General features: G+C 42.2%; 1 protein-coding gene and 2 pseudogenes across 1 annotated transcript; 1 reads left to right on the top strand and 2 right to left on the bottom strand.

Annotated features, from left to right (window-relative positions):
* Positions 1–9062: 9062 nt before the first annotated feature.
* Positions 9063–9144, top strand: LOC114113461 (U4 spliceosomal RNA; annotated as a pseudogene).
* A 35337-nt stretch (positions 9145–44481) lies between these two features.
* Positions 44482–110112, bottom strand: IRS1 (insulin receptor substrate 1). The gene is made up of 2 exons (XM_015093559.4): positions 105929–110112; positions 44482–49031 (listed from the first exon to the last, which is right to left on the bottom strand). The coding sequence occupies exon 1, from the start codon at positions 109655–109657 to the stop codon at positions 105950–105952; it is 3708 nt and encodes a 1235-aa protein (XP_014949045.2). The 5' UTR covers positions 109658–110112; the 3' UTR covers positions 44482–49031; positions 105929–105949.
* Positions 110113–118373: 8261 nt separating this feature from the next.
* Positions 118374–118880, bottom strand: LOC105610802 (large ribosomal subunit protein eL21-like; annotated as a pseudogene).
* Positions 118881–121896: the final 3016 nt, after the last annotated feature.

Below are 121896 nucleotides of genomic sequence, written 5' to 3' on the forward strand. Positions count from 1 at the left end.
GCCACAATTCTCAGTGCTGAGAATACAACTGCATGAAAATTGAGCTCACATTTCCAGTAAGGGGAGAGGGGAGATAGATGACTAGCAATAATAATAACAAATAAAAATGAATATATATTATATCAGATGTGGAAATTGCTGCAGAAAAAGAAATAAAGTATGGAAGAAAAGCAGGAAATACTGGGGATGTACAGACAGAGGGTATAATTTAAAACAGGATGCTCAGGGATGACCTCAGTTGGAAGGTGACATTGATATGTTCCAAAGAGAATGGGACACCAAACCTTGTAACATGTAGAGAGTATTTGAGATATTCAAAGAAATGAGAATCCATATTTGTAGTTGTGGAAGTCTTTGGTGATCATCGGAGCCTGATAGTTCCTGTCTGGAGCCCCCCAAATTATTTCAAAGCCTCCTGTACTTACTTCCACCTAAATATTAATCATAACATGCCATTAATCTTTCATTAGGTGACTCCCTTAAGAGACTATGAGTGATTAGAAGACAAGGATTATCTCATTTATCAATGCAGACCTTATACTATTTAGCGCAATTCCTGGCCAACAGTGAGAAATCAATAAATGTTTGTTGACTACTGAATAAATCTCCATTCAGCCAAACAGTTCATCACATCTAAATTCAAAGCATAGTTTATCCCAATTTGAGTCAAATAGTGCTTGTGCAGATATGTTTGTTTTTAACGTAAACACTTGACAGACTGCTTTTGAAACGAAGAATTAAATCTCTTATAAAAAGTCAAGTAAACCTAACCCTATCTCCTGTTTTGGCACTTCTGTCTGGACCATGGAGATCTTGCTAAATATGGACTTAAAACTGGGTAGCACACTTGCTACCGTTCAATAAAGGAGGAACAACCAGTACAAGAAGAGATGGTGCAGGGTCTTAGAGGAAAATGTTAAACTAGTACACTCAGTGCTAATTTGGCCCTTAGAGATATTAAAATGAGGAAAGAATAAAGTTCAAGTCTTCCGAACATTGAGGACAAATGAGATGACTACTCAGTTTCCTTGGCGTAATCATAGTTCTATAGAGATGTAAATATCTTGCCAGCGTTTAAATTGGGGGGTAGAAAATTACAAGACGGTGGAGTAGAAGAATGTGTGCTCATCTCCTCCTGCGAGAAATCCAAAATTACAACTCGCGGCTGAACAACCGTCGACAGGAAAATGTTGGATCCCACTAAAAAGAGATACCCCGCATCCAAGGGCAAAGGAGAAGACACAGAAAGATGGTAGGAGGGGCAAAATTGCATTTAGAATCAAACCCCATAGCCACCAGAGATGCTTGGAGGGTTCAAAAAAATCCTTGTGCACACCAGGACCCAGAGATCCCACCGAGACTGAGACAGAACTGTGTTTGAGTGTCTCCTGCAGAAGTACAAGTCAGCAGTGGCTTGCCACAGGGGCAGGAGCTCTAGGTGCAGCATACCTGGGTATGGCACATGCCCTTTTGGAGGAGGTCACCATTAACCCCACCATACAGCAGCCAGAACTTACATAGGACTGCGGAAAAAGACTCTTGCAGGGTGCAAAGAAAACCTTGTGTGCACCAGGACCCAGGAGAAAGGAGCAGTGACCACAAAAGAGACTGACCCAGACTTGCCTGTGAAGTGTCCAGGAGTCTCTGGAGGAGGCCTGGGTCAGCGGTGGCCTGCTGCAGGGTTGGGGGCACTGAGTGCAGCAGTGTGTGCAGGGGACATTTTGAAGGCGGTCCCCTTCATTACCTCCACCATAGTTCGGCTTCAGGTCAAACAACAGGGAGGGAACACAGCCCCAGCCATCAACAGAAAGTTGGATTAAAGATTTACTGAGCATGGCCCTGTCCATCAGAGCAAGACTCACTTTCCCCCTCAGTCAGTCTCTCCCATCAGGAAGCGTCCATAAGCTTCTTAACCTTATCCATCAGAGGGCAGACAGACTGAAAACCATAATCATAGAAAACTAACCAAACTGATCACATGGACCACAGCCTGTTTAACTCCATGAAACTATGAGCCATGTGGTGTAGGGCCACCCAAGACATACGGGTCATGGGAGAGAGTGCTGACACAGTGTGGTCCACTGGAGAAGGGAATGGCAAACCCTTTCAGTATTCTTGCTTGAGAACCCCATGAACAGTATGAAAAGGCAAAAAGATAGGACACTGAAAGATTAACTCCCCAGGTTGCTAGGTGACCATTATGCTACTGGAGATCAGTGGAGAAATAACTCCAGAAAGAATGAAGGGACAGAGCCAGAGCAAAAACAACATTCAGTTGTGGATATGACTCATCATGGAAGTAAAGTCTGATGCTGTAAAGAGAAATATTGCATAGGAACCTGGAATGTTAGGTCCATGAATCAAGACAAATTGGAAGTGGTCAAACAGGAGATGGCAGAGTGAACATCGACATTTTAGGAATCGGTGAACTAAAATGGACTGGAACGGGTGAATTTAACTCAGATGACCATTATATCTACTACTGCGGGCAGGAATCCCTTAGAAGAAATGCAGTAGCCATCATGGTCAACAGAAGAGTCCGAAATGCAGTACTTGGATGCAATCTCAAAAATGGTAGAATGATCTCTGTTCATTTTAAAGGCAAACCATTCAATATCACAGTAATCCAAGGATATGCCCCAGCCAGTAATGCTGAAGAAGCTGAAGTTGAATGGTTCGATGAAGACTTCTAGAACTAACATCCAAAAAAGATGTCCTTTTCATCATAGGAGATTGGAATGCAAAAGCAAGAAATCGAGAGATACCTGGAATAACAGGCAAGTTTGACCTTGGAGCACAAAACGAAGCAGGGCAAAGGCTAACAGAGTTTTGCCAGGGAGAATGCACTGGTCATAGCAAATACCCTCTTCCAACAACACAAGAGAAGACTACACATAGACATCACCAGATGGTCAATATCAAAATCAGGTTGATTATATTCTTTGCAGTCAAAGATGGAGAAGCTCTATACAATCAGCAAAAACAAGACCAGGAGCTGACTGTGGCTCAGATCATGAACTCCTTATTACCAAATTCAGACTCAAATTGAAGAAAGTAGGGAAAACCACTAGACCATTCAGGCATGACCTAAATCAAATCCTTTACGAATATACAGGGGAAGTGACAAATGGCTTCAAAGTATTAGATCTGATAGACAGAGTGCCTGATGAACTATGGACAGAGGTTCATGACATTGTACAGGAGGCAGTGATCAAGACCATCCCCAAGAAAAAGAAATGCAAAAAGGCAAAATGGTTGTCTGAGGAGGCCTTACAAATTGCTAAGAAAAGAGACAAGAAAGGCAAAGGAGAAAAGCAAAGATATATTCATTTGAATGCAGAGTTCCAGAGAATAGCAAGGAGACATAAGAAGGCCTTCCTCAGTGATCAATGCAAAGAAATAGAGGAAAACAATAAAATGTGGAAGACAAGAGATCTCTTCAAGAAAATTAGGGATACCGAGGGAACATTTTATGCAAAGATGGGCAAAATAAAGAACAGCAATGGTATGGACCTAACAGAAGCAGAAGATACTAAGAAGAGGTGGCAAGAATACATAGAAGAAATGTACGAAAAAGATCTTCATGACATAGATAACCACGATGGTGTGATCACTCACCTAGAGCCAGACATCCTGGAATGTGAAGTCAAGTGGGCCTTAGGAAGCCTCACTATGAACAAAGCCAGTGGAGGTGATGGAATTCCAGTTGAGCTATTCCAAATCCTAAAAGATGATGCCGTGAAAACACTGCACTCAGTACGCCAGCAAATCTGAAAAACTCAGCAGTGGCCACAGGACTGGAAAAGTCAGTTTTTGTTCCAATACCAAAGAAAGGCAATGCCAAAGAATGCTCAAACTACCACAAAATTGCACTCATCTCACACATTACTTAACATTACTAGCAAAGTAGTTCCAAAGAATAGCAAGAGGAGATAAGAAAGCCTTCTTCAGAGATCAATGCAAAGAAATAGAGGAAAACAACAGAATGGGAAAGACTAGAGATCTCTTCAAGAAAATTAGAGATACCAAGGGAACATTTCATGCAAAGATGGGCTCAATAAAGGACAGAAATGGTATGGACCTAACAGAAGCAGAAGATATTAAGAAGAGGTGGCAAGAATACACAGAAGAACTGTACAAAAAAGATCTTCACGACCAAGATAATCATGATGATGTGATCACTCATCTAGAGCCAGACATCTTGGAATGTGAAGTCAAGTGGGCCTTAGAAAGCATCACTACGAACAAAGCTAATGGATGTGATGGAATTCCAGTTGAGCTCTTTCAAATCCTGAAAGATGATGCTGTGAAAGTGTTGCACTCAATATGCCAGCAAGTTTGGAAAACTCAGCAGTGGCCACAGGACTGGAAAAGGTCAGTTTTCATTCCAATTCAAAAGAAAGGCAATGCCAAAGAATGTTCAAACTACTGCACAATTGCACTCATCTCACATGCTAGTAAAGTAATGCTCAAAATTCTCCAAGCCAGGCTTCAGCAATACATGAACCGTGAACTCCCTGATGTTCAAGCTGGTTTTAGAAAAGGCAGAGGAACCAGAGATCAAATTGCCAACATCCGCTGGATCATCAAAAAAGGAAGAGACTTCCAGAAAAACATCTATTTCTGCTTTATTGACTATGCCAAAGCCTTTGACTGTGTGGATCACAAGAAACTGTGGAAAATTCTGAAAGAGATGGGAATACCAGACCACCTAACCTGCCTCTTGAGAAATCTGTATGCAGGTCAGGAAGCAACAGTTAGAACTGGACAAGGAACAACAGACTGGTTCCAAATAGGAAAAGGAGTATGTCAAGGCTGTATATTGTCACCCTGCTTATTTAACTTATATGCATGAGAAAGGCTGGACTGGAAGAAACACAAGCCGGAATCAAGATTGCCAGGAGAAATATCAATAACCTCAGATATGCAGATGACACCACCCTTATGGCAGAAAGTGAAGAGGAGCTAAAAGCCTCTTGATGAAAGTGAAAGAGGAGAGTGAAAAAGTTGGCTTAAAGCTCAACATTCAGAAAACGAAGATCATGGCCTCCGGCCCCATCACTTCATGGCAAATAGATGGGGAAACAATGGAAACAGTGACAGACTTTATTTTGGGGGGCTCCAAAATCACTGCAGATGGTGACTGCAACCATGAAATTAAAAGACTCTTGCTCCTTGGAAGAAAAGCTGTGACCAACCTAGACAGGATATTAAAAAGCAGTGACATTGCTTTGCTGACAAAGGTCTGCCTAGTCAAAGCTATGGTTTTTCTAGTAGTCATGTATGGATGTGAGAGTTGAAGTATAAAGAAAGCTGAGCGAAGAAGAATGGATGCTTTTGAACTGTGGTGTTGGAGAAAACTCTTGAGAGTCCTTTGGACTGCAAGGAGGTCCAACCAGTCAATCCTAAAGGCAATCAGTCCTGAATATTCATTGGAAGGACTGAACTAAAGCTGAAACTCCAATACTTTGCCCACCTGATAGGAAGAACTGACTCACTGAAAGCAACCCTGATGCTGGGAAAGACTGGAGGTAGGAGGAAAAGGGCATGACAGAGGATGAGATGGTTGGGTGACATCACTGACTCGATGGACATGAGTCTGAGTAAGCTCTGGCAGTTGGTGCTGGACAGGGAGGCCTGGAGTGCTGCAGTCCCTGGGATCACAGAGTCGTACACGACTGAGCAACTGAACTGAACTGAGGAAACGAGGAATACCAGTTTCCTCTTCATCATCATCTATACCTAGTGGAGCAGGTTTTCTTTCTTTTTTAACTGTTTTTTGAGTGTTTGATCCCCTGAGGCATAGAAACCCAGCACTCTGTCATCTAGCCATCTGTCCTAAATTGCTCTTTACCTGAGAAAGGCTGTCTACTGAGTAGCCCTGAAGGTTGACATCACTCTCCTTTGCTGAGCTCCCTGGCAACAAAGTATTATGAGGTAGTTCATCCCAAGCAAATACAATCTATTATAATTCCAGGTGATACAAAGTTGTTTGGTATCACTCAGTAGCAAAGGTGAGCATTCCACTGCATCTCTCGAAGTGCTTAGAGAGAACTCAGATGACTCAGGGGTCTTGCCATATGCTCCTTGGCCCTGAGCTGCTGTGGCAGTTCCAGTAAAATCTGCTCCTGGCTTCCAGCCAGCCAGGAGCCTATTTACAGCTACTGTTCTGGTCTTTGAATTGTTGGCCAGCTCCAGCTTTTGCTCTTCACACTAACACTCTGCCATCCCTAGAGGTAACAAGGTGCCTATATAAAGCTGCTTATAGTCACTCTCCCAGCTCGGACTCTGTCTTCCTTCCACTTTCAACTCTCTTGACTCATCTGGTTTCTCTCTCATTAATTGAACTCTCTTTCTCTGCATATGTCCTTCAGATTAAGATATTAGCTGCATGCTTTTTTAAAAATTTTTTAATTTATTTTTTGGCTGTGCTGGGTCTTCGTTGCCTCACAGACTTTTCTCTAGTTGTGGAGTTACTCTCTAGTTGCAGTGCACTAGCTTTTAATTGTGGTGGCTTCTCTTGCTTCGGAGGAGGGCTTCTGTTGTTGTGGTTCCTAGGCTCTAGAGCAGACTCAGTTGTGACACATGAGCTTAGTTGCCCCGAGGCATGTGGGATTATCCTGTACCAGGGATCAAACCTGTGTCTCCTGCATTCACAGGCAGATTCTTTACCACTGAGCCACCAAGGAAGACCCTGGCTGGATAGTTTTACCTGATTTTTGTTTGCTTGTTTCTGCTCCAGTTTCTGCCTCTTGGGCTATTCTTTCAGAGACTCAGCATTAGCACCCAAGGCCATCACTGGCCCTTTCGGTACCATCTAGCAAGTATCCCAAGCTACTGCTCATCTAGAGGAGAATGTAGATGGGTGCTCATCCATGACCTCACACCAAAAAGTTAAAATAAAACAAACGCAATAAAGGGAATGTACTCAGTATCTGTGCAACAATGTAAAGCTCACATCTTAGCATCTTAGGGCAGACTGTAAACCTAGAAATAGTGTAAAGGGAATCAATATGGTGCTCTTGGATGCTCTGGTCTCTGCACACGATCAAGAAAAAGAAGTGGTGTCCAGGTGAGTGGGCAAAAGGTGAAGGCAGGCTTGATTTTGCCAGTTTCATTATAAAGATTTTTTTAAGCTAATCATGAACTATCTTAGGAAGCTTTCTAAGTCTTCTCCTTGTCTGTAAACCCAAGTTCTGCCTTTATGGGGCAGTGAATACTATGGGATAGCTTAGAGATTCCCTCAGATATGCAGAAAAATGAAAGTGTTACTCACTCAGTAGTCGCTCTTTGGGACCCATGGACTGCCACATGCCAGGCTTCCCTGTCCTTCATCTCCTGGAGTTTGCACAACTCATGTCCATTGAGTCAGTGACACCATCCAATCATTTCATCCTCTGTTGTCTCTTTCTCCTCCTGCTCTCCATCTTTCCCCAAATCAGAGTCTTTTCCAATAAATGGGTTCTTTGCATCAGGTGGGCCAAAGTATTGGAGCTTCAGCTTCAGGCCTTCCAATGTATATTCAGGACTGATTTCCTTTAACATTGACTGGTTTGATCTCTTGGTAGTCTAAAGGACTCTTAAGAGTTTTCTCCAGCACCACAATTCAAGAGCATGAATTCTTTGATGCTCAGCCTTCTTTATGGTCCAGTTCTTACATCCATACATGACTACTAGAAAAACCACAGCTTTGACTATATGGACCTTTGTCGGCAAAGTGATATTTCTCCTTTTAAATACACAAAGATTGTCCTAGCTTTTCTTCCAAGGAGCAAGGGTCTTTTAATTTCATGGCTGCAGTCACTGTCTGCAGAGATTCTGGAGCACAAGAAAATAAAATCTGTCACTGTTTCTAATTCCCCCCCCCCCCACACCTATTTGCCATGAAGTGATGGGACTGATGTCATGATCTCAGTTTTTGGAATGCTGAGTTTTAAACCAACTTTTTCACTCTCTTCTTTCACCTTCATCAAGAGACTCTTTAGTTCCTCTTCACTTTATGCCATAAGGGTGATATCATCTGATATATGAGATTATTGATATTACTTCCAGAGATCTTAATTCCAGCTTGTAATTCAGCCAGCCTGGCATTTTGCATGATGTACTCTGCATAGAAGTTAAATAAGCAGAGTGACAATGTACAGCTTTGACATACTCCTTTCCCAATTTTGAACTAGTCCATTGTTCCATGTCCAGTTCTAACTGTTGCTTCTTGAGCTGCATACGAGTTTCTCAGGAGACAAGTATTCCTGTTTGGTATTCCCATCTCTTGAAGAATTTTCCACAGTTTGTTGTGATCCACACAGTCAAAGGCTTTAGTATAGTCAATGAAGCAGAAGTAGATGTTTTTATGGAATTCCCTTGTTTTTCTATGATCCAATGGATGTTGGCAATTTGATCTCTGGTTCTTCTGCCTTTTCCAAATCCATCTGGAAGTTCTCAGTTCACATACTGCTGAACCCTAGCTAGAAGGATTTTGAGCATTACCTTTGCTAGCACGTGAAATGAGTGCAATTGTATGGGAGTTTGAACATTCTTTGGCATTTCCTTTCTTTGGGATTGGAATGAAAACTAATCTTTTCCAGTCCTGTGGCCACTGCTGAATTTTCCAAATTTGTTCACATATTGAGTGCAACATTTTCACAGCATCATCTTTCAGGATTTGAAATAGCTCAGCTAGAATTCCATCACCTCCACTAGCTTTCATAGTGATGCTTCCTAAGGCCCTCTTGCCTTCACACTCCAGAATGTCTGACTCTAGGTGAGTTACCACACTATTGTGGTTGTCTGGGTCATTAAGACCTTTTCTGTATAGTTCTTCTTTGCATTCTCACCACCTCTTCTCAATCTCTTCTGCTTCTGTTTGGTCCTTACCATTTCTGTCCTTTATTGTGCCAGTGTTTGCATGAAACATTCCCTTGGTATCTCCAAATTACTTGAGAAGATCTCTAGTCTTAATCATTCTATTGTTGTCCTCTATTTTTTTGCATTGTTCCCTTAGGAAGCTTCCTTATTTCTCCTTGCTATTCTCTGGAACTCTACTTTCAAATGGGTATATCTTTAGCTTTGTGCAGCGGCAGTATCATAGCCAATGAGGTTTATCCAAGGTGCGATTATTGCTAATTGAAAAGTTTTCCCAAATGGGTGTATCTTTCCTTTTCTCCTTTGCCTTTTGCTTCTCTTCATTTTCCAGTGATTTGTAAGGCCTCCTCAGACAACCACTTTGCCTTCCTGCCTTCTTGCCTTCTTGCATTTCTTTTTCTTGGAGATGGTTGTGGTCACCACATCCTGTACAAAGGTACGAGCCTCCATCCATCGTTCTTCAGGCACTCTGTCAAACCAGATCTAATTCTTTGACTCTATTTCTCACTTCCACTGTATAATCATAAGAGATTTGATTTAGGTCATAGCTGAATAGCCTAGTGGTTTTCCTTACTGTCTTTAATTCAAGCCTGAATTTTGCAATAAGGAGCTGATGATCTGAGTTACAGTCAGCTCCAGTCTTGTTTTTGCTAACTGTATAGGGCTTCTCCATCTTCATGTGCAAAAAATATAATCAATCTGATTTCAGTATTGACCATCTGGTGATGTCCATGTGTAGAGTCGTCTCTTGTGTTGTTGGGAAAGTGTTTGCTATGATCAGTGTGTTCTCTTGGCAAAACTCTGTTAGCCTTTGCCCTGCTTCATTTTATACTCCAAGGTCAAACTTGCCTGTTACTCCAGGTGTCTCTTGATTTCCTACTTTTGCATTCCAATCTCCTATGATGAAAGGGACATCTTTTTTGGATGTTAGTTCTAGAAGGTCTTGTAGGTCTTCATAGAACCAGTCAACTACAGCTTCTTCAGCATTAGTGGTTTGGGCTTAGATTTGGATTCCTGTGAAGATGAATGGCTTGCCTTAGAAACAAAGCAAGATCGTTTTGTCATTCTTGAGATTGCATCCAAGTACTGCATTTCAGACCATTTTGTTGGCTATGAGAGCTGCTCCATTTCTTCTAAGAGATTCTTGCCCACAGTAGTAGATATAACGGTCATTTGAATTAAATTTGCCCATTCCCATCCATTTTAGCTCATTGACTCCTAAAATGTTGATGTTTATTCTTGCCATCTCCTGCTTGACTACATTCAGTTTACTTTGATTCATTGACCTAACATTCCAGATTCATATGAAATATTGTTCTTTACAGCATCATACTTTGCTGTCACCACCAGAAGCCTCCACAACTGAGTGTCATTTGCTTTGGCCCGTCCTCTTCATTCTTTTTGGAGCTATTTCTCCAGTTTCCCCGTAGCATACTGAAAACCTACCAACTTGGTGAGTTCATCTTCCAGTGTCATCTTTTTCATGCTGTTCATGGGGTTCTCGAGGCCAGAATACTGGAGTGGTTTGCCATTCCCTTCTCCAGTGGACCATGTTTGAATGGTTGTAATACACAGAACCTTTCATTAACTGTTAAGTGCCTACCAGTCCAGACACTGTCCTCAGCACCTGATGAACATCAGTTAGAAAAACAGACAAAGATCTCTGTAACAATGGAGTTCAAATCATTAAAAAATTATGTTTTCAGGACTTTCCTGGTGGTCAGTGGCTAAGACCTGTATTTCCAATGTATGGGGCCTAGGTTCAATCCCTGATCAGGGAACCTAGATCCCACATGCTGCAACTAAGAGTCTGCATGCCAGACTTAGCTTAAAGATTTAGCGTGCTGCAACAGAGATCCAAGATCCTGCCTGCTGCAGCTAAGACCTGGTACAGCCAAATAAATAAATATTTTTTATTTATGCTCTTAAGAGCTTTTAATTGTATAGGCAAAGCTTAACATATGATGTGAAGTTAAAAAAAAAAGGCAAGGTACAAAATTACATATTCAGCAGGATCTTTATGTATTCCTGTGAAAGTGTTAGTTGCTTAGTGATGTTCAACTCTTTGTGACCCCATGGACTGTAGCACACCAAGATCCTCTGTCCATGGGATTCTCCAGGCAAGAATACTGCAGTGGGTAGCCATTTTCTTTTCCAGGTGTCTTCCAGATACAGAGATCAAACCCTTGTCTCCTGTCCTGCAGGAGGATTCTTTACACAGTGAGCTATTGGGAGAGCCACATATATTCCTATGCTGCTGCTGCTGCTAAGTCGCTTCAGTCATGTCCAACTCTGTGCAACCCCATAGACGGCAGGCCACCAGGCTCCCTCGTCCCTGGGATTCTCCAGGCAAGAACACTGGAGTGGGTTGCCATTTCCTTCTCCAATGCATGAAAGTGAAAAGTGAAAATGAAGTCGCTCAGCCGTATCTGACTCTGTGAGACCCCATGGACTGCAGCCCACCAGGCTTTTCCATCCATGGGATTTTCCAGGCAAGAGTACTGGAGTAGGGTGCCATTGCCTTCTCCATAGTCACAGATAATTCCTTTAAAACTTAAATCCTTCATAGAAGTTGTCTCTAGAGTGTTGAAATTGTAAGTTATTGTTATTTTTCATTATGCTTTTCTACACTTCAGTATTTTTAAAATTATTTTCAGTAAACAACTTACATCGACAAGATAAACAGTAGAACAGGTAAGACAGTGAATAACACCCCCATCTAAGCCAAGGGAATCTGGGACTTTCATCCTAAAAACTCCTACTCTGTGTTCCTCATAAGTCATATCACTTTTTTAGAGTATAAGTTTCCCAATCTACAAAGCTCTTTTCTGCATTTCTTTATCTGTCAGCTGAGAAGAGCAAGGAATAACCTACCATGAACAATTGCTGCTCAGTGTTAAATGTGTCTGAGGCTGATAAGTTAACGAGTTGATGGGTCAATGTAAACTGCATTTTGAGATATCACATATTTTAATACCCATGGAATTATTCATATAATGCTACTTGTATACAATGTAGATTGAGCATCTGTGAGCATGATATACACACACACAAACTTACACATACACCCCAAAGGGTAAAAAAACAATGATAGCCAGGTGACAAAGATTTTCTAAAACAATCCTAATATCATTGAATTTTCTTATTACCAGTAGAGATACCATTTAAACTAAACATTCATTTTTATCCCTTTGTGAGACTTCAAACAAAGAGATATTTAAACACTAAGGGGAAAAATACCACGTGTTGTAATTTTGGATTTAGAATCTAGGGTCATTTAAACAAAGGAATGGTATATAAATGTTTATTGATGTTGTTGTTTAGTCAAGTCCAACTCTGTTTGAACCCATAGACTATAGCCCTCCAGGTTTCTCTGTCCATGGGATTTCCCAGGCAGGCATACTGAAGTGGATTGCCATTTTCTTCTCCAGTGGATCTCCCTGACCCACGTGTCTAACACTCGTCTCTTGCCCTGGCAGACGGATCCTTTACCACTGAGCCACCTGGGATTCCAATAAATGTTCATGGAGTAATGTAAATAGAGACTCTTAACATTTATCATCGCAAAGAGAAAGTTGCTCAGTCATGTCTAACTCTTTGCAACCCCATGGACTGTAGCCTGCCAGGCTCCTCTGCCCATGGAATTCTCCAGGCAAGAATACTAGAGTGGATAGCCATTCCCTACTCCAGGGGATCTTCACCCAGAGATCAAACCCAGGTCTCCCACATTGCAGGTGGATTCTTTACCAGCTGAGCCACCAGGGAGCCTTATTATCCCAAACAGATTGTCAAATGTGTGCATGCGTGCATGCTAAGTCACTTCAGCCATGTCCAACTCTTTGCAACCCTATGGACTGTAGCCCACCAGGCTCCTTTGTCCAAGGGGTTCTACAGGAAAGAATACTGGAGTGAATTGCTATGCCCTCCTCCAGGGGATCTTCCCAACCCAGGGATCAAACCTGCATCTCCTATATCTCCTGCATTGGCAGGTGGGTCCGTTACCACTAGCACATACAAATGGAGCCAATTACTCTACAGTGATTTTCCCATAGATCTCAGTTCAGTTCAGTTCAGTTCAGTCGCTCAGTCGTGTCCAACCCTTTGTGACCCCATGAATTGCAGCACGCAAGGCCTCCCTGTCCATCACCAACTCCCGGAGTTCACTCAGAGTCGCGTCCATCGAGTCAGTGATGCCATCCAGCCATCTCATCCTCTGTCGGCCCCTTCTCCTCCTGCCCGCAATCCCTCCCAGCATCAAAGTCTTCTCCAATGAGTCAACTCTTCACATGAGGTGGCCTAAGTACTAGAGTTTCAGCTTTAGCATCATTCCTTCCAAAGAAATCCCAGGGCTGATCTCCTTTAGAATGGACTGGTTGGATCTCCTTGCAGTCCAAGGGACTCGCAAGAGTCTTCTCCAACACCACAGTTCAAAAGCATCAGTTCTTCAGTGCTCAGCCTTCTTCACAGTCCAACTCTCACATCCATACACGACTACTGGAAAAACCATAGCCTTGACTAGACGGACCTTAGTCGGCAAAGTAATGTCTTTGCTTTTGAATATACTATCTAGGTTGGTCATAATTTTTCTTCCGAGGAGTAAGCATCTTTTAATTTCATGGCTGCAGTCACCATCTACAGTGATTCTGGAGCCCAAAATAATAAAGTCTGACACTGTTTCCACTGTTTCCCCATCTATTTCCCGTGGAGTGATGGGACCGGATGCCACGATCTTCGTTTTCTGAATGTTGAGCTTTAAGCCAACTTTTTCACTCTCCTCTTTCACTTTCATCAAGAGGCTTTTTAGTTCCTCTTCACTTTCTGCCATAAGGGTGGTGTCATCTGCATATCTGAGGTGATTGATATTTCTCCCAGCAACCTTGATTCCAGCTTGTGTTTCTTCCAGTCCAGCGTTTCTCATGATGCACTCTGCATAGAAGTTAAATAAGCAGGGTGACAATATACAGCCTTGATGTACTCCTTTTCCTATTTGGAACCAGTCTGTTGTTCCATGTCTAGTTCTAACTGTTGCTTCCTGACCTGCATACAGATTTCTCAAGAGGCAGGTTAGGTGGTCTGGTATTCCCATCTCTTTCAGAATTTTCCACAGTTTCTTGTGATCCACACAGTCAAAGGCTTTGGCATAGTCAATAAAGCAGAAATAGATGTTTTTCTGGAACTCTCTTGCTTTTTCCATGATCCAGCAGATGTTGGTAATTTGATCTCTGGTTCCTCTGCCTTTTCTAAAACCAGCTTGAACATCTGGAAGCTCATGGTTCACGTATTGCCGAAGCCTGGCTTGGAGAATTTTGAGCATTACTTTACTAGCATGTGAGATGAGTGCAATTGTGCAGTAGTTTGAGCATTCTTTGGCATTGCCTTTCTTTGGGATTGGAATGAAAACTGACCTTTTCCAGTCCTGTGGCCACTGCTGAGTTTTCCAAATTTGCTGGCATATTGAGTGCAGCACTTTCACAGCATCATCTTTCAGGATTTGAATAGCTCTACTGGAATTCCATCACCTCCACTAACTTTGTTCATAGTGATGCTTTCTAAGGCCCATTTGACTTCACATTCCAGGATGTCTGGCTCTAGGTGAGTGATCACACCATCATGATTATCCAGGTCTTGAAGATCCTTTTTGTACAGTTCTTCTGTGTATTCTTGCCACCTCTTCTTAATATCTTCTGCTTCTGTTAGGTCCATACCATTTCTGTCCTTTATTGAGCCCATCTTTGCATGAAATGTTCCCTTGGTATCTTTAATTTTCTTGAAGAAATCTCTAGTGTTTCCCATTCTGTTGTTTTCCTCTATTTCTTTGCATTGATCGCTGAAGAAGGCTTTCTTATCTCTTCTTGCTATTCTTTGGAACTCTGCATTCAGATGCTTATATCTTTCCTTTTCTCCTTGGCTTTTCACTTCTCTTCTTTTCACAGCTATTTGTAAGGCCTCCCCAGACAGCCATTTTGCTTTTTTGCATTTCTTTTCCATGGGGATGGTCTTGATCCCTGTCTCCTGTACAATGTCACAAACCGCATTCCATAGTTCATCCGGCACTCTATCTATCAGATCTAGGCCCTTAAATCTATTTCTCACTTCCACTGTATAATCATAAGGAATTTGATTTAGGTCATACCTGAATGGTCTAGCGGTTTTCCCTACTTTCTTCAATTTGAATCTGAATTTGGTAATAAGGAGTTCATGATCTGAGCCACAGTCAGCTCCTGATCTTGTTTCTGTTGACTGTACAGAGCTTCTCCATCTTTGGCTGCAAAGAATATAATCAATCTGATTTTAGTGTTAACCATCTGTTGATGTCCATGTGTAGAGTCTTCTCTTGTGTTGTTGGAAGAGGGTATTTGCTATGACCAGTGCATTTTCTTGGCAAAACTCTATTAGTCTTTGCCCTGCTTTATTCCGCATTCCAAGGGCAAATTTGCCTGTTACTCCAGGTGTTTCTTGACTTCCTACTTTTGCATTCCAGTCCCCTATAATGAAAAGGACATCTTTTTGGGGTGTTAGTTCTAAAAGGTCTTATAGGTCTTCATAGAACCGTTCAACTTCAGCTTCTTCAGCATTACTGGTTGGGGCATAGACTTGGATTATTGTGATATTGGATGGTTTGCCTTGGAAACGAACAGAGATCATTCTGTCATTTTTGAGACTGCATCCAAGTACTGCATTTTGGACTCTTCTGTTGACCATGATGGCTACTCCATTTCTTCTAAGGTATTCTTACCCACAGTAGTAGATATAATGGTCATCTGAGTTAAATTCACCCATTCCAGTCCATTTTAGTTCACTGATTCCTAGAATGTCGACGTTCACGCTTGCCATCTCCTGTTTGACCACTTCCAATTTGCCTTGATTCATGGGCCTGACATTCCAGGTTCCTATGCAATTTTGCTCTTTACAGCATCAAACCTTGGTTCTATCACCAGGCACATCCACAGCTGGGTATTGTTTTTGCTTTGGCTCCAACCCTTCATTCTTTCTGGAGTTATTTCTCCACTGACCTCCAGTAGCATATTGGGCACCTACTGACCTGGGGAGTTCCTCTTTCAGTATCCTATCATTTTATCTTTTCATACTGTTCATGGGGTTCTCAAGGCAAGAATACTGAAGTGGTTTGCCATTCCTTTCTCCAGTGGACCACAGCTTATCTTAAAAACACACACAAATGAAGTTGAGAAACTAAGCTGAGCATGAGGAAGGTGCCTCGAAGGCATAAGAAGTCAGGTGAAAATGAGCAATAGCAACAATGATATAAAAGATCAGAAATTGTAACATCTCAGCTCTGGTGAATGAGTGAGGAGGTAGGTGTAGAATAGAGGGAGTGTGGGCATGGAATTTTTTTTTAATATATAGAACTGGTCAATGAGCAGCTTTGAAGGGAAAAAAAACCTCCAATACTTGATTAACACTGAAAGTAGAATAAGTTAAAGATTATCTGTCTAATACACACATTGTATGTATATGTGTGTGTGTTCAGTCACTTCGCTCGTGTCCAACTCTTCGAGACCCCATGAACTATAGCCCCCAGGCTCCTCAATCCATGGGATTCACCGAGCAAGAATACTAGAGTGGGTTGCCATGTTCTCCTCCAGGAGATTTTCCCGACCAAGAGATCAAACTGACGTCTTCTGAATTGCAGACAGATTCTTTACTGCTGAATCACCAGAGAAGTCCAAAATACACACTACTATAATAAAATCAGAGAAGGCAATAGCAACCCACTCCAGTACTCTTGCCTGGAAAATTCCATGGACAGAGGAGCCTGGTAGGCTGCAGTCCATGGGGTCTCACAGAGTCGGACATGACTGAGCGACTTCACTTTCACTTTTCACTTTCGTGCATTGGAGAAGGAAATGGCAACCCACTCCAGTGTTCTTGCCTGGAGAATCCCAGGGACGGGGGAGCCTAGTGGGCTGCCGTCTATGGGGTCGCACAGAGTCGGACACGACTGAAGCAACTTAGCAGCAGCAGCACCAGCATATATAAAATAGGTGACTATTTTTAGTTATCTAAAATAGATAACTATACTGTATAGCACAAGGAACTCTATTCAGTACTCTGTAATGACCTACATGGGAAAAGAATCTAAAAAAAAAACTAGACATATGTATATGTATAACTGATTCACGTTGCTGTACATATGAAACTAACACAACCTTGTAAATCAATTATACTCTAATAAAAATTGTTTTAAAAGATTATCTGTCTAAACAGAAGATTTGCTTTCAGGGCGAGTCTCATAACCCAAAAGACTTGCTTTCAGAGCAAGGCTCATGACAACATGAAAGGCTAGAATGGCAGATTCAACTTACTGCAGTGGATCAAAGTAGATTTTCAGTGAGTGTCGACAATGTGTACTGCCCTCCCAACAGAGTGGCTAGAAGCAGGAGTCACTATGAGAGGACAGGAAAGTGACACTAAAGACTGTTCAAATTTTGTTCCAGACTGTTAGCTCAAAGAAAAGCAGTCCCTTTCATTGTGCATGTGTGCATGCTAAATCGCTTCAGTCATGTCCAACTCTTTGCAACCCCGTGGCCTGTTGGCCACCAGGCTTCTCTGCTCTTGAGATTCTCCAGGTAAGAATACTGGAGTGGGTTGCTATGCCCTCCTTCAGGGGATCTTCCTGACCCTGGGATTAAATTCTCATCTCCTGCATTGTAGGCAGATTCTTTACTCACTAAGCCACCTAGGAAGCCCAACCTTTTTCATCCCAGAGGTTCAAAGAGTTACTAAGGTATATGACATGTGAACAAGCCAGGCTTAGAGAAACATTGTCAGGGTCAGAGAGTCTGTAAAGGCATGCCACCAAGGGCTTGACTGTGAGTACACAGGTCGGGGAGAAGGGGATGGCAGTCACTGGGGAGTATATATAGATTCCAGTCCCTAAATAGCTTGACCTTGTACTATGCAAGGAACACAGTGAGAAAGAAGAAGGGCAAAGGACAGAGACTCAGATTATTTTTTCCTATTATGTTCATCTTTCCTTTTTGTTTTATTGGGTGTATGTATTTCTTAGCATAACAGCAATACAGATTAACATATGTTTATTGTAGAAAATACATAGATGCAGAATAACACAAAAATAGAAGTAAATACGACCTTGTAAGCTCATCCTTCAGAGATATTCAGCTTGAACATTCTGACATGTATCCATCCAGCTGTCATTTTTTTCTCAAGGAATAAAGTTGCTTGTTTCTTTTTTTCAGTTGGGAATCATTGTGAATATACTGCTTTGTAACCTGCCTCTTAAATTTTAAATAAAATCCTCATCATCTGGCAATGCCATTAAATATTTTTTCTAAAATATGATTATTTTGTTGTTTGTTTTGTCTTGTCTTTGGCCACACTGTGCAACATCCAGGATTTTAGTTCCCTGACCAGGGATTGAACCCAGGCCTCCTACAGTGGTAGCACAGGGTCTTAACCACTGGACTGCCAGGGAAGTCCCTAAAACGTGGTTTTTACTGGCTGCGTGCCCTGCTGTCACATGAATGCCTTCTCATTTAGCCAACTATAGCCACACTCGGATTTCAACGGATTCTGACCGACACATAGTATATGATGTGCTGCTGTTATTCAGTCGCTAAGCCACGTCCAACGTTTGGTGACCCATGGACTGAAGCAACCCAGGCTTCCCTATCTTTCATCATCTCCCAGAGTCTGCGGAAACTCACGCCCATTGAGTTGGTGATGCCATCCAACCATCTCATCCTCTGCCACCCCTTCTCCTTTTGCCTTCATTCTTTACCAGCATCAGGGTGTTTTCCAGTGAGTCAGCTCTTTGCATCAGGTGGCCTAAGTAATGGAGCTGGAGCTTCAGCATCAGTCCTTCCAATGAATATTCAGGGTGGATTTCCTCCAGGATTGACTGGTTTGATCTCTTTGCTGTCCAAGGGACTCTCAAGAGTCTTCTCCAACACCACAGTTCAAAAGCATCAGTTCTTTGGCACTCAGCCTTCTTTATAGTCCAACTCTCATATCTGTACATGACTACTGGAAAAACCATAGCTTTGACTATATGGACCTTTGTCAACAAAGTGATGTCTCTGTTTTTTAAAACACTGCCTAGGTTTGTCATAGCTTTTCTTCCAAGCAGCAAGCGTCTTTTAATTTCATGATTCATTCATGAAATTAATTTCATGATTGCAGTCACTATCACTGATTTTGGAGCCCAAGAAAAGAAAATCTGTACCCTCACACAGAGGGCTGTAACAAATCTCTTTTTTCTTTTTCTTCCCAATAGATTTCTTGAAGTGAAACTAGGTGGATGGCTGTATATTTCTTTCAGGCATTTGATATTTGATGTCAAACTGTCCTCCAGAAAAGTCTACTGATTTTTATTTTATCAGCAGCGTATGAGCCTGTCCATTCACCCTGCATCTTCAGTCACATTAACTATCACAATATTACAGTGAAAAGAATCTGTTGGGTTTATTTATATGTAAGTGTTCTACTGCAGTTTCTACTGCAATTTTTTAAATTATTGGTGAGGTTTCTCTTACACGTGTTCATGTCTTGTGTTACAACATAAAAGTAAAGCAAGTGGAGTTTTCCCTTACACACATTCTTTTTATAATTTTTTTTGTTGTGGACCACTTTAAAAATCTTTATTGAATTTGCTACGATACTGCTTCCATTTTCAGCTTTAGTTTTCTGGCCATGAGGCATGTGGGATCTTAGTTCCCCAACCAAAGATTGAAGCTGCACCCCCTGCCTTGGAAGGCAAAGTCTTAACCACTGCACCACCAGGAAAGCCCCTCTAATACACATTCTTTTACACAAAAACAGGCAGGGACACTTATCTCCACTCCTTCCCAGTGCCTGTGGATGTATTTTCCTCACCGTCATTTTTCCCCACTTGTGGTTGATGGTTAATAACAGGAGCGGGAAAAATAGCAAAAGAGAGTGTCAAAACATTTGGACGAGAGAAGAGACTTTCATTTCAACTTCGGTGTCCCTAAAGGAGAGAACTAGTCAAGGAGCGAGTGAATATTTGTAAGAGGATATCAGCGACATTCAGAAGTCGGTATTAGGAAACATTCAATCTTTGCACTCCATCTTCCCAGCCCACATCCTGGAGCTGCTCCTCTCAAGAGAGAAGGTAGGTGGTTACCTAGAGATGAACGTAGAACCAGTCCTCGTATCCAAGGAAGTGCCCAAGCTAAGATGCTTGACTGCTTTCTGTCCAGCTTAGCATTGTCAATGGCAAAGTGTCTTGGTCTGAACAAAAAATATGTGGTCACTGTACTGGATAGAACTGTGTCACCCAAAAAATATCCACTTTGAACCTCAGAATATGATCTTGACTGGAATGATCTTTGCAGATGTAGCAAAGGTAAGAAACTCAAAGGGAGACCATCTTGAATTAGGGTGGCCCTTAATCCCACGAAAAGAGCCCTTATACAAGACAGAAAGGGGAAAACAGAGGCACAGTGAGGAGGACCTTGGTGACAACTGAGGCAGGAAATGGAGACCACGCTGCCCCAAGTCAACAGACGTCAGGGACGGCCAGCAGCCGCTAGACACCTAGAGAGAAGCATGGACTGCCTTACCCCTCCAGAGGGAACTCACCCTGCCAACATCTTGATTTAAAATATTCGCCTCTAGAACTGCGAGAAAATAAGTTTCTGTCGTTCTAAGCCACCTGGTTCGTGGTACTTCAAGACAGCAGCCCCAGGCAGGTAACACCATCACCCTACTTTTAAGAGGCTGTCAGGGGTTCAAGACAGCAGTGCGTTGTCCTGGCTTTATCATTGTTCAGTTTCTACGCTGTGTCCAACTCATTGTGACCCGGTGGGTTGCAGCACACCAGGCTTCTCTGTCCTTCACTATCTCCTGCAATTTGTTCAAACTCAGTGGTAAAGAATGCTCCCATCAGCATCCTTTGTCCGCTCAGCTCCAGAATTCAGTTTCTGGGTTTCCACACCCAGCCCTCCCCAGCATGAGCAGGAGATGGGAAGAGACACCTCTGGAGAAGCCGACTGTCCTGATTAGTAGCCCTACTGCACTCTCTCGTGAGGTTGGCAAATCAGCCAGCGTGCCCGTGCAGACACAATGCTCGGTCATGTTTCCATGCCACCCTCTCAACTATAAACGGACACCAAATTATCATAAGGGGAAACAAATTCAGAGAATTAAGAGCCTGGTATGCAGAGATTTGCAAGTCAGTGGAGCCCTGTATTCTTGAGGAAGCCGGCCTTCCTTTCCATAGCCCCAAATCCCTCTGTCTCGCTCTGGATTCCTAAGGTATGACTAGCTGCCTTAGTTCTGTGGCATTTACAAGAATTTTATTATCTAGTTTCTTCTTTCAGATGTTGAGCTCTATATATTCAAAAAATTTTTATTGGTGTATAGTTGCTTTACAATGTTATGTTCATACAGCAAAGTGAATAGGCTATACATAAACATATAGCCACTCTTTCAGAATTCTTTCCCATTTTGGTCACCACAGGCCATTGAGTAGAGTTCCCTATGTTGTAAGTAGGTTCTCTTTAGTTATCTATTTTACACATAGTATCAATAGTGTATTTGTCAATCCCAATCTCCCAATTCATCCCACACCCCCCCTTCCCACCTTGGTGTTCATACATTTATTTTCTATGTCTGTCTCTACTCCTGCTTTGCAAATAAGTTCATCTATACCATTTTTCTAGATTCCACATACATGCATTAATATACGATATTTGTCTTTCTCTTTCTGACTTCATTCTGTATGATAGTCTCTAGGTCCATCCATATCTCTGCAAATGGCACAATTTTGTTCCTTTTAATGGCCGAGTAATATTCCATTGTTCTTCCCCACAGCACTGACTCCTAACGAGAATCTCCATAAATATGACTAAAGATGAGACTTGAGATCCAGGAACCACACAACACACATGCAACACACACACACATAGATTCAGCATAATCTTGATAAATTAACCATCAAAACCATGTTCATAGAGTTCACAAGCGTGTCCATGGATTGAGTGCTTCCAGATACCCAGTATGCATCTAAGGGCCTGACTCAAGCTTGTAACATTCAGTCTCTGTAGAAACCTGGAAGCTAAGACCTGCCGTGACCCCTCATTCTGCAGGTTAAGAAACCAAAGTTCCCTAAGGCTTCTCAACCCACCCAGGATCACACAGACTAAATTCAGGCTCTGGCAACTTACCTCTAGATCCTGGGCCCTTCAATCTCAAGGCAGATTCTTCTTCTGACATTATATGGATCACCCTATCCAGCAACAAGATGCATCCTCCCCTTCTCCATTGACTGCATCCATAGCCCCAGACATTACAGGCTTGCACAGGTTAAATCTAAAAGAGGAGAGGGACTTCACTGGCCAGTGTCATAGGTGGGGCTCCCAACTGGGGAGTGGAAAGCAGCCAAGCTCAGAGCTTTACACAGGATCCCTCCAGACCCCACTGAGGTCCAGAAAGATCTGAGCCGGGAGGATTTCCAGTTAGTGCTCCTGTGCAGTGATGAGACTTTCATTTGGAAGCGTGAAGAGCACAAGAAGAGAAAGGAATAATCCTTGTCTGCACAAATTCAGGCTACCATGATCTCTTCCAGAGAGCAGTACAGATTGAATATAAAGTCTTGGTGGTGGGGACTTCCCTGGCAGCACAGTGGACAGGAATCTGCTGCCAGTGTAGAGGACATAGGTTCATTCCTGGTCTGGAAAGATCCTGTGTGCCACAGGACAGCTAAGCCCATGCAACACAACTGCTGAGCCCATGTGCCTACAGCCTGTGATCCATAACCAGAGGAGCCATCACAACGAGGACCCCATGCCCTCAGGGACTGAGCGCACAAGTATGGAGCAGGCTTCAGTGGGATCCATGCATCTCAAAGTCCGTTAAGATCGTCTGTTTTTTCTCAACAAGTAGCACGGTAAAACATGGCAAATTCACAGCTATCAGCCTGATAGCACAGCCCCAGACCACTGCTTCCCTGCAACTTCGACCCATGTAGGTGTAGAGAGACTGAAACCAGTGTCAGCATGACGCCTACAGATTAAGGGCAAAATATACAAGTCCTTTCCTCCTTTCCTTAAAAGGAAGGAACAAAGCTAAGAGAAAGAATGGACTTAGCCACTGTAACTCAGTTCCTATTTTCTGGGCCAAGCTGACTTTGAATAAGAGCTTTGAGGAAGTTGTTCAAGACATTTGATAGTTCTGGCCACATTCCAATCTTCTGTCAGCGTTGAGTGGTAGACAGGAGACAGGTTTTTGTTGTTGTTTAGTCGCTCAGTCGTGTCTGACTCTTTGCAAACCCTTGGACTGCAGTACACCAAGCTCCTCTGTCCATTGGATCTCCAGACAAAAATACCAGAGTGGGTTGCCATTTCCTTCTCCAAGGGACCTTCCTGATCAAATCCATGTCTCCTTCAAGTCTCCTGTTCTGCAGGCAGATTCTTTACCACCGAGTCACCAGGGAAGCCCTTAGAATAAGACAAACTCACCTTTGACACTTTATATCTGAGCCCCAGTGTCCTCATCTGTAAGATTTAAGGTTTGGCTTAGATCAGGGTTTGCACACTAGAATTTCTTATCTACTGATTTCATTGGTCTGCATTGTCAAAATAGTTTAAATATCATTGCTCAATGTGTAGCTGAGAAATAGTCTTTTTTAGAATCTATATGCAATGAACAGTATTTTTCCTTTTACAGATAAAACTATGTAGAACGAGCAACATTCTTTTTAAATTCTCAGTAGAGATGACTATTTTTTGAAGGCAGTACTTTGAGAAAGGAATCAAAATAATACCAGCTGGAACTTTAACTGTCTTATTTGTGATAGTGAAGTCCTCTGCTAACTCACCAAGCATTCAACCAAATACCACATTTCAAAGCCTCTCATTCGACCTTGGGTATAAACATGTGTCCACTGCCAGATGTTTGCCAAACTTTAATGAATTATATAAACTTGTAGAAGCCATCATGACATATACCTTTTCATGAAGCACCTTTTGAAATAAACCTATGAAGTCTTTAAAATCAAGACACTCTGTAGAAAGTGCTGATCATTCCTTGTTAAAAAAATTAATGCAGGCAGTGCTATAGGTGCCGCAGGTGAGAAAGTGCTTATCAGTGAATATTTTCCACAGTCCCAAACAAGAAAATGCACTTGCAGCTCTTCAAGTTGTTAGTTCTGTGTTATTTACTGTGCAAGGGCTTCCTCTTTTTCTCTCACTTTTGTACAGGGAAGTGTTGATCTTGCTGGGAGGCAGAGCTGGAAAGTAGGATAGACACTCTGCACAGATAAGGCTTTCCTGGAAAATGTGGAGATTAGAGGGATTCTATAGGTCTGCACATGGTGCCACTTCCTTCCTGTTCCATTCACACAATTGCTCTTTCTTCTGTATTACATCACTGCCCTGCCTTGACTGCTCTAAATTAACTGCTAGGAATTGAGTTTTACTATTTTATCTCTTACATTAAGGTCTTTGGTCCATTTTGTGTTGATTTTTGTATGTGGTGTGAGCATTTGTTATATCTTGACACTATGTTAAAACCTCCCGCTCAGCATCCTGCTAAGCATTAAGTAAATCAATTATATTTTTGTAAATAGAAGTGGCTGAAAATATCTAAGCCATTAAAGAAAAATATTTCAAGCACATTAAAATATGTATTTGTTATAAAAATTAAAGTAGTTACTGGTGTGTGCATTATAAATCATCCTTATATATTAGAAGAGACCCCCTAAAATATTTATTGGGCAATAGATCATTGACTTTATTTGACTTAGTATTTTTACTTAAAAACAATGCAAATAGCATTTCTTTAAAAGTTATAATGCGTACCTTTTAATGCATTTAACTTATTTTAACACTCAATGACTAATTTCTTTAAGGAAAAAAAAACTACAAATGAACATATTATCCTTATGGCTACAATCTACATTAGGCTCATGTTAACAAATGTTATCATTCAAAATTATTCTTGCCAAAGTGTAGGTGCCTGACAAAGAGAAATAAACTTGTAACACTCTATTTCTTCTTAAATGAAGTCTTGGATAAGATGAAATGCTGACAGATAGAACTATTGGTAGACTGCCATTGGAACTTAGTGCATTCAGAAATTCACAAAAACGTAAGTAGAAGACACATCTAACTCAGTGGATGTGAGAGGAAAAAATAGGGAAGGAAACTATTTTTAAAAACAAAACTTAGGACAAGGGACCTCCTTGGTGGTTCCGTGTTAAGAATCCACCTGCCGCTGCAGTGGACATAGGTTCGATTCCTGGTCTGGAACTAAGATCCCACATGCAACAGGGCAACTGAGTCTGTGCACTGCAACTTCTGAGTCTGTTAGTTACAGATGCATGTGCGGTATCCAGGAACCTGGGTGCTCTAGAGCCACAACTAGGGAAAGCTCTTGCACAGCAACAAAAGACCCAGTGCAGCCAAAAATAAAATAATTTTTAAAGGCTTATGACAGAGGCACCCAAAAAGTAATAAAGGATATGTAATTTTGGTGTTAGATTTCCTATGTTTGCAACTCAGTTCTACTACTGACCAGCTGTGTGTGTGAACCTGAGTGAATTAGCCTCTGTAAAGCCTGTTTCTTCCTCTGTGAAATGGGTTTCACGATATTATCTGTCTCATAGGGTGGCTATGAAGATTGAATGTATTGCTGCTGGCAGGATACAAATCAGTCCCTTTCTTATAGAGAGGACCCAATAAATGTTACCTTTAGCATTTCTTCTTCTTATTTAGTACTTATTTCTTTTTCAAATTATCTAATATTTTGAGTTACTAATATTTTGTTAAGGGACCTCTTTCAATTTAAAAAATCAGTATTAAATATTATCAAATGCTTTTCCTCATATATTAGGGCAAATGACCTTTATATATTAGTAGCTTCATTTACTGATTTGCTAAATCATGTTAAAATTCCTATTTGGAAAGCAGCCATATGGACCTAAAATAAACCCTTCATTGGGGTGAGTTATTTTTTTAATGTGTTGTCAGAATCTATCTGCCAATATTTTATTTAGGCTTTTGCCTAACAGTGTCATACTGTTTACGGCTTTCTTTTTATGCTATCTTTGTTGCATTGTGAGGACTACTAACGTCAAAAAACTCATTTCAAAGCTTCCCCCTTTTCTGCTCTGAAATAGCCTGCATGGCCCTGGAGTTATCGGTCCTTTAATGATTTGGTAGAACCTCCCTGAAAAGCCATCTGGGCCTGGGACTTTCCAAGGTTTCGCTTTCACAAACTTCTCTATTTTGTTTATATTATTTGTCTAGTTTATATTTCAGTTTTGTTTTGTTTTTTTTAAGCTTCGGGAACAGAAGGTTAGGTTTATCAGACGCTTCAATTCATGGCACATTGTTATCATTGGTAACACAAGGCCCCTCTCATTTATTCTTTCAAAGGATCTTTTCCTTTTTATCCCCACACGTCCTCCCCTACCCTTCCCCCTCAAATAGGCAACCATTCTAACATGTTTCATGTTTCATGTCTTTCTAAAAATTAGTATCCTGGCAAACTGTACGCTGTTTTGGTGTGCGCCTGCATTCTTGACATAAATGCTAGGGTGGACCACAGTGGTCCCACTGAATCATGGGGTGATTGGTTTCAGGACCTCCATGGATACACATGGGGTTTCCCAAGTGGCACAGTGGTAAAGAGTTCACCTGCCAATGCAGGAGATGGGGGTTTGATCCTTGGGAAGATCCCCTGGAGAAGGAAATGGCAATCTGCCCCAGTGTTCTTGCCTAGAAAATTCCATGGGCAGAAGAGCCTGGCAGGCTGCAACCCACAGGGTCACAAAGAGGCACAAAGTGTGCTCACAACTGAGCAACTAAACACATACTTGTGTACCAAGATCCGAAGCTGCCCAAGTCCTTCATATAAAACAGCGCAGTACAGGTGGCCTTGCATATCTGTGGGTGCAGGACCCATGGATACAGAGAGCTGACTAGTACATCTTATTCTATTAATATTTGTTACCTTTTTTCCTCAGGCACTGTGTTTAAGACCCATCCATATCATTGTGCAAACATGGAACCCACATCTTCTAACTGGTGTGATAAACTCCAAGATGAACATCCACTTGATTATACATCTCTACTCTTCCGGTGATGAGCACCCAAGTTCCCTGATACCGCACATGCCTCTGTAACTAATATCATTGTACCTAGCTCTTTATTATTGTTTTTCAGTAGCTCAGTTGTGTCTGATTCTTTGCACCCTCATAGAGAGCAGCATGCCAGGCTTCCCTGCCCTTCAAATCTCCCAGAGTTTGCTCAGATTCATGTTGATTTAGTCAGTGATGCCATCTAATCATCTCACCCTCTGTCACATCTTTCTCCTCTTTCCCTCAGCCTTTCCAAGCATCAAGGCTTTTTCCAATGAGTCGACTCATCACATCAGGTGGCCAACAGACTGGAACTTCAGCTTCAGCATCAGTCCTTTCAATGAATATTCAGGGTTGATTTCCTTTAGGATTGACTGGTTTGATCTCCTTGCAGTCCAAGGGACTCGCAAGTCCTTTAGGAACCTAATGGTGTCATAACTCCTCTGCTGGACTTCCTAATTACAAGGTGCTGTGCTATGCTTAGTCGCTCAGTCGTGTCCAGATCATAGGGTACGTGGTTGTTTAATCTGACCAAAATGGCTGACCAGCCTACACTCCCACTAGCAGTGTATAGGGATTTCTATGCCCTGAACCCCACCGACTAGTTTTCTGTTGTCAGTCCAATGGGTGTATATGACACACCCTTATTACTTTAATTTTGATTTTTTTCTCTTCAAACACTGATTAGCTTTTCAAGTGTCCTCATCAGTATCTTGCCTATTCATATCCTTTCTCACTTTCTAATTGGTCTTGCTGTATTTTTATGTTTGGTTCTCAAAAGTTTCTTGATTAATCTAAATATTAGTCTTTGGCTTGGATGTGGAAAATACCTTCCCTCATTCTATCATTGATTCTATCCATTTTAGTCATGATGATGTTTGTTGAATACAAATCCTTTATTCTGGTATAATCAAATGTCTCAGATTTTTAGTTTATTCTCTTGCTTTTGACAGTTTATTTTTAAAATATTTCTCTGTTCTATGTAACAAAAATAGTGTCCTGTATTTTTTTCTATTAAATTTCTCTTTGAAATTTAATTATCTAATTACACTCATTTAATATTCACTTTTATTTGAGATGCCTGGAATGGATCTGGGCTTCCCCAGTGGCTCAGTGGTAAAGAATTCACCTGCCAAAGCAGAAGATGCAGGTTCGATCCCTGGATTGGGAAGATCCTCTGGAGAAGGTTGTCATTACAACCCTCTCCTGTATTCTTGCCTGGGAAATCCCATGAACAGAGGATCCTGGTGGGCTACAGTCCATGGAGTCACAAAAAGAGTCGGACGCAACTTAGCGACTAAACAACAACAAGGCTTGAAACTGTTAGACCTTCACTCCTAATGGCTTTTTGTCATGCTAAACTGTGATATAGTTGTAGTTATAAAGGCAACTAGATCACAACTAGATCACAGTAGATCACAATTATTATAGTTGCTTCCTCCCCATTATTCAGTTTTATATTTATCTTTATATTTTTATTTTAAATATATTGTTACTTCTACCCTTTGCTTTATTCATTTATTTATATTTAGTTTTGCTTATAAATTATGGTTTGTGTCTTCACTGAAAGATCAGGAAATCAGTGTATGTTCATGACCTCCATTTCATTCTCTATCACAATCACTTCTACATCGTCAGGACTGATAATATTCTCACATTCAGTTCCATCACAACATATCAGTATCCTTTTAAATGGGATCCATTATGACGCTGGCTATTTTACTGTGCTTTCGATTCTGGTTCCCAGCCTAGCCCCCAGAAGAGAGGAGGTTTTGTCCCTGTCCTGTGAGGCTTCACTTCTGGGAGGGCTGAAAGAAATGCAGCCAATTTGGAAACTAGTGACTCTGGGTTTGGAGCCCTAGGCAGGAGGCTTGGTAGAAAACACAGAATCCAAGAGCCTGCGGAGAAGGCCGCGTCCTGCAGCAGAAAGAAGGCAAAGCCATGCCAGCGAGGAGGCCTTGTGTGAACGCAGCTGATGTGCCTTCCTGGAACTCAAGGATAATCTGGGCAGAGGCTTGGTGGAGGACATAAATCCTGCTTGAGAAGACGGAGATACTGAATCATGAAAATCTGGGTTTAAGTGGTAAAGTGGTCACATGTGACCACCTCCCCTCCGCCCCCCACCCCCACCCCCCGGCTAGATAGGCCTGGGAACATTTAGCTTACATCTGACATTAAAATGTGACTCAGTAGGAAAATACATTTTTGGGGGTAGATAAATAGCAAGGTCTGCTAAAACAGAAATGCAAGATTATAGATGTTTATATGAATCTCTTACTCTAATAGATACAGATGTGTAGTTTTGTCTTAAAAGAAAGACAAAGCTGGATAAAAGAAGGAAATATGCCCTCCCACAGCTACTTACAAGGTTTCTCAGAACAGAATTTAAACTCACAGTCATTCTCACCTTTCTATTCTCTACCATAAAACACACACACACACAACACACCCTGGGATTTCATATTCCACTTCCAAAAGTCCAGAACCTCCCACCTTCCTCCACCCCCGAGTCTTCAAGGGCTGAGATCCAGAAACAGAAAATCACCTTGTCACAACTCTTTCCTGTTGCCATCATCCAGAAGCCATGTCTTCTTTCTCTGAATTCTCATGATATTTTATCTGTACCTCTCATGGAGCTTATCGCTTTCTGGCTTGTATCATAGTTGTTTACAGGTATGAGACACCACGGTCCAGAGAAAAGAACCACTGTGGGCTTGAGAGTCAGACCTGTCTGGGGATGGATCCCAGGTCCTTCCCTCACAAGGTGGGTGGCCTTGGGAAAATACCAACTCTTGAGGGCCTCCTTTTTTTTGGCAAAATATAAAAGTAATACTCTCCTCTCATGATGGTTTTGAAGACGGGAGATAGTATACATAAAACACAGTGCTCAGCAACACACAAAGAAAGCCAGTCATTATTATTATCTTTATTTATGATGTTATTTTTGTATTTCTTATGCCCCCTATGAGAGTATCTATTTATCCATTCATTCAACAGACATTTATTGAAGACAAACTAACATGAGAGGCACTGGGGACCACATGGAGAAAAAGATAGAGAGTCAGTAGTCTTGCCTGGAGAATTCCATGACAGAGGAGCCTGGCGGACTATAGTCCATAGGGCGGCAAAGAGTCAGACACAGTTGCGGGACTGAACACAAAGGCAGGAAGTAAGCAAGCAAGCAAACACAGAGATAGTTTCAGATGAAGAGTAAAGCTGTGAAGAAACTAAAGCAAAACAGGCAATAGAGAGCATCGGAGGCTGGGGGAAAGAGGAAAGGTATCTCCGGGAATGGAGATTTTGGGTTAAAATCAGGATAAGAGGTCAGCACCTACAAGAAGTTCTGAAGCCAGAGCATTTCAGGAGGAGACCTCAGTGAGGAAGCTCTGAGTGAGGAGTGAGCCGACAGCTGTATCAGGAAGGCAGGCAAGGTCGGGGGATGGAAAGTGATGGTGAGTCCCCCAGGGACTCTGATTTTGTGTATGGATTTTTTTTCTTCATTATATCCTTTTCAATGTTTGCACTACTGGTACACTTTGTGAACTGTTTTTAGTCAGAAAGAGAAAAACAAATTTCGTATATTAAAGCATATTTGTGGACTCAGGAAAAGTGGTACAGATACACCTATTTGTGTTATGCCCAAAATGGGGTGTCTTAGGTTCTTCATTTGCTGGTTAAGAATAGAGACATGTTGGTAGAGAATGGACCCGTGGACACAAAGTGAAGGTGGGGAAGGGGGCGGGGATGAATTGGGAGACTCAGGCTCCTCTGTCCAAGGAATTCTCCAGGCAGGAATACCCAAGTGGGTAGCCATTCCCCTCTCCAGGAGATCTTCCCAACCCAGGGATGGAACCAGGGTCTCCTAGATTCTTTACCATCTGAGCCACCAGGGAAGGCCCTAATATATACACTATCATGAGTAAAATGAATGGCTAGTGGGAAGCTGCTATATAGCACACGGAGCTCAGCTTAGTGCTCTGTGATGACCTAGAGGGATGGGATGGTGGTGGAGTGGTGGGAGGAAGGCTCAAAAGGGAGGAGATATGTGTATACAAACAGCTGATTCACTCCGTTACACAGCAGAAAATAACACTACACCCCAACTTAAAAAAAAAAAAAGGCACATGAAAATGTTCTCAACAGGTTCATTATTAGAGAAATGCAAATCGAATCTACAATGACAATCATCTCATACCTGTCAGAATGGCCATCATTCAAAAAAAACAAAATCTACAAACAATAAAGGCTGGAGAGGGTGTAGAGAAAGGGTGGTGCCAGTGGGAAAGAGCCCGGATTTTATTCTCACTGTGGTTGGGCAGCTCCCTGAAGACACAATCCACTGGCTTGTACTCGACATTCTGTCTGCCATTGTGTTTGCCTCCTGGAGAGATACTGCCCAGCATGTAAGATTGCAGATTGCTGTGAAACGTAGAGATGAAGGGAAGGAAGGAAGATGGGAGGGGAGAAAGGAAAGAGAGCTGGAGGGAAGGAAGGAGGAGGATCAGAGTACAGACATCCATATAGCCAACCATCCATACATGCAATTCAGTGCTTCTCTCCATTGTCAGGGGCTCAAGGAAACACCAAGGCCAGTGCTAGTGGGTGGGGAAATCTTCCATCCTCCTGTGAACATTTGGTGTCCCCCTGGTCCCTTTGCTCGTGTGGTCCTAGATGGTGGAGGGGGCTGAGGAGCCTGGAGATCGATGAGGAGTACCGCTCATCACTGCCCCTGACTCCCATTGCTGGCAGTTCTGTCTCCCAGGTCGCAGATAACGACTGTCAGATGGTCTCTCTATGAAGCAATACGCTTCCCCAAAACAAAGAGGCCAGCCAAGCTCTAGGAAAGCTGCAGTCTGGACAAAACACACCAGCCTGGAAAAAATTAAGAGTTCATGAGCAACTGAACAAAGGACCTCCGGGAAATGCAACGGGTTAAACACGAGCACACAGTGTTCCTGACGCCCTTGAACGCACAAGGAGAAAAATCATCACACATCCCTGGTAAAGGGAAAAAGAAACCACGAGAGAAACAAGTCAGTGTTGTCGCAGAACTAAAAATAATGCTGTGAGAGGCTGGGCGAGCCCAGAAATGAAGGGAAAGAGAGATGATAGGCAGTAGGGGAAGATGAGAAATGAGTCAGGGTGAGGGGGCCAGAGCCTGGCCCTTCTATCTTTCAGAGAGCGCTCCCTTCACAGCCTCGGTGGCATGTTCCTCCTGGACCCCCTCCTCTGTAAGAACACTCTGGTGGGGGAGAATCTAGACTATTGATGAAGCAGACACAACAGCCTCATGTTAAAGGTATTTCTTCATTGATTTGGGTCTTAAATCTAAAAAGAAGTTAACTCAACCCCAGGGGCCAAATGGTGCAGAGGGTATTTGCTAAGAGAAAGACCTCTCTCCAAGAAGGCTATGGATCAGAACAAAACAGCAGGTTTTGGATAAGCAAGAAGTATGAGATTGGGAGACCGGGGGGCCATATCGGAATCCAACTTATAGGTGAGCACGGGTGGAAGGGATGAGCGTTTCTAAGCTCAGGTCAGATCTTGCAGAAAGTAAAGCAGTAATCAGAATTAAAGGCAGAACTAGCTCGAATGTTTGTCATTTGTCATGTCCAGTTTCCTCATCGGTGCCACTTTTGTGCTCAGAAACTGCCTGAGTGCATCTCCGAGAAGGGGTGCCATGGTTACAAAATTCCATCTATGGTTTCGTCATAACTTTCCTTGGACCACAGGCCTTTTCCACCAGAAAGATAGACTCCAGGCTTCCAACAAGGCAGACTTCTCATGTCTAAGGCCTTTTAAACCTCACAGTAATAAAATGGTAGACCCAACTGTTCTGGTACGAAGGAAGAGATTTTGTCCGAAAGTTGTAAAAATGTTTAGAATTTAAATTGTTCTGCAAGGTCTGCAATGTGTGGGGTGCCAGCTATGCGTGAAGCACTGTATCAAGTGCTCTGCATGTGGTGAGAATGCCTTGAATCCTCTCCAAACCTCTGCAAAGTAAATGTCATCAGCCCTATGTTCCAGAAGGTAAAGCTATGGCTCCAAGTAGTTGAGCAATTTTCAGAAAGTCCCCCAGCTAGTAAATGGGATTTCCGGGGTGGCCTAAGACTGACTAATTCTAACACTACAGTGCTTTTCTGGAACAAAAATGCATCACTCCACAGCTACATAGAAAAATTAAATGGCATTGACAAGAAAAAATTAAAGGACAGATTTCTTCTGCACAGTCATCTTTGGTGAAAATCTTTGATAAGTGATGATGTTTTCATTGGAGGCTGAACATTATAATGCAATACACACAGCGGATATAGTCTTCTTACCTGAAATACCGTATTGTAGTTTCCTAGAGAAGATACTTTGAGTTTATAATCTCCAAAGAGAAATGGTCTTTGTAAATTTTTGGCTGGGGTTTTCCTCGTGTCATGAGGATCAACTCCATTGCCGGGGCACCAAAGAGTAAAAATAGATTTCCCATTAGTAGCAACAAGTAGGAGTTGTTTGTCAGCCAGAAGGAAATTCATTCTTTTCCTGCTTTAGCTCTTTTTCTGCCAGAAATTAAGCAGTGTTCATCAGAGGGTGAGTCAGAGCCAATTTCATGTACTGGGAGAAAAGGTTGTTGTTGTTCAGTCACTCAGTTGTATTTGACTCTTTGTGACCCCATGGACTGTAGCACAACAGGTTTCCCTATCCTTCACTATCTTCTAGAGTTTGCTCAAACTCATGTCCATTGAGTCAGTGATGTCATCCAATCATCTCATCCTCTGTCATCCCCTTCTCCTTCTCCCTCCAACCTTTCCCAGGATCAGAGTCTTTTCCAAGGAGTCAATACTTCAGATCAAGCGGCCAAAGTATTGGAGCTTCAGCCTCAGCATCAGTCCCTCCAGTGAATATTCAGGGTTGATTTCCTTCAGGATTGACTGGTTTGATCTCCTTGCAGTCCAAGGGACTCTCCAGCATCACAGTTCAAAAGCATCAGTTCTTCAGTGCTCAGCCTTCTTTATGACCCAACTCTCACATCCATACATGACTACTGGAAAAACCATAGCTTTGACCATACAAACCTTTGTCAGCAAAGTAATGTCTCTGCTTTTTAATGTACTATCTAGGTTTGTCATAGCTTTTCTTCTAAGGAGTAAGCATCTTTTGATATCACAGCTTCTGTCACCATCCACAGTGATAGATAGAATAGGTGGTTATCTACCAAAGATGACTTCAGAGTTGTGAGGATAGGAGAGCTGATCCCAGGCAAGACTTGAGAACAACAGCCCAGCAGGGACTCCATCCACTAAAAACAAAAGAGAAAACATTTAGCTTTGATGACTATATTTAGAATTAAAATTGTTCAGAAAATCTAGAAGTAAAATTTCTTGACTGCAAACATTCAAGTTTTTAGGTCATTGTCACAGCAAAATTTTATTTTAATTTATTTTAAAAAGAGAAAAAGGACCACCTCACCGGATTCTTTCTCAAGACTCAGTGTCTGTACAGTACTAAATCTGCTCCAACAAAACTAAATATCCCTCCACCCCCCGCTACTAAACCGCTCTTCAGATGGATTCCCAAAACTCCGCTATTAGCCATTGCTTCTCATTTGCCAAAATGTTCTCTTCTTCCTGGGTTCAGTTCAGTTTAGTTGCTCAGTTGTGTCCGACTCTTCTTCCTGGGTAGCCATTCTGTTTTGATCCAGATAGCCTGGAAGCTGATATATTAATTTCATTTCAGTTCTGTTCAGTTGCTCAGTCGTTTTCAACTCTTTGCGACCCCATGGACTGCAGCACACCAGGCTTCCCTGTCCATCACCAACTCCCGGAGCTTGCTCAAACTTATTGAGTCAGTGATGCCATTCAACCATTTCATCCTGTCATCCCCTTCTCTTCCTGCCTTCAATCTTGCCCAGCATTAGGGTCTTTTCTAATGACTCAATTCTTCAGATCAGGTGGCCAAATTATAGGAGTTTCAGCTTCAGTATCAGTCCTTCCAATGAATATTCAGGACTGATTGCCTTTAGGATGGACTGGTTGGACCTCCTTACAGTCCAAGGGACTCTCAAGAGTCTTCTCCAACACTGCAGTTCAAAAGCATCCATTCTTTGGCACTCAGCTTTCTTCATAATCCAACTCTCACATCCATAGATGGCTACTAGAAAAACCATAGCTTTGACTAAACAGACGTTTGTTGGCAAAGTAATGTCACTGCTTTTTAATATCCTGTCTAGGTTGGTCATAGCTTGTCTTCCAAGGAGCAAGGGGCTTTTAATTTCATGGTTGCAGCCACCATCTGCAGTGATTTTGGAGCCCTCAAAATAAAGTCTGTCACTGTTTCCATTGTTTCTCCATCTATTTGCCATGAAGTGATGGGACTGGATGCCGTGATCTTAGTTTTCTAAATGAGAAAACTTAAAATGAGTTTTAAGTCAACTTTTTCACTCTCCTTTACAACTTTCATCGAGAAGCTCTTTAGTTCTACGGTAAGGGTGGTGTCATCTGCATATCTAAGGTCATTGATATTTCTCCCAGCAATCTTGATTCCAGCTTATGCTTCATCCAGCCTGGCATTTCACATGATGTACTCTGCATGTAAGTTAATTAAGCATCGAGAAGGAAATGGCAACCCACTCCTGAATGTTGCCTAGAGAATCCTGTGGACAGAGGAGCCTGGTGGGCTGCTGTCCATAGAGTTGCACAGAGTCGGACATGACTGAAGCGACTTAGCATGCATGCATGCATTGGAGAAGGAAATGGCAATCTGCTCCAATATTCTTGCCTGCAGAATTCCAGGGACGGATGAGCCTGGTGGGCTGCCATCTATGGGGTCGCACAGAGTCAGACACAACTAAAGTGACTTAGCAGCAGCAACAGCAAGCAGGGCGACAAAATACAGCTTTGACGTTCTCCTTCCCTGATTTGGAAACAGGCTGTTGTTCCATGTCTGGTTCTAACTGTTGCTTCTTGAGCTGCATACAGATTTCTCAGAGGGCGGGTCAGATGGTCTGGTATTTCCGTCTCTTTAAGAGTTTTCCACAGTTTGTTGTGATCCACACAGTCAAAGGCTTTGGCATAGTCAATAAAGCAGAAGTAGATGTTTTCTGGAACTTTCTTGCTTTTTCAATGATCCAGCGGATATTGGCGATTTGATCTCTGGTTCCTCTGCCTTTTCTAAATCCAGCTTGAACACCTGGAAGTTCTTGGTTTATGTACTATTAAAGCCTGGCTTGGAAAATTTTGAGCATTACTTTGCTAGCATGTGAGATGAGTACAATTGTTCAGTAGTTTGAACTTTCTTTGGCATTGCCTTTCTTTGGGATTGGAATGAAAACTGACCTTTTCCAATCCTGTGGCCACTGTTGAGTTTTCCAAATTTGCTGGTATATTGAGTACAGCACTTTCAAAGCATCATCTTTTAAGGTCTGAAATAGCTCAACTGGAATTCCTTGGCCTCACTAGCTTTGTTCATAGGCCCACTTGACTTCAAATTCTAGGATGTCTGACTCTAGGAGAGTGATCACACCATCGTGGTTATATAGGTCATGAAGATCTTTTTTTGTATAGTTCTGTGTATTCCAGGGAAAAAAGCCCAGTTTATCAGAAGTGTTTTTGTTGCTCCAGAAGGGCCTTGGGTTCCAAAAAATCATTTTGTGAAGGGAGAATACCCAACCTCAACCCATCTGTAGAGCTGATGGGAGAAAGTGGTGGGGACAAATTTCACTGATCTAATATTTTGCCATAGGCTAGCCCCCTAAATTCTATTAAAATGTCCTAGCACACCATGAAAATCATGAAATTTTCTGATTCTAAGAAGCCATCTATCAATTTTGAATCTTTAATGACTATAGTAGAAGTCACAGATGCCATGCCCAGGAATAACAAATGCACAGAGTCATACCCAGGAAAAACACGATGTTTGCTTTTAGAGTGTAGACAAATTTCTGGACCTCAGGTTAAGATCAGATAAACCTCATATTTTATAAACAATGAAGGAAAGAGCCAGAGAGGAGTGCTTTGCTCAAAGTCACTCAGTGGCAAAGCAAAGATGAGAGCTGAAGTGCTGCACAGTCACTGAAAGAAATACCCCCATCAGATTCTCCTCTGTCAAACATTTCGGCAAACACAAAGAGCAGGGTTACTCTATTCAGGAAGAAATTTGTTTAGCTCAGCCAACCTTATTTTCTTTTTCAACAGATGAAGTAAAGCAGATTCAGAAATCTAATACATTTTTACGTATGGGGCATGAGACCCTGCTAACTGGAGTAGTTGGTATGTGGTAGTGATGAAAGCAGTATGTAAAATTAAAGGAACAATTTGAATTTAAACCAGAAACTTGCTGCTGATGTAAAAACCAATTTAGCCATTTTAGATGCATCATTAACTTTTCCTCCTAGAATTTTATGATGGGGTGGGGAAGGAAAGGGGGCTGTGGTGTGCGTGCGTGTGTGTGTGTGCCTAAGTGGTGTGATATAGTGCGTGTGTGTGTGAGATGTGCTGTGATGTGCTGTGGAGGGGGTGTATGTGTTGGCTGCCATCTTCTGTGAAAAGCAAATGTTAAGTTGTACTCAACTGAGCTTCAAGAGGTTAAAGAGAGACAGCTGAGGAGCACTTGCACCCCAACCTAACAGGAGCCCCCTCAAATCATCAAGAAGAACGTTAGACTTGGGAGGTGGGAGTCGGGGAAGGGCACATGTTGTATCCAGCAATGGGAGTGTGAATCAAGAACTCTCCCCATGGTTACATAAGTAAACAATTAATAATAAGAATATGTGGAAGTAAAAAAACATATTTTAAATAGATTTATTGTCCATATGTTAGCACCCGAAGAACAAATTAAGTAAGTCAGCAGATCAAACCAGTCAATCCTAAAGGAAATCAACCCTGAATTTTCATTGGAAGAACTGATGCTGAAACTGAAACTCCAATACTTTGGCCACCTGATGCAAAGAACTGACTCGTTGGAAAAGACCCTAATGCTGGGCAAGATTGAGGGCAAGGAGAGAAGAGGGCAACAGAGGATGAGATGGTTTGGATGGCATCTTTGACTCAACGGACATGAGTCTGAGCAAACTCTTGGAGATAGTGAAGGACAGGGAAGCCTGGCGTGCTGCAGTCCATGGGGTCACAAAGAGTCAGACAGGACTGAGCCACTGAACAGCAGCAAAGTTTAAAAGAGAATGAAGAAACCAAAAAGAGAGAGAATTTTCCACAAGGCATTTTCTGACAATCCTGTGCCAAAAATGTGTCTCAGGATTTCAGTGAACATTTCTTTTTTCCAGGTTCCATGTCTTTCAGTTGTTGAAACTCTGGAGTTAAGATGGGACTGAGTGGGAAGGGCAGTGCTACACTTACCATCAAATGACCTCAGACAGGCTTCCTTCAAGATCTTAGTTTATTTTACTCTTCAAAATGGGGTTATATGCAATGTCTACAAACATTTGGGATGAAGGCATAGGAGCTGATCCACGGACTGTGACAGACACGTAGCAAAATGCTTGAAAACGTGAGCCATGTGTGTTCCTCCTTAGGTTTTCACTCCATCCGATCCAGAAGGAGTTCTTAATTCATGGGTAGGGGACTGGGGCCCTTAGATCTCTGACTTTACCTAAGAACAAGGAGTTGTACCATTGATGTGTAAAGGATTTAACCCTTTCAGATTCTCTGATGCCTTCTGGTCTCTGAAAGCTGGCTACAGGGGCCTTTCCACCTGGTTGCTCTGATTCCCACATTCCAGCTTTCTGGTCCTTATAGCTGTCCCATTGCAACGCTGTCGCTGTCCCAAACTCCCCACCTCACTGACTCTCCGGGTCGCCCTCAGCCACCCTCCAGGACAGGACTTCCCAGCCTGTGCACCCACTTCATATCCTGCAGACAGGGGCATGAGAGCACCTCAAAAGCTGCTAAAGGGCATGAAAGCCCTTTTAGGATCTGTTTTACTCAATCTGGTACAGATACAATTTATAAAGTCACGTTAAATAGCAATGGAACAGAAATTCAATTTTCTTACCCACAAAACAAGCGGTCCAGACATAGATCACTTGCAGAACAAATATGAGAGCACCAAGGGAACAAGAACTGGGGCAGCGGACGCAGGAGACATGGGTTGATCCCCGGGTCCGAAAGATCCACTGGAGTAGGAAATGGTAACCCACTCCAGTATTCTTACCTAGAAAAATTCCTTGGACAGAGGAGCCTGATGTGCTACAGTCCATCCGTGGAGTTGCGAAGAGTCAGGCTGAGCATACCCTCTCTACTCTGCCACATCACAGCACATAATGCATACGAGGTCAGTTACTCAGTCATGTCTGACTCTTTGCGGCCCCATGCATGGACTGTAGCCCACCAGGCTCCTCTGTCCATGGAATTTTTCCAGGTAAGAATACTGGAATGGGCTGCTATTTCCTCTCCATAGCACATAATAGTTCCTCAACAATAGCATGGATGTGATGAAGGAATAAGCAGTGGGATTTTATAATTTTAAAATACCAAAGAATTGCTTTCCAGCCTAATAACTTATAACAATTTTTTTAATCCAATAATCTTCATCTCATAGGTTATCAGGTATTATCTTCCTGACCAGAATCCATGTTCTTGGCACTGTTTTCATTCTCAGCGCTGCAGTTGATGACAAGTTGGGAAAAGAGACTGGGAAAGGATGCCTGTTTACTGCCTCTCCCATTGGTCGAAGTCCTGCTATTCTAGAGACCATAGTCTATTTTGAACCTCCTTTAGAATCTCTTGGGGAAACCCTCTATTTCAAAGCGATAACTTTTAATTGATGATTTGTGCTTTTCTTTTTTCTTGGCTGTTGATCTAGAAAAACTGAGGCACCAAGGACAAAGTATCATTCTAAATTTACTCTAACTCAGCTCCACGTGCCTAATTGTAAAAGTATTTTAGTATTTGTAGGCAAAACTTAAAGAAGTCTGTTTAGCACTTCAATAATCAACCGCACAGGTTGATCCCTCAGTTGAGAAGATCCACCGGAGTAGGAAATGGCCACCCACTGCAGTATTCTTACCTGGAAAAATTCCATGGACAGAGGAGCTTGGTGGGCTACAGTCTGTCCAACAGCACTGTAATTGTGTCAGCAGATCCAAAAAGCTCCTTGAACAGGTCCAGGAGAATTTCAGAAGCTCAGGGAAAGGGACTCTGTCTCATCCCAATTCTCTCTTAAAAAGCAGTGATTATAAGGCTAGACAACCTTTTTTCATAAAGGACCAGATGGTAAGTGTGCTACCTGGGGGGCTGTTTGGTCTTTGTCACAGTTATTCAACTCTGCCATTGTGGTGCCATAGGCAATATGTAAATGAATAAGCAGACCTATGTTCAATAAAGCTTTATTTACAGAAACAGGCTCCTGGGCTGTATTTGGCTCCCGGACCATAGCTGGCTAACTGACGACTGAATGACCACTGAGTGTTGTGATGTATGGTAAAACCAGCACATGGGGATTCACTATGATTCTCACCCAACTCCCTTTGTGTTTCATGGAATATTTTTTCTTTCTCATTATGAAAATCAGACATGATCAAAAAAAACAGAAAATTTAAAATTCATCCATAATGCCATTAAACATGCCACCACTTGTAATATTTAGAGATTTTTGTTTGGGATTTTGTTTTATAGAATCAGGGTAATGCTGTATTTATGGCAAATTTACCTAGTTCTTGTATTTTTATGCTAAGTTTTACATTTCTACTTTATAGATTGTGCTTTTTCAAGAGCCACAAGGAACTCCAGCAATGTCATCTTTTCTCTCACATTTACAGTTAGAGGCTATGGGACTTGAGATTTGGAGAAACTTATACAGAGAAAGGAACAGAAAGGATACTGCCTAGTGACTGCCAATAGCACATTCCACCAAGGTCAGGGTGTAGAGCAGCCCCAGAGAGAAGGAGTGTGTGTGTGTGTGTGTGTGCATGCACGCACATTGGGGAAAAATCTTGTCACTAATATAGCTTCCTGAGGCCCCTGTTAAAAATCTTTATGTTGTCAGGAAATTCTGTAGGTAGTATACAGTCCAAGTTTTGAGAAGCACTATGGGTTCATGGGGTTCAGGACACACCACCCACAAATACAGCCCTTTGGCCACTGAATATTTTAAGCTAAATGAGTCTGAGAAAGCAGCAGCAGCAGGAAGGTCATTCTGACCTTCTACTGCCCTTCTCCCCTGAAAGAGGTCATAAAACCCTCATGTGAGAGGTACCCTCCCTATACTCAGAGCAGAGGAGCATCCTTATCCCCAAAGGCAAAGAGACACCAAGAAGAATGCAAACAGACAGGACTTGCTAACTTTCCCCCAGTTTGGTACACTAGCCTCCATGAGGGTCTGCACTCATCAAATGCAGCACAAAAACACTCAGCTGTTTCTTCAGGTCCTTAGGAAGGCTCCCACGTCATGTAAAAATTCGTACATCTCAATGTATAGGTTTTTCTCTTGTCAGTTTGTCTTTAATTTTCAGTCCAAGCCAGGGACCTCCAGAGAGTCAAGGAAAACCTTTTCCTGCCCTTACAGGGCATATGGGAGAGGAGATTCCTGTACTGAAGCAGCTTTGACCATTCTATCACTTCAAGTCAGGACCCTCTCCAGCTCAGATGACCCCACTTTTTCCTATCGCCAATCTTCGTCATTGATCTAACCATCAGTCTCCCTACCAGAGAATGTAAGGAGCTCTGATTTAAAGGGTTTAAGGAGGCAATATGTAAAACCTGATGCCACACACACACACACACACACACACACACACACACACACACACACACACAGGCATCTGGATTTTTTTGTGGCTTTCACATCTCACCTACTTTCCTGGTATGTTCCTGAAGTAAAATCATCTCTGTTCTGTTGCTGGGGACTATGTTGGTGGCTCAAATGGTAAAGAATCCACCTTCCAATGCAGGAGAGGCAGGAGATGGGGGTTCAGTCTCTGGGTAGGGAAGATCCCCAGGAAAAGCAAATAGTAAACCACTCCGGAATTCTTGCCTGGGAAAAACCCCATGGACAGAGGAGCCTGGTGGGTTACAGTCCCTGGGGTCTCAAACAGTCCTTGCTGAAAAAGGGCGAACTTTTGTTTGCTTTGTTTTGGCCATGCCACACAGCTTTCAGGATCTTAGTTCCCCACCAGGGATCAAATCCTGTGCTCCCTGCAGTGGGAATGTAGAGTCTTAACCACTGGATCCCCAGGGAAGTCCCAGGGGTGAACTTCTTAAGCAAACCAGTACGGAATCAGAAAAAGATTTTTCACACTAGACACAAAGATAAGGAATTGAAATAAATGTAATAAGGGTCTATTACTTTGTAGGGTGAAAGTTATAAGTTGGAGAGAGTTTTTCTTTCTGGCTCCTGTGAAATTATATTTGCTCAGTACATTAGTAATACAAGGCAGGTGGAATGACAGTGTTTTCAATGTACAAAATTCAATTTTTTTTAAGTACTTGGAAACCAGAAACTTGCAATGGTAAAGATGGGAATACAAACGTTGCCATCGTTCAGTCCATGGTTGAGAGGCTGGCCATCCCATAATATCCCTGGACCACATCACGCGCTTTCTCTTTTCTGCTTGCCTGTCTGGGAAATAAGAATCAAGATAGTATCCACCTCTGGTTGATAAAAGGATAAAATGAGATAACTGTTGTACATCCTGGCAACTATGAGTACAGAATAAATGCTGCTATTGTTTATAATAGAATCAGTGAGGTAATTACAGATTCTCCTTGCCTGTTCATTCTCACAGGCATCTTATTGACAACATCTTCCTTGCTATAGTCTGTTTCGGCATATGTGTAAAGGTAATAAGACAATTTTTGCTATAAATTGGACCATTAATTCACTCCAACTAGACTTCCCTCAAATTAATACTAATTAGTGACGTTTACTTGTAATTTCAGTAGAAGTTAGAGTGATGTTTGCTTTGCAATACCACTGGGAGGGGGAACAAATTATGTTTTTTAAAAGAATAAATGGAGGAAGCCAATATAAAGTGAAGAGGAAATAATGACTTCAAGCATTTATTCAGTCACGTTGTGCGCAACTTCTGAACAATAAAAATATCATTGACACTGCACGCCAGGCAGAAGGAAGAGTCTCTGACCTGGTGTACCAAGTAAGGATAGGAAAAACAGAAATATCAGTCTTTTTACTCTCAGTGGAGCATCATGCTCATTAAACAAAAATTAATTTAGAAAATTATATCTCAAATCTGTTTCCAAAGTGTTCAGTAATTTGGGTCTGCCCTAACAACATGAGACACGTCCATCATCTGTTTATTTAAGCAAGAAAGCTTAATAAAGCTTTCTTTTGTAAGAAAGCTTAAGCTATTTATATATTGGCCACATAGTTTATTATTTTCAAAAATCATTGATGTTCCATCCCTTCTTATAGTGAAACAATCCAAAGACTCCACTTGTACAGAAATCAGGATTTTCCAAACGTGCCAACTACAAGGGTCATCTATTTAAATACACGTTCCCAGGCAGCTTCAGGGGATCAGCATTTTGAAAAAGTGACTCCAGTCATCAGATAAGCTTGAGCAATACTTCCCAGCTGGAAATACTTCCCATACCCATTCTCAGCCCTGACTTGTACTGGAATCTCCTAGAGAATATAAAAAGCAACTGAAGGTGCAAGGAACTGAGAGAGTAGCAGCGAAACATATACATTACCATATGTAACATGACAGCTAATGGGAAGTTGCTGTGTAACACAGGGAGCTCAACCAAGAGGGGTGGGATGGTGGGGGTGGGAGGGAGTTTCAAGAGGGAGGGGACACATGGCTGATTTACGTTGTTGCTGGCAGACATCAGCACAACATTGAAAAGCAATTATCCTCCAATTCAAAATAAATTTTAAAAAATGAAAGCAATGATACCCAGGCCCACTCCAGACAAAGTGCATCAGCCAGCCCAGATCTGCATCAGAAAAAGAGCTTTGCTGAAGATCAACAAAGAAGGCAAGAGACCCTGGTTCAATTCCTGGGTGGGGAAGATCTCCTGGAGAAGGGATAGGCAACCCACTCCGGTATTCTTGGGCTTCCCTGGTAGCTCAGACAGTAAAGAATCTGCCTGCAATTCGGGAGACCTGGGTTTGATCCCTGGGTTGGGAAGATCCCCTGGAGGAGGGCAATGGCAACCCACTCCAGTGCTCATGCCTGGAGAATCCCCATGGACAGAGGAGTCTGGTGGGCTATAGTCCATGGGGTCTCAAAGAGTTGGATGCAACTCAGCACAGCAACAGAACACATATCTTTCTACCCCAGGAAGGATGGATTTTTGCTCCTCTCTCTCTTCCCATTACTTCACCACCACCAAAAGCAACTCATAGTCTGTCTTTTCAGAGGTCTTCTTCTTTATCCTCTTGGCCATTGGAAGCCAGGTGAAGAGAGAAAGGGTGAAGTAAATCTATCCATTCAAAAATCATTCATTAAAGCATTTAAACAGTGTACACTGCTCTTACCCAATCAAGTCGCCCGGAAAACTTTAATTGGCAGTTTGTTTCATGTCCCATAATCAAAAACATGAAGGATCACTAGCATTCACATCTGTGAATTCATTTAGACAGTTTTCTTTAATTAATGATGAAGACACTACAGTTCTAAGTACCAGACAGAATCAGGGGGGGAAGAAAAACTGAAAAATAAGCATAACACTCTAAAGAAAACTTGGAAAAAGTGAATCTAAATAAAAATATAGACCTGGCTGGTACCCATTACATATATACATCATACATATGGTATACACATATATACAGTAAATGTTTTGGTAGCAATACAGACCATGCATTGGTCCTTTTGAACACAGATGAAGTAGCACCAGAGGGAGCGCCACCATCTTAAGATGATAAACCTAACTGCACACACATCAAATGAAAAAATATAGATGTCTTTAATTTGGCCCACCCTGTAGCCAAGAGGTGTAAGGAAAGAACTTTGTAAGAAAAATGGTTCCAGGAACTATATTCTTAAGCCAATAGCAAAATTCTAACAAGAAGAAAAAAAAAAAAGCACTAAAGATGTTCATACAAATTTTTCTGTTTACTGAATTTGTCCTATCACATGGTATCTTGATTAACACTGAGGAAATTAACAAAAAAACAAAGGGAGAGAGAGGTGAATAGCCAAAGTCTGTAATACCAAGATCTCTTGGTGTACACATCACAGATGCCATCAACAAACTAGGAAGACACCTCTCCAGCCATGCCTTATGTTTTTCTAATCATATTAGCTAATTCTAAGCTCTGGATTACTGATAAATTCATTAAAAGTAGGGTCAAACCCCTCCAATATCATTCCACCTCCTCTCAGCAACTAATTTGATGCTTTGGTTACAAGTAGGGAAGAAATTCAATATGCCATCTGACCCATACCTCGTCTGTCCACCCTTAGGAGACTGATTTATAGAGCTGTGGAGGGACCCTCATGATCCTCTCTGGCTTGGCTTTAGAAATGACCAATGGCACCATTAACCCGTTGATGGTCTACTGATTACAAGGCTCTATTTGCCCTCCATGACTAAGCTTACAGAGTGAAAGTCTTTTCTCTTACTGTTGGCAAGGTCCGTCCTATTTCCTCATATCCCTAGAAGCATATGCTTCTTCCTTTCGAATTTCTTAGCAACCTATATAAATGCAGCATTACCTCCAACGAACATATACGAGGTCCTAGGAACGCTAACTCTCCTGTCAAGTCATTGCAAAGGATCGAGTTTCTATCTGGCCTCCATCCATTCTCCTTCCCATGCCTTCCAGAGGGTCTCATCTTTCCCCAGTCAAGGTCTCAATCTGTGGAGTGTTTCTAGTTTCAGTGCCTCCCCGTGTGACAGATCAACCCATAGAGCTCTGCCAAAGCAGCTGGAATACTGTGCATTCATCTCATTTTTTGTGGCTTTGTCATCAGTGGATGATGACCTTCCACCCCCCTCCTCCATTTTGAAACCACCTGTAGTAAATAAAAATCAGTTTTCAACTACACGGCATACTGTATTCAGGATGCAGGACTGACTGAACAAAACAGGGCTTCAGCATTGCCAAATACTGTTTCTTACGGTTTAGTAAAACTATTTAACACTTTAAAGATCCCAGATTTAAAAGACAGCTAGGAGGCAAGCATCAGGGAAAGAAAAGTTAAAAATCTCTACTTTTGGCTGGATGGTTTTCAGAAAATTCAGTTTTTGCAGTCAACGTCAGTTCGTCAAGAGAGTCCCTGACCTTTGAAAGTTAGCAAGAAATAGCCACAAATGTAACATCAGTACTGAATTGTCATTATTGACTCAGGTGGTTGATCATTAATGGATTCTCTTCACTTTTAGCTGGTTCTAGGACCTTTTTTGTCCCCCCAGGACAAAGATATCATCAAAGTCATGGAACATATTTGTTCTTTCCACAAAGGAGAATTTTAAAACTCTGCCTAAAGTCTCTAAGAAAGAACACTGTGAAAGGTTGGTGTCATGAAGAAAAAGCCACTAACTTATAGGTTAACCAGAGGCCACTAGAAGTCTCATTAATGTAAGCCCTTGGCTGGCCTACAAATACTTTGAAACGGATAAAAGCCAAGTCTCCCAAATAAGAACTGAACACAAGCACTTAGCAGCTGAAGGTCAACCCCTCACGGAGACAGAGCATGTTTCCCTTAAATACCAGCAACTTCCAGTTTTAAGTGGGTGAAGTTTGATACTACCAGCAAACCCAGCTCAGGGACCACTAGAAACAGCTTAAATAGGAGTGTCTTACCTTTATCCTACATGACTCAACAAAACAGATGAGAGGAACAGAAACCAAGAGATGTGTTTTCCCATCCGGTTCATTTCCTGTTCGCACCGGAAATATGTTAGTAATCCCACATGCAGAGGTACCTTGGTAATACATATTCAAAGTTTAGGTTCCTTGAGAAATAACCACCTTTATAGGAACGTGGGTGGGGCTGACTTTGTTCACTGATTATCTCTCCTTGACTACTAATGTCCTCAAGGGAAGAGAGCGGGACAGCTTGCTTCCTTCCTACACAAGCGAGAGTATGAGTCAGAATACTTGAAAAATAAGAGCTTGACTAAGAAAGTCTTTTTTATGAAAGGATACAAAAACAAAACAGTTTCATATCAGATTTTAAAAATTGGTGGTGTTCTCTCCTGATAGGAAATGATGTCATTCAGCAAGTTCCTTGAAAACAATGGGTTCTTATGACTACAGACCTATTTATCTTAGAAATTGATGAGCATGCAAATGCTTAGAATCTGCAATGGTGAACATTGTACAAGAGTCTGTGAGGTACATGTCATCTGGCTGAATTAACAGTAACACGGGCCTCAGCAGGGGAAGGGGTCCTCTGATCTCTACTCCCTTTTGAGTAGAGCTGGGGGTGGGGGTGGGTGTCCCTGACCCATTGACGCACAGCCACTGCGATGGCCCCCAACCCTGGCCCCTTCCTGGCAACCCCTCCCCCAACCAGGGAGCTCAACCCTTCAGTGAAAGAAAATCTTGCTCCTCTCAACAGCAGGGCTGGGGATTCCTGATAGAGCGTTCACACGGACTCCAGGGGAGCCTGATACTAGACTTAATTCACTGAACTTTTAGGAAGTTTCCTGATCAAAAGATTCAAAACTTTGTAGGCAATTTCTTTTAGTACATTCATTGCCATTTCTCTTTCACGAGGAAAAATTCCAAGACGTGTGTACTTTCCAAACAAGAAAAGGATTAACATTTTCACTGCTGGCTAGATGTTTCCCTAGCAGGTCATTATGCTTTGATGTGCTCTCTGCACCCTGGGTTTTATTAACTAATCACACACAGGCCAGTAGCCACCAGGGCGAATGGACCAAATTACATTCGGTTAAATAACATTACACTGGACGTTCTCAGAAAACATGAGATAGGAGTCTTAAGGAAAAGTGACAATGTAGCCCTGGTCATTGTAAAAAACATGTTCTGGAATTTTAATTTCTGGTTAGAAATGAAAGACAAGTACTCACTTGTCTTACATCTTTCTTGAGACAATGCAGGAAATGAAAGATCCTAACGTGTGCAACAGGAAAAAAAATTTGGTGGGAATGGAACAGGAAGTGGGGGAAGGGGGAGAAGAAAAGATCAACAGTCTCTAGTTTATTATGAATAGAAAGAAATTTCCAGAATTTACAAACACCCACATTATTCATTCCAAAGAGAGCTTTTGATTCAAAGGGATCACCCATGTCTCCTCTTTACAGTATATACAAAGGAAGACACTGATTGCCTTTTCTTGTAATTTTGCTTCCATTCAATTGCCAATTTTAAGCTGACACTTGAAAATACCCAGCAGAATATATCCTTCTTCAGTTTCATTAACATGGCCTATTGCCTTACAGAAAAAAAAAAATACAAAATTAAGATCAATTCTTGTAAGGATCTCAGCTCAACATCAAGGCTATATTACAAGAGATAGTATCAGCAAATAGAACTATACAATTGAGAACCAAAATCTATGGCACTATGATTCTTATTATATTACTTTTCTGAATTACAATCTTAAAACAAGGATCGTACCCTATTCTACTCTTGTTAGCCTTGTTTTAAGCATTTGCTCCACTCTTTACAATAGAACACTGTATACTTCAGTTCCACATCCCCCCCAAAAAAGATGTGCTGTAAGAAAAGTTACATTTTAATTTAAAAAATTACACATATAAATCAAAAACCTATGTTAAATATTTAATACTCTCTCCACCCAACGCAACAGTTCCATAGGAAATAATTTACAATGATGCTCTGTCGTACACGGTTTCAGCAGCAGATGAAATGTGTCTTGTAAATGCAATGAGCGTAAACTCATTCTCTCGTGGCACGGTGGCCCATCAGCTCATGTGGCCAGCTAAGTCCTTAAGGTTGAAGATGAAGTTTATGCAGACTCATTGTTCTGGTGTCACAGTGCTTTTTTCTTGGCACGATATACAACGTGCAGTTCAGTCAACAAACTCCTGAGGATTGTGTAAAGTAAACAAACTGAAATGGGTGCATCGTACCATCTACTGAGGAGGAAGATGTGAGGTCCTGGTTGTGAATCATGAAATATTTAGAGTCTGGGTACCCATGAGTTAAAGGAGGATTTGCTGAGGTCATTTAGGTCTTCATTCTGAAAAGAAAAATGAAAGAATCCGTCATCATCAGCATCTCAAAACACACGTTCAATCACTTCTTTAGGGTTTTTCTTTCAAAAGGGACAGGGGGACAGCATGGGATAAACTGAAGTTACAGGCACAAGCAGTACTGAGTACTTCAGAAAAATAAACAAACTGTATTTAACTTCTTTTTTTTCTTTCAAAATGCAAGAGTCTAAAGCAATCACAAAGTCACAATAGTCAATATTAAGTCAGCAAACCAATCGATGTGGTTTGGAGGTTTCAGAGGTTTAGCAACACAAAAACACAGAACACTTTGATGTTCTTATGATCAAAATAAAAACGTCCACTGCAGCTTTTGTGTAAAACAACTACAAAATATGGTAAGCAGGTTACCGTCAGGCTATGCTTAATCTCCTTTTGATTAAAAGTCAAATGGAGATTTTAGAATTTGAAGTTGCAGGGTTTTCCCATTATAAAATCTGAAATTGGTTTTTAAGTTGACATTAGTTGATAGGAAAATTCTAGATGCAAAAGAATGTCTAAGCAAAAGAGACCTAGTTAATCATTAAATTTAAAAAGGGGGTTCTAATTTAGGTCTAACAGAGATAAGTTATTCTGGCAGAAACACAACATTTCTTCTACACAGTTTAAAAGTCAGATCACAATGAGTGTTACCCATTCCCCTCAGGAGGAGACCCCTTCTCAACCTTATAAAAGTCTCATTCGCTCTTAACATTAGATAGTCCTTCTGAGGGCCTTATTTTTCCCGCATCCAAAAGGTATCTACAGAAACATCAATATTTATAGGATGTCCTGAGCAGGAGGAGGCACAGCAGAGCTAATCAATAAATACCTGTCAAATAAGTAAATGGTTGCATTAAGTACTATCGAGGCTACAATGGTGAATTCTGCTATAGGCTCTGCTTTCCAGAAATTCTATCAAGGAAGGTAAGCTTCATTCACAAATAGAGAGAATGTAAAGTTGAAACAGGGTGAATTCCACAAAAGGTGCAATAGGCAAAAAGCTGTTTATCAGTGGTCCCCAATCTCTTTGGCATCAGAGACCAGTTTCATGGAAAACAATTTTTTCCAGGGCTGCAGAGAAAGGATGGCTTTGAAGTGATTCTCATAAGGAGCATGCAACCTAGATCCCTTGCATGCACAGTTCACAGTAGGGTTCACACTCCTATGAGGATCTAGTGCTGCCACTGATCTGATGGCAGGCAGAGTTCAGGCGGTAATGCCAGCAATGGGGAGCAGCTGTAAATACAGATTAAGCTTCCCTGTCTTGCTCATCCATCAGTCACCGCCTGATGTGTGTTCCAGTTCCTAATGGTCTACAGACCAGTAACAGTCCATGGTCCAGGGGTTAGGGACTCCTGCCCTAGATGTACAGAGGAGGGAAGAACATTTCTAGCTGGGAGTGTAAAGGAAGCACCTCACTGACACACTTGGCTTGGTTTGGAAGCCATGGAAGAGTCTGGAGATGTGGCAATGGTGTTTCAGTGCTGGCATGTAGCAGGAACTCACTAAATATGAGTGGAAGGAATGAAAAGGACAAGGCACACTTCCCACGGAGGCCACAGGACACAATAAGCCCCAGGAGGGATGAGCACACAGCCCTGGTCAGGCCAAGTGAGGAAGGTAGTTTTGTCAGAACATGGGATATCTGCAAAGGGGAAAGAGGAGAGACGTCTACAAACGTAGGTTGTGTAGGTGGTGAGGCACTGTGAATAGCAGACCAAGACGTCTTTAAATAAGTGAAGGGACCACAAGGACGTGCTTTGTGATACGATCAGCACACAGCAGTAATGATCCATGTCCATTACAAGGACAGCAGCAGACCTGAAAGTCTACACAAGGTAAATGTTGACCAATGCAAAATATTTTTCCCCTCTGCCTCTCGCTCTCCTCTTTGCAGGAGAGTATGGCTGGGACCCAGCAGCATTGATCATCTACAGAACCGCTTTCAGGTAAGCTGAAATTTACCAGATGAGGATTCAAGTTTTACTAAGAGATTTCTGTTCATTTCACAGTATTAACTTCAGCCCTAAATGACAGATAAAGTCTGTGTTTCTACCTACAAATAAAGACTTGACATGGAGACATCAAGGTAAAAACAAACAAACAAAAAAGCACACCAGGCTTATCTCTTTTATTATCAAAGACAGGATTTACTTCATGTGGTTGCTACAAGTGAAACAATAACCTAGCCTTTCTAAAACCCCAGAGATCTTACTTACTTTCAAGTTTCTTCTGAACTTATACTGCAATCTATCAAAATGTTCCTACCAGGATATCTATGTACAGCTTAACACAGTTTCATACGTCCTAAAATTAGGTAAGAAGGCCATGTTTTATTAAAAGGCCTGAGACAAACATGCTGCCAATTTAAAAAGTCAAGGGTATGCTTTTGATTTTACATCTGGCTCTTATCCAGAAGAGCTGAATGAACAGCTTAGCACAGGAGCAAACTATAACCAGTTGTATCATCACACGTGCCAACCTGGATGGATGCACAAGGGTGGAAATTGGGGCCCGTTTGAGGAGAGGAAAAGAAAAATATATGGTCCCTGGAGGCTGAAATCTATTGCTGTGGACCACACACACATACCCTTGCACCCCTGAAACCATCCTAGTAATTTTCCACAAGCAGTATGTTCAAAGGGCAGGAAATCAAAGGATATATCGATTCCATCATATACTGCCCCCTCCAAAAAATTTCAGCATACTACTTTTCAAAGCCTTTATCGTAAATCCTGATCTACACAGGCCTCAGTCACTAATGCTATCTACCAGTGCTAGCTAGTCTAGGAATAAGGTAAGAAAGTGGTAGGTAAGGCTGACATGGAGGGGACAGGAACAGAAGCTATCAATAAGCAAGAGAGGAAAATGTAAAGGGACAGTCTGAAGTTTGCCCACTGTTTATTTTTGTGCAAGGGTGTGTGTGTGTGTCCTTACATAAAGTTTAGCTACTGAGTAAACAAGACAGATTTTTCACAAAGATCCTCAGTGAGGACTCTTGCACACGGCCACCTCAGATCTGCATACTTATTCCAAGCATGCAGCATTGTTCAAAGCATTTTTGGAATGCCTTCTTCAAGTCCCCTTTCTTTCTTGCAACTGCCTTCTCAGCTTTGGGCATACCCTTTTGAATGGTCTCTATAGCAGCCAGTTTGGCCCTTGGAGGGCACATCTGATCTTTGGAGACAGTCAAAAAGCTTTGAGACCCAAATATGGTGAATAAAAGAGCTGATTAAGCTGGGTAATGGTTCCCAGTGAGGTTTTATCTAAAGCCAAAGAACTCCAAAACTAAAGTTCCAAAAACATCACTGTAGAGTTTTGTTGGAAAGAACTGTCCTAACTTTACAGACAGACCTTAGCAGATGCCTCATGGGACTTCAGTTTATCTGTCTATATGCCTACCACTACGCACTTGCAATCCATAAGGGCTGAGCTTAAATAAAGCAACACACTTGAAGAAGGGTAACCATGCAAATTTATTTGCATGCATGGCATGATATAGTGACTAAACAACCAAAATAGACATCTATGAATGTATATTCATACATTTTCGCAACTTGGAAATACACCCATCCATTCTAAGCTCCCAAGTCATTAAATGCAATAAACATCTGTTGAGTGACACAAATACAATGGTAAAGACTGTAATACATACTGAAAAAGAAGACATGGGTAATGTGTGTTTAATGCAGTTTATATATACAATTTCAAGACTCCCAATCAACTACACAAGGCAAACATTGCTAGGATGTTTTACAAAAACTCATTTGTAGCACTCATAAACTGGAAACAAGAAAAGGCAAAACAAATCCTTGGAGAAGAACTGTGCAAATATCAAATGGTGATGTTCCTGTGATATATTCTCTCGAGTTACATCACTGGGGAATAACTTTTGAACCCAGAAATACGATGCACCTGTCACAAGATTTAGTGCAGGAAATTACATTTTGACAAAAATTTCATCACCACATCAGCATCTATGGTCCACATGTGTCTTCTCACAGGATAAAATACGCCTAATCCTGTTGGCAGTAATGAAAAATGTAATTTTTAAAGCATTATCAAATAAGTCAACACTTGACTATGCTACTTGAGACCTATGGATTATTGCATTATTGTATCCAGTAGGAATTTACATCTCCTGGACTCGACCCACTTAAACTCTGCTGGCTAGAGCTGAAAAACAAATAAAGCTTCTGCTTCCTTTCACACTGTCTCAGCCTACTGATTAGTCTCCACTGGGTGAGCAGCTGAAACAGCATACAGTTATGATATAAGCACAAAAGAAGGATCTGCTCCTTTTCAGCAATGCATTTTTAGCCAAACCCACTGTCTAAAAGTTTTTATCTTGTATTTAAACACCTTGAAACTCCCTGCCAACTTGTTAAGTGCAACATAGTTGAAATACCTGGTTAGAACATCACTTTCTACTTTACTAAGAAAACAGGAGTAAAAATATTGTAAGTTGCTGGGCTGTTGTCATGCACTAAAATGTAGCCAGAAAGAAACTCTTCCTCATCCAACTATGGCTGGAAAAAAAAAAAAAACTATAGTAATGACTTTTCTTCAATGGAGATCATTGTTTGAGATCTTACACTGTAGACTCAACCAGAAAAATTCATATAAATAAATTCCTCCACTTGAAGAAATGTGTCAAACAGCATATTTCTCTTTCGCCTAACATAAACAGCTGTGACTGAAAACAAAAAAACCTTCAGCATAATAAAGAAAATTTATAAGAGATAGTAAATGTAAGGAAGGTATAAACATAATTCATTATAATTATTATAATTCCTGTCACCTAAGGAAAACTACTATTTAGCTATGGTTCTGATTTTACTATTTGCTTAAAATTTTTGAACTTTTAATATTCTATATCTAATGTCAAAGATGTTTAAGTAGCAAAGAAGATAATGCTTTAATAGATTTAATATTTACATCTTCCCCATTCTGAAAAATCTGTAATAAGATAAAATGTTAACCAACTTTTTAAACCTTCTTGGTATTTTAACCCCTTTCCCATCCTCCCAATTCATTGTGTATGGGGAGAAGTATGATAATTTAAAAGCAGGGGAAAAAAAAAAAACCCTCTGGCTTCTTGGGTTTGTTTTCCAAATGCCTAAGTCCTTAAGGAAATGGCACAGGCAAAGTATTTAGAAAAATTGGTGGGGGCATAGGGAACTCCTTTCAGAGGAGAAGATTACCTTTGATTGGGATTAGAAAAAGAAAGAAGGTGGAAGGGATGTGAGAGCAGAGAGGTTGGTGGGGAGCTCTGTACCTTGCAGGATGCTGAACATGGCACCGGTGATATTTCTCTATATCCTGTCTTCCCAGGTTTGTTAATTTCTTTTTCACACAGTTATATTCAATTGTGTACTATTAACCATGACCACAGTTCATTTCTTCGGCAACCCCACTGATGCTCATGCAATTAATTCACAGTCACGTACGGATATGAGAGTTGGGCCAAAAAGAAGGCTGAGCACCGAAGAATTGATGCTTCTGAAGTGTGGCGCTGAAGAAGACTCTCAAGAGTCCCGTGGACAGCAAACAGATCAAACCAGTCAACTCTAAAGGAAACCAACCCTGAATATTCATTGGAAGGACTGAAGCTGAAGCTCCAATACTTTGGCCACCTGATGCAAAAGAGCCGACTCATTGGAAAAGACTCTGATGCTGGGAAAGATTGAGGCCAGAAGGACAAGGGGGCAACAAAGGATGAGATGGTTTAATGCCATCACTGACTCAATGGACATGAGTTAGCGCAAACTCCAGGAGATGGTAAAGGGCAGGGAATCCTGGTGTGCTTCCATGGGGTCACATGGGGTCACAAAGAGTGGGACACAACTGAACAACAACACATGGCCAATTTAAAGCTGACCAAGCCTTCTAGAATGCTTCCGTATAATAAAACACCTTAGAAAACACTGCAAAATTCCTGTTTTTAAGTGTACCTGAAACCTGAAAAACAGACCCAGTAGTTCTTTTTTAAACCATCAGCATCAAATACATTTATAGTCCTGGTAGTGTACCATGTAATCTCAGATGGATAAGAAAGAGCAGGGATCTATCTGATGGACTGTGTGAAAGCCCTTATGCAAGGAATTTCCTGGCTCAGAGTTTGGCTTGTATGTGCGCTTGATGGTAGCATCTAAGGCGGAAGCAGAGTTACCAGCCCAGCTACCCAAGGAACAGAAAATTAAATCCAGAGAGCTTCAAGTTTTGGCCAGGGGGACTGTCTCTCTGCTTTTCACAAGGTACTACTGGAAGTGTGCAAGCAACCTGAGACTTTGGGAAAAGACAGATCTAAGTAGTGAAAAAACATTCTCTTTTAAAGCCTCTGACCATAATCACCAAAAAGAAGAAGAAGAAAAAAAAATCAAGTAAGGATTGAACTCAAGAAGTCAAGTCGGAAGTAAGACCCAAGGTATTTGCTACTTTATGTTGAAAGGAGACAACCATTTTAGCTAAAGAAAGGCAACCAACATCTTTCAAAATAGGCCAGAAGTGAGCTGGAAAGACTTGGTTTCATGGTCTTAAATGGCAAAGGGTAACCGACCGGCCAAGCCAGTGCTTTAATGGAGCTGCTTAAATAGCAGTTTTGCCCAGTGCGAGTCACATGGGGGAGGGCTGGTGAAAATAACACGGTTGCTGGCCAGCCCTTCCATGGCGCAGAGTTGCCAAGGGAAGAAATTCAGGGAGAGCTGCCAACATGTGAGAGGCCATCTCACTCCAACTTCCCTTTTGTCCCAGGGAAAGACCTTCTGGCAGGGCTGGTGACTTCAGGAGACCACCAATGAAGACAGACACACGTATTATGCACAGGAAAGAAGAGAGGGAGGGACCAAGACACTGCCCATCACGCCTGTGGGCTCCCGCTGCGGTCCAGCCGGCTGATGCTGTCAGCAGCGTGGATTTCTCCTCCCCCAGCAACACAGGGGCAGAAGACGAAGGGGCTGAAAACTTTTCAAGAAGGCTAGGGAGCTATGGAGAAGACGATTTAAACAATGACAACATATGGTCTTCAACCATGAAAAGTACTCCATCAACAATCTACTAAGGAAATCTGAATAAATATTCAGAAAATTTTGAAGCCAAAGACTAATCACTTCAGTTACTAACCATATTTTCTTAAAGACGGAGCATGCTGATAAAGCCAAACGTAATTAAAACATAAAGCAAACGGGGTGTCAACACCCTAATAGTCTCCCCCACTAAATGTGAACCCAAATGCCTCAAATCTCCCTTCTGCCAAAATTCTAATCTATCCCCATGTAGTAATACATGAAAATCAAAGCAGAGGAAGTCAGAGAAACAATCCCTCTAACATTTCAAGTCAGATCACCTGTGCTGGGGGACAGGAAGTTTTCATTTTCACAGAGCTCAACTAAAATAAACCTGTTACTTGAAGACATGAAAATAATATGATCTCATCTTCCCTACCTGAGGAAGAAGGTCATAAAAGCTGCTTTCTTGCGCTTTCATGGGAGCTCTTTCTGCAGTATATTCTCCCCAACAGGAATTACAATTGCACCTCTGAGGTTTATACTGTAATTTCATACCAGTTTGGTTTGTTTGTCTGTTTGTGTCATGTTCAAAAGTATGGGACATAGCATTTATTTGGCTCTGATACAAGTCTGTAGACTTAAATGACAATCACTTCATTTACAATGTGGTGTAGAAAGAGTAAAAAAGTGTTCGCAAGACTGCTTCTATTAATTAGGCAAAAAGAAAGCAGGTGAACCTCATCCCCTTGCCTTTTTTTTTCTGTTAAACACTAAATAGACGTCACAGTCTATGCCCACTCCCTAGAGTCTTCTCATAAACTGAAAGAAAGCAAGCGCCTGAGTGTACCTTCGAGTAATTGTCCGGCTGCTCAGTTGTTCCTTATCAGCCATCATCAGCTTTTCTGTAACAGCCCAGGAACAAGAGTATAGAACAAGCATTCTCACAGACGGCCCTAGGTCTGCAGAGGGCTGAGGCAAGGATCATTAACGTCACTGACATCACTTTTGGCAGCCAGAGAAAAGGGAAAACCTGTGTTTAATCTATTTCCTACTCACCACAAGTTTTAGTCGGAGTCCCCGATAATATGGGTTGCGGTTGACTTTATGGAAGAACTTGGTAATGCAAGAAAAATGTACTGAATTGAACAAGCATCTTTCAAAGGAACCACGAGGTACCGCAGCCATGTGGCCCTGATCTCCCTCCTGTAGGTGTTTTGGTCATTAAACTGGCCTAACAGAGAACAGGGCCATTGCCAGCTGGTCCTAGGAAGGTCAAATTCAGTAGAGGACTTTCCCTACTACACTCATCTGATTAACATCTCCTGAAACACATCATTGTAAATCACAAATAAAAAGGATTTAGCCTTTGTCTTCCTTCTTTTTGCTTTGAGTATATCAAGGGGAAGTGCTGGGGAGAATTCATCTGGGATTTTTGGCAGTTAGGTATGCGTGAGCATGCTCAGTTACTCAGTCATGTTGGACTCTCTGTGACCCCAGGGACTGGAGCCCGCCAGATCCCTCTGCCCGTGGGATCTCCCAGGCAAGAATACTGGAGTGGGTTGCATTTCCTTCTCCAGGGGATCTTCCCGACCCAGGGACGGAACTCGCCTCTCCTGCACCTCCTTCACTGGCAGGCAGAGTCGTTACTACTGCACCATATAGTTAAGTGAGCTATTTTTCTTTTTTGCCTTAAGCAGCCTAAATAATGAAAAAACACTCTCTGAAACCAACTGTTTCCCTTGAGCTGCCGCTACCTGAGTGATATGTGAATACCCTGTAAGCAATCTTGAGTTCTAAAATGTAGTTTAGGACACTCCATCCAGAAAGGTTATTTTGAGAATGAAGATAGAGCCATTACACGGTTGTTGCATTTTTTTAAAGACTGATCAATTTTAACTCAGGACTTATTTCCAAGTTAAACTTAAAAAAGATTAAAAAAAAAAAAAAACCTAAGATTGTACATTCTCTCTTCTCCTGCTTCTCTTCCCTCCATAATTTTGGGCAAGTTATGAACTCTTGTAAACCAATGTGTTGTCACCCGTAACATAGGCTAACAGTGCCCATTCCATAGGGTCATCTCTTGAGGTTCAACAAGATAATACATGAAAAGTTCTCATCATTGTGCCTCACTTCACTTTGACTTTTCACTTTCATGCATTGGAGAAGGAAATGGCAACCCACTCCAGTGTTCTTGCCTGGAGAATCCCAGGGACAGGGCAGCCTGGTGGGCTGCCTTCTATGGGGTCACACAGAGTCAGACACGACTGAAGTGACTTAGCAGCAGTAGCAGCATAATAAGCCCTCAGACATTAACTCTTACTGGTGCTGTTCTCATGAAGAACTAGAAATCCTTGGATCTCATATCCCCTCCTGATAACCTGAACACATAGCAGCCAAAAATGTTCTGGTGGGAGAGGGAAGCAACAGGGAAGCCACAGACCAGATGGCAGCCAAGAGCCAAACCTGAAGTCAAGATTAGGAGGTGTCTTGGGAAGACAGAAAAGTTACTTCAGAGAGAAGGTGGGTATGGAGGAAAGGCCAGAACAAAACATAAAAGTAGTCAAAGTAGTAGTAGTAAAACGCAAAAATAGGACCTTGTGTGATGAAGTCCTGGATCTTTAGACAAAAAGTCTTGTCTTTAGACAAGACGAAGACCTGCTTACCTATTGAACACAAAGGGAACAGCTCCGCTGAACACTGGGATAAGCAGCACCAACAGGTCTTTGAGCAGCTCTTCAGTGGATGCCATCTACAGAAATGTCACAGAAAGGCCACTTCTGCTGCTTGCCAGGAAGAAATTAGAAGCTTGAAGATCCCCACCCTATCTAAGTCAGCTAACGAAAAGATTTATACATGAAAGAATTTACAAAGAGTTCTCATGAAGAGGCTTAAATGGATGTTCACTGGGACTCTTAGGCACTCTCTCCAGGTGCTAAAGCATGTTTCTGATTGTTGGGGAAAGGACTGAGTGGCTGTTGTTTCTGAATTCTTTTCCCCAATCTCTCAACTGAACAGGAGAGTGAGGTCAGTGCTGCTTCGGGAACTTGATGAAAAACCAATTGCTGCCAGGTGCACATGTCTAATTGCTGGCAGCTGGAAAAGGAAGGGAAGACATCAGAAAGATGATCTGGACTAACTGATAATGGACACATCAGTCGCATCTCTAAGGTCTTTGAAGCAGTGATGCAGATTTCTAACCAACTGCAAACACTTCTTTATTGTCTTGGATAAGGGGGCAAAACTCTTCCAGTGGAAAAGAGGGGCCGACCTTTCATGCACTGACCCCAAGGCTCCTGGTCCTCCACTTTCATCTTTCAAGTCTCACCTCCACTGTGCCCATTCTTCCCTCTTTTCTTTCATTATCGGACATCTCAGCCTTGTCATTTTTGACTTGGAAAATGATATTTGCTGAAAATTCCCTACCAGCATGCTGAATTAAGTGTTTCATGCCAGTTCAGGCCTGAACTAGAAGCGTTCTGAAGACAGTTGGGCCAAGTTCTTAATGAAGATGTAGTGACAACTCTTAAGGAATCCTTATGAAGAATATTTATTGGGGGCTCTGAGGTAGTCACGGTCCCAAAGGAAATAAATGGGGTCTGTGAAGGTGATCCCCAGGCCCACTGGAGTACCAGGCAAAAGTCACCTGGACTTTAGCTAAAAGGTACTGGTGGGGCTAAGCCCACTTCTCACGCCTGAGACCTTCTAGCCTCCATGTATTCCATGAAGTCTCTAAAGCAATAATTCTCAATTTGAATGGGCAGGGATAATTGCCCCCCTCAAGGGACACTTAACAATGCCCAGAAACACTTTTGGTTGTCACAGGTGGAGTTCAAGTAAGAGAGAAGCTATTGATATTTAGTAAGTAGATACCAGAAGTGAAAAGTGTTAGTCGCTCAGTTGTGTCCCAGTCTTTGCAATCGTATGGACTGCAGCCTGCCAGGCTCCTCTGTCCATGGAATTTGCCAGACAAGAATACTGGAGGGGTTACCCACTCGCTTCTCCAGGGATCAAACCCCAATCTCCCACACTGTGGGCAGATTCTTTACCATCTCAGCCACCAGGGAAGCCCAAATGGAGACCAGGAATATACCAAGTATCCTACAGTGCACAGGCCACCTGCGACAAAGAATTGCTGTTATTGTTTTTTAGTCACTCAGCCGCGTCTGACTCTTTGCAACTGTGGTCCACCACGCTCCTCTGTCCATGGGATTCTCCAGGCAAGAACACTGGAGTGAGTTGCCATTTTCTTCTCCAGGAGATCCTCCCAACCCAGGGATCAAACCTGGATCTCTTGCCATTGGCAGCCTGGTTCTTTACCACTGAGTCACCTGGGAAGCCCACAGCAAAGAATCACCTGGCTCCAAATGTCAGTTGAGCTGAGTCTGAGGAAACCTGTTAGGGAAGAATTGGAGGGAAGAAGTCCTCTTGGTTCTGAGGCTTTATTTCTGATTGTCACACCATGACCTGAGTCCCAAGGGCACCTCCCAATTTATCACTGATGGGAAATTACCTCTATTGTGTCCTGCAGCCTCATGACCTAGAAGACATCTAGTTAATCTGATTAACCAGCCCTACCCCATGTTTGCCTCTGTCCCTGCTCCAAAGGAAAACAGGAATCTTCTGGATGCAATGAACAAAGGTGACTGAAGAGGGGAGATAAGCAGGATTGCTGAGACCAAAGCAACAGATCTAGGGAAAGACTATCACGGTGTGATGATGCTCCTCTTGTTCTGACCCACAGGAGAGAGATCAACCCCACAAGGAAATGCATCTGAACACTCCCAGTCTGTATCTCCGCCCAGCTGAGCCAGGACCTTCTGTCTGGTCTTGAATGAGTCATTTGATCTCATTTTGCCTCCACAGTACAATGAAGTGGAGAAAACATCTCGTTTTCACAATCACTTGCAAAGCTCCACTAGATAACAAGAGACGGACATTGTGAAGCAGGAGACAGTTTCCTTATGTGGCTTGTGACTATTAGTCCTGCTCATTGCCCTTCAAATATCTGGGAGGAGAAAAAAAAATTAAGGATTAGGTCCCCTCTATTCCAGAGTTAGTCAACTTTTAAATTAAAGCCACTAACTTTGCTCTCTCAGGGGAGACTCCTAAGTCACAAAACTGTTTCCCACACGTTGTTCTCACTTTATGAAATAAATATCCACCTTGGAAGATGATTTATTACCAAAACAAAAAAAATAGTCAAAGTACAAGACTGAGATAGAAACAGCAACTGGAATTTCTAAATATAAGATGTGTTCCCAGGAAGACACTTTTAGGTCTGTTTTCCCTCAACTTGAAGAAAAATAACAGAGGAGGTGGAGGAAGGGGGCAGGGCACATGTACCATCATCCGTAAGAGAATTCAGGTTCAAAATTCTAAAATCTAAACCATGAGCAGAAAGAACAAATTGATTTCCAGGTAGTTAAATACAGATTTTTTTCTGATAAAACTTCGTGATAGTAATAAGAACAGATCCTCTTTTCAATACTGGCCCCAGAAGCTGCTAAGGTCCTAAGATACACAAAGAAAACAATAGCTTCTATTCTTTCTTGACTGTAGTCTGAGCTGCTGACAAAATGCCTTCAAAATAAAACCGAACCACACAATTTCACCATTACTATCCACCAGCGACAGGCTATAATTAACACTTAATTAACAGCTCTATGATGAGCTCTGCTGAATTCTGCTCAAAAATTGTCTTACATTTTTTCCATAAAACCAAGTCACCAGTGGACAATGGCCTACCTGTTTACTTGGCTTCTCCACTCTTTCCTTCCTCAAGAATCAGTTAAAGAAGAACGGGACTAGGTTGAGGTCCAGACCAAGACAGATTCTTCAGAGATGCTCGTCTTCCAACTTTTAGCTCTCCTCACTCCCAACCATCAGCAATTCCTAACAGAGACCCTAACACAGCCACTGACTTAACACACATCGTGTCTTCTTGGAACCTCCCTAGTGAACTTCCAGTAGAAATAAAAGCCCTTGCAGAGTCTTTCAACAGAGGAGCAAGCACTGGGAACACCCAGATCCTTGCTAAGTTCTGTTCTACAAGAATTAGCTGGAGAAAGTCAATAGGAAAGTGGTTTGAGAACCACTGCACATAAGTAAATAAGCTGGGACCCTTCTCCATGGTGGCCTTCTGCCCCTGCCTTTGGCCATTCATTCAGTGATTTATTAGCACTTGTTCCAGAGACAGAGCCAGGAAATATAAGAAAAACTCAACAAAAAGTAAACTCATACAATATCACTTATAGTAGTGAACTCATACAATATCACTTATACGTGGAATCTAAAATATGATACAAATTAACTTATTCACATAAGAGAAACAGGTTCATAGACTTAGAATACCAACTCATGGTTACCAAAGGAGAAAGCAGAGGAGAGATAAATTAGGAGTTTGGGATTTGCAGATACACACTACTATATGTAAAACAGATCAACAGCAAGGTCCCACTGTATAGCACAGAGAACTATATTCAATATCCTATAATAAACCATAATGGAAAAAATATGAAAAAGAATATATCTATGAATCACTTTGTTGTACACCAGAAACTAACACACTATTATAAATCAACTATACCTCAATTTTTTAAAAAGTCCACTCAGCAAGATTTTCCCACCTGAGAGTTCTATCAAAGCGGTAAGGAGGATGTTACAATGACTAAGCTAAATACACATATGGATGACAATTATCCCAATTTTTGTTTTAGACACCCCATTCCTATAGGCAACTTCCACTGCATGATCAAGTCACTGTATAAAGGTCTCTTGGATTAATAGGAATAGAACAGTCAAAGCAGTCCCAGGCCTGATATTATGGGGACTTCCCCAATGGCTCAGCAGATAAAGAATCCACCTGCCCATGTAGGAGATGCAAGGGACATGAGTTCAATCCCTGGATGAGGAAGATTCCTTGGAGGAGGAAATGGCAACCCACTCCAGTATTCTTGCCTGGAAAATTCCATGGATAGAGGAGCCTGGCAGGCTACAGTCCAAAGGACTGCAAAGAGTCAGACACAACTGAACAACTGAGCACAGTGGTACCTTGACCGTGTGGTTAGTTAAGAGTTAAAATGATCACTAAATGAGTTGCCTCAGCTCACAAAACTGGTTAGTAGTAGCATGGAGGTAAGATGGAGTCTCTCCACCCACATTCTTTCTAACCATGAGTCACTGAACTCTCAATAGCCCAACTCTTAAGAAAAGCAAAATAGAAAAAGAAGATAGGATAGTATTCCATATATATATATGTGCAAAACAAACTCTGTGGCAGTCCAGTCACTCAGCTACAAGCAGGGGTTTCTTTAGATGATGGACGCTAATACGGAACAGAAAAAGACCTCCTCTAAAGCCTCTGAGACTATACATTTGTTGTAACTGAAGATTACACAGCAATTTAGTTTGAAATCTTTTAACATCATGGGTATGAATAGGAACTGAGATAGAAGAATACTTGCTAAAAATATTTCTGCTTTTGCAATATCATGCCTGACTTTGGCCTCCACTGTTAAGGCATAGTAGAGAAAAATACAGAAAAAATAAATCACAGAGAAAATAAAGCAGTGCTTGTCTCCTTTTAATGTGCTTAGGGTCTCCTGATGATCTGGTTAACAATAAAGATTCTGAATCTCTAGATTTGGAGTGGGGCAGGCCCCAGATTCTGCATTCCTAACCAGCTCCTAGGTGATACCAGGGCCACTGATGAGAGGACCACACTTCAAGGAGCAAAGGAGTGGTGATAGTGGTATAATTGTTACGTTGCATCTGACTCTTTTGAAACCCCATGGACTGTAGCCCGCCAGGTTCCTCTGTCCACAGGATTTCATAGGCAAGAATACCAGAGTGAGTTGCCATCTGCTTCTCCAGGGGATCTTCTCGACGTAGGAATCGAACCCACATCTTCTACACTGGCAAGTGGAGTCTTGACCACTGAGCCATCAAGGATTACACACTGAATCAAAATATGCTTCCATTTTCCCTGTAAGAAAATTAAAGATACCAAGGGAACATTTCATGCAAAGACAGGCTCGATAAAGGACAGAAATGGTATGGACCTAACAGAAGCAGAAGATATTAAGAAGAGGTGGCAAGAATACACAGAAGAACTGTACAAAAAAGATCTTCATGACCAAGATAATCATGATGGTGTGGTAACTCACCTAGAGCCAGACATCCTGGAATGTGAACTCATGTGGGCCTTAGAAAGCATCACTACAAACAAAGCTAGTGGAGGTAATGGAATTCCAGTTGAGCTGTTTCAAATCCTGAAAGATGATGCTGTGAAAGTGCTGCCCTCAATATGCCAGCAAATTTGGAAAACTCAGCAGTGGCCACAGGACTGGAAAAGGTCAGTTTTCATTCCAATTCCATAGAAAGGCAATGCCAAAGAATGCTCAAACTACCGCACGATTGCACTCATCTCACATGCTAGTAAAGTAATGCTCAAAATTCTCCAGCCAGGCTTCAGCAATACGTGAACCATGAACTTCCAGATGTTCAAGCTGGTTTTAGAAAAGGCAGAGGAACCAGAGATCAAATTGCCAACATCCGCTGGATCATCAAAAAAGGAAGAGACTTCCAGAAAAACATCTATTTCTGCTTTATTGACTATGCCAAAGCCTTTGATATACGGATCACAATAAACTGTGGAAAATTTTGAGAGAGATGGGAACACCAGACCACCTGATCTGCCTCTTGAGAAACCTATATGCAGGTCAGGAAGCAATAGTTAGAACTGGATATGGAACAACAGACTGGTTCCAAATAAGAAAAGGAGTACGTCAAGGCTGTATATTGTCACCCTGCTTATTTAACTTCTATGCAGAGTACATCATGAGAAATGCTGGACTGGAAGAAGCACAAGCTGGAATCAAGATTGCCAGGAGAAATATCAATAACCTCAGATATGTAGATGACACCACCCGTATGGCAGAAAGTGAAGAGGAACTAAAAAGCCTCTTGATGAAAGTGAAAGAAGAGAGTGAAAAAGTTGGCTTAAAGCTCAACATTCAGAAAACGAAGATCATAGCATCCGGTCCCATCACTCCACGGGAAATAGATGGAGAAACAGTGGAAACAGTGTCAGACTTTATTTTTTGGAGCTCCAAAATCACTGCAGATGGTGATTGCAGCCAGGAAATTAAAAGACACTTACTCCTTGGAAGGAAAGTTATGGCCAACTTAGATAGCATTTTGAAAAGCAGAGACATTACTTTGCCAACAAAGGTCCATCTAGTCAAGGCTATGGTTTTTCCAGTAGTCATGTATGGATGTGAGAGCTGGACTATGAAGAAAGCGGAGTGCCAAAGAATTGATGCTTTTGAAATGTGGTATTGGAGAAGACTCTTGAGAGTCCCTTGGACTGTAAGGAGATCCAAACAGTCCATCCTAAAGGAGATCAGTCCTGGGTGTTCATTGGAAGGACTGATGCTGAAGCTGAAACTCCAATATTTTGGCCACCTGATGAGAAGAGTTGACTCACTGGAAAAGACCCTGATGCTGGGAAGGATTGGGGGCAGGAGGAGAAGGGGACAACAGAGGATGAGATGGCTGGATGGCATCACCAACTTGATGGACAGGAGTTTGGGTAAACTCCTGGAGTTGGTGATGGACAGGGAGGCCTGGTGTGCTGCGATTCATGGGGTTGCAATGAGTCGGACACGACTGAGCGACTGAACTGAACTGAACTTCCCCGTGAGTATTAATTCATTCTCCAAAATCTCTCTGAAGAACAAGGATGATTCCACGTGCTGGTATCTCATCCCTAGAACCATCAATGTGTGCAGAGGAAGACCCGGAAGTAGCACATTGGATAGTATCGGGATGAGGCAAAGCCATCATGACTTAAAGGAATCAACATTTGAGAAAAAACTGAAAAATAAACACAAAAAGATAGTCTGTGTGTGCTAATAACCTCCATTCAGGTCAACAGGCAGTAGGAAATTGATCCCCATTTCTACACAAAGGCAAACAGCCCTGAGTCAAGAATATGGCCATCAGTCTGATTTATCAGGTAGTCAGTTATCAGATTCCATTTCCCTATCCATGAAGTTTCACAGGAATGCAACGCCTTCATTATTAGATGGCAGCTTCATTCCCTGGGCTGGACCCTGTGCTCTGACCAGGAGGTACAAGTTTACTGGTCTGGAACAGAAGCCCAGGCAAGGCAAACATAGATTTCTAGTGGCCTGAGGAAATAGCAGGAAAATGATGAGGTGGCCAGAGATAGTCTCCAAGAGCTAATTCCACGGGGTATGGCAGTTCACATGCCGTGCCTTTCACACAAGTTGCTACGCCAACCATTTGGGACAGAGAACGTATTTCGCTAAGATCTCTGGGAGACAACAGGAAGGGAAACTGCTGTTGGACCCACGTGGACACTGCACTGTGGAAGACTTTAGGGCCCCCAGTGCCACCTATCGGGGACGCAGGCACCTGAACAACCTCGAACAACATCAGTGAGTTTCTGGTAAAATGCCATTAAAAGCACCTAAGTCACTAGCCTGTAGCAAGGCTTAACTGAGAGGGTGACTATAAAACATGTGACACAGACTCTGACAATTGAGCCAATTACAGAACAATTCATTCATTCCATCCAGTAGCTAGAAGCCACCAGAAACCATAATGGGAAGGGGACAGAAGAGGCCACAGCCACCCTGACACTGAAGCTCTCTGCTCTTGGTCATGCCGCAGACATGAGTGCAAAGGGGAATATCTCAAAAAATGTTGTCATGGAAACTCCAACATTTATACTCATCATATGACACCACTAGTCTCAAATTAGGAATATTGCCTGAGTTACCGCTGTTTTAACACTGGGTCTGAAGGCATTGGAGAAGGAAATGGCAACCCACTCCAGTGTTCTTGCCTGGAGAATCCCAGGGACGGGGGAGCCTGGTGGGCTGCCGTCTATGTGGTTGCACAGAGTTGGACACGACTGAAGCGACTTAGCAGCAGCAGCAGCAGCAGCAGCAGCAGCATGAAGGCACTTCCTATGTGGTTTTGAACTTACAATTTAAAAGCTGATCCATTATTAAAATTGATTGTCCTTGGTGAGTATAAAGCACTTTATGCTTTACTAGTTGAAAGGAAAAACTACATCTATGCATGGTAAGTTCACACCATATTCCATATATTCCATGAAGTTTAATTTCCTAAGACCGTGAAAAAGCTTGACTGACTAATATCTTTTCCCTAATAGTTTTTGAGGTTTTTTCTCTGCAACTCTCAGCTTGATTTATCAGTGTTTAATACATAACTGGCACTCAATAACTGTATTATCTAAAAAAGTATCTATAGGAAAATCATAAGTACTCATACACATATTCTAAGGTCCAAAAGACTTAATTAAGGGCAATTTCAGCCAAAGAAGAAATGGATTATTAAGTTTTTGGAGATTTGCCTCACATTTGACAGTGAGTAAAGTCAGGGTTTGTTAACCTTTTAAAAGTATTATACTCTTCTGCTAAACAAAATAAAAATCTCAACCAATTTTTTAATGCTACAAGTCAAATATGGCTAAGAAAATAAAGAAATTTTAATCTCAATTATAACTGATTTCAAATAATACAAACTCTTGTCTTCTCCTTCCTCCTCAAATATTTAAGCAAACCATTCCTAGGGTAAAGATGTGGTATATAAAATTACCAAATCCACTAACACACATGAACACATCACAGTAATTTAGAGTCTTCATCAACAATATAGCCAGCATTTGCTTCATGTCAGGCACTATATTAGAGGTTTTAATATGCATTATTTCATTTAACCCTCACAGCCACCCTAAGATTCTTCTACTATCTCTGTTTAAAAATGAGTAAACTGAGGTTCAAAAAGAATGAGTATATTCCTCCAGATCTCAAAGATAGTAAGTGAGGCAATTTGGATTCAAAGCCATGTTCTTGATCATGAATGTATAGACAATGCTATAAAAAGAATGGGTGGAAGTGCTGTCAAACCTCTCATCTAAATAGAGGCCACTAGAACATACAAAGTTATTTTTATAAAAGGAAATGAAGAGTAAGCTTCATGTTTACAAAGGGTAATGAGAAATTACATAGTGAAATGCCATTCTGATAAATCTATATGAAATCAGCTAGAACAACATTTCACATAATAGGCACCTGGATATCGGAAATGCCTTCCCTTCTGGAAAATAGTTTGCAAAAGAGATTGTCATCATAAAAGCACCTCTTCATCCCTTAATTCATGCCCTCCTAGAAAAACAGTAAATGTGAAGTCTCTCATTCCCTGGAGAGTCTAGACAGTGGTAGATGCAAGCAACTGGGTGTGACTAATAGATTCTGACAAACAAACACAAACAGAGCCCTAAGGTGAAGAGTGAGGCCTGACATTTACTGGCCCCATAAAATAGAAACCCTTTTCACTCTAGGATCGTAGCTCTTCTGGCCCAGTGCTTGCAGCTCAAGATCTAGTGGGCTCGGGGCTATTTTTATCTGACAACTTTTCCTTCAGTCCCTTCCACCCTTTATTTAGAAAGCCAAAATAAAAACCAAAAAAAGTATACTTCTAGAGCCATAAGCCATAAACTAGAATAGGTAAAGAGAAGTCCTCTGACATAGAAAGCCAAAAAAGAACAGAAGATGAAAAAGTAAATCATAAACAGCTGTATCTCCCCTCCCAACTGTTTACATTCTTAGACATCCACTTTTCAAAAATATTCCCTACGTAGATCAAAACAGGCTGTACTTTGAGAAGGGGCAAACAATGACGTTAGCTTTAAGATATTACACAGTTTACATATAAACAGAGCTGAGTTTATGTGCCTTATTCTGGTTGTTGAGAACAGATCTGAAACGCTCAAATAGAGAGCTATCATTGTGTTAATTATCTGTCTACAGAAAACTCTAAAATACAAAGGTGACCTTTACAATTCTCTAGCTTGAGTGTATGTTCCCCATTTACGGTATAAGATACTACTGGCTTCACCAATCAAAATAATCCAAAAAGCCTTCTCAAGTTGAACTTGGATAGCACAAGCCCTGGCTGACGGTGAACGCAGTTACTGGGGGCACTCTGTCCCTTCATTTCCCGTACTTTCCTCCCAACTTTCCCCCTCCTCCTCCCAACTTCCCCCCTGCCCTTTCCCCTAATCCCTTCTACCTATCACTCAGAGCCACCCATAAATACTTCTCAGCATTGATATTGATACTCATCACTATTATTGGCCCCATACCAATAACCACTGTTCAGATTCTCGCCTTTGAGAATTACAATGCGAATCCACAATTAACAACCCTAAGGGCATGGATCTCCCCATCCCATCATCACCTATGCACCTGGAAGAGGAGAAGGAAGGACTTTAATCTCTAAAAGTCTAGTTTGTTACATTCTCGAGACACCAGCAGTTGGCAAAACCTCTTTAAAACATGCCATCCATTCACAGACCTCAAGGCATTTACTTTGAACTGTCCATATCAAAGGAGAGACTTCATTCTAAAATGCTCCAGCTTTAACTGAACACAAGCCCACTCCATCAGGAGTAGCCAATTAATGACAGCCAATAAAAAAATTCAGGTAGATAAAAGATTTGGCTGTCCTGAACTATCATTAAGAAATCATTTATCCTATACCCACGTGTCTCAGGTATAAGCCAAGGTGAATCACCAGCTTCATCTTTCTGAGAAAGTTCTGATGTTAAAATCTGGCATTGATGACCTCAATGAAATCAAAACACATGCTCCATGGAAGGTGGTGAAACAGCCCTGAATATGCATTCCTTGTCAGTGAATCATGGTTGCCCAAAAGTTTCCAAGGACTGTTTGTAAACATTAACCCTACAACAAGGTCAATGTCTTGACATCCAAAAAGGTGGCTCCAAGTGTTTCACACCTAGAGGTTTCATGATGAATAAACAAAACAATATATTCCACCTTTAGAACATTAGTGAAAAAAGGTAGTTTTGAAATCAGATGACTTTACTGATCAATTACACCTTTACTGCTACATTACAATAGCAATGTGAATTCAGACTCAATGGTCCAAACCACAACTCCGACAGAATTGCAAGGAAGCACCAAACTGACTCCTTTAAGATATAATGGTTCCAAGAAGACTTTTTATTGATCTTTGCTGCCCAGAATAATCACTAAAAGGGTTGGCTTATGTATATAAGTTTGCTAAGGAGGGAAGCGAAAATGTCTGTAGAAGCGTCAATGCTCTGGAACAGAACTCTTCTAATCAAAAATGTTATAGTTTTTAAAAAAAGATATCAGGACTTCCCTGGTGGTTCAGTGGTTAAGATTTTATGTTTCTACTGCAGGGGGCATGGGTTCTACCCCTGGTTGGGAAACAAAGATGCTGCATACCCCGTACAGTGTGACCAAAAAATAACAAATATATTTAAAAGAAAAAAAAAATATGACGGTTTCTCTCCTTAATAGTCTTCAGAGAAGGAAACCACATGTAGCCAAAGAGAGGTCTGGAGGACTGTATCCTTATTTTCAATGATGAAAGGCAGGTATTAGAAGTACAAATTTGATTGTTTATAAAGTGTTACAATGAATGGGTCATGACAATGACTCCAAGTAATACAACATTTGGGGACCTACAATATACAGAGTGAGAAGTCCTAGCACATAATGGTTAGCACCACTTCTGCAGACCTAGTCCTGGATATGCAAAAAGCCAGCAGTTCCAAAACATGTTCTGCAGAATAGGCGCTCCAAGAGAAAGAAGGTTCTGTGGCCAATGACACTTAAGCAGTATCTCTCTCTTGACATTAGAACCTTCACATTTTGTTTAACCTTGTGTTTCCTAAACTTCTGATCAAACAATATGTAGATTTTATTTCACACTAATGACTCTAACATCCTGTGAAACACACTTTGGAAAAGACTATGTTAAAAATTCCAAGCCCCCTCCTCCGTCCCCATCCCTCACAAAAAAGCACTTGCTCTTGAACTTTGCTATTCAAAAAATATTATGATGACATATCAGACAAAATAATATAGAGATAAACTAAAGAAATATATTGGGGGATGGAAAAGTTGATAAAAAATTAACTGAACACAAAAATATACTTTGAGGGTATCATATCTGTTTTTTATTCCTAAATTCCTAATATCATTTGTAGTCAATAATTTACAATGTGACATGCCAAATGTCAAAAGTATTATTTGCTGCTTTGATTTTTGAAAGAAAATGAATATACAGAGGTAAAATGAAGAGCGGAGAGAGCAAAATTCCTTCCCTAATCATTTGTAGACTTGATTTGACTTCAGAAAAACCATCCTTTGGTTTTCCTGGTTCATGTATGAAAGGTGTTTTATTTTTACCTTCATGGCATTGGTGGATAAAGGTCATATAAATGAAATGGTTTATTACTGCACAAATAGTTTTAAATAATAATTGAAGAAATACAGACAAAAGTAAAAATATTTTACATTGCTAGAAAAACCCACTCTACCATTAGTCTACCACTATGACCAACCACCCAGGATGAGTACATTTAAAATTAAAAAAGAAAATTAATGACAATATCATATATTATTTCAAAATATTAAACAGAATATATTATTTTTAGCCAAAATAGTTTCTCAAGATACTGCTGGGTATACTGGAAGAATGTGAAGTCTGAATGTTTAAATGTGAATATTTAGATGGGCAGAAATTTTACCTTATGCGGTTAAACCTTGATTAACATAGAAATAATTACAATGACTCAGACTATGACTTTGATCCCTTTCTTGGCTTCCAAAAGGCTGCGATGATATACATATTTTCTAAGATACCTTTATGTATATAAGATAAACTCCCAGAAATATGGAAATGAAATAGAAAGAGCATAACATTTTATAGGAGTAATCAAAAAGGCAACGGTGGTAGGGAAGGGAAGTTAAAGCACCAGATATAAATGGCAACAGCCCCACAAGGGCTGTTGAGGACACAGCCAGAGAGGACACAGTCCGATCGAAGATGCCTAAAATGTCCAAGAAAGTGGAATTTTTGCAACTCTTCTGATAGACACAGGGATTATCTTGAAGACATTTTTATAAATCCCTGTGGCAAAAATGCTCAACACACATTACAAATTATTGTAGCCAATAATTGCAGAATAAGAGAGACTGTGCAATTATACATTCACTTCTGTTGGTGCCCAGAAGATGACTCATAGAGGCCCAGTGGGGGATCATGTAAAAATAAGCCCTAATATCCAAAACTGCCTGTTTCAGGGGAAAAAATATTACACAAGGCTCAAAGCACAAAGTCACAACTAGTAAGTAATATTCATTAGGCACTCATGGAGTATGGAAATCCAAATGCTCATTTATAAATGTGAGATAAAGTTGCTGTATTTTTACAAATGAAATGCTGATAAATGGAAAAGTTCTTTCCACAAAGCAAAACACCTTGTTCAGAGCAAACTTTTATGGAGGTCTGGAACAAATGAACTTCTAAACATGGTACCTGCATGTAATAAAGGGGCAAATGAGTACTGGGTTCTTGAGTCTGAAATTACAAGGGTTTTGACATCGCCAGCAAAGCATGGCAGCTGGCAAACATTCCGAACCGTGAACCCACCAAACAGCAGCTGAAGCAAGCCGCATTCCAAAACTCTACAACCTCTTCTTATAATGTAGTAAAATGCTGATGTGCAGGGAAATTTATGTCCTCTACTAAGGCTGAATGAAGATCATGTGAGCAGAGAAGAGCTCATTACAAACAGAGCAGAGAGAAATTTTCATATGTATTTTAAAAGCGAATGAAAAATAACACCAAAACTTAACAATTTTCAAAATTCATGTGAAGGCAAATAAAAACCATTTTTTAAATCTAATTGAAAACATGCCATTTTCTTTATGCTAGTGAAAACTCTAGAGACTCGAACGTCACAATAAAATGTAAATATGCCATGAATCACGAAGCCACGAAAACACAGTGAGATGTTTTGTCTTCTAGAGATCTGTTAGAACTCATACACAGGCTTAGACAAGAGAAAAGTCACTCACAGAATAAGCCCACCCTGCAAACAAAAGTCTCCTTCAGGTGCATAAATTAAATTTGGAGTTCATTTTGCTTGTTTTATTTTTGCATTGTTTGTTTTGTTGTCTTATGCCCTAAAGACAAAATTAAAAGTTAACTTTAAAACCAAGAATCCATAAGTGGCTTTACGAAAATGTTGTCTGAAATATTATTTCAACAAAAGGTAGCATTTAGAATCTCTCTATTCCTTGGAGCAAGTTGAAATACCCAGTTAGTTTATAAAATGTCAGTAGCAGAGAATCTCAGGAACAGCAAATCTAATGGTGTCCGGTGCACACTTCCCTACAAAGATAAGCAGTCATCCTTTTTTTCCCTTCTTAATCTGCTGTGGCTCCATTAGTAAGCCCCTAAAAATGTAACCTGGCATTTACACTCTTATCCATCTGGAATGTCTCTACGTCAGAGGAAAACCCTCACCCCTCTGTGAAGGATGAACAAGTACACAGCTGGTAGAGATCTGGGCACGTAGGAAGGAACCCCGCTTAAGTGCCTACATCCACATGGCTCAATGGTTAATCCCGCATATACCCTCTTCTTCCCACCTTCCAATGAAGCCAGCAAGGAACTGTTTTTTTAAATCACTGAATTCTGTACTATTACCAAACACCTAACAATTCTTTTCTTGAAAAGATATTGCAAGAACAAAGTCTGAAAACTCGCCATCGAAGCTGTCTGAAGTCCAGGGTGTTAACCCTCACTAGAAACCTTGGAAGCAAATGTGCACAAGGTTAAGGGCAGTCTTGTGAAAGTAACATTGTGAAATCTAATCCTGTTACCTCTTCCCACCTCCCAACAGTAGACTCACACATGTGCCTTGCAGTGGAGATTCGGCAATTGCTGAGGTTTTCCACACTGCTTCCATGAAAACCAACACTTCTAGGTTTCACTGCTGGCTCGCGATGTGAAGCTAAACTTAGACATCAAGCTGTGTTCTCTATCAAGCTACAACATCTCACTGGCTATAGATAGGAATGCAAACGTACAGACAATTCCAATTAACTATTGGTTTTAACGAGCAAAGCAGGGCAATCAAACCCAGCTCTCCAGATAAGTTAACTACAACAGCATAATTGCTTTGGAATGCTTTCAAAGCCTGGTGGGCTATGGTCCATAGGGTCACAAAGAGTCAGATAGGATGGAAGTGACTTAGTACACATGCACGCTCAGTATTAAATTTAGCTTTTGTTGAACCACAAGCTGGAATCAAGATTGCTGGGAGAAATATCAATAACCTCAGATATGCAGATGACACGACCCTTATGGCAGAAAGTGAAGAGGATCCAAAAAGCCTCTTGATGAAAGTGAAAGTGGAGAGCGAAAAAGTTGGCTTAAAGTTCAACATTCAGAAAACAAAGATCATGGCATCTGGTCCCATCACTTCATGGGAAATAGATGGGAAAACAGTGGAAACAGTGTCAGACTTTATTTTGGGGGGGCTCCACAATCACTGCAGATGGTGACTGCAGCCATGAAATTAAAAGACGCTTACTCCTTGGAAGAAAAGTTATGACCAACCTAGATGGCATATTCAAAAGCAGAGACATTACTTTGCTGACTAAGGCCCGTCTAGTCAAGGCTATGGTTTTTCTTGTGGTCATGTATGGATATGAGAGTTGGACTGTGAAGAAGGCTGAGCACCAAAGAATTGATGTGTTTGAACTGTGGTGTTGGAGAAGACTCTTGAGAGTCCCTTGGACTGCAAGGAGATCCAACTAATCCATTCTGAAGGAGATCAGCCCTGGGATTTCTTTGGAAGGAATGATGCTGAAGCTGAAACTCCAGTACTTTGGCCACCTCATGCGAAGAGTTGACTCACTGGAAAAGATTCTGATGCTGGGAGGGATTGGGGGCAGGAGGAGAAGGGGCCGACAGAGGATGAGATGGCTGGATGGCATCACTGACTCGATGGACGCGAGTGGAGTTGGTGATGGACAGGGAGGCCTGGCGTGCTGTGATTCATGGGGTTGCAAAGAGTTGGACACGACTGAGCGACTGAACTGAACTGAACTGAACTGAACCTGAGGTTCTGACAGTACAACCACAGGGGGTGCTATTTATACCATCATCTGTATGAAACAGTCCCAAGGAGTGGTGATCAGGTGGTTGTGGGTTTTATTAAGTCTACCCAGAGGTATACTTGAAAGTTATCCATTTTATCTCCGATACTATGCTTATGTAATTCTTCCCAGCCACTTTCTCCACACTTGTCAACTGTCAATTACAGTGATAAAGTTTTGCTTCTCATCTAAATTTACACTAAATAAAGGTCAGTTGAGGCTTCAAAGAGCCTCCTTCTTCCCACCAAGAATCCTAAATTGCAGATAACTAGTTCTAAAATTTGAACAGAAATAAGATTTTACAGGTATTTCAATAAATCTGAAATTCTCCCAAGCCAAGGAATTTGCCCAAAAAAGTGGTGTTTGATCTAGTGAAGTTCTACGTTGTCAGCCTTGGAACTTAAATGACCGTTTCATTAATGTAACTTGGAAATCATGATAGAGCCATAAACATGGTCACAAATTAGAGAGGTTGCCAAGTGACATTGCTTTCCTTCGGAAACTACAGGAATATTAAGGTTTATCATTAGTTTAAGCAAAGACCCCTGGTTACTGGCTTGTACAGGCACTTCATTCTGCAGGCAAAAATGACTGATCTGTATATAAGGCTGATCTACAGTCCTAGATCCATATAATTCTTGCTTACTACAGAAGCACTCTCAATACAATTAGAAGGCTCCCTAAGGCTCAGGCTCTTCCAACAACTGGGAATCATTTTCCAGAACAACACAGGTTTAACTTTGGTTTGATTGATTAGCAAAATTTTTAAAAACCTTGCTCTTCGGGGTAGAAAAATGCACTATTACCATCTGAATGTAGCATCCAGACTCAGAATCAATGCCCAGAATTCTTTGGGAAGCCATTACGTCTGTCATAGTGTACTAAGAACTAAAGACACATAATTCATGTCTCCTGTGATATAACCATCTAAAAAGGCATGAGATCATAAAAATGTAAAAACAAGATAAGGAGCAAAACATTACAATGTAAATTTTACCAAGAGGTCTACCTACAATTTCTGCTGCAAGACCTCAATTCTGTTGCTACAGCTGGAAAGCAACCATAGACAATACATATATGGGTTTAGCTGTGCCCCGCAAAATGACAGAAACAAGCGATGGTCAGATTTTAGTCTCTAAGACTAATTTGTTGACTCTATCTAGTGTGAAGTCAGTAAAACCACATATTTCACTGTAAATCAGGAATAAGAATACAAAAGCGAGAAAGAAAGATAGTGCTAAGTCATGTCCAACTTTTGTGATGCCATGTAGCCTACCAGGTTCCTATGTCCATGGGATTCTCTAGGCAAGAATACTGGAGTAGATTGCCATTTCCTTCTCCAGGGGAACTTCCTGACCCAGGAATTGAACACAGGTCTCCCGCATTGCGAGCATATGCTTTACCGACTGAGCTATGTGGGAAGCTTTAAAGAATACAAAAGGGACTGCACATAAAAGCCAAACTGGGGGGTGAGGGAGGGATGGATCAGGAGTTAGAGATTAGTAGATGCAAACTACTATATCCAGAATGGATAAGCAAGGTCCTGCTATTTAGTACAGGGAACTATGTTTGATATCCCGTGATAAACCATAATGCAAAAAAGAATATATAGGGAATTCCCTGGTAGTCCAGTGGTTAGGACTCCATTCTTCCACTGCAGGGGGCCTGGGTTTGATCCCTGGTCAGGGAACGAAGATCCTACAAGTTGTGCAGTGTGACCAGAAAAAAAAAAGGAAAAGAGTGTGTGTGTGTGTGTGTGTGTGTGTGTGTGTGTGTGTGTATGTACTGAATCACTTTGCTGTACAGTAGAAATTAACACAACCTTGCCAATCAACTATTCTTCAATAAATTTTTTTTAAAAATCAGCTCACAGTAACAACACTACAAACCAAAATCACCTTTCAAATGCAAGGAATCAGATAAGGAAAATAGCTAACAAGTGGTCTGCCCAAATATAAATAGGTTACTTTTATTCTTATGGAATATTATAATGCTATTTTGATCACCCAGAAGAGAACAAGACTATCTTCAGAAAATTCTGTGTCTTTATCTTTCTTTAAATGTGTTTGTAGTAAAGAAAGCACAGAAATTTTCTGAATGGAAAGATAAAAGGGAGAAAGAGACAATATCTTCAAAGGCAAGGGATGAAGATAGTGTAAGGAATAAAGAAGCTTCGAAGACCACATGTCTGAGGCGCTTACACTGGAGGGTCTTGTTAGTTTTAAATTCACCATTCTCTAAATATTCCCCATACCAGTCTATTTTCGGCTCCTTTTTATTCAAATGACTACATTTTTAGGGTTTTTCTTTTTATACCATATTGTGGTTTCTTCAGTCCTGAAATTATGCAAGGTTCTGTATGAAGGCTCTCTGGGAAGGCTACTATGCACATTTATGACAAAAATATGACAAACAAAATCCATGAGAAGTGCCAAAGAGCCACATCTCAGATCCTGGTGGTTCCCCCACTTTGAATGCTGGCATGACAATGAAATGAGCCATTCAGAGAGTGTGACTTTCAAAAGATACCATCTGCTTTCTCTCCCTCTCTAGCACCAATGATCCAAAACATTGTAGTACATTTGATTTCTGATGGCCAAGATATCAACATTTTTGTGGTCTTTCTCTCTTGGTTTCTTAAGTTATATTCCATTTGGAATTATTCATTATCCTCACAATAATTTCAAATCAATTTTAAATGTCATCAAAAAGGACCTTACATAAATCCCCCATTCACAAAAACTCTGACTTCTGAACTGAATTTCTCTTTAGTAATACCAAAACTATTATTTTCTTCTTTGTCAATACCAACAATGAACCTCAGGACATTTAAGATATCCTACTTAATATAAAAATTTTTGAAACAGTCACTTAGTAGTAAGAGCTTCAAAACTCATTTTTATCAATGTCGTACAATATATGAGCCACAAAATACTAGTACTAAGATGAAAACCCTTGACATAACTTTGCAAAGGAAGCATGGATAACTTTTAACAGTACACAATCCAGTATCATTTTTACCCCATTTGAAAACAAGTTTTATGATTTTTTTCCCCCACACCAGATTTTCTAAAAAATATTTTGCTTTTGCTTTTATTGTACTAATTAAAGTACGTGCTCCTTTGGTGTTAACAAGGGATCACTAAAGAAATGTGACAAAGATTCAAACTTTAAAATATGGATTTTTTTAAATTGGACTCCACAAATCTAACACATAAAGACTTGGGAAAAGAGAGAACAAATGAGGAGGTTATGAATCCAGAAAAGGAGTTGAGGCAGCAGATCATGGTGTTGGCATGGTGGCATCATCATCTCTGTGTGAGCATGATCTATATAGTCATTATACAGTCAACTTATAAATTCAGTGTTGTAACTCATAAGTGTTGTAAGTGTTATAAGTTCAGTGTTATAAGTGTTTTAAGATATAAGTGGTATAAGTTCAGTGTTGGAGTCATCAAGTTCCTATGCTCATCCGTACATATGTGAGGGAAACCCTGGTGGCTCAGTTGTCTCAAGAATCTGCCTGCGAATGCAGGAGACGCAGGAGATGCAGGTTTGATACCCAGGCCAAGAAGATCCCCTGAAGTAGGAAAAAGAAACCCACTCCAGTATTCTTGCCTGGAAAACTCCACGGACAGAGGAGCCTAGCAGGCTATGGTTTCTAGGGTCGCAAAGAGCTGGACACCCAGAAGCACCCATGCATACATACGTGAGCAGATCAGAACCAGATGACCTGCCTAACTGGTTTTCCTACAAGATTATGCCCCACATGCTACTGATGAAGTGCTCCCTAAAAATCTTAAAAATGCAACAAACTAGTGAATATAACAAAAATAAAGCAGACTCACAGATCTAGAGAACAAACTAGTGGTTAGCAATGGGGACAGGGAAAGGGGGAGGGGAAAGGGCAGGATAGTAAGAGGTACAAACTGCTAGGTAAAAAACAAGCTGCAAGGATATATTATACCACACAGGGAACATAGCCAATATTTTATAATAACTATAAATGGAGTATAACCTTGAAAAATTATGAATCACTATACTGTAAATCTATAACTTAATATTGTATAGCAACTATATGTCAACAAAAAAGTTAATTAAAAAAAATAAAGACCTAATGGGGCACAATCACACTGACATGATGGTTACAGAAATGCCATCACTATAATGCTTAGAACTCTACTGCCCAAATTTTGATTCTTGGTAATTCTCTTCAAAGCCAAGAAAATTCACTTCTATTTCCATTTCCTTCCCCTTGGATTATATCCCTATCTACCTCAATCTCATGCTAGCACTTCATCAATTCATATTTCTTTCTTAGGAAAAAAAAAATCTGCTCAAACCCTCCTCCTTCAGGAAACACACAGTTGAGCTGACATGGGAATTCGACATGAGATAACCCCTTTAAGATCTAAAATGTTATTGACTAGTAAGTAGCAAGCTCTTCATGAATAGCTATTTGTTGTCAGACAGACTACTTTGGAGGGTCCTCTTGATGCAGCTGTCTTCAGGACTGGTTCATATCCAGCACTCAGGGCCAGGAGGAATTTTGATGGGGGCCCTGTGAGAAATCGGCAACTTGCTTGTGTTTGCTACAAAGTTGGCTAGCATCACTGTTCCAGTGAGTTCTTGAAAACAACCCATGAGCACTAGTGGCCTTTCTTGGGCCCACAGGAGTGAAATATCTTTGGAGCTTTGCCACCTGCTTGTTTAACAACTGGCCTCGCAGCTCTGAAACAATAAGAAACTCCAGCTTCTACTGAGCAAAATGTGGGGAACAAAAAAACAGGCTTCCCATGACTGTCTTCTACCACACCCTGAAAAGGAATATATATGATGCCAATATCAGCTGAACCTAACTGGTATCCGAATAACGTCATTTTTAAAAGTAAAATCTATTTAACGCAGGGACCTGATTTTCATATTTTTTAAAAAAAAAAAAGGTGAGGGAGAGGTTGAATGGAATTTTATATTGGAAAACTAAAATATTGGATATATTCAAACTAAAATATATGAGAAAGAGCTGTTTTAGTCTATGCTTATCAGAAAAGCCTCAGTTGCATCTACTAGCAAAGTCTCAGAATGAACAGACTGTGATTGAGTGTTCATTTGTTGGATTATTTGTCCTTCATGGTTCATCTTTGATTTCTTGTTTGGTTTTCATAGAACAGTCATATAAAGGATCATTTCTATAATAATAGTCAAAGGCTTCACTAGTTTCCCCAAGGGCCTCTCTTAATCTGATAGCTTGACCATGTGCATTAAAAGTACTAAGAAAATACTTATCTTTGATTTGTTTCTTCAACCATTGACTCATCTAATTCTGCTAGATCTTATCATTGACTCCCTGTGAATCCTAGCCTTTCTTTAACCACTTTCATTGATTTCATGAAATCCTGCCCCTTTTGCAAAATGGGCATTTTCAATGTTGAATATGACGACGGAGGCACAGTTCCTGGTTTAATGATCACTACTGCTCAGTCACTAAATTGTGTCCGACTCTATCAGCCTCCCTTCCTTAGTTATTTGCAATGTGATTATCACTCAGACTTCTACAAATCCATTTAGAGAGAGAAAAAATTCATTTAACTATGTTGTTGTTTAGTCGCTTCAGTCATGTCTAACTCCCTGCGACTTGATGCACTGTAGCCCACCAGGCTCCTCTGTCCATGGGATTTCCCAGGCAAAAATACTGGAGTGGGTTGCCATTTCCTTCTCCAAGGAATCTTCCCTATCCAGGGATTGAACCCATCTCTCCTGCATTGGCAGTGGATTGTCTATCACTGAACCACTAGGGAAACTTGGTATTAATGATAGTGAGATAATACACAAGGGGAGTTTTAAAGTGGTTCATTCATAAATGGATATTTTTATAGCTTCTACTTCCTAACTAAATCCTTATAGCTGCAGGAACTCGTATCATGAAGATCACTCTTCCACAACCACCCACCCCAGCCACTCATCTATTAGGGTTTCATCAACCCATTCACATGTCCCTATGAAACTACTACAACCAGCTGTCCAGAGCAGCTCCAAATAAGAATGATCACAGAATTAACACCTGAAAGTACACAGCATATCCAAATATCATGAAAAGTTACCTCGGCCAACATTTTCCAGGAAGTAGGTAAAATCCAATTTAAAGAAAGCAATAAAAGTCAGTGCTAACTCATACTACCTGACTGGTGCCACATGTTTCCATGATAGGTTTTAAATGTCACAGAAAGAATGCTCTGAAACGTAGGTGTTGGAGCAGACTAGTCTCTAGCATACAAAAGATTAAAGGATTAAAATGAACTAATACTGTACTTCCTAAAACATACAGATTTCCACTCAGGGCCAGTCAACTGGCAGCCAAGTGATACCGGTGAGTCTAAATTTGGATCTCATAATCTAAAAACCACTTAAGATAAAAAGAGTGCTGAAATAAGTACAAGTACTAATAGAGCCAATATAGGAATGGGTCATGTCAGGTGACATGGATTCCAAAACAAAAACAACCGAATCAAGGTATATAAAAACTGGGTTATTTGCAGTTGGTATGCTTGTTGGAGGCTTATATCAAAACTCCTACCCCAGAAGGAAGGGCTTTTGCCATTCCTTTTTTTTTTGGGGGGGGGGGGGATGGGGGAGATGTTGGATGATCTCTCTTGGTTTATTTTTTTATTAATTATTTTTAATTGGAGGGTAATTGAGTTACAATGTTGCGTTGGTTTCTGCCACACATCAACATGAGTCAGGCATAGGTATACATATGTCCTCTCCCTCTTAATTTCCCATCCCACCCCTCTAGGTTATCACAGGACACTGAGTTTGAGCTTCCTATGTCATACAGCAAGTTCCTACTACATACAGTCATGTATATGTTTCAATGCTACCCTCTCAACTCATTCTATCCTCTCCTTCCCCACTGTGTCCACAAGTCTGTTTTCTATGTCTGCAACTCCATCGTTGTTGTTATTGTTCAGTCACTCAGCCATGACTGACTCTTTGCGACCCCATGGACTGCAGCACGCCAGGCCTCCCTGTCCTTCACGATCTCCCAGAGTTTGCCCAAGCATCTCCGTTATTACCCTACAAGCAAGTTCATCAACACTATCTTTCTAGATTCCGTGTGTGTGTGTGTGCGTGTGTGTGTGTGTGTGTGTGTGTGTGTGTTAGTCACTCGGTCGTGTCTGACTCTTTGTGACCCCACAGACTGTAGCCTGCCAGGCTTCTAGAATCCATATATATATGTGTTAATAATGCCATTCTATACAGAAGAATTGGGATCTGGCTTTAAAGAAAATAGAGAGGCATGTCTTACAAGGACTGTGTCAACAATCACCAGGTAGGCAGCTAAGCATCCAGATAGGCCTGGAACTAAGACCAAACTGTAGTCATAATATTCAAAGGACCCTGTTTGGCCAATGGGCATCCCAGGGGCCTGAGCAGCAGGCTGCAATGGCAAGACTGAAGAGGAAGTCTCCTGAATGCACCCTTGGGTGATGCTGGGAATGAACGTAGGAAAACCAATCTAGGTCACAGGTGGCTTTAATTCCTATCTAGGAGATCCCAGCTAATTGGCTCTATCAAAGAACTCCATACAGAACTCCATGTCTCTGCAATAGGAAACTTGGTAGGCATGTTGGGTGGTCCTGGCACATATGCTAACCTTCTTAATGGAATTCCCATCACACTTAGAATGAATCCAAATGACTCACCACAGTCTATCAGACCCGCCAGGATCTGGCCCTAAATTACTAGTCCAGGTGCATCTTCCACCCCTCTCTCTGCTCCTCTGGAAGCACTGGAACATGCTGGAATCGTTTCCATTGTAGGACTCCATCTGCTGCTGCTCCTCCTGAGAGTGGTCCTCACCAGCACAGTTTATACAACTTTCTCCTGCACCTCATTCAGGTGTTTGCTCAAAACTGCCTCCTTTTCTGACTACCCTTATTGAAAACAGCCCACACTACTACTTCACCACTATCACTATACACTACTTAATATTCTCTGCAATGCTTAGTCTCTGAAATTAAATGACTTTTGTTTGCTTGTTTATCATTTGTCTCTTCCACTCCGATCATATATACTCCATGAGGACAAAAAAGTTTTCACTCTGCCTGATTCACTAGAAAATCTCCATTTTTCAAAAACATATCTGGGCACAGAATAGATACTCAACAAGTAATTGGACACATTTCAATTGCATTGATATAAATACATTTTATGACGTAATAATGAAAATAAGCAAATAATCACTGATAAGATGAAAACAACCCCAGTCACAGCCAAAGGGCTAATCAAAGGCAAAAGTGTTTGTGTACTGCATAATATGCCAAGAGTTGACTGGCAAAACTGCCTGGAGCACTCCTCTGTATTTGCTGACCTTAAAATCCACTTGAAACTAGGCTCTGGCTATTACCAATTTGGATGCCCTCAAAAGTTCACTAAGTTCTTGATTCTTCTTTAAAGTCATCAGAGCTGACAGAGGCAGGATAGATGGTACCTTCTGTGACCCGTTCTCCAATAGCATTGTATCACTTATTTGCATGACAGGACCATTCACACACTCTCTGTATTTTATGGAACTCTATTCAGTATAGCTCAATATTGTTTATGCAACTGAAAAGATAATCAGAACCTAGAAACTGGTACTAGAATTCTCCGAATCCAATGCTACCACCATCACCAAATCACTCTGTGACCACAAGAATGCTCTTAAAAGCATTGAAGACATGCCAAAGATTGCAATCAATGGCACAGAGTCAGAAAAGAGTTATGAACAAACAATGAAACTGAAGTCAACTGAGGACATCAGCCCTTGCCCAGCCAAGGATGGTCAGTGGCAATGCAGAACACAGACGTCAAAATCAGGACAGTCCAGGTTCCTATGATCAGTAACTGTCAAGGAAGAAGAAGCTCAATCAAGACTGCCCACGGTGACTCTGGGAAGTTCAAAATTAGACCAAAGCAGTCCAGGCCTCTAACACCCTGTGGAACCACTTCTAGGTCTGGCCTTGCCAACCAGGCCATGGATGGAAGACATAGCCATGCAGGACATGTCATTTCAGGCTCCCTAAGAGTTTCACTGACTCTTAGGCAAATAACTGACTCATTGGAAAAGACCCTGATGCTGGGAAAGATTGAAGGCAGAAAAAGGGGATGACAGAGATCAAGATGGTTGGATGGCATCACCGACTTGATGGATATGAGTTTGAGCAATCTCCGGGAGTTGGTGATGGGCAGGGAAGTCTGGTGTGCTGCAGTCCACGGAGTCACAAAGAGTCAGACATGACTGAGGGACTGAACTGAACCAAAGAGTTCCACAAGAGGCCAGAGACTTAACTTCCATTTGAAAAGCAACAACTTACCATTCTATCATTATAACATCAAAGTTGTCTAATAAAGTGATTCTTTCAGTGGTAAAAGGGGAGATAAGAGGATGATTCCTCTGGTCATTATCTCTAGAAAACTTTGCATCTATGATTCTTGGAAAACAGGTGTGTACAAAAAGTCATAAGCCCATGGAACAGTCTTCCAGCTTTTCTGAATGAACTCGGGTCACACTGATAAGAAGCATACATTTACCTTAGTTAAGACATATCATCCTGATTGCCTTACTATTATATAAGACATGCCCTTTCAAGTTGTGTAAAATATAGCATCACGGTTTTCATTGCTCTCCTATATGAGAAGTACAGTCACTGGGAATATACTCCTCTCCCAGAAAGAAAAGAGGAGGTTGAAAAAAAGAGCACTAATAAAGTTCTAGTAGTCATAAATGCATTTTTAAAACTTTATGGTTAGGGTTGACTTAAGTCACAGATGCTCCTAGAGAAGGAAATGGCAACCCACTCCAGTATTCTTGCCTGGGAAATCCCATTTGTCGGAGAAGTCTGGCGGGCTACAGTCCATGGGGTCGCCAAGAGTTGGTCATAGCTTAGTGCCTGAGCGCTCACTCAGGATGATAATAAGGGTTCTTGGCTGATGCTACCACAAAAAAAGCTGTGTCATCTTGAACAAGTTATTCAGCTTCTCTGGGCCTAAGTTTAAAAGTGAAGTTGCTCAGTCCCGGCCAACTCTTTGCAACCCCATGGACTGTAGCCTACCAGGCTCCTCCGTCCATGGGATTCTCCAGGCCAATTCTTGAATACTGGAGCGGGTTGCCATTTATCTATAAAATGAATGTTTTAAGCTTTATAATCTTTAAGGATGCTTACAGCCCTAACATTCTTCTTAATAAACTCAAGAGACTCATACATGGTTTACATAATCCACTCTACATGGAAAATAAAATAGCAAAATAACTAAAATTCTAACTCCTGACCTCTGGGTAATTATAAATCATTAAGTAACTATGGCCAATGACTAGCTACAGGAGTGTGACGCAATTTTACACCTCCTCCAGTTTACTCCTTTGTTCTCATTTTCCCCCTATTTTCTTTTTCCTTGACCAATGGAGCTGAATGCCCTGAACTTTGGACTACAAATGCACCTAGAGAGCCCCTGAAATTATTGTTCTGGATAGCTAACTAGTATTGTGCACCTGAGCAAAGGAAGGAGCACGCCGCTGTAAACACCTCCACAGTCATGTGTACCCTCCTGTTGTTTTGTGTTGCTGTTGTTCAGTCGCTAAGTCATGTCTGACTCTTTGTGACCCCATGGACTGCTGTACACCAGGCTCCTCTCTCCTCCCACTGTCTTTCAGAGATTGCCCAAATGCACGTCCATTGAGTTGGTGATGCTATTGCATCTCATCCTCTGCCTCCCTCTTCTCTTTTGGCCTTCAATCTTTCCCAGCATCAGGATCTTTTCCCATGAGCTGGCTCTTCGGGTTAGGTGGCCAAAGCACTGGAGCTTCAGCTTCAGTCCTTCCAATGAATATTCAGGGTCATTATCCTGCTGTCATTACCCTTCCCCCAAAACCATGACCTTGAAAAATGCAAGTCAGGACCAAGGATGTGCTCACATCTAAATACCCACTCTCCCCTGTGGGGTAAAAATAAAGGGTAACCTTCAAAATCACAACATAGCCCACACTAGCAAGGTCATTTTATCCCAGCAAGAGTAAATCCCATTCTTTCAGCCAGCTTACAGGTTCCAAAGCTTGCTTTCTTTAGGACTAGTAAATTGTACCATTCAAATTCTAAGATCAACTTTAACGAGTTAATCTAGTTCCTTCACTAAGAAGTGAGTCATACTTTCCTTTCCCCGTGGCCTCAAGATGGTCACCATTCTACCCAGCACAGCAAGGAACACCAGTTTTCTCTGGCAAAGGGTGCCAGAGTAGAGATATTTATCAACAAGAATTCTGTGGAAGGAAACATTCAGTGCCACCCATCAATACTTTTATTTTCCATATTTAGTGTATAAAAAAATCCACAGGAACTATAAAATGCATGCACATACCTCCTTTTAAAATTTAACAAATACACTACAATCTTTAATCCTGATTTATACTTTCAGCTTCTAAAATAATTTAGCCCACGTGTAGAGTTTCTTCTGTGCCAAACTAATAATTCCTAGAATTTCACAGTACAAAATACTCATGCTCCGAGAAACAAATATCCAACTAGAGAGTCAGAGTCAATGTATCTTTTCAAGCACTCAGTCACAATATACTTTTCCAGTCAAGATGTATAGGAAGCTGACCGAACTTGAAAAGCACTTTGAATAGGGACAAACATAAACCAAAAGCATCCTTGGGTTGTAAGAGCAAAAGAGAAGTGGAGGGATTTAAACTCAAACCACTACAAATCTTAGGCTCAAAAGGCAATTCATAGTTCCCAATTGCACTTTTACGTGATTCAAACAAAACTGTGAGATTGGGGAAATAGCACCATAGCCAATGTTACGAACAGAAAATCAGGTAAAAGAAGTTGGATCCCAGGAAGTGGCTGAATCAGGAATAAAATTCACATCTCCTCCTTTCCTGCCCAGGCTGGTTCTGTCATATCATTCAACCCTTAATGTATTATAGTCTACCTAGCCTTGCCTTGTAAACATATACAGAATCAACCTTATATGCACACACACAGTAGATGAGCCAATGGGATGAGTCAACAGTAGTACAAGGTTCTTCTCCTAGCAGAGTAAATACTATTGAGTAGTAGGAAATGAAAGAATCTTATCAAGACAGGAAAAATGATGCTGGCAAATTCTCCCCAGACCCCTAAGGCCCCCTATCCCCCTTTCTAAAATCCTCTTACAGAAGCTGATTACAAGAAATCAGGAAAGCAGAACTGAAACCAAAAGCTTATCTGACTGATAAGGACATACTTACGCAGGATGCAATAAATTACCATTGCTTCCTGTTTTAAGTATTCTTATCTGGAGGACACTAAATGTTTTTTTTACCACAGAACCTCACATTTAGGACACGTCCCAAAATAGGAGCTTCTGATCTTCAGCTGTCAGCTGAAATTGTTTCATAAATAGCCCAGCATATGTACTCTGGAAGCTTGCTAACACTCTAAATGCAAATATAGTCCAGTCACACCAATTCCTCTTAGACTTTGGTGGCAATCGAGAAGGTGCAAAATCCAGCAGCCCCAGAAATTCTACAGAAGATCCCATGAATGTCCCCAGTCAATGACCTATGGACCTCCATTTGGGTATTTTTGGAATTTTGAAACAAAAGCCATTAACAGATACAGATCCCTATTTTTAATATCTGGTTCATAAAGGAACGAAGATTTATTTCAGGTCAGTTAATTTTTAAACAAGTTTAAAAATAGTTTTTGCCCAGAGATTCATTTTGATGAAAAGGATGTGTTTAAGGAAACTCTTGGGTCCTATATTTTTAAACAACTTTTCCAGAAGCTTTGCTAGTCAACAAGTACAGACAACAAAACTGATTATACGGGAATGTGCTTGAAAAATTACACATGTAACCCAAGGTAAGAATACATGCAGACACACACATACACAGTATAAAAGACGCCTAGCTATAATCTTTATGATCTAGTATGTCAGGAATTCTATTGCCAGAATTACACAACAAGTTGAGACCATTTCAGAAAGAAAGAGAGGGAAAAAAAAAAAAAATTCAATGTTTCCCGACCCCGCCCCCCCAAAAAAAAGAACTATGGCACATAACATAAATGGCCTGGGACTGTATCACTTGTCTTCTGTGTCCTTGTATTTGAGCAAAATATCTATGCCTTTATGGCCCTCTTATCACTCTGTGCTATGATTACCTGCCCTACAGCACACTCGCCCCAGGTGGGTAAAAAGGGGTTTGACTGTTCTCAATGGAAGTCAATCTACAAGAGTAGCCTTAAGATTGATTTCACCTTGAACATAGTAAATGCTCAAAAATTTTTGTTGAGTGTTGAAAAAACTCTTCAATATGCTCTTCAAGCCCCTTTTAGCCATTTGTTAAGTAACTGCCTTTTTTTAAGCCCAAGTGATAAGCACAGATTCCCACAGAGTGGCCCCTTTTATGAGTCTAGGAACAATTCTGCAATCCAGGAAGGAAAGCCCTGTCCCCAGACTACAGGTCCAGACAGGAATGAATTTTGTGGCCGTCTTGTGAAATCTATGTCTGCTGTGAACCACGTCTTGTGTGAACCACACTGCACCCAGACCAGGCAGCGGTGCCTGGCCAGTTCCAGATTCCTATTGCAGAATCGATGATGACCACGCTCACATGATCTGGATTATTAACTTGATTCTTTGAGACCTGGGAAAGAATTATGGTAAGAAAAAAAAAATGTGTTTTTAAAATATCTATGCTGCTGCTGCTGCTGCTGCTAAGTTGCTTCAGTCGTGTCCGGCTCTGTGCGACCCCATAGATGGCAGCCCACCAGGCTCCGCCATCCCTGGGATTCTCCAGGCAAGAACACTGGAGTGGGTTGCCATTTCCTTCTCCAATGCATGAAAGTGAAAAGTGAAAGTGAAGTCACTGAGTCATGTCCAACTCTCAGCGACCCCATGGATTGTAGTCCACCAGGCTCCTCTGTCCATAGGATTTTCCAGGCAAGAGTACTGGAGGGGGGTGCCACTGCCTTCTCCGAATATCTATGCTAAGTTGCTTCAGTTGTGTCAGACTCTTTGCAACCCTAACTATAGCCTCCCCCACCAGGCTTCTCTGTCCATTGGATTCTCCAGGCAAGAATACTGAAGTGGGTTGACATGCACTTCTCCAGCGGATCTTCCCGACACAGCCATCGAACCCATGTCTCTTAGGTCTCCCGCACTGGCAAGTGGGTTCTTTATCACTAGCACCACCAAAATATCTATAGCAAGGCAACATCATAAAATATTCTTTAAAAGATTACTAGTGGAAGGATTCATACAATTGTTTTAAAAAATCCAAGTAGCTAGGTCCTTGGAGAAAGAGAGCTCAAGAAGGCGCTGGTGATCACAGTGGCTCCAAGGTGATACAAAAATCTATAATGTTCTGATTTGCATTTCTCTCATAACTAGCGATTTTGAACATCTTTTCATGTGCCCATTGGCCATCTGTATGTCCTCTTTCACAATGGTCAGAACGGCTATCATCAAAAAATCCACAAACAACAAATGCTAAAGAAGGTGTGGAGAAAAGGGAACCCTCCTACAGCTACGGTAGTAGTGTAACTTGGTATAGCCACCATGGAGAACAATAAGGAGGTTCCTTAAAAAAATAAAAATAGAGCTACCATCACCTTGAAATCCCACTTCTGGGCGTATATCTGGAGAAAAACATGAACCAAAAAGGATACATGTTCATTGCAGCACTGTTTATAATAGCCAATACATGGAAGCAAATGTCCATTGACAGAAAAATGGATAATGAAAATGTGGTACAGATATACAACAGAATAAATTCTCAGCCACTAAAAAAATGAAATAATGCCATTTGCAGCAACAAAGACAGACCTAGAGAGTATCATACCAAGTGACGTAAGTCAGACATAGGAGAAATGTCATATGACATCCCTTATATGTGGAACCTAAAAAGAAATGATACAAATGAACTTACAAAACAGAAAGAGACTCAGAAAATGAACTTATTCTTACCAAGGGGAAAGGATAGTTAGGAACTCTGGGAAGGCCATGTACACACTGCTATATTTAAAATGGATAACCAACAAGAATCTACTGTCTAGCACATGGAACTCTGTTCAATGTTATATGCCAGCCTGGATGGGAGGGAGTTTGGGGATAATGGATATATGGCTGAATCCTTCACTGTTCACCTGAATCTACTACATTGTTTATTGGCTATCAGTTCAGTTCAGGGTTTAGTTAATTGACTATACCCCAATATAAAATAAAAAGCTTAAAGTTTGAGGAAAAAAAATCTATAATGGTCTGCTGTCATGAAACAAAGAAACACTGACAAAGAGCCGAGTAAAGTGGAAAGAACTTAGGAAGAAATTAGGAAAGAACTTAGAAAGAACTTAGTGGAGAAATTAGGAAGCAAATCTCCAACTGTATGCTGGGTTGGTCTGAAACACTCTACTCCAGCATACTGACCAATTCTGGGCAGGAAAAAGAGGCAGGATATTTTATAGATTTTGGGAAGAACCACAAAATTGGCTAAAGGTTTGAGAAACCAGAATGCCAACTAAAATCTAATACTTGTTAATATAAGGAAAAAACTAAAAGCTGACTGCACAAAGGTCTTCAAACACATGTAAGAAAATATCCCATTAAGAGGTCAGTGGACTAGATAAACAAACTATGATACATCCATATAATGGAATATTATTCAGCAGCATAAAGAAATGAACTATCAAGCCACAAAAAAGGACATGAATGAATCTTAACAAGCATACCACTAAGCAGCAGAAGAGAGTCTGATAAATAAATATATGTGCTATGTGATTCCAATTATATAACATTTTGGAAAAGGCAAAACCACAGAGATGTTAAACAGATCAGTGGTTTACCCCCAGATTCTGGGTATTAGGAAGAGGTTTAAATAGGGAAGCACAGGTAATTTTTAGGAGAGTGAAACTATTCTGCATGATACTGTAATGGTAAACACAAGACAACAAGCATTTGTCAAAACCTACAACTTGACAGCAAAAAGCATAAACCTTACGTGTATGCAAAAAAAAAACTTTTTAATTCAAGAGGTCCTTGATTACAGGTGGAATACAGAATGTGATGGAAGCATCTAGATATATCACAAATGCATGAGGCAATCTCCCTGAGGCAGGTGGAGATATGAGGTGCTGACCTAAGTAACTGGAAATGTGGCAAAAACCTACAAAACTATAGGCAAAAGAAACTGCACTCTAGTTGATAAGGTCATTTCCTATAGGGCATGTGTTGACAATTCTGACACTGCTACATACATGTATGCAGCGAAACTGAACCAGTAAGTACATGGATGAAGGATGGTGACAGCCAAGTTTCTCCCTGTTGGGATGGGAGGTAAAGACAAGCAAAGGGCAGAGGCTAGAATAATCCACCAATAATCTGATCAATAATGATCCATTGATCAGAGTTCAGACATTAGTATGAATCCATGATCAGCTTAAGTTACTTACAGATGGTTACATGCATAAATTTTTACAGATATGTATACGTGTTTAGTTGCTCAATTGTGTCTGACTCTTTGCAACCCTTTGGACTGTAGTCTGCCAGCCAACTCTGTCTGTGTATGTATATGTGTATATGTGTATGGATATGTATATGTGAATGTATATATACACACACATGGGCTAGTGGTAAAGAGTCCACCTGCAATGCAGGAGATGCAGGTTCAATCCCTGGGTCAAGAAGATACCCTGGAATAGGGAAAGGCAGCCCACTCCAACATTCCTGCCTGGAAAATTCCATGGACAGAGGAGCCTGGCAGGCTACAGTTTATGGGGCCATAAAGAGTCAGACACAACTGAGCAAACATATATATATATAGAGAGAGGGAGTCTATATATTATACATCATATATACTATATGTTATTATATATATTATATAAACATATATATATAATATTATATATATCTAGGTTATACACACACATACATTTCCTTGCTCTGACAGCTAAGAGAGCAAAAAAGAAATAACATTCTAGTAGCAACAAACAAATCTAGTGCCAAGATCTTGGTTTCTAACACAATTCTCCAGTAAAAGGAATCAGAGCTCCCTAGAGGAATGGAGGAGAAGGCAATGGCAACCCACTCCAGTACTCTTGCCTGGCAAATCCCATGGATGGAGGAGCCTGGTAGGCTGCAGTCCATGGGGTCACAAAGAGTCGGACACGCCTGAGCGACTTCACTTTCCCTTTTCACTTTCATACATTGGAGAAGGAAATGGCAACCCACTCCAGTATTCTTGCCTGGAGAATCCCAGGGATGGCGGAGCCTGGTGGGCTGCCGTCTATGGGGTCGCACAGAGTCGGACTTGACTGAAATGACTAAGCAGCAGCAGCAGAGGAAAGGATGATATTAGGACAGGGGCAGGAAATAAATAAGATAATCATGGAGCATCTTATAGCAATAGAAAGTAGAGAAATGTTTTAAAACATTCCTACTGGGTTAAAAATGAGCAATAAAACAAGGTTAGGTGATTATAAAAATATTCATATGTTCTGCTCTCTAAATGGTTTTCAAATACCTTTAAATTTCCTGGCCACTTTAAAGAACCCTAAATGGTAAATTGTATTTGATGAATTCTTCTTTTTTATAGAAAAGTTGGATGATGTAAAATTTCTTTCAGAGGAAACTGACTGCAATTAAATGTCAGCAAATAAATATATATTTGAAACCCAGAAAGTCATATTCAGTTTAACATTGTCCACTCACTGATGAAACAGTTCATGTTTATGGCTATTGTCTTCTAAGAATTTCTGTTGAAATTTATTTCCAGCCTCATTTCCTCTTTTAGTAAAGAGCAATGTTGTTATGATTTCCTGTTTTATATTCTGCACATTTAAATGCATTGTTTTATTTTTAAAATTTTTTTAGAACCTTACTGTACCTTACAGAAGTTTATATATATATATAAACTTAAATATTCTGATAAAAATATAATGTATATCTTCAATTTAAAAAGGACAGGGGCCTTGTTTCTTGTCATCACTACTAAAATCAGAGTGAGGGAAATAATCTCACATATCCTCACCATAAAAACTGGTAACCACTAAAAAATCCTCAAAATGGTGGAATTTACTCTTGTGATGTATGGATATACCAGGAACATACCAAATATCCTTATTAGTAAATTACACAGTAATATAAAAATAAAAGCATTTTTTAAAAGAGCAGTTTCAAGATACTGGTCTTTCCTCTCAAACATTTTATACAAAGAATAGACGCAGAGAAAAGTAAACATATTAAATAATTTTCCATCAGAATTTTCAAACAAAACTTCAGAAAAGAATTGGTATGAGCCATAACCAGTTTTACATAATAGTCTTCAAAAGAAACCTCTTAGTGAAAACTACTACCGTCCAGTAAGGACCATGACATTAGCTGTGGTTCACAACATCAACATACATGGGTGGCCCAGCGCACAGTGGTGCCCACACAGTCCCAGCCTTTTCTGGGGCTTCCTGGAGATCTCACTCACCCCTCTCACACCCCTTCCCTGGGTGTCATCTGTTCCAGATATTGCCTTTCACATAAGGCAATCTCTCCCAAGCAGACACACACCAATTTCAAGTCTTTACTTCCTTCTGTTTCATATCCTGTCCCATGAGGTCAGAAAAATGTGACTTTGTTTCATTTGTGAGTCACAAGGTAACCTTGATCACAACTGAAAAGTCACAAGGAGTATAAAAAACATACTTAGATCCAGGCAAAAGGATGTGATGAGTAAATTACACAAACAAATCAATGTGAACCCTTCAAGTCCATGAAAAGGGCTGGCAGTTTTTGTTCCTTCTCTTAGTGGGCCTTATTTGTCCCCCAAGGAAGCTGATCCTTTGTAGCCTTCCTTTCAACGGGGCCTCAAAAAAAAAAAAAAAAAAAAAAAGCTCGATGAAAGCCTAAATTTTCACCTGTTTTCTTTACAGTTGTAATTCAAGAACTCAGGGATAAGCTTGGCACTCAGGAGAAACTCACTAACTCCTTGTTGCATTAATTAACCAGAACGTTTGAGTCTTCAGCACTTCCGCACGGCTATCTTCAAGTCGGGTTATGATTTCTTCAAATTTCCAGGTTCAGTAACTACAACAGCTTAATTTTGGAATGAATGGAAATATTTAAGAAGTACTTACCAAGTGTCAGACAGTGGTAATGTAACTAAGAAAAACTCTAACTCTCTGTCCTCCTGAATAGAATATGATTCCGTTCTATAGATAAATGAGGTGTTGGCACCTTTCCCATACTGTGGTTTAAAAACATATGGTCCCACATTCATTCATTCAGTATCTACAACAAATAGTGTCGACCAAATGCCAGAGGCATTGCACTAAGCATGTAAACCTTGTCAACCACCCTGGCAGAGAGAAAAATAGCCTAATTCAATACCAGACACATGCCCATTGAAAATACTTTCACATTTTAGAAAGTAGCATAAATGCCAACGTGACTATGTAGGACTAAGAAAATTGAGGTCCTATTTAAAATAAAATAGAACATATTTATGTTACAGATCTTGGGGACTTGTAGGGTTTTATATTAAAAACTATAAATTTTTGCTATCTATAAAATTGCTTCGATGCTAATTATTAGTGTAATACTTAAAACTTCAAGCAATGTTGAAAAAAATTACTATAATAGGTGATAGGCTAGTTTAGAACACACAGTCTAATCCTTTGGTCATCAAACTACCCCAGCTTCAAACAAGCGCAAAAACAATGCAAGAGGAAAGTCTCATATCTTGGCAATCAGGGTCAACTGCTCAGACCAAGGTAACTTTTTAGCAGAGTAATAACAAGTACCACACTGGCAAAATGCACTCATTTAAATTTAATCCCTTTCCCCAGACCTTACTCATATTTTAGTAGAAAGGCTAATTAGCAACAATATATTCAAGAGTAAAAAAAAGGATGAGCATGGGGACAAATTAGAAGTGTCCTCTATGAATCATATACTTAATAACTGGCCTCATTTTGAAAAACAGAGGTAACTATGATACAATAATTATTTTTCAAATACTTTTTGCATTGTTTTTGATATCTTCAAACCTCAGTAAAAAAGCTATGCTTTGACCTAGATCAGTAGGCTACAATTAACATCAGAAGAACTCTATTAGTAGAATAAAAGTTGATGAACTACTGTTGGAAGCAGAGAAATAAATCTTGTCAAAACAAAGCAAAATTTCTGTCAATCTTTCAAAAAATGGTTTGGGGGAGCAGAGGAAGTATGCAAGGATTTCAGACCCAGCAACAAGGCAGCTGTAATTAATTTTCCCCAAGTTTTCACATCCGGTCATATCAGACTGCAAAGATTCCTGTAATTCTGTTTGATGATTTTTTAAATATCTTGTTAAATCTGAACTTGATTTTTAAGATATTTAGCAAACGAAAGGGTTTGAGGGCCTCAAAATAGATCCGCAGTGTTGTCTTAATTTAGGAATTTTCTAAAACTATCCTCTTCCTGGATTCACCAACTCTCTCTTTAACTGTTGATAAACAAATTTTTCATTTGGCAAGCATTTTGAGCACCTCCACTGATACTGGAGTCATGAAATAATTAGTGAGACTACTCTCAAATAGCTTACAATTTCTAGGAGGAAAGAGGAGCATGAAACCAGTGATTCAAGCCAGGAAAGGGGTTTCCAGCATCTCTCAGGAAGGGGTAAACTTTCTGAAAAATAGGAAAGAGACAGCGTGCTAGGTACACTGGAACCCAGGAAACCAAAGGCTCTAGATATTTTCTTTGATCAATTAAATGAATTGATTTTACACTGCAAATGCAATTTTATAGATGGTGAAAATCCATTCTGAACTCATCAGAGCTAAGAACTCTTCATTTATGTCCCTAAATACCTCCTGCCACCATTTTTTAAAATAATATTCCGCAAGCCAAAAAAAGAAAAAGCCTGAAGTTTCTTTATCTCATGAGTAACCATGGAATGGTGTTCTATTCTTAGAGAAGAGACATTCATTTAAAATCCACCCAAAAGTACCTAGTGAATTAGATCAAATTGGGTGGCATGTGGTTTTGTTGAGTACTTGATGCTGCAAAGACACTTTCCAGGAGCCCAGTGGGGTGGGGAGCAGGCTCTGAAGGCACAATGACATTCCTCTAGCGAGTTTCAAGCTGGAGGCTAAAAGCACCAGCCATTCATTTTTCCGACCCCGAGACACATTCCTCACCCAGTTCAAAGGCCCAACAAACACAAGCCTGCACACTTTCTGAAGGTCGTCCCTTGCGGGGACTTTTGAGGGACCAAGCCTGCAAGATATTTTTAAAGACCCAGTTTTAGTAATAGAACCTATTTTATCAGACTGTAGTTTCCTCTCCATAACCCTCAGCTTCACCTCCCCACCTCCCCACCTCCCCCACCTCCCCACATTCCGCCCCACACACACACAGTAAAGCTGAGGCAAAAGAGAAAGTCTTAATTATAATCTCAGTGACATCTAGGGTGCCCTACTAATGGAAGTAAAGTATTTTCAGAAATTAAGTCATTACCTACTCTTTTTTTTTTTTTTTAATGCAATGTTTATATTCCTTAACCTGAGGAATAGGATCAGGTTTGAAAGGAAGTTATTGTTTAGCTGTGGTTTAAAGCATACACTGGAATTGAGCAGGGGGGAAAAACAGCGACAAAGGGAGGATTTGGGGGTTAGGTGGGAGTTGCCAAAAGTGGGTCATAGATACCCAGCTCAGCCAGGCCCTCGAAAAACTTTAAGGAAGCCCCTCCCCTTCCCCCCACCGTGACACACTTCCCAAAGTGGCCCCATTTTGTTTTGTTCTGCAACTCTGAGAACATTTACGGCGTGGGGATTCTGGTAAATGAAAAAAGCAAATGCTGACTGGTAGAATATCTGGGGCAAAGAGTTACAACTCTGCCTTGGCTTTGAGTGGGATGTTACCAACCCTTTGGGTTTGCTTTCCGATAATTAGCAACTCTTGTTCCTGGATCTGGACTCATACTCAGGTGGGAAAACCTCTTTTAAGCCATTTAAAAGTCTTTGACCCTATTTCGGTCATGGCTCTCCAGCTCTCCCTACTCAACTTTCACTTATCTGTTTTAGCTTCTGGGGTCTGTAAGGAGAGGGCAGTTTTGGTGAAGAGGTAGAAGAAGGATTGTTCAAGATGTCTCAAGCACCCCTGGGCTCTGGATGCCTTTCCAGGACCACATTTCATTTCCAGTCCTATCTGAGCCATCTGAGGACTATTAGAAAGGAAAATTCTCTAGTCTAGGAAAACACCATGAATATTTTTACCAACCACCAATGGCATTAAAAATATAGACAATAGCCTGATATGAGAAACCCCAGTAGTCACATTTTTTGTTTTTCTCAGAGGTGAACTTCTAGCTTTCACTCATCCAGCAAGAGGCATTAATTCTTTTGAACTCTCAGAACTATGAGACTTCGGTGTCCAGAAACTCTTCAGAAAGATCCTTAACCTTTATACTTAATCCTACTATACTATATTAAGAACTAGTTATTCATTTAGTCTTAGAGAGGTTAAGGGCTGGGTGTCGAATGCTCAAGTACTACTATGAAAGTGTACCAGGGAAATAAAGAAAGCTATAAAATGTAGTATGTGAAAATTTAGATACCTTCCCCTCCTCTATCAATTAGGAGAAATGCTTCAAAGTTAGAAAAAGAGACCATTTCTTAACCAATGCTTTTCTTCTTCCTGGGTCATGTGCTTATTTTAACCCGACGATTCAAAAGAGGCATGGAAAATAGAGTACTTCTCTTTTTCCCTTTAACAGGACAAGGCATTGAATCCGCTGTAAGAGGTATCTTGTCTGCTGTGTTCCTTTCGTGCAGAAATGTGAGGTCTGAGCCTGTTCTTCCATGAAAGTCTGAGTTGTTGGGCATGTAACCAACTTTATATAACTAAGTTTCAAGATTTATGAGCAGCTCATCTCTGGAAAGATAAACAATAAAACAGTGTTGGTGGTGACCTCTGAGAAGACAAAGGGGTACAGGACTGGGAGGAAGCCTAAACAGCCACTCTATACCTCTAAAAAAATGTGTAAACCACTTGACACTTATAGCACGTTACGTGCATTGCCTATACCGAAACAGTAAAGAAAAAAAAAGTTTGGATACAGTAAACTATCATAAAACTTGGTGGACCTTTTTTCTTAAATGCTTTTTTTAGTATTTCTAGAAGAAACTACTACAAGCTTAAAAACAAGTATGACTGCACACCATCAAAACAAAGAAAGAGAGAAAAAAGAGAAATGACAAAATCTCAAAAGAGATTATACTTCCCGCCAGAAGCAAGCTCAGGAACCAGAGATCAGAGGGTTAGAGGTTTTCACTACTAAAAATAAAAGCCACCCACCCACCCAAAGGCAGGGGGGAAATGTCCTTGAATAATAGAGCTTCTAAGACCAAAAGCTATGGTTTTTCCAGTGGTCATGTATGGATGTGAGAGTTGGACTGTGAAGAGGCTGAACACCGAAAAATTGATGCTTTTGAACTGTGGTGTTGGAGAAGACTCGAGAGTCCCTTGGACTGCAAGGAGATCCAGCCAGTCTAATCTAAAGGAGATCAGGCCTGGGTGTTCTTTGGAAGGAATGATGCTAAAGCTGAATCATGTGAAGAGTTGACTCATTGGAAAAGACCCTGATGCTGGGAGGGATTGGGGGCAGGAGGAGAAGGGGATGACAGAGGATGAGATGGCTGGATGGCATCACCGACTCGATGAACAAGAGTTTGGGTGAACTCCGGGAGTTTGTGATGGACAGGGAGGCCTGGCGTGCTGTGACTCATGGGGTCGCAAAGAGTCGGACACGACTGAGCAACTAAACTGAACTAAACTGAACATAATTATAAATGTGGTACAGTATCTATAATTTTAAATACAAGAAAAGTACTAGTATGAAAAAAGTTACAGAATATTTGGTGTGAAACTGACTTCAAGTTAATCCACCAGAAGCAATTTTCCCTTAATACAATTTCCAGTAAGTACGTAACATGAGGAAATAATTGAGGAAATGGTTTTCTTTAATACAAAGCAAAACAAAATGGTGAAGTGTTCCATTATACTAAAACTACCAACCCACCAAAATAAAAGGAATCATTTATATACAATACAGCTAAGAAACATATCTGATTATAGGAGGAGGACTGGAAAAGCATTCGGTCAATGAAGTTTTGAATGAAAGAGTCAATAGACTATTCTAATGATTTATGAAATCCACATGGAAGTGCCCAAAGGCTAGGACCTTCTGAAAGCACTGGCAACTGGTCAGGGAGGGTTACACTGGGTCAGCAAAGCAATGAACAGCCCAGACGACCAACCAAAAATCTGAAGTACAAAAACTGGACAACGCTAACTTCCGCCAGCAAGAGAAGCTTTGAGCTTTTTCACACACCTAACAGACAAAAATAAGACCAAACAAAAAATTGTGCATGACTTCCTAGAGTTCCCAATTGGCCTCTCTGATTTCCTCTCCATTCATTCAAGTGGATACCTCACTGAAGGATTCTGATGGGACAACTGAGAAACATTATCCATAAACAGACCACCAACTCTATTCCAACAGAATAACGTCATAGACATGGATTGGTTAAAGCTGACCTAAACTGTCAATAAGGAATCTTCCTACGAAGCAGGAGACAGGGATTCGATGCCTAGGTCATGAAGAGCCCTTGAAGAAGGAAATGGCAATCCACTCCAGTATTCTCGCCTGGCAAATCCCAAGGACAAAGGAACCTGGCAGGTTACAGTCTTGGTGGTGGTGCAGTCAGTCCCTAAATCATGTCCAACTCTGTGACCCCATGGACTGTAGCCCAGCAGGTTCCTCTGTCCATGGGATTTCTGAGGCAAGAATACTGGAGTGGGTTACCATTTCCTTCTCCAGGGGCTCTTTCCCACCCACAGATTGAACCTGGATCTCCTTATTGCAGGCAGATTCTTGACCAACTGAGCCACCAGAGACTAGTCTATGGGGTCGCAAAAAAAAAGTGGGACAGGACTTAGTGACTAAACAGCAGCATATTGTCAGGTGGGGAGGGGTACTTCCAACAGCTGACCTTAAAGTGAAGGAATCAGCAGGTAATTTACATCCTTCAGTCAGTTCAGTCATGTCTGACTCTTTGCGACCTCATGGACTGCAGCACGCCAGGTTTCCCTATCCATCACCAACTCCTGGAGCTTGCTCAAACTCATGTCCATCAAGTCAGTGATGCCATCCAATCATCTCATCGTCTGTCATCCCCTTCTCCTCCTGCCTTCAATCTTTCCCAGCATCAGGGTCTTTTCAAATGAGTCAGTTCTCCACATCAGGTGGCCAAAGTATTGGGAGTTTCAGCATCAGTCCTTCCAGTTAATATTCAGGACTGATTTCCTTTAGGACTGACTGGTTTGATCTCCTTGCTGTCCAAGGAACTCTCAAGAGTCTTCCCCAAGTTACATCCTTACATAAATTTTATTTTTAAAAGGGGAGGAGGGAGAGGAGCCAAACTAAGTTTAAAGAAAGTTCTAAAAATTTAGACTGGTATAGTCAGGAAGGTTTGTCTTAAGGTCTGTTAAAACCTGAAAATGCTCCATCCAAATAAAAGAGGTTGAAATCAGTCCTGAATCAAATCAAAAGAGTGATTCAGATGGTAGAACAGGACAGAATATTCTAAAGCACTTCATTACAACCCCAACAACAGCTTCTCCAGAAAGAACCCTCATTACAACTGACCCATTAAAGAATATCTGTAATTTTCTACAAAATATCACTACGTTTAGAGCTGCAAAAGAGGTTAGAATAATTTAGAACAAAATTCTCAAGTTACTGAAAAGGAAATAGGTCCAGAGAAATTAAGCAACTTTCTCAAGGTCACCCGGCTTAGCAAAGGACACAGACTGTGTTACAACCCAAGATCTCTGGTTCCCAGAAACTGTTCTTTCCATTGTATCATTCAAGATGGCATTAAATTATTTTCCAGGAATTTTGATAAAACAACAACAACAGAAAAGAATAGGGAGAGGGGAGGGAAGTATGCCCTTTTGAATTCCAAGTCTCTTGCTGCTGCTGCTAAGTCATTTCAGTCGTGTCCGACTCTGTGTGACCCTAAGACAATCTTAGAAATAGTGTTTATTTGAGTGGGTTGGGGGGGGGGGGGCAATCAGATAAATAACAATATGTGAAATTTTTATGGATTTTTTTTAAAATAAAAAGCTACCCAAACATTGGTAGAAATTATGAAATGCTCAAAGTTTTTTGGAACAGAGAAGCTTGCTCCCACTTGCTCACAGTACTGGGGCACAGAATTACTCAGGGGGCATAGAATTACTTCCTTACATTTTCACCTGTGATGTTTCAATCGACACCTAAGGAAAAATGCTGCCTTTGGGGCTTATGATTCAGCGACTGCAACAGTGATTGCTGGCTGCTGAGAAATACTTATTTGAGAGGCATGGAGAGAAGAAAATACTTCCATGGAATTCCTCTTTGTTATTTTCCCTCTTTACTGTAGAAAAGACAAATGTGAACAAATTTCCAATTTCATCTGGTTATACATGAAATGTATAAATGCAGAGAAGGTTGGTTATGTTGAGGTAGCACAACACAAATTTAGCAAGCTTTCAAAATCAGTTCGTCCAGCCTGTCTGATGAGCTGTCACTGGTGGGGAAAAAAAAAAAAATCGGTTTTTAGAAGCAAGCCGCATTACCTCCAAGCTCAGTAAGGAACACTACCCAAGCTCTTATAATGAATCTCTAGATTCTCACGACTGGCAAGGATGTATCAGATGTTTTCATTTCACCGGAACTTCTGAGGGCCTAGGATGATCAGTTTTTGTTGATCTTACCTAGCTTCGTGCTTTGCAAACTGCAAGCACTCAGTTAAGTGTTAACTCCAAGGCAAATTCAAGCCAAACGTGTTTTCCCGAATGATCCCCACACGGTGCCTGCCACAGCACTTGTATTTTCTACTCCAATGTTTTGTTTTGTTTTTCTCTCCTCCCTCCCAATAGTAAGAGAAGAATATGGAAAGCTCCTGAGCCAACCCAATCACTCCTAAGCCACGTGCTGTAGCTTCCTGGGAAGGTGAAGGAACAGGAACGGGTAGTAGTAGTAGTAAACCGTAGTAAAGAGAGGAGGGAAACAAAATGGGGCGCGTCACATGGCCACGGCCTGGATTTTTCTCAATTAAATATAAGAGGAAGTGTGCGTTTCCGGCCTCTGTCAGTGGGCTGGTTGGACTTTCTCATTCTTAGGATTCTGGTCTGGATGCACACTAATAGGGCCGAGTGCACAACATCCTCCGGGAAGGGGGTGGAGGGGGCGTGTGTTTGGCTCCGTTTTCCCGGCTCCAGAGGGAAGGGCTGGCGGGAGAGCGGTAGGCTACAGCCCGGAAGCCTGGCCCGCCGCCCACGCCGGACCCCGGACGACGGGCCCCCCATCGACCCCCTTCGCCCGAGGCCCCTCCCCACCACTGCTGCAGCAGGGCCTGCGCTCGCGCTGATTGGCTCTGGCGGGGGCCAATCAGCGCCCGGCTGCCCCGCCCACTCTGGGCCAGTCTCTGCCGCGCTCTGCTGGGGCCAAGGGCTCGGCTGCCGCCGCCGCCACCGCCCACCACGCGCAGTGCGCGGAAAGGGGCCCGACCGCCCCCGCGCCCTCGGGCAACCGGCGGACCGGGTGGGAGTCTGAGAGTAGCCTCCGCCTCGATACTAACCCCCCCATCCCGGGGCCAAAAAGGGCTTGCAGGAGGGAGGGGGAGCCAAGCGCCAAATAGAGAGGCACGCAAGAAGCAGAGGTGACCGTGGAGATGAGCAAGTGCCAGACAAAAAGGCCACACAGCGAGGTGACAGGAGGGAGGGACGGGGAAGGAGAGATGAGAGGCAGACTTGGAGGTAGGAGTCCTGGAAACCTCGACTAGGAAATGCAGTGGAAGGAAGAAAAATGGACTTTTTTTCCAAGGGGACAAAACAAAATGACCAAAAAAAAAAAAAAGGAACCTAAAATAAATGGCAGAAAGCCTATGTCTTTGCCAAAGCCTGCTCTACCTGCCCGGCTGCAGTTTCCAAACAAAACAAACTTGAGGTAAACGCTGGTTGAAGATAGCTGGCTGCTGTGCCCTTTCTGCCCTGCTTTTGGGGCTCTCCATTAACTCTGGGGAGAGTAGGCCACAAGTACGAAATTCTGAAATGGAGCCAAAGAGAAAGAGAAAAAAAAGACAATGGCAGGAGCATGAAATAAGAGGTGGGAAACAAGGGGAATGGAAGAGGAGGGTACCGGGGGGGAAAAAAATACAGCAGGTTAGAACCCAGAGGAGACAGGGATGGAGGAGAGAGGAGAAGAGAAACAGAAAAGGTGATCAGACAGAAGGTGAATCAAGGGCAACCAACACTCCTGGGCACCTGCGCTAAATGCCTCAGAAACATTCTCCTGTAACAGACGGTGAAAAACATTCAACAAGCAGAGACGATTAAATTGAGGGGTTAAGGGAAAGAGCACACACATATCTCCAAGCCCCTCATTCCTTTTCCTGCTTTAGGTTTTACCTGAGAAATAGGAAAGACAGGCAAAGACAGCAATTGCTGAGAAGTTAGGAAAACAACGTTTTCACAAAGTAACATAACTCCTTCCCAGGCAAAGGGGTTTGCCACAGACAGACTTGATTTCTTTTTGTTTCATATGATAATTACCTATTAAATTACAAATTTAAAGGCAACAGGGCAAAGGCAAACAAGCAGAATTCAAGATGTAAATGTGCCAAGTAGCATTTGGTGCCTCACTTAAAACACACACACACACCCTCACCTCTCTCCATTTACATCTTACAAATACACACTGTAGGATTTTTCTGGCATGGTGCTGTCCATTGCTGGTCTATTGCTGCTCCAAAATTATTAAGGAATGATTATATGGTTGTTCCAGAATATTATACTTTCCCTCAGAAAGTTAAGAATAGAAGATTGTTTTGTTTGGGTTGGTTTGTTTTTAATGTATCCTCCATAAAAGGAGGATTTTATTTTAAAGCCGTTTTGAAAAATGAAAACTTTATTTGGTCAACTTCCTTCAAAGCAAAATATTATTTATTCTACTTTCAAAAACAACAACAAAAAAACCCCTGATCAAATTAAGAAAACAGGTGAGGAACATTTATTGTTTCTTAGCCTCTTCTTTCTTCTTTAAAATCAAAATCTTGGTTCTGTTGGGATTTTTTCCCCCTTCAAATTCCCATTCTTTTATAAATGAGAAACTTTGCAACACAAACAGTTAAAGTGTTAGAGGGATCCACATGTCCCAAAACATCATTTGAAACAACCAAAATTTTTACTGTTGATGCACACAATTAAATCTCTCTTCTAGAGAAGGAATCATGAATATAAATCTAAATACTAATCAAATAAATGTTTTGCATAATATATATCCCCTAAAATCTTAGTTTGATTGTTTCTATACCTGCACCTTGTTCCAGAAAACAGCAAATGATATGGGTCAAATAGTAGAATCAATAGGAATAGGAACCCAATATACACATGAATTTCTTATGGATGGGCACATATTAAGAAGAATAATGTAAAAGCACATTTGATGAAACATATATAAAAAGGTTATCACAAGATAATGTTTGTCAGAATAAAGTGTTTCCAAATGCTGGAAACATCTACATTGCCAACTCATCACATTATTTGCAAACTATACTCCTCTCCTCTTCCCACAATTATGACCACCAGAAAAAAAGGCTCAACAGAATGAAGGGCAGGCTAATTTCCTATTAGAAATGTTTTTCATTTTCAGTACAGCCTTAGCCACAGAAGACCCAAAGCCAACTTTCAACATTTAGTGAGGCATTCACTCTAGAACTTAAAAGGTAAACAGTAAATATACTACAAAAAGGACAAGGTTAAGCCCTTACATTCAATGCAGATGAAAACCAAACTCTTCCATCTCCCTGACTTAATATTTCTTTTCAAAGTAAAAATGTTAAGTAATTTTACAGAAGATGTACAGTAGCCCCCATATGATCTATGTGGGGGTCTCTCTCTGTACAGGCCTTTGCAAAAACAGACAACTGTAAGGCTGACATGGTGGGATGAATTTTCATAACTCTTAACTCAATAATGGGTCCCAGATGCATGCAGACTTCACTGTGTAAAAGCAGCCATGCCTGTGAGGTGATGGGTCCATGTGTGGGTAACATTTCATAAATCTTCATTCAGAAACAAAATGTCACCAATAATTACTTTTTAAAGAGAGCCATAGACAGACAGCTATTTCTCTAAATCTGTAAGCCTAAAGCAAGCTCTTACTTCTGAATCTTTTTTGGGCAACAGGAATAAAAATTGATGTTTCCCACTACTACTTATGTTGCCTTGGTATTGTGAAATCACAGAACTAAAGTACACAGGGCAACTTGATAAGATCACCCTTAAGAGCTCTGAGAAATTACCTTTAAATGAAGGGCTTAGCCCCTAGATTAACAAACGTTTTTTGTAGAACTGTCCCTTCTAGAGACTGACCTCAGTATATAGTCAAAAGAAAACTTCCATAAGGAGATCAGGGTTCTTATAAACGAACTTCACAAACCTCAGAACTGGCATTAACAGGATATATGTCTTGGAAATACTAAAGTACTTCACTTGGGAATCTCAAGGGGAAAAGCCCTCTGGAGTGGCTGCTCCTATAGATTTATCTAACCATCAGGCACATGTCCCCTCCTGTGCCCAGACCTCTCCCTCCCAGGAGTGCACTCCCTACAGAAGCAGAGGGAGGAGAGGGAAGGGCCCTGGGGCACAGAATCCGAGCACCAGGTTAAAAGTAGTTTTGTCTTCTGACTTTGTCACCATGAAACGCACCTGCTGTGATGTCCAGTTGAGCTACTGGAGGTCCTCTGGCTGCTTCTGGAAAGTGATGCTGGCATAGGCGCTTAGATCCTCGCTGGAGCGGCTGGTGGGGCCGCTCTGACTACTGCCCAGAGGCTGATGAGGGGCTGGGAGTGGAGGAGGCTGCGGTTGAGGTGGGCGCTCTTGAGGGCGCTGTTTGAAGTCCTTGACCAAATCCAAGTCTATGTAGTTAAGACCATTCTCCAAACCCCCAGCGGCCCCGCACAGTTGGGCCAGCTCCTTGGGGGCTCCCCCAAGCTCCCCAGGCCTCAGCCACACGTTCTCGAAGGAAGCAGAGCTGTGGCGTTTGACATCCTCGGCGCTGCTGCTGCTGCCGCCACCGCTGCCCGCGACGGCAGCCCCGGCTCCGAAGGGCACCGTGTTGCCCACCCGTGTGGCACTGGGCGTAGAGGAGAAGGTCTCAGAGCTGTGCCGCCTCCTGCACCCTTGCGGGTCGGCACGGATCACTTTGGCACTCTGGTTGCGGTTGGGACTGAGGTTCACCCGCGTGAAGGCGCTCGGGCCCCCCAGCAGGGCCGAGCGGGCCGCCAGCTCCCCTGTTCCCGGAGGTGCAGTGGAGGAAACAGAGGCCGTCGAGGATGAGGAGGGAGCGTCCGCGGTGGCCCCGGGCAGGCTGGCATCCTCCACGACACCCGTCCGCATGTCGGCGTAGCTGATGGGCGCGACAGGTGAGGTGTCCACGTAGCTCTGCCGGGGACCGCCCATCTGCATGGTCATATAGTCGCCGCGGCTGCTGGGCACTGCCCTAGTCGGCCTGCACACGCTAGCAGCTCCAGGGGGCGCCGGGCCCACCCTGCCCGGCTGGACCCCCACGCTCTCCTGCCAGGTGGCCCTCCGGCCCGGCCCCAGGTCCATGTTCATATACTCTTCTGCGCCCGTCTCCTCCTCTCTGGGAGCTGGCTGGAGCTGGGACGGACACCTGATGGAAGGCGAGCTGTGGGACGCCACCGGGCCTGATAAGTAGCCTGGCTGATCGCTCCCAAATTCAATATTCACATACTCCCCTGGGCTCTTAGGCTCCGGAGGGAGCAGCAACGGGGGCGGCGGCTGCTGCTCTCGGGCCCGAGGTAAAGTGCTGGCCTTGGGATCCCCCAGAGACAGCCTCGTGGGCCGAGCCAGGCGGTTGTTGGTCTGGGCAGCTGTGTCCACCTTTCGAGGCAGATGGGCCTGAAGGACCTGATGATGGAGATGTGGGAGGCCAGGCTCTGGCCGAGCCCCACAGTATCCCCCGCCCAGGCTGTCGCTGCTGGTGGACGAAGAGGAATCTTCTGCGGCCGCAGCGTAGAGGAGTCGACCGGAACTTGAGGAAAGGCGGAGGTGCTGGTGGTGCCGGGGCTCCTCCAGCTCCCCAGGGCGCTGGGTATGCTTGAAGGACCTTGGCAATGAGTAGTAGGAGAGGACGGGCTTGTGCTGGGGGTCTTCGGGGCCATAATAGCAGTCGGAGGGGCTGCTGGTGTTGGAGTCCCCAACGGGCGACATGTTCATGTAGTCACCTGTACAAGACAGGAGTTTGCCACTACCGCTCTCCACCGGAAGTTTGGGGTGTGGCAGAGCGTGAGAGTGGTGGCCCCCTACCCCGTTTGTCCAGAGCTTGCCATAGCTGCTCCCAGAAGGGGCGGCGCCGCTGCTGCTGCCGCCGCTGCTGGGCCCCCCTCCAATGTCAGGAGAGCAGCTGCCGCTTGGGGACATCATCATGTAGCCGTTGGGGTCCACTCTCTGGGGATGACGTCTAATGGGGTTGATGATCTGCTGCGGGGCAGACACGCTCTTAGGGCTCATGGGCATGTAGTCCCCACTGCCTTTCCGGCTGCCGGGCACTGGGGCCACCCCTGGGGACATGGGCATGTAGCCATCATCGGTGTGAAGGCTGGAGGTGTCTGGGCGGTGGTGGCCCACACGCCGCTCCAAGGGGTGCATTTCCAGACCCTCCTCTGGGTAGGAGTGGGTGGGCACGAAGGCAGAGTGCCGGTAGCTGGGTACTCGGCCTCCACTGCCACCTCCTGGTGGGTAGGCGGGCATCATTTCAGTATATTCCTCAATGGAAGCCACAGAGGACTGAGATGGCGTTTTCTGGTGGGAAATGGTAGGCGAGGTGCCCGCAGAATGAGTCCGCTTTCGGAACCGATTATCCAGATCTGCCGCACCGGCTGCTTCTTCTCCTGGCAGGGCTGGGCTCGTGCCCAAGCCTGCGGCTGGCACGTAGCGGTGACCATTGCCCCCCCGGGGCAGAATGTAGTGACCACTGGGGGCAGTGAGGGTGGAGGCCCCCTTGCCTCCCATGCAGATGTAGTTGCTCAGCTCTTCCTCACCCCGGGCGGGCGGGGTGTGGCCCAGGGAATCTGGGGTGACGCTGCGGAAGGAGCTTCGGAAATCGCAGGGACTGGAGCCATACTCATCGGAGGAGATGAAGCCGCCATCACTGGGGGAACCAGACACAGAAGCACTAGACCGCCGCGGGAAAAGGCAGTCTGAGGTGGAGCCGTGGCCACTCGTGCTGCTGGACGACAGACTGACGGGGCTGGTGGCGGAAGGCGAGCAGCGAGAAGAAGGCATGGGGATGGAGCGGCTGTGATTGAGAGGCGGGTGCAGCCGGGAGCTGCCTCGATGGCGGTGGGCGTGGGTCCTGTTGGTGCTAGGACTCACAGGACTGCCGTCCACTGAGGCAGGGCGAGACATGGTGCCTTCGCCATCACTGGAGGCACGCACGCGGAAGGAGCCCTGCTTCCCGCCCACCAAGCTGGCTGGGGAGGTGGCCGTGATGCTCTCGGTGCGCGAGCGGCGGGTCAGCCCCACCTGGCTGGGTGGAGGGTTGTTGAGGTGGTGCCTCCTCAGGGGCACACTAATGGGGTTGGAGCAGTTGGAGGAGGACTGGCTCTTGCTTCTAGGGCGGAACTCATCGCTCATGGCCCGCATGGCCTCCAGGATTGTCTCATGCATGTTCTGGGCCACCACGGAGTCGTCCACCTGCATCCAGAACTCCCCCGGGCCCGTCACTGCGGAACGGCCCACTTCGATGAAGAAGAAGTTCTCTGAGTGGCCACAGCGCCTGATGTTCATCAGCTGCAGCACCACGGCCGCCGCCTCCGAGTTCAGCTTCACGAAGCTGATGGTCTTGCTGGTCAGGCAGAGGCGGTAGATGCCAATCAGGTTCTTTGTCTGACCCAGGCCCTTGGGTTTCAGGATCACCTGCCAGACCTCCTTGAAGGCGGGTCCTGGGGGCACGTCCCCGTAGCTCAAGTCCTCCCCGGCCTCCCCGAGGCCGGAGCTGCCACTGCAGCTGCCCCCGCCGCCTCCCGCCCCAGGCGCCGCGGCCCCGTCGTGGTGGCCCTTGGCACGGTTGTGCAGCTGCAGGAGGGCCTGGTACCAGCTGTCCTGCTCGGCCTCGCTGTCTGCCGCGATGGCAAAGTGCTCGTCCCGGGTGTAGAGGGCCACCAGGTGCTTGTTCTTGGAGTCCGCCCGCTTGTTGATGTTGAAGCAGCTCTCCAGGGGGATCGAGCGTTTGGGGGCGCTCGACTTGTGCCGCCACTTCTTTTCGTTCTCGTAGTACTCGAGGCGCGCCGGACCCCCAGCCTCGCTGGCCGCCCGCAGCACGAAGAATCGCTTGTGCATGCTCTTGGGTTTGCGCAGGTAGCCCACCTTGCGCACGTCCGAGAAGCCGTCCGTCTCCGGAGGGCTCGCCATGCTGCCGCCGCCGCCGAGCAGAGGGAGGCGCTGAAAAACAACCGGGTGGGGGGCGGAGGCTCCTAGCCGCGGCCCCGCACATGCAAACAGGGCTAGAGGAGGCAGAAACCCCGACTCCGAAATCCACGCCGCCCTCTGCGCCGGGGAGGGGCGGTCGAGGGAGGACGCAGCAGCTGCGCCAAGGAGATAGCCCCGACCCGAGTTTACTGGCGTTTTATGCCCTGGGGGAGAGGCAACGCGTCCGGCGCGAGTGCAGCCCGGATCCCCCGAGAGCCAAGTCTCTTCTCAGCCGCCGCGGTCGGGAAGAAGCTAAGATGCATCTCTCGCCGCCGGGGCCAGAGTCCGGCGCTGGCAGGCGGCGGCCCGGGCGGGCGGGCGGGGTGTGTGTGTGTGTGTGGGTCCTCGCCTGGCCCCTCCAGGCGCGCGCGCGCGCCTTCCCTCCGGAGTTCCTCTCTGGAAGTAGCGATTCCCGAGGCAAATTAAATATCCTTGGGCAGGGGGAGGCGAGCTGCCAAGTCCCAACGTTGCACGGGGTTCTCCCTCCTCCTCCTCCTCCTTCGCCTCCTCCTCCGCCTCCTCCCACCCCCCGACCGTCCCCGCCGCCACCAGCCGCCCAAATACCAGCTCAATCGCGGAGACCGCGGCGCTGCGGCTGTTGCTGTTGCTGCCGCAGCCCGCGGACGCGTCCTCTGCAGCCCCCGATCGGGCCCATGTCGGCGGGCGGAGAAAGTGGCTTTTCCACGCGAAACGCGACTAGGCAGCCTGGGGAGCTGGGGGCGCGCCGAAGGGACAGGCTCATCCCTGCCCCTCGCTCCAGTCGGCCGGGGAAGAGGGGAGGGGACGAGGGCGGGAGGCGAAGGCGGAGAGGGGGGGGTCGGGGGTGCGAGGGGGAGGCTGGGGAAGGAGTCGGGGGAAGACGCCTCTTCCCCCGGAGGCGCTGCCGCTACTTATCCCCTCCTCCCTCCTCCTCCTCCTCCAAGAGTTGCCGAGAGCCCCAACCAAAACAAGCGGCGGCGTCTGGCTCTGCGCGCCGACCGCGCCGCCGTCTCACTCGGGAGGAGAAAAAAACACGTGACGGAGCCTCCGCGCTCCGCAGCCCGGCCGCCGCCGCCGCCGCCGGGAGGCTCCCGCCCGGGTCTCTACATTCCCGGCCGAGCCCGCCCCGCGCCCGCCCCTCTCCGCCCCCCGGCCGTGCCGCAGAGGCGCCCGCGCCCGGCCTCGGCACCGCGCTCGGGCAGCGCCCCTACGCGGCCGGCCGCCTGGGCTCAGAGCCGGCCTCTTCGCGCGCCACCCAGGGCGCCCCCCGGCCCGCAGGAATCCCCGCCGCGGGAGCGGGCGGGGGTGTTTGGGTGTCTCCCCGAAAGCACGAGGGGAGTCTGGGAAAACGGGGGAGGGGGGCGAACCCGGGAAGACGCAGGAGTGAGGGTGGGGGGCGACGGGGGGGCACTGCGGCTACTGGGCTCTGCGTGGGAGGGCCCGGGGAGGAGGGGACTCGAGAGCTGGGCTGGATCTTACCTAACAGGTAAGAGCAGCCCCTCAGGAGAGAGTGTTTCTAGTCAAGGCTTTTTTTTTCTTCCCTCCCTAGAAATCTAAAAGCTGGATTTCAGTTTCAGTGCGATAGGCCGTGGTGCTATCTGTATTTTCGTGAGGTTTTACTAAAGGACTTCCGGGCCAGCCTTTCACCTTGGAATCCCCGAATTTGCTGCAGTGAAGTACCACGAAAGAATAGAGGGACGCCCAAGGGCAGCGACTGGGGGAGGGAAGGAGGAGGTTATGGTCACTCCCAAACAAGAAGAGTTCGGGGGAGGTGTCGTGTGTCCGGAGTGGTGGGGTTAGCTGCTGATCTATTAGGGAGAGAATGTAAATATCACAGCTTCTCCCCACCCCATCCCACTCCCTCCTCATCCTAGCGAGCGGTCGGGGAGTCACACCTTGGGGGTGAAGGCTTGGGGAGAAAATGAGACGCCCCTTATCACATTCCGAAACCTATTTGTGATTAAAAAAAAAAAAATTTAGGGACCTACAGAGGGTTCGTAAGGCCAAAACCCTACTGGGTAAACATTGGCCGAAGTGTCTGTTTCACACACAGCTTCCACACCCATCGAACCACCCCATAAAATTTTTACCCTTGACTACAAGGATAATCGGGAGAAAACAAGGACGGTGCCAGCTGAACTGTACAGGAAAATGGGTGTTTCGTGGGTAGCAGAGGTCAGCAGCTTGGGTCTACTTGCGGAGACTCTTAGGCTATTAGCTTGCGGTATCAATCACCACAAGCAAACGCTCCCCAAAGTTTTTTGTTTGTTAAGGTGATCTACAAATCATTAAGGACCCTTTAAAAAATGACTCATCTGTTTCACGTTATCTTATTTTACCACCCCAGTCCTGGCCCGTTTGGGGGTCTCCACCACCCCCACCGCGCAGGAGACCCTGCCTAGTCGCCAGCTCTCGAGCATTGCCCGATGCTCGCGGCAGTGAAGGCGCTGGGCATGCGCTGGGCAGGACCCGCTGGGCTGCGGAGAAGCCAGCCTGGGCCTAATACCGGGCTGAGGGGCGGGGAGAGTTTCTTAGGATAGCCTGCTGATTGGTGGGGCTGCCTGTCTTTCAAACCTTGCACTGCAGGAGGGGAGGTGGGGAGAGAGGGTGAGGGTACCAAGGTAGGTTGCAAAGCGTAGTAGAAAAAAAGAAAGAAAGAAAAAGAACCAAAGGCGCCATTCAGCAGCGTGTGATACGTGAACTGGGGTAGCCGGTAACTGTAGAGGAGCTACACCCCACCAAAGCCTGGGAGCTTTTCATTTCTTCCCTCACCTTCTTATTCCCTGCCATCATGCAGCCTCATCTGAGCCTTGTTCATCTGTAATTTGTGTACACGCTGTTGAATTGAAAGCCCACCCTTCTCTCCCTCTGACAGCCTGGTGATGTGGGCACACGTGCCCACAACAGCAAAGCTATAAATAGCAGATGTAATCCGGTAACTAGGCGGCAATGACAGTGACCGGGATTCTGAGGGAATAGCGTGTTTTACGGAGAGTAGAAGGGAATGCGAATAGGGAAGTCTGAAGTTAGTAGTAAAGTAATTGTGGGGTTTTACCCTTGGAGAGAGAGGGGGAAAAAGGTAAAAGTGTTTACTAGTAACAATGTAATCTAAGACCAAATGGCTTTTTACAGGTTTGATGTTTAGCGCAGGGTGGGGGTGGAGAATATTTCACATTTTGTAGGAAAAATAATCCAAACCCATTTACTTTAGAAATGATGCCGCCCTTCAAAAATAAAGGTAAATGAAGGTAGTATACCTCTATGGGAAACAAAATACTCTTTTCTAGGAGAAAGAGGGATCTGAAAGATCAACTTAATTTGCAAATATTTTAGAAAAATCTTCACAGGTTAGAATTTTGATCATATAAAAATGTTATTTTTTTTAATCATAAAAGCTTTAAAAAAAACTCTGTGGGAAAGGATCTCTAAAAGCACAACTTCAGTGGCTAATATATTCATTAAAATCATGAAATAAGTCAGATTGTTGACTTTTTTTTTTCCAAATCAATGTATTTCCCATCATAGATAATCACTGATGGTAAGATGTTCTTGTTCTTTCTTCCTACTTGCTGATGTTTTACTACCAATGTTAAAGGTGTTTAATAGTTAATTAAAATTATACTATAGTAATTCATATTTCTTTACTTTTTTCTTTTATTAGTGGGTTGAGCTAACTCTGGAAATGTATATATGAATTAGATACAGAATAGAAAGGATGCTTTTGTGGAAACTAACTGAAGTAATTTTGAGCAGGTATAAGTATTATCCTGCCAGCCTATGCTAAGTTAGTCTTTTGGTGTACTGTATGAAATATAGTGTATGAAAAATTGACTCCCAACTGAAAATTCTCAGAAACCAAAACAGCATCCTTATCAAATACTAATCTATTGCTCAATGCTGCCATCTATAGGACACTCAGAGATGACTTGCATAACAGGCGAAAGTGTGACAGTTATTAGTCTCTTAGTCATGTCTGAGACATGCGACCCCATGGACTCTAGCCCGCCAGGCTCCTCCATCTATGGAATTTCCCAAGCAAACATACTGGAGTGGGTTGCCACTTCCTCCCCTAGCGGATCTTCCTAATCCAGGGATCAAACCAAGTTCATACAGAAGTATAAGTTACTGGCAAAAATAACCAAAATGAGAATTGAGTTGGCTGAAGGGTCAACTAACCATTTGAAAATTTAAAAGTATTTCTTATATCAAAGTGATGCTTTATTTCAGTGAAATAGATCGCAACTGGAGGAGCTGTTTAAATGTTACCAACTCTAGAATTAGTTTGGACAATTTAAAATGATGCTTGGAGCAAAATAAAATTGTGTAGATTTTCTAACTTTAGTGTTTATTTTTAAGATTGCTCTCAGTAGTAAGCAATATTTGAATGCCTACTCTGCAAGACAGTATAAAAGTATAAAAAGAAGCGGCTTTTTACAGTTTTGGTGGGCTAATAAGAGATACAAAATAATTGATAACTAAAGTGTGTGTGTGTGTGGATGCACGAGCGTGCATGCACATGCTAAGTCACTTCAGTCGTGTCTGACTCTTTGGGACCTATGGACTGTAACCCACCAAGGTCCTCTGTCCATGGGATTCTCCAGGCAAGAATACTTGAATGGGTTGCCATGTCATCCTTCAGGGGAACTTCCCAACCCAGGGACCAAACCGTCATCTCTTACATCACCTGCATTGGCAGGCGGGTTATTTACCACTAGCATTAAATGTCAAATAAGTGGTACTTACTTAGAGCAGGTGGAGATTATGCTGGGCAAAATAACTAAAGAAATATTTTGGAGGAAAGCTTGAACCTGAAGGGTGGATATAATTCATAAGTGATTGGCAATTTTTTCCCCCCATTCAGGTATTTTGGAGCACTTCCTTGGGTTAGGCGTTAGGCTGGCCACAGAAGATTTAAATACCCTAAAAGGATCCTGCCCACAAGAAGCTTACAGTGAAGAGATACAAACGAATAAAGTTCAGGGTACTGGGGTCTCAGGCCTCTGTGATCTACAGAGCGCCATGATCTCAGGTGAGATTCCATAAAAACCAACTGCCTTCTGATTTTAAAAGTCATAAGTCACAGAGTCAGCTTGGGGCCCTTCAGTTGTCTCTCTCCTTAATAACCTTATTTCCTCTCATAATTAAAATCTTTCATCCTTTTAGATTAAAAATGTGAAATAGTGAAATCAAAATAGTGAGCTGAAAAATCACATTTAGCTGGAAAATTAGCAAGATCAATGCATCTAAACCTGAGGATCTTGTTAAAATGCAGGTTCTGATTTAGAAGGTCTAGGGCAGGCTGAAATCTGCATTTTTTACATACTTCCAGTGATGCTGATTCTGCCAGGGGGTAGATGCAGGCAGTACACTGTCAGTAGTGAAGTTCTAGGTGATTGATGGTTCATTTAAAGGCACAGTAATATGATGCTGTGAAAGTCAAGCAAGATACTTACATTTTAGGATTGTATGCATACCAAGAACAACAGCAATAAAAAAAAAAATCTACTTAACTAGGACAATACAGCATAGAGGTTTCTCTTTTCAATCTCAAGTATTAAATCTTTCTGACAAGTGTGAAGAGTTAATTCTCTCCCAAACATTTGTGTTAGTGTTTTCCAAAGTGTGATGATAAATGCACTGAGTGCTCAGTCGGGTCCCCAGCTCTTTGTGACAACTGGACTGTAGCCCACAGGCTTGTCTGTCCATGGGATTTTTCAGGCAAGAATACTGGAGTGGGTTGCCATTTCCTCTTCCAGGGGAACTTCCCCACTCAGGGATCGAACCCTGGTCTCCTACACTGCAGACACATTCTTTACCCCTGAGCCATCAGGGAAGCCCCAGAGAATGTTACAGTAAAATCTGAGAATCACTGGTTTAGGCACACAGGAAAATTAATTAAATACTTCGGGAATAGGATTTCAGAAAGACACTAATACTTTCAAAAGATAATTTCAAGATGTTTTTTGGTTTTGATATAAATTAAGCCAGAGATAAAGGGCTTTGCTCAGTGGTAGAGAATTCGCCTGCCGACACAGGAGACAAGGGTTCAATCCCTGCATCAGGAAGCTCCCCTGGAGAAGGAAATGGTAACCCACTCCAGTATTCTTGCCTGAAAACTCCCATGAACGGAGAAGATTGGTGGGGTCACCAAGTCAGACACAACTGAGCACCCACGCATGCAAGCCAGAAATAAATAGATGGATGAGGTTGAAGGAAAGGGAGGAGGTGAAAACTTTATGCCGCTGTTTAATTTTTCCATTTCACAAATTTTACCAATTGGTGATATTTTTAGGTTAGCCCTTAATAGCTGAAAGGGCTTATCTGAAAGACTTGCTTTTGCGTTTTAAAAATTGTCTTGATTGCTTTAATATGTTTTCATTTTCGTTTGCATTCTTTGGTGAGGACTGAGGTTTGGCAATTTGTTCTCTTAGATAATGCCATCAAATCTGTTGATAAGTTATTTAATCTAAAGAAAGAATCCTCAGCTGTTTCTTGTATTTAAAGAGACATATGTTTTATGCAGAAAAGCACATGCCTAGACGGGTTTGTAAACTTTATAACACTTCTTGTTGATTTTGCCTTATCTTTCATCTTAAAGTTGTGATTCTTTTGTTTGGTTTTTGGTGCAATGCACTCAGTATAAAATGTGATAACTAAAAAATGTCTTCAAAATAATATTTGTTTCTTTACAGAAATTGAAGTAACGATGAATTTTCAATGCCTCTGTTAGGTGGCTCGGGTAAAGAACCCACCTGCCAGTGCAGGAGACATAAGAGACGTGGGGTTTGATCCCTGGATCGGGAAGATCTCCTGGAGGAACGCTTGGCAACCCACTCCAGTATTCTTGCCTGGAGAACCCCATGAACAGAGGAGCCTGGTAGGCTACAGTTCACAAGGTCGCAAAGAGTCAGACACGACTGAAGTGACTTAACATTCATGTACCCAGGGCTCTAGAGATAAAAACTAATAGGTTTTACTAACAAAGAATAGCTGGATCCACATGACCTTCACTTTTCTCACATTGTCTCCTTAAATGCAAGATTAAAAACCATCTTTTTTTCTTTTCTCTCTCTTTTTTTAAAATAGTTCCTCAAACTTCATACTGGGGCTCATGATGACTTCAGGTCCTTCATTTTAAAAAACAAAAACCAGCCGATTAGAAGTTTAGACATATTTGCTATGTGTGGATTAGGAAGACAGGAGTTAATCTGAACTCAAGATTGTAATTACATAGCTACCAGCGGTGTTGCAGGGTGTGGCTCTTCAGATGGGCAGAGGACCACCCACATCAGAATCACCTGGGTGCTTGTTAAACTCAAAGCTTACATGTTCCCTAACTACACCCCACCAGCCCTCTCCCCACAGGGTCCCCAAATTGGATGTTCTGTAGGTCCATGTGCCCTTACCCCTTTCCTACCCCTACTCCCAGGAATTTTATGTGTGCTAAGATTTGAACACTACTCATTAGCCTGCGTCTAAACTGTGTATTTTAAATGAGGATGTTATGAAATACCTATGGATTGAACTCCAGTAATTGCTACATTCTGTCAATAGTTTTATTCAGAAATACTCTACCATATTTCTTAAAAACTTTTGACCATGACCTAGAGCAAAAAAAAGAGAGAGAAAAGGACTTCCCTTGTAGTTCAACTGGTAAAGAATCCGCCTGCAATGTGGGAGACCTGGGTTTGATCCCTAGGTTGGGAAGATCCCCTGGAGAAGGGGAAGGCTACGCACTCCAGTATTCTGGCCTGGAGAATTCCATGGACTGTATAGTCTGTGGGGTCGCAAAGAGTCCAACACGGCTGAGAGACTTTCACTTTCACTTTTCAATTTACAGCAAAAATACATTTACAAACCTTGTACCTCAAGCCCGGTCCACAGGAACACTTAACTGAAACAAACTTATTCTTACTCTTTGTAACGCACTCAGATCATTCTACTTTCTTTCCGTCCCCCTTTCTTGCTCCCATGGCTCTTTTTCTTCCAAAGCTTGCTGCTGCTGCTGCTGCTAAGTCACTTCAGTCGTGTCCGACTCTGTGCAACCCCATAGACGGCAGCCCACCAGGCTCCCCCGTCCCTGGGATTCTTCAGGCAAGAACACTGGAATGGGTTGCCATTGCCTTCTCTGCCAAAGCTTGGTAAGATCTACTAAATTAATTTCCAAGCACATTCATGTGTCATAACTTACAGTGTGAAAAGTTTGTTAGCCTTCTTGTGTCTGTAAACTTCTAGACATTTCTTAAAATTTTGAGAGAGGGGAGAGGGTAAGAGAGAGGGGTAGAGAAATTTATAGGAAAGATTTCCAAGACAGTATGTCCTCATTTTTACCAATCCTTTTAAAAAATATTTTCAGATGAAAGTTTACTTCTAGAAATCTACTTCTAAATTTATTAAACTTTACTGATTTAAAATTTTTCCAATAACAAATAACAGTTTTCCTCTTTATCTTGAGTTACTTTTTTATATAAATACTATCTGGCAATTTATTAACCAACAGAGCATACCAAACAACAAACTGTTTTATATCTTTCAGAAAGAAAATGAAAACTAAATTTGAGAAGACGGCACCCACTGAATTTGGACACAATTACAATGTGGTTTAAGTATTTCCTTAGGGAGGGGACATAACACCTCTACTCAATTAACAGAAACATTTGTACAGTCCAGGTCTTTATTTTTACACCCATCGTGCCATGAATTTGTAGAGAATGGGCTCCAACAGTTCAACTGTTAGAACTGTTTTTAACTCCTTAACATTGATCCTCACAAAGTGTACTTCTCTGGGTGGAGGAAACTGTTGCTTCAGCTGAACCCAAGCCCCTTTCTCTTTGGTTTCCTTCTTTTACTGATCATTTTCCTTCACACGTTTCAGGAAACTATCTCAGCTCTTGGAGTTTTCAATATGCTTGATACACACATTAATTCTCTTGACCAGAATCTTGCCTTTAACTTGTTTGTTTACAGTGATGCCAACAATATGCTGGGTAATGTAGCCTCTCCCAGTTTTGCCATGATAACATTTCTGGAACATTCCTTTTTGAACATTACCCATTCTCTTGATGTCTACAATATCACCCTTCTTGTAGATTTGCATGTATGTAGCCAAAGGAACAATTCCAAGTTCTCCAAAAGGCCTAGAGAACATGTGGAGGGTGCCCCTCCTCTTTCCCTTTTTGCTGGTCATTTTAGTGAATTGCTGGAAGGTGGTTCCAGCCAAAATGTTGAATTACTTTTAAAGATTAATGGAAAATAATTTAGCACATTCAAAGGACAAATAGCAATATCAGCACTTCATGTTAAACTGGAGAAATAAGAAACAACATCTTATGTAAAATAAATCAATACCCAACAATATAATTATGTAAAACTGAAATGATTATATCATTGGTGAAAGTAAAAGTCACCCAGTCGTGTCTGACTCTTTGTGATCCCACAGACTACACAGTCCATGGAATTCTCCAGGCCAGAATACTGGAGTGGGTAGCCATTTCCTTTTCCCGGGGATCTTTCCAACCCAGGGATCAAACCCAGGTCTCCTGCATTACAGGCGGATTCTTTACCAGTTAAGCCACAAGGGAAGCCCTTTATATCATTGGTGGACACACAATTTACCAATGAGTAAAAACCATAACTCTTGAATATTTAGAGAATTACTAAATATACTTAAACACATATATCCGTGAATTGGAAGACTTTACTATTGTTTCAGTTCTGCGATTTTCTCATCATGATATAAAAGTAAAAAAATCAAGAAAATCCATGTCTAATTTGTTTTGGGTCAACTGAGAATGGCAGTTGAGCCATCTCACCTTTGCTCAGTGATGATCTGCCCACTTCCATCAGAGATCTTGCTTGTTTAGTTCAGTTCAGGTACTCAGTCGTGTCCGACTCTGCAACCCCATGGACTGAAGCATGCCAGGCCTCCCTGTCCATCACCAACTCCAAGAGCTTACTCAAACTCATGCCCATTGAGTTAGTGATGCCATCCAACCATCTCATCCTCTGTTGTCCCTTTCTCCTCCCACCTTCAAACTTTCCCAGCATCAGAGTCTTTTCAAATGAGTCAGCTCTTTGCATCAGGTACCCAAAGTATTAGAGTTTCAGCTTCAACAGAAGTTCTTCCAATGAATATTCAGGACTGATCTCCTTTAAGATGGACTGGTTGGATCTTCTTGCAGTCCAAGGGACTCTCAGGAGTCTTCTCCAACACCACAGTTCACAAGGATCAATTCTTTTGCGCTCAGCTTTCTTCACAGTCCAACTCTCACATCCATACATGACTACTGGAAAAACCATAGCTTTGACTAGATGGACCTTAGTTGGCAAAGTAATGTCTCTGCTTTTTAATATGCTGTCTAGGTTGGTCATAACTTTTCTTCCAAGGAGCAAGCATCTTTTAATTTCATGGCTGCAGTCACCATCTGCAGTGATTTTGGAGCCCCCAAAAAATAAAGTCAGTCACTGTTTCCACTGTTTCTCCATCTATTTCCCATGAAGTGATGGGACCAGATGCCACGATCTTCATTTTCTGAATGTTGAGCTTTAAGCCAACTTTTTCACTCTCCTCTTTCACTTTCATCAAGAGGCTTTTTAGTTCTTCACTTTCTGCATAAGTGTGGTATCATCTGCATATCTGAAGTTGTTGATATTTCTCCCTGCAATCTTGATTCCAGCTTGTGCTTCATCCAGCCTGGCGTTTCTCATGATGTACTTGCATTTAAGTTAAATAAGTATGGTGACAATATCACCATGCAATCTTGCTTGTGCATATGGACATTTGCACAGATTGCAATGCTTCCCAGCAAAATTGCTTATTCTCTTTCAGTTTTGCCAAGGTTAATTGTGGTTTATTTGTTGGCAATAAAATTAACAAAAATCTTTTCTTTTTCCCTAACAGCCTTTTCAATTTCTCTTTTCCCTAATTCCCTTCCTATCACATTTCAACTGACTCTAAAATGAAGCACCTCCAGGTGGTTCAGGACCACGGAGAGCGTGAGGAAGAGGCACTAGCAACATATTCTAGTCATACAGGTGGGGAAAAAGATGTTCCTGAAATAGTTGCTGGACAACTTTCACTTAAAGGATGTTATTGTAATGAAGAAAAGTAGAATCTTGATTCTCTGATATTTGGGAGAAGTTATTTTTCTGGACATTGTGTCAGTGTTTTCTAAACTTCTTTATCGAATTCTGTGTAATGAGAGATAAGAAGACACCAAACGTCGGCAGAGCCAGAAACTGCCAGTGCAAAACATCTTATGAAGTTTCATGTTTATGATGTGCAGCCTTTTATGTAAATTTTCACATTTTTTTAACAGTTATGAGCCTTACCCGTCTACCATAGAAGAGAATGAAATCATTCAGAGATACATGAAGTTGAGGATGGATAATTAGAGGAGTGTGTGAAGGCTCCAGTCTTACGTTTCTAGAACTGCCCTGGGAACTTGCAGCTTGTCCTTCAGTTCTGTGAACTACCCAGAATCCTTTCAGTAGTTTTCCTGTTCTCTCCTTTTAATTTCTTTTTTTTTTTTTTTAATTTTTTAAATTTTAAAATCTTTAATTCTTACATGCATTCCCAAACATAAGCTAGATTCATTTGAGTTTTGTTACTTGCAACTGTGTCCTGCTACTGCAGATATGTAGGACGAGATGGATAAATGAGAAGAAAGGTAATTCTAGGCTAGAAGCAAAACAAGTTTATAGCAAGGAAGAAGGAATGTAACGGGATTTTCTGGGACAGTGAGAAAATGAGCTTAAGAAAATTGAAGTGGTTTATAAGCAATGTATTTAAATAACATCTCTGTACTAGAACTGAGTAAGAGTATATTAATCTTTAAGCTCTTCAGAAGGCAGTTGAACAAGAGCTATACAAAGTTTGAATGCATATGCTATTTGATCCAGCAATTCCACTTACAGAAGTGAATTCTGTGGAAATAATCATTCATGGATATTCACTGAAATTTGTCTTATGACTGAAAATGGCATACATGTCCATCAATAATGAAATTATTAAATTAGTTATTCCATATTTACATGTTGAAATACTGTATAGCCATTAAAGATAATTTAGGAAACTTATTTGTATCACTGTGAAACAATTCTCACAGGAAAAAAAGTCAGGGTACAAAACTGTATTATAAATGCTCTCATTTGTGTTTTTTAAAAATCACAGGTATATTTTTATACATAGACAAACTCTAGAA

This window comes from Ovis aries, chromosome 2, assembly GCF_016772045.2.
Source record: "Ovis aries strain OAR_USU_Benz2616 breed Rambouillet chromosome 2, ARS-UI_Ramb_v3.0, whole genome shotgun sequence".
NCBI classification, from domain to species: Eukaryota; Metazoa; Chordata; class Mammalia; order Artiodactyla; family Bovidae; genus Ovis; species Ovis aries.

Bases quoted from the DNA above. Each gene is read 5' to 3' on its own strand.
- IRS1 (XM_015093559.4), bottom strand. From the start codon at position 109,657: ATGGCGAGCCCTCCGGAGACGGACGGCTTCTCGGACGTGCGCAAGGTG.